The 121,896-nt window shown below is 42.4% G+C and overlaps 4 protein-coding genes across 4 annotated transcripts; 2 read left to right on the top strand and 2 right to left on the bottom strand.

The window, feature by feature from the left end:
* The first annotated feature begins 9,702 nt into the window (after nt 1–9,702).
* On the top strand, nt 9,703–50,069 carry rif1 (replication timing regulatory factor 1). The gene is made up of 34 exons (XM_038273202.1): nt 9,703–9,930; nt 10,575–10,713; nt 10,790–10,868; nt 15,482–15,578; nt 15,655–15,880; nt 15,957–16,146; nt 16,229–16,321; nt 16,458–16,596; nt 20,119–20,270; nt 20,350–20,464; nt 20,545–20,721; nt 20,981–21,091; nt 21,987–22,049; nt 25,993–26,096; nt 29,134–29,220; nt 29,302–29,375; nt 29,464–29,644; nt 33,630–33,737; nt 33,815–33,964; nt 34,040–34,139; nt 34,217–34,506; nt 34,591–34,793; nt 34,866–34,959; nt 35,031–35,159; nt 38,046–38,188; nt 38,271–38,360; nt 38,433–38,487; nt 40,626–43,400; nt 43,487–43,615; nt 43,693–43,779; nt 47,667–47,782; nt 47,875–48,025; nt 48,107–48,224; nt 49,374–50,069. The coding sequence occupies exons 2-34, from the start codon at nt 10,598–10,600 to the stop codon at nt 49,649–49,651; spliced, it is 7,020 nt and encodes a 2,339-aa protein (XP_038129130.1). The 5' UTR covers nt 9,703–9,930; nt 10,575–10,597; the 3' UTR covers nt 49,652–50,069.
* Nucleotides 50,070–55,015: 4,946 nt separating this feature from the next.
* On the top strand, nt 55,016–83,229 carry LOC119775284 (acetylcholinesterase collagenic tail peptide-like). Its single transcript, XM_038273211.1, has 15 exons — nt 55,016–55,214; nt 63,475–63,558; nt 65,535–65,647; nt 65,800–65,841; nt 65,937–65,963; nt 66,037–66,108; nt 68,802–68,867; nt 72,984–73,010; nt 73,087–73,131; nt 73,210–73,245; nt 73,322–73,402; nt 74,909–75,005; nt 79,655–79,764; nt 79,927–80,046; nt 82,987–83,229. Exons 2-15 carry the CDS (start codon nt 63,498–63,500, stop codon nt 83,014–83,016), a joined length of 927 nt encoding a protein of 308 aa, XP_038129139.1. The 5' UTR covers nt 55,016–55,214; nt 63,475–63,497; the 3' UTR covers nt 83,017–83,229.
* Nucleotides 83,230–89,061: 5,832 nt separating this feature from the next.
* On the bottom strand, nt 89,062–90,477 carry LOC119775285 (gamma-crystallin S-like). Its single transcript, XM_038273213.1, has 2 exons — nt 89,793–90,477; nt 89,062–89,462 (listed from the first exon to the last, which is right to left on the bottom strand). Exons 1-2 carry the CDS (start codon nt 90,063–90,065, stop codon nt 89,190–89,192), a joined length of 546 nt encoding a protein of 181 aa, XP_038129141.1. The 5' UTR covers nt 90,066–90,477; the 3' UTR covers nt 89,062–89,189.
* Nucleotides 90,478–95,346: 4,869 nt separating this feature from the next.
* On the bottom strand, nt 95,347–120,217 carry tbccd1 (TBCC domain containing 1). Its single transcript, XM_038273210.1, has 9 exons — nt 119,999–120,217; nt 103,381–103,445; nt 103,034–103,300; nt 100,801–100,959; nt 100,610–100,726; nt 98,035–98,284; nt 97,752–97,938; nt 97,160–97,678; nt 95,347–95,837 (listed from the first exon to the last, which is right to left on the bottom strand). Exons 2-9 carry the CDS (start codon nt 103,441–103,443, stop codon nt 95,645–95,647), a joined length of 1,755 nt encoding a protein of 584 aa, XP_038129138.1. The 5' UTR covers nt 103,444–103,445; nt 119,999–120,217; the 3' UTR covers nt 95,347–95,644.
* Between the last annotated feature and the right edge of the window lie 1,679 nt (nt 120,218–121,896).

Below are 121,896 nucleotides of genomic sequence, written 5' to 3'. Positions count from 1 at the left end.
TGGAGGAATGGGCCAAAATCCCTCCTTCAGTGTAAACCTGGTGAAAAACTACAGGAAGCATTTGACCTCTGGAATTACAAACAAAGGCGACTGTTCCAAATATTAACATTGATTTCCGCAGGTGTTCAATACTTATTTGCTGCTGTATCACAGTGGACATGCACCTATGATGACAATTTCAGACCCCTCCATGATTTATTAGTGCAAGAACTTGCAAAATAGCAGGGTGTTCAGATACTTATTTTCCTCACTGTACGTATATATGTAGTATATAGTAGTGTATGTATATAATATATAAATATAAAAAAAACTAAAACTCTTCCTCATCGTCTCCTCCTTTTTTCCTTCAAGCTCCTTTCCTCTACCAGAGGCCTGGGAGCTTGAGGGTTCTGCCAGTATCTTTGCTGTTCCGAGAACTGCACCTCTTCTGGACCTAGATGATGTATTTCCAGGGATCTGCTGTAACTCCTCCAGTTTGGGGGTCATTGCCTCGAGGGTCCCAATGACCACGGGTACTACTGGTGCCTTGACCTTCCAGGTTTTCTCCAGCTCTTCTCTGAGCCCCTGGTATTTCTCTAGTTTTTCATGTTAATTTTTCCTGATGTTGCAGTTTCTTGGTATTGCTATGTCAACCACAACGGCTTTCCTCTGCCTTTTGTTCACCACCACAATGTCCGGTTGGTTTGCCATTACCATCAGGATCTTGGCTTGATCATTCTCTACCACCTTTGGAGGTGTTTCCCACTTTGACCTTGGGGTTTCCAGCCCATACTCTGCACAGATGTTCCTGTATTCTATTCCAGCCATTTGGTTATGGCGCTCCATGTAAGCTTTCCCTGCCACCATCTTACACCCTGCAGTTATGTGCTGGATTGTCTCAGCGGCCTCTTTACACAGTCTGCACCTGTGGTATTGTCTGTTGTGGTAGATCTGGGCCTGTATGTCACGGTTTTGGTTATATTGTGCTTTACTTTGCTCTATGTTCCCTAGTTTTATTGGTTTAATTCCTTTTTTGTTGTAATTTCTAGATTTGTTAGTTCTCAGGTTTTTCTGTTGTCCTCTGTAAACCTCTTGTGTGCGTGTGTGTGTTCCTTTCCCCTTGGCTCCCTCGTTGTCTCCTCTCACACCTGCTCCTTGTCAGCTCGTTAGCCCTCCCTTTGTCTCTGTCAGCTATATATGCTCTCCCTCTTTGTTGGTTCCTCTGTTGTTGCTGGTCCTGTCTTCGCTGTAGTCGTCTCCCCTCGTCTCTCCCTGGCTCCGTGTACGTGTTTTCCCTTGATGTCTCCATGATGTCTGTTACATTTTTAGTTGGATTTTTGGACTGCCTTTGTTTACCATTTTGATTAAAACTACAAGTATTCACCTACATTCAGCGCGCCTTAGACCTTAGAGAAGGCGCGCTCGATTTGCTTACCCAATTGTCCAGGAATGATATTAATATTATTAATAAGTATTTCGTGCGCACGTTAAACTTTTTGCGTGGCCACGAAGTAGTATTTTGTGCGCACGAAATACTACTTCGTGGCCACAATTAAAAATTTTTTTTGACCATGTCATCAGAGGGGCTCCGTATATTGAGCAATATATGAAAAAAAAAATAAAAAAACTATGAACTAGTTCAATTTTTTGGAACTGTGAACTTAGTTCAAAATTTTGAATGATGAACTATGAACTGAACTAGTTCATTTTAAAATGTGTGAACTGAACTTTGAACTTGTTCACGTAGAAAGAGAACTTTCCCAGCACTGGCCTCTGTGCTGTCCTTCAGTCCGGCTTTGTCTGGCAATAAAGGGATTTTCTATTCTATTCTATTCTATTCTATTCTATTCTATTCTATTCTATCCTATTCTAGAAAATTACCCCATTTGACAACCGTAAAAGGATATGAATGACAAGAAAGGGCTATATATACTGCATGCATCATTTAGGTAGTTAACATTGTATTACTTCTTCAGCTACTTGAGTGATTTACTGTCTCAGGTAGGAGCTTCAGCACTAGAGTAAATGTTGGTACCGGTATGATTTAAGGAGGGCCGGCCCTCGCAGGTGGTAGGCTCATTTCCTAGTGTTATTTCCCAGCCAAGGCTGTCAGCTGGCCTGCCTATGTGTTAAACCAAATGATGTCTCCAGGTTTACATACAGCAAACTTTGCATATTGTAGTATTTGGCTACACACAAGCTCTCTTCATCCTCTGTCATGAGAGCTGGCTGGGAGCTCGTCTGCCTGGCTGTGTGTTTCCTGGACAGGGCCGCCTTTTACAGCTGCTTTTTGTATCTATAATTCTTTTTCTATGTCTGCTTCTGTCTCCTTGAACCCCAGTGGGCCTCAGCAGATGGCCGCTCACACTGAGCCTGGTTCTGCTGGAGGTTTTTCCTGTTCAAAGGGAGTTTTTCCTCTCCACTGTCACTTCAAGCAGGCTTAGTGTGAGGGATTGCTGAAGAGTCAATGAGTCGATGCAATCAACTGGTTTTCCTTTGATAGGAAACTTTGAATCAAACCGACTGGATGATCTGGTTGAACTTTAAAGTGCCTTGAGATGACATGATGTGAATTGGAGCTATAGAAATAAACTGAATTGAATTAAATAGATACAAATATGATTGTTTGACTGTAACAATCAGCAGTATATACATCTATATAAATACCCATGTAATTACCCTGTGCAATAACTCTGTATAATAATCCTGCTATAAAAAAGAAAGAAAAAAAAGACTTTAGCTGTCACATGCACTGTATATACTGTATATACGCCATGCACCTTTGTCTTCCTTTGGCACCTTGTTCTTCTGTTTTTGACTATTTGAGCTGATGTAACGAGTACATTTCACCACTGTGAGATCAATAAAATCAATATCAATCAGTCAACCAATCAATCAATTGATCAGGCTTCTGCGTATAATTATGCCAATTTTATGTTTCTACAAAAATGTGAAGTAAATATGTAAAAATTGAGGTTGTTTTGAAAGATTCCTCTATTAAAGGCCATTTTAATGCGTTCAAACAATCCCATTGGATTTCTATTCAGGGCTTGTAGACTTCTTATCGCACTGGGGCTCTTTGGGACAAAAACTGTAAATCCCACAGCAATGAATCACTGAATCTAGACAAAAAATCCTACTTTTCGATCTAGGATTTGTCTGGATAGAGTAAAAGTGCTAGAGTGGCACAAACAGGGGCGGATTTAGGAAATTTGGGGCCATTGGCAAAAACAGGCAAGGGGGCTTCTGAATTGAGAAAACAACACATAAAAGAGACCCAGACCCGTATAGAAATTTTAATAGAAAAGACATACATTTTTGTTCTTTGTTTTGTCCCTCTCTTCTTGTCCCTTTTCTTGTTTTTTCCTTTCTATGTTTTGTACTCAGCTGACTGTAATGCAACAGCAAAAGTAAATAACCCAGTCCTTCTTTTCACTGTAGACAAGCCATGATCTGCTTATCTGTTCTCCATTTTTCATTTGGAAGAAATAATAGCTGCATGAATCATGACAGCAGACAAGATAGAGGAGAGCAGGAGGCGGGGTTACCAATCTACTCGCTCTGGAGAGCAGAGTTCGCTGCTTTTAGATGTTGTCTCCAAAGTCTCCAGTAGCAGAAAAAAGAGACACACTTAATATTATCAGAGTTCTGATGGCATGTTAGCAAAAGGATCTTCATTAAAAACAGAATTAATGTGCACAAATAAGGAATAGTTGTACTAACCATACATGTAAGAACAGTTTTATGGGGCCCCCAGGAAAATAGGGCCCTAGGCAACTGCCTAATATTGCCTGATGGTAAATCCCCCCATGGGCACAAATGCCAAACAAATTCTTCTCACTTTCTCCACTTCTACTCTATCCAGCCAAATACATCAAAATGTCGGAAAATCTTTTAAGAGTTGAATGATGTTTTATATCTGAAAGTATGTGGATGTAGTTACAGTTTCCATTGTCATAGATGAATAATGATAGTTTAGTGGGTGAAATGGACGTACAGAGAAGTTCGAACCCCATCAGCACCTCCTTTCTCTGGATATCTCACTATTCTAAACTTCCACAAAAAAACAGGCAGATTCAAACCAAGCACAGAGTTGACATCAATTTGGGGATGTTTCATTATTTGGTTCTGGCCTGTATTTTTGTCACGCCCCGAAATAGACATCCAGACCAGCCCACTGGTTCACCTGTCCAAGGAGGGGGGGTATGAAGTATCGACTGCTGGGCCGCTGACTGGACCGGACCTCAGCAGAGAGCCATCAGGAGGAGGGGGGCTGGCACGCAGGGGGAAGCATGAGACCGCCGGTGTCCAGGCTACCATCACCAGGTTGGGTTTAGTCGCTCCATTCAGACCCGCCTGCTGGCTAAAATGGACCCAACCTGATTTTAAACATTTATATTTATTTTGTCTGACGGCAGTTTCTAATTTCACTTGCTTCTCCTGTTAATACGGTAAAGCCCTGGGGAGCGTCCGGCACCAGGCTGCACGTGATCCAAATGAGCCAATGAGCTGTCAGTCTGGGTTGCTGCTGCTGCTACTTTTAGACACAGCAGGCAAACCTGTGGCAAGCCGGGCGATGGGAAAGAAGGAGAAGACCATGAGAAAAAGAGAGCAGAGAAAGTGTGGACTGCTGGAAGAACTGCGGTGAACTGGTGAAAGAAAAGTGAAATGGCGTGCTCAAAGATGACCCTGCACATTTAGAGGATGTTTGGCTCAACCTGCTGCTGTGAAGCAGGATTCTCCACCATGAACAGAATCAACAATAAATCTGGATCCAGGCTCAAAATGAGCACCTTGATATGTGCTTGAGAATGGCTTAGTCTCCGGTTAAACCCAGGTTTAAAGCCTTGCAGGGCAGCCTAAAGCCCACTGCCAACATTAAGACAGAAAACAGAAAGAAAACAACAAACAGTTCAGGTGTTTGAGAAAATATGGGAATCAGGAAATTATCTATAAACCAAACTGAAAGATTGTTGTTCTCTACTTCAAAAAACACTTTAGATTTTAAAATGTAAAAAAATAAAATCAATGTCTTTTTTTATATATTCTTTTATTTAAATAGTCAATGTATACAGATCATTAAAAATGTCTCCGGACCTTTACTGGTTGATGATTTTCTTTATTCGGACCCCACTGATTTTTAATTGGTCACCCCTGCCCTATAATCATTCTATGACCCCTTTAAATAGCAAAAACACTGATTTTTAGGATTTTTTTTACCTTTACCATTAATTTCTTTGGGGACCAAAAAAACTAAAAATAGCTTTACAGCATTCACTATTAGGTTTATTCTGGTTTCGAAAACTCTAAGTTGAAATCAAGGTGCTTTGAAGGATCATGTGTCTTTCGGCACTAATATTTCTGTGTAATTTATGTCTTTTTAATTATATATTGAGCTGTATGGAAAAGGATTAGGGCCATTGAAAAAATAAAACATTTTTTTATATATATTTCATTTCAGTATAATATGACTTTAATGTCAGAATGTTGGATCTTAATGTAGATGGGCCCCATGAAGGAAGAGTTTTGGGAGCACTCAGCTTCACTGACAAAGATGTGAGTTGTTTAGGAGGGCCAGTAACATTGGTGGAAAATGACAGAATTAGACGACTTTTTACATGATGCTATTTAACACAAAGACGCTATTTACCGTAATTAATGGAAGGGCGGAAGGTGATTAAAACAAGAGAACTAGTTTAGTCTCTAAAACAGACATTGCTACGGCTTGATGCTAACATGTTTGTTAGCTGTCAGAATTTAGTCATAGTTCTGAGGTTAAAGTCAGAATTCTGAGGGGAAAAAAAATCTGATTTTGACTTTTTTTCCCCATATAAAACTAAAATAAAATGTAAAAACAAGTTAACTTTTTTATTATTTTTTTTTCAGTGGCCTTAATCCTCTTCTGTGTTCTGACAAAATTCTGACAAAAAAGTCACAATTCTGTGATTTAAGTCATAATTCTGAGGTTAAAGTCAGAATTCTGAGGAAAAAAAGGCAGATTTGGACTCCCCCCCCCCTATAAAACTAAAATAAAATGTAAAAATAAGTTAACTTTTTTTTTTTAAATCTTTTCACTGGTCTTAATCGTCTTCCATATTCTGACAAAATCCTGAGAAAAAAAGTCAGAATTCTGAGGTTAAAGTCAGAATTCTGAGAAAGAAAGTCAGATTTGGACTTTTTTCCCCCCATATAAAACTGAAATAAAATGTAACTAGAAAAAGCTGTTTCGGAGAAACAGCAAGTGGGAATGCTTTTGCTGAATGAATAAAGCTGAAATTAACTGCAGAACATATGAAAATGTGATAGGAAGTCATCAGAAACTTCAAACTGCAGAAAACAATTGAATCATCTGAAGATTTTTTTTAGGGTAGAATTATTTGGCACTAAAATGGCAGAAAGAAACTCATCTTAAAAGCTGCACAGCCAAACCATACATAATATCAAAAATGTCATTAATATGTGCACTAGAAGGGTCTTAATATAATGTCTATCAAGTTTCTAGAAAAATTTCTAAAGAAATTTTGAAGTGGGGCCACCTACTGCCCAGAAACATGTCAGGCATGTTATGAATTAGCAGCAAACAGAAAAGCTTAATTCCTGTCCAGAAAAAGAGCAAAATTAAGCCAAGGTTCACAGCATAGGCTGAAAAATATTAAATTAGCTGAATCAGAAAAGAAATTACAAAGAAAAAATTGAATCTTATCTGGTTGAAGAAAATATGAGTAGCTCAAGGATGGGAAGTAAAATGTTGAGGAAGATGGTATTGAATAAGTATCAAAATTTTGAAATTGTGGAAATGTCAAGACTTGGCACAACAATTTGAAATGATTTAAAATGTGTTGGTTGATCAGCATAAAGAAAACAGTGTCATCCTTAGAGGATTGAAAATATACAAACCTATGTGCAAGACTGACCATGAGAAGCAGAGGAAGGACAGAGAGAGAAGCTTATAGAAAGAGAGTTAATACCACTTAAGGAGCTGAATTTATAAAAAAAAAAAACTAACCTGCATGTTACGAGCCGCTGCAGTGATGAAAGCACCGTTGGCAGGCTTAGGCTGCATGTTATGAGGTTAGCAGATGCTGTATCTCAGTGTAAATCTTAGAACCTGGTTAAGAAATATGCTCTGAGGTCTGTGGTCAACAGGCCTTGGTAGTGTAATTTGAAGAAATTGGTTGAATTTGGGTCATAGCTACAAGCCACACGGCACAATGAATGAGTGTGTGTAAGGAAGAGGCTTTTATTTTGTAGAGTCCCTTTAGTCTTATTTTGAAAGTCTATCATGGATGTGTGTCAAGGGAAGGGTCATGCCCAGCAGTTATATAGAATCCATTTCTAAATATGAAATCACTGGTTTTCCATGTCATTGGGTGAATAGATGCTGTATTAGAGCGTAAATGGGAGACTTTTATTGTGAACTTCACTCTGGGGTATGTTTTGAAAAGGTCCCTAGAGTCTAATAGAAACAAACTGGTAGAGTTTGGGTCATAATGCTGATCCATTTGCATCAATTAATATGCGTGTATAATATAGAGGCTTTTATTTTGTAGGGTCACTGGAGTCTTATTTTGAAAGTCTAGCAGTAGTGTGTTGAGAAAAGGGTCAGACCCAGCAGTGATACTTGATGACTTTCCAATCATTAAATCATTCTTTCCCCTGTTATTAGGGCAGTAGATGAAGTGGCAATGGGAGGCTTTTATTTTGAAATTTGCTGTGGGGTGTGTTTTGAAAAACCCCTAGAGTCTCATTTTTAAAAAAAGTGGTTGAGTTTGGGTCATAATGTTGAGCCATATGCTGGGAAAAAAATATGAGTTTAATGTAGGGGCTTTTATTTTGAAGGGTCCCCGGAGTCTTATTTTGAAAGTCTATCAGGGTTGCGTGTGAAGGGAAGGGTCATGGCCAGTAGTCATATTGTATCCACTTCCTAAACTCATATTTTTTTCCCCAGCATATGGCTCAACATTATGACCCAAACTCAACTACTTTTTTAAAATTATACTCTAGGGGGGGTTTCATAACACACCCCACAGCAAATTTCAAAATAAAAGCCTCCCATTTCCACTTCATCTACTGCCCTAATAACAGGGGGAAAGAGTGATTTAAGGATTGAAAAGTCATCAAGTATCACTGCTGGGTCTGACCCTTTTCTCAACACACAACCCTGCTAGACTTTCAAAATAAGACTCCAGTGACCCTACAAAATAAAAGCCTCTATATTATACTTGTGTATTAATTGATGCAAATGGCTCAGAATTATGACCCAAACTCTACCAGCTTGATTCTATTAGACTCTAGGGACCTTTTCACAACATACCCCAGAGCGAATTTCACAATAAAAGTCTCCCATTTATGCTCTTTTATATTATCTATTCACCCAATAACATGGAAAACCAGTGATTTCATATTTAGAAATGGATTCTATATCACTGCTGGGCATGACCCTTCCCTTGACAAACATCCATGATAGACTTTCAAAATAAGACTAAAGGGACCCTACAAAATAAAAGCCTCTTCCTTATGCACACTCATTCATTGTGCAGTATGGCTTGTAGCTATGACCCAAACTCAACCAATTTCTTCAAATTACACTACCAAGGCCTGTTGACCCCACACCTCAGTTTACATTTCTTAATAAGGCTCTAAGATTTACACTGAGATACAGCATCTGCTAACCTCATAACATGCAGCCTAAGCCTGCCAACAGTGCTTTCATCACTGCAGCGGCTCGTAACATGCAGGTTAGTTTTTTTTTTTTATAAATTCAGCTCCTTAAGTGGTATTAGCTCTCTTTCTATAAGCTTCTCTCTCTGTCCTTCCTCTGCTTCTCATGGTTAGTCTTGCACATAGGTTTGTAAATTTTCAATCCTCAAATGATGACACTGTTTTCTTTATGCTGATCAACATTTTTTGATATCATGTATGGTTTGACTGTGCAGCTTTTAAGATGAGTTTGTTTCTGCCATTTTACTGCCGGATGTTTCTACCCTATAAAATCTTCAGATGATTCAATTGTTTTCTGCAGTTTGAAGTTTCTAATGACTTCCTATCACATTTTTATATGTTCTGCAGTTAATTTCAGCTTTTTTCATTCAGCAAAAGCATTCCCACTTTGATGTGGAACAGCTTTTTCTAGTTCTGAGATTAAAGTTGGAATTCTGAGGAAAAAAAGGCAGATCTAGATCCCCCCCCCCCCCCCCCCCCATATAAAACTAAAATAAAATGTAAAAATAAGTTAACTTTTTTTTCACTTGCCTTAATCGTCTTCCATATTCTGACAAAATTTTGATAAAAAAGTCACAATTCTGTGATCAAAGTCATAATTCTGAGGTGAAAGTCAGAATTCTGAGAAAGAAAGTCAGATTTTGACTTTTTTTTCCCATATAAAACTACAATAAAATGTAAAAAATAAGTTAACTTTTTTTTCAGTGGCCTTAATCCTCTTCTGTATTCTGACAAAATTCTAACAAAAAAGTCACAATTCTGTGATGAAAGTCAGAATTATGAGAAAAATCAGAATTCTCAGGATAAAAGTCAGAAATCTGAGATTAAAGTCAGAGTCAGTTCTGACTTTAATCTCAGATTATATTGAAATAAAATTTAAAAATCAGTTATTTTTATTATTTTCCAGTGGCCCTAATCCTTAGTGCTACCGTGTTTAATTGTGTATTTATTTTAGGGTAAAGTGGGCGGTCTTAATAGTGACGTAACGGGGTCAAAGGTAATTACGTACGTAACGCGTGGTGGTTTGGCGCCAGCAGGTTTCGCGGGGTGTCAGCATCAGCAATAGCACCATCACGAGCAGAAATCCTCCCGGTTAACGGCTGCATTTACGAGCCAAGCGGCCGAAAGTAGAGCGAGGCTCCCGGCGGAGCGAGCATTGGTTTATTCGCAGCGGGGTGAAGCCTCTCCCGGCTTGGATGCGGTCTTCTCAGCCCATCTGACACACGGGAGGTGAGCTGGTCGGTGTGGCGGCCGCAGCGGGAGCAAACAGAGCAGTAAGAACCAGTTGAGATGTTTCCCAGGGTTTTAGGCCCCTTATTGGGGGGTCGGTAGAAAGCCCCCCATGCTGCTAACGTCCAGCTGTGGCTGGAGGAGCTGCGCTAGCCGCTAGCAGGCTAACGGCTGGCAGCTAGCAGGCAGGCTAGCTGGTGAAAACATTCAGACATGTGCTGAAACAGAGGAAAACTTAAAGTCCTGCCAGTGGGCTTCAGCCCTGCTTCCTTCAGTTAGAAAAACTTTCATAGAAAAACTAAAGATAGATTCTGACTTTCAATTCATTTAGATTGAGCAATAAATGTAGAAATAAATAAATATAAAGCTATAATAAATATTTCTATCTTCCAAATGTTGTTTTTTTATTTTAAGTTTCTAAAAGTATCTTTCTAAATTAATTTAAAAAATAGTTGATTAATTCAGTTTTCTTCTTCTATAGTGCCAATTCACAACACATGTCATCTCGAGGCACTTTTTAAGTTCACCAGGTGATCCACCTTCTGAGTTCCAGTCCTGATTGGCTGCAGAGGAGCTGCTGACCCTCTCTGTCCCAACATCACCTGCTTTCTGAAATGTTTGTCTTCTTTCATCTTTCCTCTCAGAGGCCTGGAGGAGGTGAGGAATAATGATGGCGTCTGCAGGACCTCCCAGCACCTCCAGCTTCCTCCCTCTGTTGGAGACTCTGGAGGACGGTACGGCCGGGCAGTCGGAGCAGACGGACGCCTACCTGACCATCGCCAAGTGAGTTTCCCCCGCCGGTCGCAGAAGACGTCGGGGAGTGTGAGCGAGAAAAATAACTCATCTTTGTGTTTTCCAGTCGACTCAGTGGGGAGGAAGGCCAGCAGTTTCTCTCAGCTGTAGAGAAGAACTTTACTCGTTTGGGTAAAGTCATATTGGTGAGTGATCAGTCCTACCGGTCTGGAGAAATTCATTCAGTTTCTATTCAGTTTATTTCTATAGCACCAATTCACACCATGTCACCCATGTTCACCAGATCATCCAGTCAGATTGATTCAAAGTTTTCTATCCAAGGAAAACCAGTTGATTGCTTCGACTCACTGACTCTTCAGCAATCCCTCACACTAAGCATGCTTGTAGCGACAGTGGAGAGGAAATACAGGAAGAAACCTCCAGCAGAACCAGGCTCAGTGTGAGCGGCCATCTGCTGAGGCAGACTGGGGTTCAAGGAGACAGAAGCAGACATAGAAAAATAAGCATAGATACAAAAGGCAACTGTCAACCAGCTCCCATGTCAGAGGATGAAGAGAGCACATCCAGTTAGTTACAGTCAGAGAAACAGGGCTACACTGAAAAACAGGCCAAGGTAAAAGAATTATAAAGGAAGACATGGACCTAACTGTCTGATAAACACAAAGGAACACAAAACATATCTCTATAATCAGGTTTCTAACTATAAAGAGAAACAGTTTAAGGGTCTAAAAAAAAGAAGATAATCGGTTGCAAAATATCTTGAATCAATCTTCCAAAGGTCTTAAAAGTTAAAACGCCACAAATGGAATCATGGAGGTGTCTCATAATAAAATATTTGGTCACTTTTATCTTTTTGTGTAATAATTAGTCCATTTGCTCTTTCTGTAATGTCAGGAGGAACTAATGAATGACAGTTTGTTTCAGCTGGGACCCTGAGAGCAGGCGCACGTCGGTGGTGTAGAGCTGTCACTTTAGGTTTTTATTTTAGAGAACTTTAATGACTGTAACTGTTCTGGATGCTTGATAATTGTTCAATATTTCAGCCAAAATGAATCAGTTATTCGGTTTGTAAAAGGAACTTCGTCATGTTTCATAAGTAGAGATGTTCCGATACCATTTTTTGTCCCCATGCGATTCCGATGTTTGTGCTGCGAGTATCGGCCGATACAGATACCAGCATGGTGGGATCATTAGCTAACAGGTTAGCCTGTTTTAGCTTGGTCAGTTAGCCATATTAAACTACATGACTTTGAAACCATGAATCGGTTATTGAAATAATCGTCAAGTAATTTAGTAATGGATTAATTGTAAACTGGAGTATAGAGTCTGTAAAACAGGCTTTTAGAACAGCAATTATACCAAAATTATAAAACACTTTACATTTATGATAGAAATAGAAACATATTTTTTTCGTCCATCGATCTGCTCTATAACCCAGAGCTCCTCAATTGGAAAAGTTTTAGTTTCACCAGGTTTAATTTCGTAAAACAATTGTCTTTAAGGAACCTTTGGCGATCCGATTATTAATCGGTTAATCGAAAAGTAATCAACAAATTAACCGATTAGCAAAATAATTAGTTGCAGCCCTACACGGCTTTTAGATATTTTGAAACCCCAGCGGAGATTTGATTCTTATGAAAAGAACGCAGTGCAGTTTGGCCGTTTCTCAGTCTGTGAACTTGTGCGTTCTCGTGTCCTGGTGAAACACCATCACCCTCTTTACCCAGCATGCATCAGAGCAGACTAGTCTGTTCTTTAGACTGACAGCTGTCCCAGCATGCACTGCAGCAGCAGCAGCTTCCAGGTTAGCGCTCACAGAGCTCAGAGTATTACAGGTGCTGGTCATAAAATTAGAATATCATGAAAAAGTAGATTGATTTCAGTAATTCCATTTAAAAAGTGAAACTTGTATATTATATTCATACATTACATACAAACTCATATATTTCAGATGTTTATTTTGTTTAATTTTGATGATTACAAATGACAACAAATGAAAATCTCAAATTCATCATATCAGTAAATTAGAATATTACCGAAGACCAATAAAAACAAAGGATTTATAGAAATGTTGGCCAACTGAAAAGTATGAACATGAAAAGTATGAGCATGTACAGCCCTCAGTATTTAGTTGGGCCTCCTTTGGCCTGTATTACTGCAGCAATGCGGCGTGGCATGGAGTCGATCAGTCTGTGGCACTGCTCAGGTGTTATGATAGCCCAGGTTGCTCTAATAGTGGCTTTTAGCTCTTCTGAATTGTTGGGTCTGGTGTATTGCATCTTCTTCTTCACAATACCCCATAGATTTTCTATGGGGTTAAGGTCAGGAGAGTTTGCTGGCCAATTAAGAACAGGGATACCATGGTCCTTCAACCAAGTACTGGTAGCTTTGGCACTGTGTGCAGGTGCCAAGTCCTGTTGGAAAATGAAATCTGCATCTCCAAAAAGTTGGTCAGCTGCAGGAAGCATGAAGTGCTCTAAAACATCCTGGTATGTGGCTGCGTTGACCCTGGACCTCAGAAAACACAATGGACCAACACCAGCAGATGACATGGCACCCCAAACCATCACTGACTGTGGAAACTTTACACTGGACTTCAAGCAACGTGGATGAAGTGCCTCTCTTCTTTTCCTCCAGACTCTGGGACCTTGATTTCCAAAGGAAATGCAAAATTTACTTTCATCAGAGAACATGACTTTGGACCACTCACCAGCAGTCCAGTCCTGTTTCTCTTTAGCCCAGGCAAGACGCTTCTGACGCTGTCTGTGGTTCAAGAGTGGCTTGACACAAGGAATGCGACAGCAGAAACCCATGTCTTTCATACGTCTGTGTGTGGTGGTTCTTGAAGCACTCACTCCAGCTGCAGTCCACTCTTTGTGAATCTCCCCCACATTTTTGAATCGGTTTTGTTTCACAATCCTCTCCAGGGTGCGGTTATCTCTCTTGCTTGTACACTTTTTTCGACCACATCTTTTCCTTCCCTTCGCCTCTCTATTAATGTGCTTGGACACTGAGCTCTGTGAACAGCCAGCCTCTTTAGCGATGACCTTTTGTGTCTTGCCCTCCTTGTGCAAGGTGTCGATGGTCGTCTTTTGGACAACTGTCAAGTCAGCAGTCTTCCCCATGATTGTGTAGCCTATAGAACTAGACTGAAAGACCATTTAAAGGCTTTTGCAGGTGGTTTGAGTTAATTAGCTGATTAGAGTGTGGCACCAGGGGCCATCAATTTTGAACCTTTTCACAATATTCTAATTTTCTGATATGATGAATTTGAGATTTTCATTTGTTGTCATTTGTAATCATCAAAATTAAACAAAATAAACATCTGAAATATATGAGTTTGTATGTAATGTATGAATATAATATACAAGTTTCACTTTTTAAATGGAATTACTGAAATCAATCTACTTTTTCATGATATTCTAATTTTATGACCAGCACCTGTAAATTAAATGTTCTCTCTTCTGTTGCCATTGTTCCATAAAATTGCGTTTTTAGATAATTTTAGGCGTGAACATTGTTCTTTTAAGCGTCACTATGTGTAATTTAAAAAAAAGTTCAGATGTTTGGGGGGCCGCAGCCAGGGCCAACGTTGGCCCGTCTGCAGCAGCCCTCTCTCTGCGTAAAGGGTAGATTAGACTTCCTGCACACATCAAACGTGGCTTGGGTCTGGTTGTGAACCAGTTTTGCTGCTATGCTTCTGCAGCGTCTGTCTGGAATTTCTAGAGACACACAGCAGTTTCCCTCCAAAGCGAAGGGGGGGCGGGGGGCTATTTGAGAACTCGTAAGAACTTTGGTGGAAGGTCACGAGAACTTCCGCGGCAGGAGTGTTCATCTTCCAAAGCAACAATGGCGCGTCTGCTAGATATCACAGTCACAGAGATAGATCTAGAGTAGCTAGACATCGAAGAGGAACTAGTTCTGTTAATGGAGTTGGCAAAAAGAAAACATTTGGGCAGAAGCTGCACATATGTTAGATGCTGATGGGGATGTTTTTTTAATTTGTCATATAAATTTGTCGTTCATTTCTGCATGTTTTGCTCCTATGAATTTATTAATAATATCTCGCATGCTTTCCTCGAGCTCTGAGGAAGTCGGAACGGGGCAGTAGAGACTGACACGGGAGTGGATTTTCACTCCTGTCCCGTCCCGATCCCGGGCCAGAGTAGAAATCTATATTCTGTCCCGTCCCACTCCTGGTGAAATGACTCCCACTCCCATCCCGCTCCCATTCAGAATGACTCCCACTCCCATTCTTGTTGTCTTCAATAAGATTTCTGCCAATACATTGAATCTGAATTTCTATGAAGGGTCAGTTAAGTTTCTAACTGTAGTAACTGTTGGTCCCTCCATTGTTGTTTTTGAGCGCGGGTGAAAAACTCAGAGCGGAAGCACTTTTGGTTTTTGGGTCATGTCGTTTTTTTTGACTCGCATTATAGTATAGGCTTCAAGGAAAAAAACTACAAAATGGCGGCGCCAGTACTGGATTTTTTTTCTTTCCATTTTATTTTATTTTTTGGCATCGATCCTAGTTTTTTTTTTTTAGTCACTATCCCGTCTGCTCCCGTTAATGTTTAATCCTGTACCGTCTAATCACGTGATCGTTACTCATACTGACTCCCATCCCGAAAAAAAATGTCAGTCTCTACGGGGCAGCACGGGAGGAACAGCGGAGGCTGTAGGCTTCGCGCAGGCGGTCTGAAGCGAAGAGGCGGCGGAGGATGTGGGATTTCGGGTTAAGTCAGAGCGGAGAGAAATCTGATGATGATGATGATGATTGTCTTTATTTTGCACCCAGCTCCACACCAGCAGTCCGAACGCCGAGCTGAGCCAGGCTGCCTTGCAAGCTTTGGGGTTCTGCGTTTATCACTCTCAGGTGGTTTCTGGAATCTCTGGTACGTTTTTTTTATTTTATTTATTTTTTAACTTCCATTCGGTGATATCGCTCAGAGTGATACCTCTGTATTCCAGAGACCTTTGCTGCACAGATCCTGTCTGCGCTCTGCTCCCTGGTGACCAAGTCGATGGATAAGAACACCTGTACCAGAGCATTATGGGTAATTTCCAAACAGAGCTTTCCTGCTGATGTCGTCAGCAAAAACGTGCCGACTTTACTGGGTTCCTTGGAGAGAGTGTGGAGCAGAGAGGACCTCCAGTCTGCGGTGATGGACCACGAAGCCCTGAACGTCATCATCAGGTAGAAGCGTCCCCTGAGCCGCTCTCAGCGGTGCCTCGCCCACTCGCTCACGCCGCTCTGCTCGTCTCGCTTTCAGGATGATAGAGCAGGTGCCGACCCAGATGAGCGACGGGGCGGTGCGGTGGGCCAAGCTGGTCATCCCGCTGGTGGTGCACTCTGCCTCTAAGGTGCGCCTGCGCGCCGCCGCGGCCTTGGAGATGGGCATGCCCCTGCTGCTGGCCAAGCAGGCGGAGGTGGCGGCCTACCTGGAGCCCATCATGTCGGCGGTGAGTTTCTGTGTGGGAGCGTCGCGTTGAATCGGAGCGGCTGAGGTAAACTCTGATCTCCTGCTGTTGTTTGTTTTCACAGAAACTGATCCCAGATCTGCAGAAGCTCTTCATGTCCAAGAATGAGACCAACGTCCTGAAGCTCTGGCCTTTGTTTGTGAAGCTTCTCGGGAAGGTAAAGCTGTCAGAGGTGGCAGATGTAGTAAAGTTTATAACTCCAGTAGAAGTTAGAGGATCAACTTGAGCTTTTTACTCCAGTTAGAATGTAAAAGTAGCATTTTAGCACAGCGCTAACATGTCGTCCCTTCCAGCTGCTGCATAAAGGGGGTCCTTTCATCAACTCCCTGCTGCGTCTGGAGGAGCTTGGTTTCCGCAGCTCCTCTCCCACCATCAAGAAGATCGCCTTCATCGCCTGGAAGAGCCTCATCGATAACTTTGCTCTCAACCCAGGTGAGCTCCTCCCCAAAGAGCCGCCGTTCCCTCCCTCATAGATCCGTTTTCCTCCCAGATCCGTTTTCCTCCCTGTTCCGTTTTCCTCCCAGATCCGTTTTCCTCCCAGATCCGTTTTCCTCCCTGTTCCGTTTTCCTCCCAGATCCGTTTTCCTCCCTGTTCCGTTTTCCTCCCTGTTCCGTTTTCCTCCCTGTTCCGTTTTCCTCCCTGTTCCGTTTTCCTCCCTGTTCCGTTTTCCTCCCTGATCCGTTTTCCTCCCAGATCCGTTTTCCTCCCAGATCCGTTTTCCTCCCAGATCCGTTTTCCTCCCAGATCCGTTTTCCTCCCTGTTCCGTTTTCCTCCCTGTTCCGTTTTCCTCCCTGTTCCGTTTTCCTCCCTGTTCCGTTTTCCTCCCTGTTCCGTTTTCCTCCCTGTTCCGTTTTCCTCCCTGTTCCGTTTTCCTCATAGATCCTTTTTCCTCATAGATCCTTTTTCCTCATAGATCCGTTTTCCTCCCTGTTCCGTTTTCCTCCCTGTTCCGTTTTCCTCCCTGTTCCGTTTTCCTCCCAGATCCGTTTTCCTCCCTGTTCCGTTTTCCTCCCAGATCCGTTTTCCTCCCAGATCCGTTTTCCTCCCAGATCCGTTTTCCTCCCAGATCCGTTTTCCTCCCAGATCCGTTTTCCTCCCAGATCCGTTTTCCTCCCAGATCCGTTTTCCTCCCAGATCCGTTTTCCTCCCAGATCCGTTTTCCTCCCAGATCCGTTTTCCTCCCAGATCCGTTTTCCTCCCAGATCCGTTTTCCTCCCTGTTCCGTTTTCCTCCCTGTTCCGTTTTCCTCCCTGTTCCGTTTTCCTCCCTGTTCCGTTTTCCTCCCTGTTCCGTTTTCCTCATAGATCCTTTTTCCTCATAGATCCTTTTTCCTCCCTGTTCCGTTTTCCTCCCTGTTCCGTTTTCCTCCCTGTTCCGTTTTCCTCCCTGTTCCGTTTTCCTCCCTGTTCCGTTTTCCTCCCTGTTCCGTTTTCCTCCCTGATCCGTTTTCCTCCCAGATCCGTTTTCCTCCCAGATCCGTTTTCCTCCCAGATCCGTTTTCCTCCCAGATCCGTTTTCCTCCCAGATCCGTTTTCCTCCCTGTTCCGTTTTCCTCCCTGTTCCGTTTTCCTCCCTGTTCCGTTTTCCTCCCTGTTCCGTTTTCCTCCCTGTTCCGTTTTCCTCCCTGTTCCGTTTTCCTCATAGATCCTTTTTCCTCATAGACCCTTTTTCCTCATAGATCCTTTTTCCTCCCTGTTCCGTTTTCCTCCCAGATCCGTTTTCCTCCCAGATCCGTTTTCCTCCCTGTTCCGTTTTCCTCCCTGTTCCGTTTTCCTCCCTGTTCCGTTTTCCTCCCAGATCCGTTTTCCTCCCAGATCCGTTTTCCTCCCTGTTCCGTTTTCCTCCCTGTTCCGTTTTCCTCCCAGCTCCGTTTTCCTCCCTGTTCCGTTTTCCTCCCAGATCCGTTTTCCTCCCAGATCCGTTTTCCTCCCTGTTCCGTTTTCCTCCCTGTTCCGTTTTCCTCCCTGTTCCGTTTTCCTCCCTGTTCCGTTTTCCTCCCTGTTCCGTTTTCCTCCCTGTTCCGTTTTCCTCCCTGTTCCGTTTTCCTCCCTGTTCCGTTTTCCTCCCTGTTCCGTTTTCCTCATAGATCCTTTTTCCTCATAGATCCTTTTTCCTCATAGATCCTTTTTCCTCATAGATTCTTTTTCCTCATAGATCCTTTTTCCTCATAGATCCGTTTTCCTCCCTGTTCCGTTTTCCTCCCTGTTCCGTTTTCCTCCCTGTTCCGTTTTCCTCATAGATCCTTTTTCCTCATAGATCCTTTGTCCTCCCTGTTCCGTTTTCCTCCCTGTTCCGTTTTCCTCCCAGCTCCGTTTTCCTCCCTATTCCGTTTTCCTCCCTGTTCCGTTTTCCTCCCTGTTCCGTTTTCCTCCCTGTTCCGTTTTCCTCATAGATCCTTTTTCCTCATAGATCCTTTTTCCTCATAGATCCTTTTTCCTCATAGATCCTTTGTCCTCCCTGTTCCGTTTTCCTCCCAGCTCCGTTTTCCTCCCAGCTCCGTTTTCCTCCCTGATCCGTTTTCCTCCCTGTTCTGTTTTCCTCCCTGTTCCGTTTTCCTCCCTGATCCGTTTTCCTCCCTGATCCGTTTTCCTCCCTGATCCGTTTTCCTCCCTGTTCCTTTTTCCTCATAGATCCTTTTTCCTCCCTGTTCCTTTTTCCTCCCTGTTCCTTTTTCCTCATAGATCCTTTTTCCTCCCTGTTCCTTTTTCCTCATAGATCCTTTTTCCTCCCTGTTCCGTTTTCCTCCCTGTTCCGTTTTCCTCCCTGATCCGTTTTCCTCCCAGATCCGTTTTCCTCCCTGTTCCGTTTTCCTCCCTGTTCCGTTTTCCTCCCTGTTCCGTTTTCCTCCCTGTTCCGTTTTCCTCCCTGTTCCGTTTTCCTCATAGATCCGTTTTCCTCATAGATCCTTTTTCCTCATAGATCCTTTTTCCTCATAGATCCTTTTTCCTCATAGATCCTTTTTCCTCATAGATCCGTTTTCCTCCCTGTTCCGTTTTCCTCCCTGTTCCGTTTTCCTCCCTGTTCCGTTTTCCTCCCTGTTCCGTTTTCCTCCCTGTTCCGTTTTCCTCCCAGATCCGTTTTCCTCCCAGATCCGTTTTCCTCCCAGATCCGTTTTCCTCCCTGTTCCGTTTTCCTCCCTGTTCCGTTTTCCTCCCTGTTCCGTTTTCCTCCCTGTTCCGTTTTCCTCCCTGTTCCGTTTTCCTCCCTGTTCCGTTTTCCTCATAGATCCGTTTTCCTCATAGATCCGTTTTCCTCATAGATCCGTTTTCCTCCCTGTTCCTTTTTCCTCATTGATCCTTTTTCCTCCCTGTTCCTTTTTCCTCATAGATCCTTTTTCCTCCCTGTTCCTTTTTCCTCATAGATCCTTTTTCCTCCCTGTTCCTTTTTCCTCATAGATCCTTTTTCCTCCCTGTTCCGTTTTCCTCCCTGTTCCGTTTTCCTCCCTGATCCGTTTTCCTCCCAGATCCGTTTTCCTCCCAGATCCGTTTTCCTCCCTGTTCCGTTTTCCTCCCTGTTCCGTTTTCCTCCCTGTTCCGTTTTCCTCCCTGTTCCGTTTTCCTCCCTGTTCCGTTTTCCTCATAGATCCTTTTTCCTCATAGATCCTTTTTCCTCATAGATCCGTTTTCCTCCCTGTTCCGTTTTCCTCCCTGTTCCGTTTTCCTCCCAGATCCGTTTTCCTCCCAGATCCGTTTTCCTCCCAGATCCGTTTTCCTCCCTGTTCCGTTTTCCTCCCTGTTCCGTTTTCCTCCCTGTTCCGTTTTCCTCCCTGTTCCGTTTTCCTCCCTGTTCCGTTTTCCTCCCTGTTCCGTTTTCCTCCCTGTTCCGTTTTCCTCATAGATCCTTTTTCCTCATAGATCCTTTTTCCTCATAGATCCGTTTTCCTCCCTGTTCCGTTTTCCTCCCTCCCTCCCGTTGCTCTCCTGGTTTTGATCTCCCTGTGAATCTCCTCCAGATATCCTGAGCAACTCCAAACGAATGAAGCTGCTCATGCAGCCGCTCATCTCCATCCAGGTGAGAACGGAGGCCCTGCTGCTCACCAAGGTGGAGGTCTGGTGGTATCTGATAGTGCAGCTGGGACCCAACCTGTCCCCCAACTTTGAGCAGGTGAGGAGCGGCTCCGTCACGCCGCTGCTGCTGATCCTCAGCGCTCCTCCACGCAGGCTGAGACTCTGATCCTCTGCAGGTCGCGGCGCCTCTGCTCCAGTCCACCATCAGGTCCGATTCATCCGCCGTTCCAAACACTCCTTCTAGAGCCGTCGCTCAAAATGGAGCCGTGGCGCCCAGCACCCCGAAATCAGGTTTGCTCCTCCGTCCAGACGGACTCGCTGGCTGCTGCACAGATTAACGCTCAGATTAAGAGTTTTCCCGGTCTCCTCAGGCAACGTCTCCCTGAACGCTTCGGTCGGCACGCTATCGATGAGCCTGAACTCCAGCATGCAGGCTTCCTCCTGCTTCTCCTCCATTCAGCTGCTGGGCCTGGAGATGCTGCTCCACTACTTCCTGGGACCGGAGGTCGTTGCTGCTGCAGCAAAGAACAAGATTATGTTAAATCTAGGTGGGTGAGAGACGCACACCCGCCGTCTGCCATCAGTCGGGGGGTCTGACCAAGTCTGGAGTCATTACTGTCTGGATTATCATAGAAAATATCCAGTTTGTCATGTAGTTGTAGGAATAGATGTTTCCAGTTTAGTAATTTTTCTGCCCAAAAACCATAAAGTTAAGACAGTCTTTCCTAAATGTAGCTCTTCCTTAAACAGTCGGGTCGCCCGATTGGATCAGGGAGTTTATTAATGTGAACGTTTTGCTTTTTCCAGAACCTCTGAATCATCCGCTCCTCTCTGGTGCTCCATCCTTCATGAAACACGCCGCCGTGCTCCTCTCCAACATCAGAGACGGCTTCACCGCCATTGGCAAAGAGGCTCCAGGTAAATTCTACCTACTGGATCATCTGCTGGATCTGGATCTGCTCAGGGCGCCGACTTTTCCTTTATTTTAAACTCAGTTTCCTGATTCATCAATTTTATGGAAGTTTACCGATACCTTTTATTTATTTTTTTTTAATCTTTTTCTCATTTATCTCCAAGACAAAGCAGAAACTAGCTACTAGTCGTGTCGATGGATGTTCAGTTCTGTAGCTTTTATTTGTCCCCTTTCACACATAAAAACACATAAAATATTTTAACAAGATAAAAGTAAAATGGAAAACTGTATATCATATACCAGTCTAATGTTTACATTTTATCCCTGCTGCACCTTAAGAAATGGAAATGCATTGATAGTTGTACTGAATGAAATTTTGTTTTGTGTACAAAATGACAAAGTTTGTCTGAGTCAATTTGGATATAAAGCAAATCAAATGGATTTATAGCAGAAAATAAGATACTTTCATTAATAAATATTATGTAAAAGACTGAATTAGGGCTGAAACAATTAATCCGATTAATAATTTTCAACTGATTTAGTTAAGTGGAGTATAGAGACTGTAAAACATGCCTTTAGCTGACAGAGCGACCCACTTAGAGCAGGAATAATATGAAAATTATTTTAAAAAATTGTAAACATTTCCATTAGTTTGCATCAGCGCTGAAATCTGATCCGGATGTTGGAATCGGTGCGTCTCTTCTCAAGTTATCAGTATTTAAAACGGTGTCTGACGCTTCAGTTTCTTGTTTTCAGAGCAGCAGAGCTCCGCTTCCAGACCAGTCTGGTCGCTAAGCTAACTGGAAGCCACTTCCAGTCCTGATAAAGCCTGGAGGCAAACCTCATAAAGACTTCCTGCATGCTAACAGATACCCTTTCCTTTCTCTTGTTCTTCCACAGAGCCGCTGTTAGCCGTCATTTGGACCAGTCTCGTCCGGTTCGTCAACTTGACTATAGACTCAGGTAAGCACCTCTGCTGCCGGCGTTAAACACAGGAAGGCTGATAAAGACTGTTGACTGGTTCTGGGTCAGGATCTGCTTCTCTGATCAGGAACTAAGCCGATGAAATAGAGTAAAGGATATAATCACTGCTGCCTAATGCTGCGTTCACACCAATCAGAAACACTCAAACGCTGAAATCTGGACACTGGGTCAATCTGTGGTCAAGTTGCTTTGATGCGATCTGGCTCCTCGGAGCTCCGGTTGTTGATCTGCTCCATTACGGAGCTTCAAGCCAGAGAGCAGCTCGGCTTTATTTACTTTGAGTTGAAAAATAGTTTTAACACATTTTTAAGTGAGAAAGGAGGCCCCCTGCAAACATCCTCTGTTTAGTCAGTCAGGATTATGATCCCACTAGCATACGCGGTTATTCTATGGAGAACCAGAACACCAGCATACCGCTGAAAACTCTCTGCTACGGCCAGCCGCTGGGGGATTTCCTGCTGCTGTGGCTGGAAGTGAATAGAAAGAGTTTTTAAAGGAAAAGTCTGGTCAGCAAGGAATAATCAAGGGATCATTATTTATACCTAAAACTAGTGATTTAATGAATTTAGCATTAATCAGTAAAAAATAAAAAGATAATTTTCGTTGCGATCACGGAGTCTGGGAGCGGCCATTTTTGCCCAAATATAGTAGCCCCTCCCTCCTGCCATCTTCCAGCAGTGACGTCACGGTGCGGTAAGCCTAGCGCCATTCTCCCCGCTTTCCAAGCTAAATCAATGGGAACTACTAGACACATCTGCAATCAACAACAATTATTGAAGATTTCCAGAGGACTTCACCATTGAAATTCACCAGAGCTATAGTGAAACTGACAATGCCCACGTGCATGGCAGCTGGATGCTGGAATACATCGGGTAAAAGTGAAAAAAAAAGAGTTATTCCACCTTTCTGATTCCTGATCCTCCACGGACATCGACAGAGAAAAAACCCGTAATATGTAGCCAACATTTGGAAGAAGAATGTTTTCAAGATGACTTGGATAATAGCGCGTTGTGACAAACACCAGATACAGCACTGGGACTTGATCAACAGCCGATACCGCACCGTGACGTCACTAACCAGTAGGTGGCAGTAGTGTTCTTTGACAAACATGGATGCCTCCAGTAAAGCACATTCACATGAAAATTACTCTGAATTAAAAACACTGATCATTTATTGAACAGGATGGAATAATTTCATATTTAAAGAACTTTCAGAAGTTTGAATTCTGAATATCACCAGACTTCTTCTTTAAGGTTTGTGGTAAAAACCGCAAGTACCAGATTATACAATGGCATATTTTCCGTCAACAGGTTTTAACTAGAGATGGAGAATCCAGGTCCAGGAGCTGAAAACCCTTCCTGGTTTTTCTTCATCCTGTTCACTCAAACAGCTGATTAGCTCCCGGTCTGTGTTTCGCAGCTGGAAATGCAAATAGTTTTTGCCTTTTTGGACCTGGAATGTCCACCTCTAGTTTTAACATTTCTAGTTAATTAGGTTATTTCTAAACTGTTTCGAACTACTTCATAAAAAATGTTTAAGTGCATTAATAATGATGAGAGCTCTCCCTCTGTTCCTTTTACATAACAATCCATCCTCCGGCTTTTGTTTAACCTTTGGAGTTTGACTCCTTGATATCTATTTATCGCTCTTATGCAGAAGTGATGACAGCTTACAGGTAGTGTCTGTCTCGCCCAAAAAAACTCCTGGATCAGCTTTTCTGATTGGTTGATGCTCTGACGTCCAGCGGCAAAAGTCAAATTTACTGAACTCCAACGCTCCCGGCGCTCGGACTCCAGCATTCGTTGAAGCCCAGATGCTGGAATGTGCTGCTGGACCTCTCAATGCCGCCCCGCGCAGACTTAGCATCTAATCCAGACTCTTTCATGCCCACAACGCGCCCAGTGTGAATGCAGAATTAAATGCCTTATCTTTTTCTCCATGCTATAACCGATGTACCGACTCCAAGCAGGGGGCGGTGATGCAGCTTTGCCAGTTGTGAAGGTTTAAGCCAAGAATACACTGTGCCATATTTTCAATTGTTGCACGCAGCTACAGTTCACACTAGGGGTGTAAATCACAACCATCATGGCGATTCGATTCAGTATCGATTTCCTGACCCGACGATTCGATTATTTACGATACTCAAGAATACACCACGATATGATTAATTGTTTTTTTTTTTTTTTTTTTTTTTACACCTTACAGGCTAAACAATGTTTCAATTTTGAAATAAATCAATGAAAGCTGTAATATCATTATGCTTTTTATTTGAGAAACAACAGCAAATAACAGAAGTAGAAAAGTTGTACTCCACCTATTCCTATTAAACCTCATTCAATGAAAAATAATAATCCCCTGCGTTATAGATTCTGAAGGCCTCGCATCAAAAAATACTGCAGAAAATCAGTGCAATGAGTGCAATTCAATACCTCAGCTCCAGACGTCCCGCCCCCTCCACAGACGCTCCGCTGCTCCTCTCCCAGATTGTAGCTGACCGCAGACAGCGCCGCAGACAGGAGGCCGGCTTGTTTTGTTTTTATGACCAAAATTGCGGAAAACAACTCGTGAAATTTGACCCGCTAGAAGAGCGAGATGTGCGAGAACGCTGGGACCCTTTTTCCACCTGGATCTCCGCTCTTTTTGGCCCTCATGTCCCTCCGTCGTCGGACTAAACTCGCCCCCACTTCCTCGCCGCCTCGGCCGTATCTAGACCCACAGTGTGTAGCACAGACCACGCTTCAATATTGAGCATAAATCAAAAATGTCTGCATCAAGCTCACTGCGACACACTGCTGTAAGAGTATAACCAGGAAGCGCGGTAGGAGGGCAAAATAGGTTTAGCGCCACCGCAGCACGGGAGGAGAATTACGTCCAGGAGCAAATGGATTCAAAAAAACAAAACATGAATCGATTCTCTTGCGGACGTATCGATACATCGGATCGTCGGCTGTTGGATCGATGCATCGATACAAAACCATTATTATTTACACCCCTAGTTCACACCGTAGTCTAAAAACCAGGTGGGACTCCGCAGTGAGATGGCGCTACTCGGACTCGTCTATCCGGAAGCCAAACGAGTAGAAGAGGAATATGAAGCTCACTAGAGTGAAACGCGATTTGGGCAAATTTGTGCTGAAAGCCCTAAAAAGAGAAGGAGACGACGTATTTGGACAAAGACATGGCTGAGCAAACGTGGCTACTACGTTTTGTCAGTTTGACAGAACTCCATTTAACTCATTGCCCCCCCGCCATGCTGCTGGGTTTTCATCTGAAAGGGAAGAAGAAGAATCCTTATTTTTCCACTGAGCAATTTGCCCACGACCACCTTACGACGGCCGACTGAAGTCCACACATGTTTGATTTTCTCCTGACCTAATGATTCCTGATGGGGAGGTGGTCGTTAGAGGCTGATCGCCCCTCGTTACCCCCTGTACTCTACACCACGCACAATCAGGCTGAAAATTGGCCCAATCGAAACATTCTTGCATGACTGAAGAATCGTCCCAAAAAAAGGCAAATAAATCGTACAGTGTACGCCCGGCTTCACAGGATGCTGCAGGTATCTGCTGGTTGAAATGTTGCTATAGAGATGCGTAGCTTCTGTGGCTGCTGCTCTGCAGGAGGACTCTTTAGTCGTGGGTCCCGCCTCGCAGCTCCACATAGAGAATTCTGATTGGGTCGTAGAAATCCTCCCGAGACGAAGATCAGCGAGACCACATCCTCGTCTCCGCTGCGACCCAGTCTCAGCATCGTCATCAGTTTAAGTCTGAGCCTCCGGATCTCTGATCTAGGCTGCTGTGAGGACAGGAAAACGCTGAGGGCCCAGCGCCCGATGATGATGATGATGATGGTGTTTCCTCACATCCTGACCGATCCGTAGATGTTTGTGTAAGGTGGGACTGATGAACTTGTTTTCTCTCAGCAGGCAGTAAGAAGGATCGTCAGGGTTGCGAGGCGCTCACCCTGATGCTTCAGACACTACAGAGCATCGTAGCCTCCGAGGCGCTGCCTGCTGACCGAGTCCTGGTAAGAAAGCGAGCAGAATGCCAAATCTACAGACAGACACAGTTCCAATTCTAAAAATAAAAGTTAAACAATCCACTGGACCTTGCTCCCAAGTTTGAAGACATTTCTCTTCCCATCCAGGAAGCTTTTTCAATTCAAAATGTCAGAAATAGTATCGAGTTCCAGGATTTATAGAGTGGACCAAAGCAAAGCCTCGTTTTTGTTTAGAAAACATCAAAATTGAAACGGATAAACAAGTCCACCCCTTTGGAATGGGTTCGTTTGACTTCTTTTGTTAGCCTGCGATGCCCCATACCTGTCTGTTTTTGAAAGGGGGGGGTCGTTAAAGTCTTCAGGAAATTATGTTTAAATTTCAAATCATTCTGCTTAAACATGTATATAAATTAGGGATGCACGATATTGGGATTTTGGCCGATATCCGATATGCCGATATTTTAAAACTCATGTAGCCGATAACCGATATCGATACCGATGTTAAAGCTGGACAAAAATAAGCAGTCATTGAAAATAGCAGTTTTGTTATCCATTTCTGACACTTTGAAAAATAATATACTCAAATATATTTTCATATGCTGATATCAAATTGATTTTTAAAAACGCGGTATCGATCTATTTTACTTTCAAAATCTGGTGAAATTTAATCGTTCTGTTACAAACTCTCGTGATATTTTGCAAATTCTTGTGAGATTTTGTTAGTAAAATAGATCGATACCGCGCCAATATATCAACATATAAAAATATGGCAAAATTTGGTGAATTTTCGGGGGATTTCGTAGCATAACGATGACATATAGCAATATTTCATTAGTAAAAGAGATTGATATGGTGTTTTTAAATGGCAATATATCAGCATATGAAGATATTGGGATATTTTAATGGATCAATATTTTTTCCCTCGTCTTTAGAAGTTTTTAAGTCTGTAAAAAAGAAGTTTTTGAGGAAGAAGTGGTAGTATTTTTTTTTTTTTTAGACTTTAGAAACTCAGAAGCTGATCAAATATCGGGTTACATATCGGTGGGGTGGCCGATGTCCGATATTCAGTTTTAAGGCCGATACCGATAGGGGGCTGATTATATCGTGCATCCCTAATATAAATGTACTCCTTATCAGACCATATTGTCCTAAAAGTTAGAAAATGTCTATTTAAAAAAAAAATCCTCTGTTATCATCTGTGGGTTTTTTCTCGTTATCCTCTGCAGGCCAGTTAGTTCTACGTCAGCCTGAACACCTAATTTCGGCCAATCATATATCAACGGTCATCTGTCAATCAAATTTTTTCGGTCATAGCATCTTGATTCATGTGTCGCAGCTAATATACGCAACGGTTGAAATCAGAATCCTTTCCTTTCCCATTGAGTTGCGTCCCAGTGTTCACGGGGATGGACGTCTGTGTCTTCAGCAGGCGTAGAGCTAACAGAACTGGCAGCGTTGCGAGGCAAGGGCTCAAACATGTACGGCTGGAAGCCTTCTACACCAAACCAAGCTTCTGCCGCCCTGGCGTCCTCTTCCACAACATCTTCGTCCCCGCTTTCCTCCTCTAAATAAAAAATGGATGACGGAGGAGACTCATCCACGACCTCCGACACTAAACTCTCCTCCTCTTGTATGTTTCCTCTGTCCATAGCGTTCCTTGACAGCGTCGTTTCTAAGGCACCAATTTAGTGCTACTTGGTCCCAATGGAATTTCCCATTGGGAACCTACTAGCACTAAGTTGCTAACTGGTTAGCAACATGCTTCCGACAAACTTGCCACAACCAAATATGCAGACTTCCGCCACAACAATCCCGCCCCCTTGATAATCGACCAGTCGCATTCACTTTATTCACTCGTGTAAAGTTGTTCACCACTGGGAGAATTCAGAAATGCAACATTTTGAGCAGACGCTTCCCTACGACTTTAAAGGGAATTGTTGACGAGAACAGGCGATGTCTTCTGTTCTCCTGTAAGGTGGTTGGGGTTGCGATGATAGCGGGATGGAATCTACAAATTTCAGCTTTCAGAAACCTAAATGCAGCGATAGAGTTGATTCATTCCCGCTATCTCGCAACCCCAACCCTTTTACAGGAGAGCAGAAGACCTCGCCTGTTCAGCCAGGCCAACAATTCCCTTTAACGACCCCCCTTTCAGAGACAGAAACATTTATGGGGCATTGCAGGCTAACAAAGAAGCCACATGACCCCCAATCCAAAGGGGTGGACCCATAGCCTCGTGAGACCATCCTGATCTCGCGAGCTTTCAAGGTTTCACTCGCAGATCAGTCTGGAGACTCTCCATCGAAGAAAATTTGGAGCCGTTCACCAAACGAACGTCCAATCAGCGTTGGCTTTGAGGCGGGTTGAGGTGTGACGCAACGAGAAGCGCGACAGTTCAGTCTAAAGAACATGGCGGCTTCAGCCGATGAAACTAGCGTTAGCGTGGCTATCGAGCAAGTTTTATCGGAATTAGAGTATTTCTTCACTGAAAGAAGAGCAAAACACTGCTCTGGAGGCTTTTCTCAGAGGAAAAGATGCTTTTGCTCTTCTCCCGACTGGTTTCGGCAAGAGTTTGATCTATCAATTGGCTTGTGCCTGGCTTGTGGTTGTGTTTTCGTCGTCGCTCTGTTAGTACGTCATATGCTTGGATGATCTGATTGGTTTATTTGGCCCGTCTATCACCAACATAGGCCAATCAGCTAACCAGTATATTCCCCCCTTGCCAAAATTACTTCAATGGAAGGTTGCCAGATGGATATGCGGAGCAAATCCATCTGGCGGAGTCAGGTTAGTGGACCCGTTCATCCGTTTCTATTTACATGTTTTCTAAACACAAGGGTTTGTTGGGCTGCTGTATAAAGCCTGGAACTCAACGCTATTTCTGACATTTTGAATAGAAAAATCTTCCTGGATGGAAGAGAAACGTCTTCAAACTAGGAAACAATGTCCGGAGGATTGTTTTGTTTTTTTCCCCAAGTATTTTGGAGTGACAATGACCTGGATGACTGAGAATCTCCACCAGCACACAGTGTCGATGTAAATGAGTGGCTGTGCTCTCCTTCAGGTTCTGCTGAAGGCCACGCTGAAAGGTCTGCCTCAGAGGGTCCTGGGCTCGGCTTCCTACCAAGTGGGCAAGATGGACGTGCTGAACGTGAGAATATCGCGAGGCTTCGGTCCTTGTAGGTGTGCTGCATTCTGGGTAACATGCTGCCATCTCTGTCTGCTTCCTCAGGGGACCCCGGCGCTCTTCCTCATCCTCCTCCTCTTCAACAGCGGCAGGCTGCCGGCCTACGTAGAGGACGAGAGGTTAGTCTGGGCTCCTGTTTGAGCAGAAAACCAGGGGGACGTTAAACCGGATCCAGCCAGCCTGACGCGTCTACTTGTCCGTTTGCAGGTTTTTCCACTGCCTGCAGTCGCTGGTCACCTGCGGCCTGACCGGACCCGCTTCTCCGCTGGCGTTCGCCGAGGCCGTGCTGAGCGCCATGAGCAGCTGCGCACCGTCTCTGCAGAACAAGGAGCAGCTGTGCAGGATGTGGAGCTCAGTGGTCGGCCCTCTGACAGACACCATCACACAGGTGGGGGAGGGGGGTAAGACTGGTGAGGGTTTCCAATGGCAACCGGACCTTCCTGTGATGCTACGTTTACACCGTAGCAAAAAAAGCTTCTGCCGCTTCTTTATTGATGCTTATCGTTATTGAGGTCAGCCGTCCAGTAAAGTTTCTCCAGATGCTTCTGCTGCTCCTGTGTTCAACGCCAGAGAGCAGCTTTGCTATATTAGCTGTGATCAGCGGGTAAAAAGTAGTTAGAATCTTTGTTGAAGTGAGAAAGTCCTCCTGAAAACATGGTCTGTGCAGTCAGTTCATCCAGATTACCATCCTGCCTTCAAAGATTATTTCTCTGTGGGAGCCGCTCAGACCCCCACATACCGGGGGGGTCGCTGTCACTGGGAATCCCCAGCAGCAGCTGCCTCAGGCAGATCTTCTCGGGGCCCCGCCCTTTCTTATGACGTCATCATATGGCAACTCCACTCGGAAAAACTGTTTTGCACCCTTTTCTTAAGAATCTGATCTCTGCCGGAGTCTCAACATGTTATGACCTATATTTTCTATTTAGATTTAATCTGCGATCTAAAGTAGCCGAAAGTAGAAAATGATAGTCAGTCTTGAAGGAATATTTTTGATGTGTGTATGACGTCATTCGCGCGCGCCGGCCACCATTCATTCATCCTGTCCGCTGAACTGCTGCTAGTTTTCCTCCCATGCCTGGAAGATGTCTAGTGCTGCTACCACAGATGATCTCGCTCTCCAAATGGAATTGAACCATTCAGATTAGCTAGAATGAATAGAAGAGGTAGAGCGTAGGCCCGGTCTGCCTGTTACGACTCCAGTCCGGCGCGCTGATGACGTCATAGACGCGCCACTTTGTTTTAAAAAATATATAACCTCGGATGTCTGTCCGGGACAGTGATTGGCCTCCATGTTATGAATGCTGGCGTACCATAAAGAATAAATGATGAACAGTTTAGTTTGTGCCTTCAAGTCGTTGCCCATAGGAAGACGTTACTGGATATAACCTAACGGAATATCTTCAGAACGGCTCCAAATGACACTAAACTCATATGGGTGAGTAGAACATGAAAAAAAACGGTGGTCCCCTTTAAGATCTGAGGATAGATGGGACATCTTAATATAGATTTTAGACATAAAAACAGTTATTCTACTTGTAGAAATCAAACGGTTATGGAAGAAAAACAGTCTCATTGGAATCTGCAAACTTTTTTTCTTTATTTCTGCCAGCTGAGATCGGCTCAGTTGTTTCACCCAGTCTGATAAGAGGAAAAACTCTTAATAGCTGTCTGTTAGTAGCTAACTGACGTGTAATAATTCTGTTTAACGAAAAAAAAAATTCCTCATTTAGCCGGGAACAGCGCTGAGCGCAGCCGTTGTGTCACGTGACCAAATGAGCTAATTTCATTGGCTAAGATAAAAATTGAGTGTAAGGAATTCGATGTCTAAAAGAAAAAAATCCGTGTTTAAAATACGGTGTTAAAAAAAGGCAGATTCCTATGAGACCAATTTAAAAGTAGTGTAGCTTAATGTGGCTAACTAAAAGAGCTAAAAGAGGCTAACCTGTTAGCTACTGAGCACAGCTAGCCACAGCGCTACCCAGCTCTTTATATCATGGTCGAACACTTACTTTATTCACCCGAAATAGTAATAAAACTTCATCAGTCATTAGACAAGCTAACGCTACAGATGCTCCCAACTTAGCACACTGACGCTGCATTATATTATCGTTGTCTGGGCAACCACAATGTTTTACATCATGGAGCATCGTTCAGCCAATCATTTAGTTTAAGGTCACTGGTCACCGAGCAGATCTGGTAGCTACAGCGCTCGCCTCTTCTCGGTTTTCCTCTGCTGTTGGTGGCGGCTGGAAGTAGATGACGGGAAGTAGAGCATTCACGCTAATGCCTGCTTTGGAGAGCGCTGGTGTTCTGTCAGACCAGCATACCCCGTCAGACCAGCATACCCCGTCAGACCAGCATACCCATAGTCAATACGCATGCACAAGACTTCAGATTTTCGTTTCTCTTTAGTTTTGTCCAAAAAATAGGCTTTGAACGACCTCAATGGGCGTGTATCGATTTAGTCATGAAAAAAATAATAATTTATGGTCAAATCGCCATAAGCTTCACAGGGTTCCTACAGCATAAGGCAAGTTAAATTCAAGAATTTTTAAGACTTTTTAATGCCACTAGAAATAAAAATTTAAGACCAAATTCACAAGAAACACAAGAAAAACCAGCTTGTGACAACTTAACCCAAAGGTTTATTTTAACATAAACCACTGCACTAATGTTTCAAATTTTGAAAAGCTTCCCAAACATGAAGAAAGCTAAAAACACACAAATGACAGATATAATTTAACAATTATTTAACTGAATTCACAAACTTTGTTTTAGCAGGGAACAAAACAAATCAGTTTTAAAGCCCCAACATAACCAGTGCTAAGTCTTTTTTGCAGCTATTTTTCTTTGTATGGTTTTCTTAGTCCTATTTATGATGTTTTAAAAATTAAGACCTACGAAAGACTGATTTAAGGCCTTAGTTTTATTTTGAAGAATTCAATGCCTTTTAAGACTTTTTAAGGACCTGCAGGAACCCTGGCTTCAAAAAATACCAAATAGTAAATAATTAAATAGATTTTTTTGTACATGACTAAAGGGACACACGCCCATGTTGCGCATGCGTATTGACTATGGGTATGCTGGTCTGATCGGGTATGCTCACCTGATAGAACACCGGCCCGGTGATTTGGGCGTGGCGCTCAGAATCCTGAGGTTTTAAGTCAAAGCCCCACTTCCACAGACCGCCACTCTGGGTCCCTGAGCAAAAAAGACCTTTAACCTAGGGCTGGGCGATACAGAAAAAAAGCTTATCGATAAAAAAAAAATGCATATTGATCGATATCGATAATTATTGAAAAGATTTGAAACCATATTTTATGTGCAGCTCTGCCTGGACTTTTTATAATATTGCTAAATTAATTAATTTTAATAAAAAACACAAACAGACTTCGAATTAAATCTTTATTTAACCAACTTTTTTAACCATAACAGAATTGTTTTAAAGAAAAATAACTTAAGAGACCTGGGTTATGTTATTAAATACTGACAAAGAATAAACTACAGTGATCAGAAAAGTGACCAAAATAAATATAACAAATAAATAAATGCCCCCCCACCGCTGCCCCCGTTTCCTGCTTTAACCTGAGTTATTACTTTGAAGTTGCTGGCCCCTCAGCATTTTTATCTCAATTGATTGTGAGAAACTGCCCAGAACTGAAAATATATATATATATATTTTCCCGAAATTCCCGAAGATTCCTCGGAGGAGAGCCGCGCCGGGGCCTACACAGCTCGTACTCCTGCGGGTGTGAGCGGCTGAGATGATAAAAAAAAAAAAAAGTTGGTTTCGTTATCAGACTGGTTTTCACTGGTTCCCGACACATTTTCCAGATGACTGTGGTTTGTTTTTTGTCCGACTTGCCATGACCGAAATACTGCCAGACTGCCGAACTACAAAAACCCTTCTTTGAAACAATTTCCTCCGCCTCTCCTTGCTGCATCTTCATGTGCTCTGTGTTGTGGTTTGAGAGGGCGGCGCTTGGTGACGGCGTGCCTGGGTCCGCGATTGTGATTGGTTGGGAGGAAGCAGTGACTAGCATAAACCTACATGCTAGGCTACAATGAGAAGGAAGGAAAACTGCGTTTCTTTTTTATCGACCCTCTTTTTTTCATTTGCGCCACACGTCTATCGATCGATATATATCGTTATTGAATTATCGCCCAGCCCTAGTTTAACCCCACACTGCTCCCCAGGAAGCAGAGAGTTTATTTTGCTGCTCTGTACTTTGACATTTAAGAATAATTTTTTCCAGCATTTTATTAAATTTGAATAAATGGTTATTTTATAAAAATATAATAAATCTGGGTGTAGCGGAGCACCATGAAGCTGCAGGAACGCCCTGGATGAACGTCTGGAATTCTCTCCACAGTCGAATGAAGTGAACCAAGGAGACGCCCTGGAGCACAACTTCAGCGCCATGTACGCGGCCCTGATGTTCCCCGTCAGTCACCTCCTCCACGGCTCGCTGCTCCAGCAGGTCTGTCCACGCTCCCTTTCCTCAGGTCCTCCCCTCTGTCACGTCTCTGCTAACCCGCGTTACCGCTGTGACCTCAGGCGTCCCAGAAGGCCGTGCTGTCCTCCTGGTCCAAGCTGTACCGCGTGTTCGCCCGCTGCTCCGCTCTGGTGGCGACGGCCGAGGAGAACATCTGCTGCGAGGAGCTCTGTGTGAAGATGGCTGCGGCCGTAGACAGAGCGGCGCTGGCGGTGAGTGCCGAGGGGGGGGAGGAGTTAAAAAAAAGACCTTCTGTTGTATTTATGTCGTCTGCGTTGATCCTGCAGGTCCCGTCGATTCTGCAAGCCGTCTGCAGCATCCTGCAGGTCATGGTGGAGTGCATGGACTTCTCTCCGTACACGCCCACCTTCCAGCAGAAGCTGAAATGTAAGTTGTGGAGCTTTTTCTTTTCTTTTTGGGCGCCAGAGAGGATTCAGCTCGATTAAAACCCGTTTGCCTTCCAGCTCCTCACACTCTGCTGCACTGGGCGCGGAAACGGAGCAAAGCCCTGGGGAACCTGTCCACCTTCGTGTCCCTGCTGGCCCAGTGTCTGGAGGTTTACGCCGCGGCCCCGGAGGATTCCTCAGAGGCCGCCGGCTCGGCCCTGGCCTCCGTCGTCTCCACTCTGTTCGCCAACCTCATCCTCGCCAACTGCGTCACCGAGGCGCTGAGCGCCCTCGTTGGGCCGCTAACGCTCCTCTACGAGCACGCGGCAGGAGAGAGCTGCAGGTTCTCTAGCCACCTCCAGGGAAAGGTTGGTACCACAGCAAACATCTTAGCGCCGGGGGGAGGGGGGGGTCTGTAGGTGCATTAAAAGGTTCCTGTGGCTCCTCCTCAGCTGGAGAAGCTCCTCTCTGAAGTCCTGGGCTGCCTGCAGTCGCGCTCCCCCGTTGCCCATGACGACGAGCTGCTGGCGCTGCTGTCCCCTCTGCTCTGCGTCGTCTTCCCACACAAGAACAAGCACCTGCGCGCGGCGGCCACGCAGTTCTGGAACGCCACCTTTGCCAACACGGCCAGCCTGGCGTATCCTGAGGAGATCAGGTGAGTGTTGGTGAGGGGGGGGGGGCATCGTACCACTGCCAAGGCGCAGCTGTAACCTTTTTCCTCCCTCAGACCCGTGCTGAGCCAGGTGAAGCAGAAAACTCCCATCATCCTTCCCGGCTTCCAGGCCGTCAGCGTTCCAGACGAGCTCAGTGAGAACGGCTCGGTAAGTCGCTTCCCGTTAGTGTCTCTTTAAGTCCTTCAGGCGGCTTCCTGACTCCATCTTTGCAGGTTCAGAGTGAGAGCTCTCAGCTGGAGACCAAGCTCAGCGGGATGCCCATGTCTTCGGCCGGGAAGAGGGACTCCATGCTCGCCAAGCCGGACGCCAATGACAGGAGCTCCTCCAAGGTGTCCAGACCCGTCTCGGTAAGCTCTAAGCCAAAGGTCGCTCATCTGTCGGCTTGATTTCCATTCAGATCCTGTTCTGTCCGTTTGCTCTCAACGTTTCATTCCTATGCTTGATCTTTTTTTCTTTTCCAACCCAGGGAAACTAGCTCCATGTTTACAGGTGGTGTGATGTCATCATTCCAGTTAATTGCTCTTCCCTTGAAACATCCAGTCTGTGTCAAAGTGATGAATTTATCTTTATTTTAAGTCTTAAAATCCCCCAAAGATGAGAACATCGTCGTTGTTAAATGCTTTAGCGCACGGATTGTTTACATTGAGATCGGTCTAATTAGGAGTACCAATATGGCGGCCGGTGGCTTCACTTCAACCCAACACTACAAACAGACAATCAGCAACCAGTGAATAGAGATCAGTGGTTTAATCCTGACTTCTGACTGGATCAGTTTAAGTTCATTTAAAATTATCACTGGTTATCGTAGTGAATGGTTAAAAATCCGGTTTACCCCCCAGGCCTAATATCGATGCAACTACTTTGTTGTATTTAGATTTTATTTTTTTTTACAGTATAAAATACATAAATTAGTGCTGTCAATCGATTAAATTTTTTTAATCGCATCAATGCCTAAGTTAACTCCCGATTAATCGCATTTTAATCACACATTTTTTTATGATTGAAAATCATTTAAATACTCTCGATGACATACAAAAAATACATACAGGCTAGGTTTGTGCCAATGTTCTTTTTTTTAAATGAAAACAGGTCACAGACACTGATTTATGCCATAGAAACATATGGCAAGAAGATGGGGAGGCATGTAACAAAAAATAACAAATATGTAGCCAAAAAAAAGGCCCTGAAAACAGGCTGATGTAAAAGACAGTCTTTACAGTCAATACAGTCTTTTGAACAAAGACAAGCATTTTACCCTACTGCTATAAAATGTAGTACAGTTAACATTAGATGTTAATTAACCAAGATAATAATGAACAATTTTCAATCAATACATCAAAATCAATAGACCGACATCACTAGATGGAGGTAGTCTACGCTCTAGAAAGTTACTTTTCAGCCTCTTAACAAAAATGAGAACACACACAGACACACACGATACCGACCTGTGGCGTACACAGACAGCAAGAGTGCCGTAGCAGATTCCATTTCACCTCAGTAATCTGTTTTCTCAGCGTATTTCAGGTTGCTACTAGTTACCAGACACTCAACTTGTTTGTTGGTGGTGGGGCTTAAAGAAAAGGCACTAGCGCCACCCAGTGTATGAGCGTCTTTTTTCCTTGAGGAGCTCCGCTCTCGAAGCCTATGAGAAATGCATAGACTGGGGGAAAATAGCCCCGCCTTCCCGCAGGCTGCAGCGGGATGTACTTGGAAAATTGCACCATAAAACCACATAGCGTTAATCTCACGTTAAAAAAATTATCGACATTAAAATGGCCTCGCGTTAACGCGATAATAACGCGATAATTTTGACAGATCTAACATAAATGCATTTTACATTCCTAAGGAAGTATAAAAGCTCGATAAAAAAATCCTGACATGCATGAGGCTTATATAATTAATTAAAATATAATCATGTGCTTTTTTTTTCTCAACCTATTGTAACATTTATTCCTCTTGATGCAACAGAAAATGGCGTTTTAAGACGACGGCGGATTATCAAGTTAGTTTCTTGATGGATTAAATAAATCAACATTGAATTCATTTAATTGTTGCATCTCTTATCTAGAAAAGAAAATCTATGGGGATTTAAATCAGATATTTGAGTCTATGTTAGAAACTGCATCACGCTGAGGCAGGGGCGGATTTAGGAAATTTGGTGCCCTGGGCAAAGACAGGCAGGGGGCCCTCTGAATGGAGAAGACAACACATCAAACAGACCGATGGAGGACCAACTCTGCCATATTTACAAATAAATACAGAAATGAATAAATGCTCAATAAATGAATAAGCATACAATTAATTGCCCCTAAAAATACAATAAAAAAAAGATGTTGATAGAAATTAAATTATACAGTGAGACATAAATGTATATATCTCTTTTAATTAGTTTCTTTATTTATTCACATTTGTTATAATTACCTCATTTATTTCTTGTCCATTATAATCTTCAACTTTATATTTTTATTTTTTTTTTTTATATTTATGTGCATGCTATAATATTTTTGTCTGTATTATTCTTTGTATTTTTTTTTACCCAATTTATTTCTTCAACACTTTTTATTTCTGCCTGCCCTTTTTACATTTCTGTATGAAATTCTGCCTCATTATGCAAATGAAGGAGGGGGCGTGTCCTAGAGGGTCAGCTTCTGCTCAAGATAGAGGAGAGCAGGAGGCGGGCTTACCAATCTACTCGCTCTGGAGAGCAGAGTTCGCTGCTTTTAGATGAGACACACTGAATATTATCAGCTTCTGATGGAATTTTAGCCAAAGGATTTTTATCAAAAACATAATTAATATACATAAATAAGGAAAAGTTTTATTAACCATACATGTAAACAGAGTTTTATGGGGGCCCCCAGGAACTTGCCTAATGGTAAATCCCCTCCTGCACTAAAGGTAGAGCGGCACTGGAAGTCCGTTTGCTCTAAGCTGTGAAAGTCCGGCTTTTTCTAACCTTTAATTAATCATGCTTTATTTTCAGTTTCTTTAAACATGTTCACCACAGCTTTCATAATAAAGTGTTTATCATCGTCTTGTTGCTGAGACATTCTGGCCTTCATGCAGAGCTGCTCAGTTTCCACCCCTCAGAAGGAAGGAGCTTTTTCTGAGTAAAAACAGAACAAGGAATTCTCAGCTTATTTGTTGGGTTGTTCTAGCAGGAAGCGCTGGTTCTGAGAGAACTGCCCAATAAAAACGGTTTAAATCACCTTCATTCGTCTTCCTTCCTGCAGATGAAGCTGGACTTTGGTTCTCCCAAACCTCCACGTAGGGAGGTTCTGGAAGAAGAAGCTTCCATCGACTTCGTCTTCATCCCTCCTGAGACGAAGGAAAGGGTTCTAACCGAGCACCAGAAGGAGGTGAAAAGAACCAAAAGGTGCTTAGTTTGTTTGGTTTTTTTTGCCCTCTCCATCCTGATCGTCCTCCCTGTTGTTGACGTCCTCCTTCCTGTCGCACAGGGTGGACATTCCTGCCATGTACAACAACCTGGACGCCTCCCTGGACACCAGCGTTTTCAGTCAGTACACGCAGAGCCAAGACGACTCTTCGTAAGTTGGCCCATCAGCACATTTCTCCTCTGTATGGTTTAAAGCTCGTAACCAAATATTGTTCCCCTTTAGGGATAAAGTTCCAGCTGGACAAGCTGACGGCATTGTTACGGAGGCTCCCAGTGAGGTAATAGCTTAAACGTCTGCTCATTGCCTTCTTTTGTTTTTTTTTTCTTTAAATGAATACGCCCAAAGTTTGGTGTTCTCTTTTTACCCCGAAATTCCACATCCGCCGTATCCACACCCCATTAGACCGCCCGCCCAAAGCAAAGCCTACAGCCTCCGTGGTTCCTCCCGTCTTCATCCGCTCTGATTTCCTTGGAGCTCAAGGCGAGCGTGCGTGACATCATTTATTGTTCTTTCATAGGAGAAAAACATGCAGTAATGAACGCTTAGTTTAATGTGACATAATATAAACTCACCATCAGCATCTATCACGTGTTTCTGCACAAACATGTTCTTTTTGTTATGGATCTTTGTCCATCCATTATGCTTTTTTTTTTTTTTTTTGAGAAACGGCAGCAAATAACAGAAGTAGAAAAGTTGCACTCCACCTATTCCTATTAAGACCTCATTTACTGAAAAATAACACCCCTGCGTTATAGATTCTGCAAGGCTTTGCATTAGAAAATACTGCACAAAATCAGTGCAATGAGTGCAATGCAATACCTCGGCTCCAGACGCCCCGCCCCCTCCACAGATGTCCGCTGCTCCTCTCCCTAATTGTAGCTGACCGCAGACAGGAGGACGGCTTGTTTTGTTTTTTTGACCGAAATTGCGGAAAACAACTCGTGAAGTTTGACCCGCTAGAAGAGCGAGGTGCGCGAGAACGCTGGGACCCTTTTTCCACCTGGATCTCCGCTCTTTTTGGTCCTCATGTCCCTCCGTCGTCGGACTAAACTCGCCCCCACTTCCACGCCGCCTCGGCCGTATCTAGACCCACAGTGTGTAGCACAGACCACGCTTCAATATTAAGCATAAATCAAAGATGTCTGCATCAAGCTCACTGCGAGCGTTTCTCAATTCACGAGAAGTCAAGTCCGTTCTTGGCGAGAACGCAGGAAGATCGGACTTGACGAGAACGCGAGCACGCAAGCACGTATGTGTATTGGAACAGAAGCGTACTCGTGACGTCATCACATGCAACGTTCTTTAGCATTTCTTTAACAGTCAAAACAATTTATTCCCTACACAAAACATTTTGAAAACAATATTTTTATTTTCTAAAGCTTAAAAAACATTAAAAAAAAACCGAACCGCAAAAAAACGCCATCAGAAGGAGCGGTAGTTCACACATAACTAGACCGAGATAAGTGCACTACAGACGGGGTAAATTTAGCCCTGGCTGCGGTTACCCTCGGAGGTCTGCTGGTCACTCTGGTTCGCTCAACGTCGGACTTTTTTTTTTTAATTTCGCACTAACTCTGTAAACAGGCCAGACAGGGAGGCTTCAGTGTATAATGTTATCGCCTCAAACGATTTCAAAACGTACTTTAGAAGAACAACAGCAGCAGAAAAGGGAATGTTTAACTTACCACTGTGAGCGCTGTCTCCAATCAAGCTGCGGCCGCGGGGCATTCTGGGGAAGCGGTCAGTCTGAAGAACGCACAAGTCTGCTCTGATGCATGCTCGATAAAGAGGGCGGGGCGAGAACAACATCCGGGGATTTGATGCGTTCTCGATCTGGCGTTCTCGAGAATTGGAACGGTACTCGGGCTGAGGCTGATGACGTGTCACGAGTACACGAGCACACGAAAACGCTCAAGAACGCATATTGAGAAACGCCCTGCGACACACTGCTGTAAGAGTATAATCAGGAAGCAAGGTAGGAAGGCAGAATAGGTTTAGCGCCACCGCAGCACGGGAGGGAGAATTACGCCCAGGAGCAAATGGATAAAAATAGACCGGAGGAAAAAAACATGAATCGATTCTCTTGCGGACGTGTCGATGCATCGGATCGTCGGCTGTTGGATCGATGCATCGATACAAAACTATTATTATTTACACCCCTAGTTGAAACCAGGACCCTCGTGGTTTCAGTCACTTTGAAGCAGATCGGTTATCCGCCTCAGGACATTCTGAACGACCAGCTGAGGAGCCAGAAGCTCGGTTCCTATTTGATCTTTGGCAGAGAAAAATGCATCCACTGCTTTCTGTTGAGCCAGTAGGCCTCTCCTGGCAAAATGATCCACTCTGTGACTTATCAAAATGTTCGGTTTGTATTTCCGTCTCTCCTGACCGCCTGTTTCCGCTCATGTTTTTCAGGCGCAAAAGAAACCAACCGACTCTGCAGAGATTCATTTGAAAGAAACTCAAGTCGTCGTCGGCCCTGAAGGTACTGAGACGAAGAGAAGAAGCCCGCCGGCGGAGAAGAGCGTCCCAGACTCTGCAGATCTTCCTCTGCCGGGTTCTGATAAATGCAGCGAGGACAAAGACGTGGAGACAAAAGAAACCCCGAGTCCAAACACCTCCAGTTCATCTGATGTGGTCTCAGGGACTCCTCAGAAGCCCAGCAGCAGTCGGCGTCAGTCTTTCATCACTTTGGAGAAGTACAGTGAGGGAAAGCCTGCCAGTCCCAGTGGAGTCTCCTCCTTTACTGGTCCTCCTGTTAAGAGGTCTAACAGCCAAGATCAAGCTAGTGCTAATAAGAGGCAATCTCCTGAAGCCTCACAGAAATCTGCTGTTCCAGACTCTGCTTTAGGAGATTCTGGTCCCCGGTCTGAAAGCGAGTCTCCTCGGAGGCCCATAGAGTCCCGGATAAAAAGTGAGCCTGTAAGACTGATTGAGAGACTTCAGAGTGACTCTGACGAGGATGTCATCCCGGACACGCAGACCAAAACGGAGGTTCAGGGAAGCGCTGGCTCCTCGGAGGAGATGGATTCCTTCAGTCAGGATGAGGAGTCCCAATCAATGATGGATGATTCCCAAACGTCTCCAGGTGAGCCGAGACGATCCAGACGCCACAGAGTCAGACCTCTGCTCCCCGGAGAAGACCCCGAGGAACGCGAGGCGAAGTACACGCACGTCAAAAGGAAACGTTCAGGAGAAAGTCCCAAAAGTGACTCTTCCAAACCAATGCCAGGCAGACCCAACACCAGGAGCAAACAAGTCGTAGAGGAGAACAGCACCAGAGACCGGCTGCGGTCCAAGTCTCAGGGCAGCGCCGGCGAATCCACCCACAGGGACTCGCAGGGGAAACATCGGAAGAAGGTCAGACTTTACAGCCATTCGCAGGACCTCCTAGGGTCTGCTGAGCGCAAGCCGAGAAGCGTCGGTCAGCAGGATTCCAGCCTGACCCTCATCAAACCAGAAACCGGCTCCAGTCATGGAAGCACAAAGCACAGAAAGCACGACATCTTCAGCAAGGAGTCTGAGGCTGGAAGGACCAAAGAAGAGTCCAGCCAAGCTGCTGCTGAAGGTACGGTAGATCTGAAGGAGAAAGACGAGGCTCCTCCAGAGACCGGATCCCAAACGGTGGAAAGTTTACCTCAGATGGAAGAGTCCAAGACAGTAGAGCCGGAACAAAAGACTATACAAGAAGATAGACTTAAGAAAGAGCAGGAAGCTCCGACGTCTTCTCCACAAACTGAAGATAAACCACAAGAAAGGGTGGATTCTAAAGAAGAGTCCAAAGATGAAACCAAAACAGGGATGGAGAGCGAAACGACGCAAGACGCCGTTAATGCCCCCGAAGCAGAGATGGACATGTTCAGCCAGGAGGACTCTCAGGTCACCCCTCCATCCGCCGACGGTGCAATTAAACGGAGATCCAGACGGAGCAAAGCGTCCTCTGAGCCAGAAGACGAAGATGGTGGCGTGAACTCTTCCGGACGGTCCACCCGTTCTAAGACATCCACGCCTCTGGCGGTTCAGGCTGGAGCCGTAGGCAGGACCAGGAGGAGTAAAGTCCTGGAATCTAGTCCCAGCTCGACCGCAGAAGGCTCCCAGTCGTTAGAAGCGTCTGGGTCAGGGTCGTCTCGAGGCAGAGGCAGATATCCAAGAGGGAGATCCTCTCAGTTGCAGGCGGCCAGTGTGGAGTCGTCAGAGTCCGAGTGCTCCTTTAGTCCAGAGGTCTCCGTTCGCAAGAAAAGGGGGAGGAAGCCCAAAGCTTCTCTGCAGAGTCCTCTGACTCTGGATTCAAAGGAGCCCGGAGCGGACAGCCAGCAAGCAGATTCTCAACACTTTGGGACAAAGAATAGCTTACAAGAATCATCAGAGACGCAAGATCTAAAGGAATCAGAGCTGGTGGCAGAAACCAACGATGCTGAGGCAAAGAAGTTGGATTCTGAGTCCGAGGAGGCTCCGCCTCCACCAGCCGAAGAGAAGACTGGAACTGAAGACACTCACAAGGGTAGGCAGTCGCTGAGCTCCACTGAGCAGAGAGATTCAGACGCAGGAAAAGAGTCTTTCCAAGAAGTAGGAGCGGCTGAATCTGCTGAGCCAGGAAGCGCTCCCATACAGGGGGAGGAGCCACAGGTGATGGAGACCCCCGAGGAAAAAGCTGAAACATCTGAGGAGGGACTGAAGGCGAAGCGTGTGGAATCAGATTCAGACCAGCAGCAACCGTCCTCTCCTCCAGGGGAGGAGTCTCAGGAGGGGGAGGAGCTTCAGCAAGAGAAGCTTCAGGGGGACAAACTTCAGATGGAGGCGGGGCTTCAGCAGGAGGATCGTCAGGAGGAGGCGGGGCTTCAGCAGGACCAGGAGGAGTCTCTAAAGATCCCAGAAAAAGAACCGTCCGCTGATGGTGTCCCAGAAGAGGACGATAAAGACGTTCAAACGGAGACGACCACGGACAAACGCAGACAGGACCTGGAAGCTGAGCCGTCAGGCGGCGCTGCGGCGACCTCCCAGGCGCCTCATCAGGACTCTCCGCTCAAACAGAAGGACCTGGAGGCTGTATCAGAACCAGAAGCGGGACAGAGCCCCAGAAATGGCTGGATGAGGGGAACATGGTCGCCTTCAGCCTCCCCCTCCACCAGCATCCTGAAGACGGGCCAGAAGAGGCCCCTGGAGGTGGAGATGTCGTCTCCCGTCGTTAAGGTCTGCAGCCCAAACGGCCCCACATATAAAGTCAGACCCAGGCGTTTAAAATGTGTCTAACAGTTTGCTTCTTCTCACCCCCGCAGTTCCGCCGCGTGTCCTTCGCTAACCCCATCCAACAGCAGGAGACGGCTGATGATATCGATCGGCGCAGCCCGGCTCTTAGAACCAGCTCTCCCAGAAGGTCAAAGGTCGGCAGCATCCCTCAGCCGAAGGTATGGCGGCAGCTAGCGCGCCCTCCGGTCTGCCAGTGTGGAGAGGTTAATCCTAACCCTTCCTCTCCTCCCCTCAGCACATCACCACTCCAACTAAAGGCGGTCTGGTCGGGAGTCCCAGAAGTCTGCACAGTCCGAGTTACAGGAGCTCCAAGAAGTGCCTGGTGGGTCATGGTGTTCGCATCATGGATGATTGTGACCAAACATCGGTTCTGGTCCGACATCTGAATCATTAGACGGTTCAAAGGGGAACTATGATACAAAATTCACTTTAAGGATTTTATTTTTATGTTTTTGAAACAGTCCAGGCACCAAAATAACCTCCTGATGATGTAATTTCTATTCAGTTTATTTCTATACAGGTGCTGGTCATAAAATTAGAATATCATGAAAAAGTAGATTGATTTCAGTAATTCCATTTAAAAAGTGAAACTTGTATATTATATTCATACATTACATACAAACTCATATATTTCAGATGTTTATTTTGTTTAATTTTGATGATTACAAATGACAACAAATGAAAATCTCAAATTCATCATATCAGAAAATTAGAATATTACTGAAGACCAATAAAAACAAAGGATTTATAGAAATGTTGGCCAACTGAAAAGTATGAACATGAAAAGTATGAGCATGTACAGCACTCAGTATTTAGTTGGGCCTCCTTTGGCCTGTATTACTGCAGCAATGCGGCGTGGCATGGAGTCGATCAGTCTGTGGCACTGCTCAGGTGTTATGATAGCCCAGGTTGCTCTAATAGTGGCTTTTAGCTCTTCTGAATTGTTGGGTCTGGTGTATTGCATCTTCTTCTTCACAATACCCCATAGATTTTCTATGGGGTTAAGGTCAGGAGAGTTTGCTGGCCAATTAAGAACAGGGATACCATGGTCCTTCAACCAGGTACTGGTAGCTTTGGCACTGTGTGCAGGTGCCAAGTCCTGTTGGAAAATGAAATCTGCATCTCCAAAAAGTTGGTCAGCTGCAGGAAGCATGAAGTGCTCTAAAACTTCCTGGTATGTGGCTGCGTTGACCCTGGACCTCAGAAAACACAATGGACCAACACCAGCAGATGACATGGCACCCCAAACCATCACTGACTGTGGAAACTTTACACTGGACTTCAAGCAACGTGGATGAAGTGCCTCTCTTCTTTTCCTCCAGACTCTGGGACCTTGATTTCCAAAGGAAATGCAAAATTTACTTTCATCAGAGAACATGACTTTGGACCACTCACCAGCAGTCCAGTCCTGTTTCTCTTTAGCCCAGGCAAGACGCTTCTGACGCTGTCTGTGGTTCAAGAGTGGCTTGACACAAGGAATGCGACAGCAGAAACCCATGTCTTTCATACGTCTGTGTGTGGTGGTTCTTGAAGCACTCACTCCAGCTGCAGTCCACTCTTTGTGAATCTCCCCCACATTTTTGAAGGGGTTTTGTTTCACAATCCTCTCCAGGGTGCGGTTATCTCTCTTGCTTGTACACTTTTTTCGACCACATCTTTTCCTTCCCTTCGCCTCTCTATTAATGTGCTTGGACACTGAGCTCTGTGAACAGCCAGCCTCTTTAGCGATGACCTTTTGTGTCTTGCCCTCCTTGTGCAAGGTGTCGATGGTCGTCTTTTGGACAACTGTCAAGTCAGCAGTCTTCCCCATGATTGTGTAGCCTATAGAACTAGACTGAAAGACCATTTAAAGGCTTTTGCAGGTGGTTTGAGTTAATTAGCTGATTAGAGTGTGGCACCAGGGGCCATCAATTTTGAACCTTTTCACAATATTCTAATTTTCTGATATGATGAATTTGAGATTTTCATTTGTTGTCATTTGTAATCATCAAAATTAAACAAAATAAACATCTGAAATATGAGTTTGTATGTAATGTATGAATATAATATACAAGTTTCACTTTTTAAATGGAATTACTGAAATCAATCTACTTTTTCATGATATTCTAATTTTATGACCAGCACCTGTAGCGCCAATTCACATCATGTCATCTCAAGGCACTTTACAGTTTACCAGATCATCCAGTCAGATTGATTCAAAGTTTTCTATCTAAGGAAAACCAGCTGATTGCATCGACTCATTGACTCTTCAGCAATCCCTCACACCAAGCATGCTTGTAGCGACAGTGGAGAGGAAAAACTCCCTTTTAACAGCAACCCAAATTGAGCCTATCCCCTAATCTAGAGGAAACAATTTGCTTATAAATCACTTTGAAGTGGAACTGAAAAAAGACACAACTAATGGTTCGCATTATGGATGACCAAACATCGGTTCTGGTCTGACATCTGAATCATTAGACGGTTCAAAGGGGAACTATGATACAAAATTCACTTTAAGGATTTTATTTTTATGTTTTAGAAACAGTCCAGGCACCAAAATAACCTCCTGATGATGTCATTCCTATTCAGTTTATTTCTATAGCACCAATTCACAACACGTCATCTCAAGTCACTTTCCAGTTCACCAGATCATCCAGTCAGATTGATTCAAAGTTTTCTATCTAAGGAAAACCAGTAGATCATGTTGACTCTTCAGCAATCCCTCACACTAAGCATGCTTGTAGCGACAGTGGAGAGGAAAAACTCCCTTTTAACAGCATCCAAAACTGAGCCTATTTGCTCATAAATCACTTTGAAGTGGAACTGAAAAGACACAACTAATAGTTAGCATAATGCTAACCAATGCTGAGTTGGAAATCCCATAGAGGTGCTAATGCTATTTAGCACCATTTTTTTACTGGTTTGATTCTTCTGACCTAAAACAACCAAATTGTCCCCCGGAGCATTTTAAGCAAACCAGAACTTTATGAAAACATTTTTCTCTGCAGCTGAGAAGTAACAGAACAAATTCCTACGGTGGCCTTGTTGGACCAGGGTTCCCGCGGGTCCTTAAAAAGTCTTAAAAGGCATGGAATTCTTCCAAATAAAACTAAGGCCTTAATTGGTATTAAGGCCGGGACATTTGGGAGATGCACCATTAACTTTTTGTCTGGTAAATATGAGCAAGTGTAAATGGAACCAAAATTGTCTCCAGCCAAGAGTTTTCTCCATGGCTAAAACCAGGGAACATACATGAGGCTCAGTGGATTTAGTGCAAGAAGTCATTGAAGCTCAGAACGATGGGAATTAAGGCAGTGGAGTCGCACATGCGAAGCACGAAACACAAAGCGTCAAAATGGAGTTACGGAGAAACAGCCAGTATTTCTCAGTTTAGTTCCACCCTTGTCTCTGCAACGCCTCCACTTATCACCAAATCAAACATACTAAGAAAACCATACAAAGAAAAATAGCTGCAAAAAAGACTTAGCGCTGGTTATGTTGGGGCTTTAAAACTGATTTGTTTTGTTCCCTGCTAAAACAAAGTTTGTGAATTCAGTTAAATAATTGTTAAATTATATCTGACATTTGTGTGTTTTTAGCTTTCTTCCTGTATGGGAAGCTTTTCAACATTTGAAACATTAGTGCAGTGGTTTATGTTAAAATAAACCTTTGGGTTAAGTTGTCGCAAGCTGGTTTTTCTTTTGTTTCTTGTGAATTTGGTCTTAAATCTTTATTTCTAGTGGCATTAAAAAGTCTTAAAAAGTCTTGAATTTAATTTTATGCTGTAGGAACCCTTTGGACAAACTTGTCATATAGAAACTGCTCTCTGCTTCCTTGCTGGTTGTGCAGGAGGTTCAATTTCTTCAGCCTCTGGGTCCGTACTCAGTGAGAAAGAGAGGGATCTAAAAATTAGGAAAAAAAGCTAAATACAAAAAGAAAATATGAGAAAAAAGGAAAGTTTGTTTCAGTTTTTAAAGTGTAATTTCAGGATTGACTTTTTTCAAATTTCCATTAATTAAACATGATCTCTGCGTCAATAATGGTCCAAATTCCCTCCATAGGAATGTGGCAGATGTTCTGGTGGCTCTGAAAGCCATTTTCCCTCCCAGTTAGCTGCCCCTTAACATGCCTGCAAACTTAAACTCATTTTTTCCCTCCTCGTTGTTTTCATGATTGAATCAAAGCTGATTGGTGGAACTCTCTGAGCAGACTTCTTTGTGTTTCCCTCAGATATCAGAAATGAGTCAGGAGCCTCGAGCCGTGCCCAGAGACTGCATCTACCCCTCCCTGGTGGGCTGCTCGGCCCCCGTGGAGGCTGTGCTCACCCAGATTTCGTCCACCATGTGGTGAGAGCGGCCGGCACCACACTGTTTGGTTTGTTCGCCGTGAACCGGTTAGACGCTGCGCTAAAACGGTCGTCTGTCTGCTAACCCCACAGGTCCAGAGGGTTCGGGCAACTCATTCGCGCCAGAAACGTCAAATCGGTGGGCGACCTCTGCGCCCTGACGCCCTCCGAGATCAAGACTCTCCCCATCCGGTCTCCAAAGATCTCCAACGTCAAGAAGGCCCTGAAGATCTACGAGCAGCAGGTGAGACTCCGGTCAGATCGGGGCGGCAGCGATGGTTTACGTCATCGGCGAGTCGTTAACATCTCAGCTTTGATCGTACAGCGTAAAGGCAGAGGGGGAGACGAGCTGAAGAGTTTTGATGAAACGGAGAGGATGACATCTGAGCCGGAGGAGACGGGCGGCGCTCCCACCCCGGACGAGGAGGAGAAGACCTCAGCAGGTGAAGAACGAGCAGGAAATCGACAGACGGATTGTTGTGGCGTCTGCTGTGAAGCTGGTGTGTTAGCGGTTCGTTGTGGTGAAGAAAGAGCCGAGCCAAAAATCAAAGCTCTGGATTTACCGGTCGATCTACGTTCCTACCCTCATCTATGGTCGTGAGCTTTGGGTCATGACCGAAAGAACGAGATCCCGAATCCAAGCGGCTGAAATGAGTTTTCTCCGTAGTGTGTCTGGCCTCTCCCTTAGAGATAGGGGGAGGACTCAGAGTAGAGCCACATGTTGAGGTGGCTTTGGCATCTGGTTAGGACGCCCCCTGGTGAGGTGTTCCAGGCATGTCCCACCTGGAGGAGACCCAGGACACGCTGGGAGCGCCTTGCGATTCCCCCCGGAGGAGCTGGCCTAAGTGGATGGAGCGAGGGACGTCTGGGCCTCCCTACTGAAGCTGCTACCCCCGCGAGGAGAGGGGAGAATGGAGCAAAGTTAGCCACAGCGCTACCAGCTCTACCCCTTCATGTCATGATGTCGTCGCTACTTCTTTCACCATAAACACTTTTTTTTTTAGCCAAAACTACATTTCCGCCTAACATCCTGCCCACTAAAACCTTTATGGAATAAACATTTACCGTATTCAGTCCAATCTGCTTGAGTTATAGTCTAGATGTGGATCTATAAAGTCTGAGGGTTCATCTAGAGTTTCAAATGGGCTTTCATGGTGTTTTGCAGAGTTGAATTTGGAAAACAAATTTGGCGAGGTTGTTTAATCACCTATAAATCAGATATGGGGACATTTAAAATACTGGTTCCACGTGAAAATATTCCTCATTGCCTTTCTGTCATACAGATACGAACAATTGTATTTCCGATTTATAGTTTGGGAGCCGTGCTTTATTTCACATATGTAATTTCAGGCGGAGTTTGCTCCTGGGACCCTCTGGGCTTAAGGGTTTGCCCGAAAAGCATAAATTGAGCTTCAGCAGGTGGATAAAAATGGTTCCTGATTCAGACGAGCTTCGTTTAGTTAATGTTGGTCTCATTTTAAGGCTGTGAGGCGTTCATGACCACATATAGGAGTCAAATTTGAATGAATCAGACTCTGAGAAAAAGACGTTCAGCTCCTGCTTTATGCTAACGTGGTTTTATGTCTTCGCAGCGTCGGAGCTGATTGACGAGCCGGTTTCTGCCGATGTGAACAGCTCTGTGTCAGAGGAGCGGCGTGATGGAGAGGAGCGACCCGGGGAGGGAGAGCAGCGACCCGAGGACGCGCCGCCAGCGGCGGTGGAGGCTCTGGCCCGCAGGATGACGGCGCTGGAACTGAGCCTTTGCTCCCCGCAGCAGCTGGTGGAGATGCACGAGCAGCTGGGAGGCATGATGAGGGCGGTGGTGGTGGAGCTGCAGACGCGTCTGTGTGGCGCCGGCGACAAACACTGAGCAGCACCGCGGGACGCCGCACCAACACACAGACTGAGGAAATTGCAATAGACAAATGAAGTTTTTCCTTCTGGATCTTAATGGGATTTTAAGATTTCCTGGATTGTTTTTAATCAGTTCGTTTCCTGGTAGACGGTAGAATTTCCAAAGACTTCAAACTTACTGCCTACATCTGTCTCTGCATGAGCTTTAGCTTCCTGCTTAAGAATTCTGTCATGAAGCGATGGAGGACGTTTACAGCCTGATTTCTGTAAATACCGGCGGGCTGATTTCAGACCCGCCTGGGGCGACGCTTCCTGTTCCACGCATCTTCGCTCATTTGTCTCAATGCCTTTTTATTGTTTTAACAGACTGATCCACAGTGTTTGCTTCATGTTTGGGTTTTAATCTTCTAAATAAAAGAATTTCCAGACTTTTAGATTGTTTCCTTCATGGAAAAGGTCAGCGTGCAGAATTCCAGGCCGAATGCTCCGGATCTCAGCGCTACAGGTGATGCATGCGTCGGTGTTGAGGAGCGGCTGAATGTCGGACTTCCTGTCCGTCAGGAAGAAAGATGTTGCGACGACTCAGAAAAGTCGGGAACTGAGCGAAATCAGATGTCTATTTTTCTAATGAACCCATTAGGTTTTTCAGAAGTAGTCCAAATTAATATGGAGTGAAATTTGTTCTATTATTGCTGCAAAGATCAAGTTTTCAAAATGGAAAAAACAAATAGAGCACAGAAATGAAATTGGCAAAACTTGAAGCTTTTAAAACTTACTTACAGGGTTAATGATAATAACCAACACAGGACGAAAAGTTCCCTTTCTGCAGAAGAGGAGAGGTAGCCTCGTGAGACCATCCTGATCTCGCGAGCTTTCAAGGTTTCACTCGCTAATCAGTCTGGAGACTCTCCGTTAAAGAAAATTTGGAGCCGTTCACCAAACGAACGTCCAATCAGCGTTGGCTTTGAGGCAGGTTGAGGTGTGACGCAACGAGAAGCGCGACAGTTCAGTCTAAAGAACATGGCGGCTTCAGCCGATGAAACTAGCGTTAGCGTGGCTATCGAGCAAGTTTTATCGGAATTTCTTCACTGAAAGAAGAGCAAAACACTGCTCTGGAGGCTTTTCTCAGAGGAAAAGATGTTTTTGCTCTTCTCCCGACTGGTTTGGGCAAAAGTAGCCTGGCTTGTGGTTGTGTTTTCGTCGTCGCTCTGTTAGTACGTCATATGCTTCGTTGATCTGATCGGTTTATTTGGCCCGTCTATCACCAACATAGGCCAATCAGCTAACCAGTATTTTCGCCCCTTCCCAAAATTACTTCAACGGAAGGTTTCCAGATGGAAATGCGGAGCAAATCCATCTGGCGGAGTCAGGTTAGAGGAGAGGATCCAGGTGGAGAATTTTAATTCCCTGAATGTCTGGTAAACTCTGTATGGACATCTGTCTTCAGGAGTGGTCAGAAGTTTACACATGATGGAGCATAACGCTTCCTAATGCAGTTTTATTGTGGGTGGTGGTTGGTCAGCTGGGTCTGAATAAAGAAAATCAACCAGGAAACGTCCGGAGACTTTTTCAATTATTATCCTTTAAACTGAATTTAACACTGAAATTAGTGTTTATGCATCCATGTTATACGTCTAATTTTTAAATATTTTTTTTTTCCATTTTAAAATCTAAAGTGTTTTGTTTAAGTAGAGAACAACAATCGTTCAGTTTGGTTTATAGATAATTTGCTGATTCCCATATTTTCTCAAACCCCTGAACTGATGGTTTGTTATTTTCTTTCTTTTTTCTGTCTTAATGTTGGCAGTGGGCTTTAGGCTGCCCTGCAAGGCTTTAAACCTGGGTTTAACCAGAGACTAAGCCATTCTCAAGCACATATCAAGGTGCTCATTTTGAGCCTGGATCCAGATTTATTGTTGATTCTGTTCATGGTGGAGAATCCTGCTTCACAGCAGCAGGTTGAGCCAAACATCCTCTAAATGTGCAGGGTCATCTTTGAGCACGCCATTTCACTTTTCTTTCACCAGTTCACCGCAGTTCTTCCAGCAGTCCACACTTTCTCTGCTCTCTTTTTCTCATGGTCTTCTCCTTCTTTCCCATCGCCCGGCTTGCCACAGGTTTGCCTGCTGTGTCTAAAAGTAGCAGCAGCAGCAACCCAGACTGACAGCTCATTGGCTCATTTGGATCACGTGCAGCCTGGAGCCGGACGCTCCCCAGGGCTTTACCGTATTAACAGGAGAAGAGGCGCAAGTGAATTTAGACACCGTTTTCGGACAACATGCGGTAATTTATAAATGTTTTAATCAGGTTGGGTCCGCTAATCCGTGACTAAGCTAATATAAATAAAATGATGACCTTTACATTTTTCTAACAGTAACTTTGCTGTTTGCAAAGTTTTTCTAATATTTTTTCATATAGGTTTTATTTTTCGATGTTCTCTTTCTCAGATTGAGATTTACAAATGTTTCTTTTTTTTTTAAAGTGTTCTCTCTTCAGCTCGGCGTTCCTCTGGGGGGGGGGCGACGAAGGAAAACCCTGTTGGTCATGAGCGACTGTTTGCATTTCGCTTGAAGTGGAGAAAAGAAATCCGTAAAACTCCGTCTGAAACAAGTCATTTTGAAAACATTTTATTTAAAAGTTTAGAAAACGGGGAAAACAAAAACTTCTTCCCCTTTTTAGATATATTTTGTAGAAATTTAACATCTGAATTGTATTTAAGTCAATTTTACAAAATGTGTTTTTGACAATAATGGAACAAATTTCACTCCATAAATTAAAGATAAAATATTTAAGCCTGAAGCAACCAGGATGACATCATGACCCCTCAGGAGCCGTGGGTTTTAAGACCCTGTAGAACCTGATGGTTTGAACAAAATATCACTGCAGTATTTTAAAATTAACACTAAAAATCATTTAATAGCTGTGTTACTCTTTTTATCTGTTTATTTCTGATTCATGGCTTCTGAAAGAAAAACAAGTTCCAATTCACCAAAGCTCAGCTCTACCGTCCTGCAGTCCATAGGATTTAATGAATGAAGGCGTTTAGCCTCCCGGCCTCTTGCTTTTATTCAATCATCTCTGGGTCGGCCTGAAGAATAAGCAAACTCAGTAGCTGCTTGTATGGAAACTAGAGGCCCACATAGAACAATTTGTTTTTTTAATATATAATTATTTCTGCAGTTTTAGTAAAAAAAAAAAAATTCCCTGGTTAAAAAAAACATTTAGAAATAATTTCTTATGAAATATATTGTTTTTGAGTGTAGACTGACAGACAGATTAAGAAGGGCTGGACTTAACTTCTCTGAAACCAGCCTGTCTTTGTAGAACAGTGTGATGATGATGATGATCATGCTCTGGATTCTGGGACTGGAAAACCTTCCAGACTTCCTGAAGTTCAGACGACCTCATTCAGTCACTTCCCTTTAAAAAAAAAAAAATCTGCTCCAATCTTTGGTTTCACCCCGAGGATGAAGAATGATCAGTGGGCTGGCAGCGTATAGTCTGAAAAACCAAGATGGCGATCAGATTTCAAGCAGATAAAGGAAGAACGGCTTTTAAGGAGTTATTGAAGACCAGAGGAACATAAACACTATCAGTGTATATGTTCCTGATCATCTCTATAGTTCTGCTGCTATAGGCTTAGACTGCTGGAGGACATAGGGACCCCTTTTTCTTCATTCTATCTCTATTCTCCCACTCTGCAGAATCTGTTAGTTCAATCTCTAACGTTCTGCTCTCTCTGCTTTTTCTCATAGTAGCTTCATCTGGTCTGTTCCTGTTTGGCTGTGACTCCATCCTGGAGAGAAATATCAGCTGTGCTGCTGCCATCAACACCTTTGTTTCTAGATGTTGGAGCTTGGCCTGTTTTCCAGTGTAGTCCTGTTTCTCTGACTGTGACTAACTGGATGTGCTCTCTTCATCCTCTGACATGGGAGCTGGCTCGGAGCTCGTCTGCCTGGCTGTGTGTTTCCTGGACGGGGCCGCCTGTGGAGCTGGTTGACAGTTGCCTTTTGTATCTATGCTTCTTTTTCTATGTCTGCTTCTGTCTCCTTGAACCCCAGTGGGCCTCAGCAGATGGCCGCTCACACTGAAACCTGGTTCTGCTGGAGGTTCTTTCCTGTTCAAAGGGAGTTTTTCCTCTCCACTGTCGCTACAAGCATGCTTAGTGTGAGGGATTGCTGAAGAGTCAATGAGTCGATGCAATCAGCTGGTTTCCCTTACATAGAAAACTTTGAACCAGTCTGACTGGATGATCTGGTGAACTGGAAAGTGCCTTCAGATTAAATTGGCGCTATAGAAATAAACTGAATTTAATTGAACAGTTTGCACACAAAAAAAAAAAAAACATTTCCTGCTGGGTTTCAACTCACTTTTTAAATTTTTTTTTAGAATATCAGATGTTTAATTGATTTAATTGTGTTTCTGAACGATGTAACGTGTAATTTTTATTTAACCGTTTATTGTTCTATAAGCACCAGAGATGTCAAAAGTATTCATGTTTATTACTCCAGTAGAAGTAGAAATCCTGCTGTTTAAAAACACTTTAGTAGAAGTTAGAGAATCAACTTCAGCTTTTTACTCCAGTAAAAGTGTAAAAATAGCATTTTTAAAACTACTTAAAGTATAAAAGTAAAAGTAATGCAGGAAAAAAATGTGAAGGCCAGAAGCTTTACTGCTCTACTCTATTAAAGGAACAGTTTTCTATAATTCTGGATGAAAACTTCCTTAGACTACATTCTCTTAGTTTATAACTAATGGTAACAGAGTCACATTAAACTTTGCATCATCTGGAAAAACTATTTATTTTGGTGTGTGGTAAGCAACATGTTGGGGCAGCACCGAGTCGAACCACAAAGAAATGAATCGTCAGGATTAAACTGATTATTTTGACAGTTTTTATTTTTCTAAATACCAACAGGCCATAATGAAAATGAGCTCAAATGAAACAAACTAATCAGTCTATTTAAAAAAAAAATATGTAAGGAGTAGAAAGTAAAAAGTATTACTCCAGTAAAGTATAACTAGCTAATATTTCCACTGAAGTAAGGTAATGAAGTATTTATACTTTGTGATGACACCTTTGCTTTAAATAAACTGCAAACTAGTTTATAAGTTTTAGTGCAAAGCATTAGGAGCATTAGCAGAACTGCAGCGACTAGAAGGTGTGTGAAGGATCTGATCTGTTGGTGCTGCAGAAAGGAAGAGGTTTACTCAGGGCCGGGCTGGGGTTGACCCTCTTTAACATACAAAGTCCAGATTATAGGTTTAGACCCTTAGAAGTCGAATGATTGTGTGCCTGGTTCCCTCTGCATCTCTGTTATCTGCCGCAGCAGCTGTCCAACCTGACGTATAAGCAACCATCAGAAGATGGCAGTGACTTCCTCCCGCTCTGAGTCTGATGAGCCAGCTCCTCTTTGGCTCAGTGTTTAAGTAATTATCTGATTCTTTTTGCTGAGCTCTGCCAGTGGCTGCGCTGCGTTTCCATGCTTTATAGAGATGAGCCCCATTCAGCCGTGCAAGCTTTGCAGATTGTTCTCCAGCTCTGCAGGACGAGGACCTACAGAGGATTCAGCAACAAGGTAAGACACATGATGCATGGAGCAGTTTCACTTCATCCTGATCCTGAATTAATCAGGCTAAATGTCCTCATGTTAACCTCCACCTAATCATGTCATCAATGAAATTCTTATTTTTTAAATGATGGAAAGAAAGTCGAACTGTTGAGGCTTTTTCTACTGTTTCAGCACAGGAAGGTTTACTTTATCAGAGCAACGTTTTGCTGGAAGAGAAAAGCGGCTTTATGGTGCAGGAGCTGAATTATTACAAATAGAGTGGTGCAACTTTTCCATCCCGCTGAACGGAGCCAAATATGGAAAAACCCTTCATGCAAATCATGCCTAATGCCCATATTGTCCAAAATAGCTGTAAATATCTCCACACTCATCCAGCGTTGCCAAATCCCACTGCAGCAAACTTTGCAGCAGAGGGAAGTAAAATTACTGTAAACGTTTAACACCCAGAATGGAGCTACCAATAGTTTATTCTATGCAGTTTATTTCTATAGCGCCAACATTCACAACTTGTCATCTTAAGGCACTTTACAGATCATCCAGTCAGATTGATTCAAAGTTTTCTATGTAAGGGAAACCAGCTGATTGCATCGACTCATTGACTCTTCAGCAATCCCTCACACTAAGCATGCTTGTAGCGACAGTGGAGAGGAAAAACTCCCTTTGAACAGGAAGAAACCTCCAGCAGAACCAGGTTTCAGTGTGAGCGGCCATCTGCTGAGGCCCACTGGGGTTCAAGGAGACAGAAGCAGACATAGAAAAAGAAGCATAGATACAAAAGGCAACTGTCAACCAGCTCCACAGGCGGCCCCATCCAGGAAACACACAGCCAGGCAGACGAGCTCCGAGCCAGCTCCCATGTCAGAGGATGAAGAGAGCACATCCAGTTAGTCACAGTCAGAGAAACAGGACTACACTGGAAAACAGGCCAAGCTCCAACATCTAGAAACAAAGGTGTTGATGGCAGCAGCACAGCTGATATTTCTCTCCAGGATGGAGTCACAGCCAAACAGGAACAGACCAGATGAAGCTACTATGAGAAAAAGCAGAGAGAGCAGAACGTTAGAGATTGAACTAACAGATTCTGCAGAGTGGGAGAATAGAGATAAAATGATGAAAAGGGGTCCCTATGTCTTCCAGCAGTCTATGCCTATAGCAGCACAAATGCAGAAAATAGTTTAGGATAACCTACGTATTGTTGGATGATGTATAAGAAAGGTATAGCCACAGTGAGGCTATGTTGACTAACTTAATCGTGACAGGGTGAATTCTTAAAGTCTCCTCATGAAGCTATCTGCTTTCTAAATATTCAACCGACACAAAGTGCTCAGCCACATAACCCTCACATATCCTGGGCTTCATATTCGCTAAAGAACAAGGAACAGCACGCCTGGTTAACAGGTCCCACAGCCCAGACCCTGAATCCTAGCCTCATGTCATAGAGAGCAACTAAAGGCTCTGGGTGCAGGCGTGTTGAGAACTTCCTGCTCTATCTGGTTTTCTAACGGGAACACCAGGCTTCTCTGACTGGATACTCCAAGTGTAAAGCTTGATGCAGGGTGGCTAACAGTGTTGGACTTATTAACGGGAGATTATTTACACTTAGACAGACTTTATTATCATTTTGTATACATAGAGTGTATACAAAAAGAAATTTCGTTCAGTACAGCTCTGAAGAGATTTTTAATTTTCTAAAGTGCAGCAGTGATAAAGGTAAGAGATAATGTAAACATACGACTGTATATTAGTTACATTGATGATGTCATGGGCTCGGGACACGCAGGGCTGGGATGAAATGAAATTTCATGACATTTATCGACAAACCCTTAATTCTGCTGCATCCCAGTTCATGCTGCCAGGTTTATATTAGCAGGTTTGAAGTTGCTCTCCTGTTCCCACAAAGTGCTTTAGGCATAACGACATAGAGGGGAGGATCAGTAAGAAATAACATGACCGGCATCATTGGGATGAATTACATGAAGAACTGAGGTCCTGCCCCCAAGGGTGGATTTAGGAAATTTGGGGCCCTAGGCAAAGACAGGCAGGAGGCCCTCTGAATTGAAATGAAAACACATAAAACAGACCCATTCTACAGATATAGAAATGTTAATAGAATAGACATCCATTATTTGTTCTAGGTTTTGTCCTTCTCATCTTGTCCCTTTTTTAATGTTTTGTACTCAGCTGACTTTTAATGCGACGATAAAAGTAAATAACCCAGTCCTTCTTTTCACTGTAGACAAGCCATGATCTGCTTATCTGTTCTCCATTTTTCATTTGGATGAAATAATAGCTGCATGAATCATGACAGCAGACAAGATAGAGGAGAGCAGGAGGCGGGGTTACCAATCTACTCGCTCTGGAGAGCAGAGTTCGCTGCTTTTAGATGTCTCCAAAGTCTCCAGTAGCAGAAAAAAAGTCAATTTTTTTTAAATCAAAGTGCTAGAGGGGTCTGAAAAGTGGCTAAATATAGCGATTAAAGCGCTAAGTTGGCAACACTGCTCTTTGCATCGTTTGTTTTGAAATGGTTTGCTGCACATTTAATGTTATAAGCATTCTAAAACATAATTAATGTGCACAAATAAGGAATAGTTGAAATAATCATACATGTAAACAGAGTTTTATGGGGCCCCCAGGAACTTGGGGCCCTAGGGAACTGCCTAGTATTGCCTAATGGTAAATCCCAACCAGCCCAACCCTCCCATCCAGCATTAGTATCTGACCTGAAACATTTTGCTTCTGGTGTTAAACCTGGTTGTGAAGCTTCTGTTGCAGAAAGTTTCCTGCAGCAGAAGCTTCATTTCTGCATTTGATCCATTTAAAGCGAAGGAATGTGAATAAATACTTTATGGAAGTCCAGATAATTAGTCTGGAGCAGTGAAGTAAAATGGTGATTAGTTCTGAAGACATGGCTTCTCTGAACCAAACCACACTGCAAAAGTTTTTAGTGTGAATTTACAGAAAATAATTGGATGAGTTTAGCATGAATTTCAAAGCAAAGGTAACATCAATATACTGTGAATCATGCAGCAAATTACTTACATTTTTATGGCTGTGATGTTACAATAAAGCATTGTGAAAGCACAGCTGTTTACTGTAACTTTATAACTTCAATGACAAAGCAATTACCTTGGTATGACATTACTGGGAAACTACAGCTTTTTGCTGCTCATTAGTACAATAATGCTACGTTCAGACTGCAAGCAGCAGAAGCAGCAGAAAACAAGCGTGCTGCTTTAATAGTGATGCTTGTAGAAGTTTAGTTCTGATGCACAGCTGCAGCATATTTGCAGCTCCAGCTGCGCCGTGGAAAGTGGGTCTGATGTGCTTTGGGCGGAGCTACCGTATCCTTTCTCTGCCTGGAACAATGGCAGCTATATTAGCTGTGATCAGCGGGTAGAAAGTAGTTAGAATCTATGTTGAAGTGAGAAAGTCCTCCTGAAAACATGGTCTGTGCAGTCAGTTCATCCAGATTACCATCCTGCCTTCAAAGATTATTTCTCTGTGGGAGCCGCTCAGACCCCCACATACCGGCGCTGCGCTGTCACTGGGAATCCCCAGCAGCAGCTGCCTCAGGCCCGCTCGCCTCTTGGGGGTTTTCCCCTCCTGTTGGTGGCGGCTGGAAGCAGTGTTGCCAACTCAGCGACTTTGTCGCTATATTTAGCAACTTTTCAGACCCCTCCAGCGACTATTTTTCAAAAAAGCGACTGGCGACAAATCTGGCGACTTTTTACGGCGTCACTGGGGGCTTTTGGAGACTCTTACGTGAAAGCATGTATCGTTCCTACTCTTGTCCTCCAGCGGCAGCTGCTGCCGTTGGGCGCCTCCCCCATCCCAACCCCGTTCTCCCGCAGGAGTCCCTCTCAGCGCTGCAGTCAGAGCCTCAGCGTCCAGACTGCAAATGAAGCTTGCATGCGCCGGGATTGATGGTGCAAATTGATCACGCGGTGCCGCTCCGCCCTGACTTACATTCAAGGCCGGAGTGAGCGGGATGTAAATAAAATAAAAAATAAATAAATAAGCATTAATGGACAGAAAAAAGTAGCTCTATATATTGTTTAGTAAAGTGAGTAAAAACACTATTATATAGTGTTTTTACTCACTTTTTGTCTTTCTGTAATGACATTATTTCTCCCACAGCATCAATAACATGCACATCACTTCCTGTGGCAGATAATGCAAATTAGGCGATGACGTCATTCAGCGACTTTTAGCACAGCCAATAGCTACTTTCCTTACTGAGGAGATGGCAACACTGGCTGGAAGTAGATGTTGGGGTTTTTACGTACGTAATCCAAACTGAAGGCACCAGAATAATAAAAGCCAACATATTCTGCCGGCAGGTTTCTACATTTGAAGTTAATTTAGGCTTTAATAAACTGTTTCAGAGGAGTGATCATAGCGCTCTGCATCAGCAGTGCTGTGTCTGACTCCCTGCCAGCTCCCAGATCAGCTTCTCTCATTGGTTGATGTGGTGCAATGAGCAGCAAAACCTCAGTTTTTTCCAGCGCCAGCAGCTGCTACTTCTGAAGAGCAGATGTTCAGCTTCAGCTGCTCAAAACGTGCCGCAGGATCTTTTGCTGCACCTTCATGCTCGTCAGCCATTGACTTTGCATGTAAACCAGCTGCTTCTGCTGCCTCTGCTGGTTGCAGTCTGAATGTAGCATTAGGCCCTGTACTTTTAACCCTTTATAGGGCAAGTTACCATTTTTGATCACTTGCATACCCCTTACAAATGGAGTCCCCTACCCCCCCATCCCTCAGTGAGCTCTAGAAGCACAAGATCTATATCCAGCCATTCAGCAAAGATCCTGCTACATGGCTGGACATCTGATTTTGGCATTTGACCAATTGGATGAGGCCTTGAATGATATACAGGTGCTGGTCATAAAATTAGAATATCATGAAAAAGTAGATTGATTTCAGTAATTCCATTTAAAAAGTGAAACTTGTATATTATATTCATACATTACATACAAACTCATATATTTCAGATGTTTATTTTGTTTAATTTTGATGATTACAAATGACAACAAATGAAAATCTCAAATTCATCATATCAGAAAATTAGAATATTACTGAAGACCAATAAAAACAAAGGATTTATAGAAATGTTGGCCAACTGAAAAGTATGAACATGAAAAGTATGAGCATGTACAGCACTCAGTATTTAGTTGGGCCTCCTTTGGCCTGTATTACTGCAGCAATGCGGCGTGGCATGGAGTCGATCAGTCTGTGGCACTGCTCAGGTGTTATGATAGCCCAGGTTGCTCTAATAGTGGCTTTTAGCTCTTCTGAATTGTTGGGTCTGGTGTATTGCATCTTCTTCTTCACAATACCCCATAGATTTTCTATGGGGTTAAGGTCAGGAGACTTTGCTGGCCAATTAAGAACAGGGATACCATGGTCCTTCAACCAGGTACTGGTAGCTTTGGCACTATACAGATATATAAAAACAAGAAGGTCTCACTAAAAAATAACCAGAATATATGTTTAGAGTAAAGATTGACTAGTGTTTACACAAGCACACAATTTCAAATCTGCTGAGCTTGCTGTGCAAGAAAATGTAAAATATACATATAAAGAAATATAACAGGAAGTACTGCTAAAACAAACTAAATGTTAAATAATGTAGATATTGGTTTAAAAAATTCTTCAGATTTGGAAATTTGGAAGGAATACATAATTCTGAAATTAATCAACAAATCTGGTTAAAAAAAAAAAATAAATAAAAAATAAAAGTTGCACTTTTTTACTTGAGGAATTTTTTGAATAACTTCATAATTATGAGTTTAACTAGTTGGAGGTAATGCTACACTTCTCTGCTTCCTGTCCTGCTCATAAAAGGTAAACATTATAAACCCACCATTAATTTTCTACACTATTTGGAAAACACAACACAAATGTAATATAACAAAAGTATGTTTAACAACAAACATGTTAGCATCAAGCCATAGCCATGTCTGTTTTAGAGCCTAGCTCTCTTGTTTAATGACCTTCTGCTCCTCCATTAATGAGGGGACCCCACGGGCACGTAAAAAGTTGCCTAATTCTGTCATTTTCCACCAATGTGTCACTGGCCACCTCAAACAACTCACATCTGTGTCAGTGAAGCTTAGTGCTCCACATCTCTGCCTTCATGGTGCCCATCTACATTAAGATCCAAAATTCTGAGAAAAAAAGTCAGAATTCTGAGAAAAAAAAAGTCTTAATTCTGAAAATAAAAGTCAGGATTCTGACTTTTTTCCCGTATTAAACTGAAACAAAATGTAAAAATCACTTAACTTTTTTTTTTTTCCAGTGGCCCTATCCTCTTCCGTAGTCTTGGGCTGATCACTCATCCAATATTTAACTGCTAACTTTCTCTAGACGTTTGCCACGCTAGCCAAAATGTTTTTTTTTATATATATTTTTTTATATCTCATTTCAGTACAATGCCACCACCAACTAAAAGGCTGAAACAGCAGCAGGACTTACTCAGATTTTTTTAAAAGAGAAACGTCAGTGTGAGTAACAGTCACCTAACACAACTTGTGTTGAAATTAGCCCGGTCTGGGCGTGCGTTTTACGAGGATTTTTTATTTTTTGCATGGTTTTGATTCGCCGAAATTGACAGATGTTATACCTGTCGCGCTCCTGATCGTTAGTTAACCACAGGGAGAATTAATTTTAATTCTTAGCAGCGGCGGCCGCATTGGTCGTGCAGCGGACTGCTGCACAACCACTAATTAACCAACTAATTAACTTCTGCATCTTTATTTCCTCAAATAAACTGCTGGCTCCTCTTTTTACACTATAAACAGATTAACACAACATTGAAAACTCTTTAGTTTTCTCTGTTCTGTACTGCAAATTGGAATTAAAGGCGCCATTTCTACCAAAGGTCTGGACAGACTGGCCACCTGTCTAGGGTGGACCCCGCACCAGCACCTCCCGACCCCACTAAGGGACAGGGTGTACAGAAAATGGAAGGATGGATGGATTTCTACCAAAGGTTGATAATGCGTTTTTGAACCAGATGCTTCAAAGCGCCCTGTCCATAATTCTTCAACACACTGTCAGCTCCCTCTGTCAGTCAACCTATATAAATTCATTTTTGGCCATTATTGCAAGTTTGACAAAATAAAACATATCAAACTTTGCACTTATGTGGCCTACTGAATTGTTTTGATTTTCTAGTGTGATGCAGACACTAAATATGCCAAGGGCTGAAGCCCTAGAAAGACATCTCCCTTTGCTTAATAAAAGACTCCAGTTATTTTGTTTGGTGATATGCTCACATCTTATGAACAAATGCATTATGTTAATTTTAAATGCATTATTTTTACAAACACATTTATAAAGGAATAAAGTAAAAGATTAAATAGCCTTTTTTTTTAAGTAGCGTACTTAAGATATGTTTCTGTTGAATATTTACGAATCTCAGATTTCCGACATGTGTCCCCCCCAATTGTAAACATATTCCTACGCCCTTGCCTCTAAGGTTATGTTGGACCAAAGAAAACGTGTTTCTTTCACTCTCAGAGTGTTTTTCATGAATTTCTTATAGAAGCACTTTGGTTATTTTTCTTAATATATTCAGGCAAGTTGCCGTTTCTTGTGGTTACATTGACATACATTTTTGCCATCAAAATATCAAAAATTTTTTTTTTTTAACAAAGGTAATAAAGTCTTGTCCCGGATTCCAATAACACTATAAGTATTTCAATAAGTTCCCTATAAAGGCTTAAACGCAATGTACAAGTTGACCGTAATTTACTGTGAATTCATTTTAAAATAAAACACAGAGTACAATAACTGCAGAGCATAGCTGAACAGTAAGACTGTAAAAACAAACATCATTTAAAATAACGACCAAAGACGTCTCTGATTCTTCAGTATAAAGAATGTAAGAATTCTTATACTTGTTTATACTAAACTACTTGTTGTAAAATACGATATAATACCAGATGAATTCACTTCAACTTTACCTGGAAAGGTTTCTCAGTCATTCTGGTGATAGAAAGAGAGCTAAAAGTTTCTTCAGCTATTGTCACCCATTCCAGGTAGGCAATAAAAAGTTCTACTGGATTCACTTTGTTTTAGTCTTTTTCCTGCTTCGCAAAGGTAGGCAGCAGCTTGACATGAAGCCATGATGGTGATTATTTTACATCCAAGTAGTCTGCAGTTCGGGTATCGGTATCGGGGCCAAAACTAGTATCGGCACAACACTAATAAAAAACCCAGAGCATCTCAGAAAAGTCTTTATTTTGAAATCATTTTCTTCTAGTTGCTGTTCCAGGAAGAAAAGCAATGCTGACTGTTCTGGTTCTGGGATGGACTACATTACTTGGGTTCCCATCTGCAGCATCCAGTAAGTGCTCAGCGCAGACTGTCCCTGTCTGACATCAGGGATTAACCAGAGTAGAAAGATCCCCAAACGCCTCGTCAGCGTAAAACAAAAACATCCTGAGATTTCTGCAGTCTAAATTGGTCAGATAAGATTAAACGCCTCCATATTTAAAGTAAAAGTCTGGTTATATTCAGAATCCAAACTTCTGAAAGTTCTTTAAATCTGAAATGATTCCATCCTGTTCAATAAATGATCAGTGTTTTTAATTCAGAGTAATTTTCATGTGAATGTGCTTTACTGGAGGCATCCATGTTTGTCAAAGAACACTACTGCCACCTACTGGTTAGTGAAGTCACGGTGCGGTATCGGCTGTTGATCAAGTCCCAGTGCTGTATCTGGTGTTTGTCACAATGCGCTATTATCCAAGTCATCTTGAAAACATTCTTCTTCCAAGTGTTGGCTACATATTACGGGTTTTTTCTCTGGCCAGAAGTTCGATGGCAAATCCTCCCTCTTCAAGCTGGCGATCCAACGACTCAACTCAAACTTTATTTATAAAGCACATTTAAAACAACCGGGGTTGACCGAAGTGCTGTACAGGAATCACAGTTAAGGAACATAAGATAACAGCTGAAGGCTAAAATACATAAACACATAGAAATAGAATAAGATAAATGTTTCAATTAAAATACATTTTAAAATAAAATAAAATTTTGCCAAATGTCCACTTAGACATGATTAAAAGCCAGGGAGAAGAGATGTGATTTTAAAGAGGATTTAAAAACCTCTAAGGAGCCTGCTGATCTAATATGCCAAGGCAAGTTATTCCAGAGCCTCGCTGCCATCGATCACCTTTAGTTTTTAGTCTGGTTTTAGGCATCGCCAGTAGCAGCGGATTAGAGGATCTCAGTGTTCTGGCCGGGGCATGAATGTGGAGAAGCTCAGTCAACTACTGGGGGGCTAGACCATTAAGAACTTTAAAACCAAACAATAAAATTTTAAAAACTATCCTAAAAACAACCGGGAGCCAGTGCAGTGAGGCTAGAACAGGTGATATGCGGTCACGTTTACCTGTGCCAGTAAGGAGATGGGCAGCTGCATTTTCTACCAACTGCAGACGGTGTAAAAGTGAGCGGTCCAAGCCAGCATAGAAAGAGTTAAAGTAATCCAATCTTGTATTGATAAAAGCATGGATTATGGTCTCTAGATCTTTTTGTGGCAGGTACCCTTTCACTTTTGATAAAATTCTTAAAAAAGCTATTTTTTACGACCGAACTAACCTGTTGATCAAATTTCAACCTGTCATCAAATATTAAAACCAAGATGTTTTACTGATGATCGAATGTTAGGTGTAAGAGGGCCCAGGAAGTCAGGGGGGAAAAACTGCTGGACTACAACCAAACATTATAATTTCTGTCTTACTTTCATTCAGATTCAGAAAGTTTGAGGCCATCCATGATTTAACATCGTTTAAGCAGTTAGAAAATGACTGGATGGAGTTGTTGGATTTTGAAGTTAAAGAACGACCAACCCGTCCGTGGAGGATCAGGAATCAGAAAGGTGGAATAAGTCTTTTTTTCCACTTTTACCCGATGTATTCCAGCATCCAGCTGCCATGCACGTGGGCATTGTCAGTTTCACTATAGCTCTGGTGAATTTCAATGGTGAAGTCCTCTGGAAATCTTCAATAATTGTTGTTGATTGCAGATGTGTCTAGTAGTTCCCATTGATTTAGCTTGTAAAGCGGGGAGAATGGCGCTAGGCTTAGCGCACCGTGACGTCACTGCTGGAAGATGGCAGGAGGGAGGGGTTACTATATTTGGGCAAAAATGGCCGCTCCCAGACTCAGTGATCGCAACGAAAATTATTATTCTACTTTTTTTTTTACCAATTTAATCTAAATTCATTAAATCACCATGAATTATGTATAAATAATGATCCATTGATGATTCTTTGCTGACCGGACATTTCCTTTAACTTGTTTACAATATTTGCAGGAGTTCCTTTGAACAGAGGCAGCAAGTGGTTGGCTCGGAAATGTGAAGTCTTCATCCCTCCTCCTCTACCTCCTCCTATGTTTCCTCCAATCAAACATAAAGCAGAGCTGATGGTAAGGAGGCCCTTTGGCCCCACTAATGCAAACCGCTCCGTGTTTCCATGGAGTCCTGCTGATAAAACGGCTCAGCTTCTAGTGTTGTTTGGCTGCAAACTCTAAAAAGCATCCAGTCAGTGAAGATGAGCTGATTATCATTACATCTGCAGGTTGATATCACCAAACGCATCACAGGACCCACAGGGGAGAAGGTGAGAAAACATTTGACCTTCTATTTATTACAGAAACGAACCAAAATATTTTTTTCCAACATCACAAACACTTTTATGATGCTTTCTGTTTACAGGGCTGCAGGGGGCCAAGAGGAGCGAGGGTGAAAAGCTGAATGCTTTCTTTTAAAGCTATAAATTAGAGACTATAGCTCCTAAACTCTGCCTGTATTTTAGGGTAAGCCTGGTGTGACGGGTCTGCCAGGAGAACCAGGACCACAAGGTCCACTAGGAAAGCCAGGCCAAAAGGTAAAACCCAGTTTGTAACCTGAAGGTCAAATCTTTATAAGAATAATCAGCTACGAACTCGTTGCTCACATTCTGCCGGTCGAGCCTCCATTTTTATAGTACAGCCAGATCATCCAGTCAGATTGGTTCCACGTTTTCTATCTAAGAAAAACCAGCTGATTGCATCGACTCATTGACTCTTCAGCAATCCCTCACACTAAGCATGCTTGTAGCGACAGTGGAGAGGAAAAACTCCCCTTGAACAGGAAGAAACCTCCAGCAGAACCAGGCTCAGTGTGAGCGGCCATCTGCTGAGGCCGACTGGGGTTCAAGGAGACAGAAGCAGACATAGAAAAAGAGGCATAGATAAAAAAGGCAACTGTCAACCAGCTCCACAGGCGGCCCCGTCCAGGAAACACACAGCCAGGCAGACGAGCTCCGAGCCAGCTCCCATGTCAGAGGATGAAGAGAGCACATCCAGTTAGTCACAGTCAGAGAAACAGGACTACACTGAAAAACAGGCCAAGCTCCAACATCTAGAAACAAAGGTGTTGATGGCAGCAGCACAGCTGATATTTCTCTCCAGGATGGAGTCACAGCCAAACAGGAACAGACCAGATGAAGCTACTATGAGAAAAAGCAGAGGGAGCAAAACGTTAGAGATTGACCTAACAGATTCTGCAGAGTGGGAGAATGGAGATAGAATGAAGCAGAATGATGAAAAAGGGGTCCCTATGTCCTCCAGCAGTCTAAGCCTATAGCAGCAGAACTATAGAGATAGATCAGGATAACCTGAGCTATGGCGCCTTATTTTCTGCTCCGCCCACCTATAAAAATGTATAAAATGACGGACGGGCGGTAGCTCCTACTGCTGAGTCTATATAGATATAAAAATGTAGAAACATCTTATATTTATTAATATCACAGCGATTGATAGGTTAGTTAAAAGTCAAATTAGTCTCTGGATGATATGAAGACGCTTCGAAAGATCACAGGTCATAACGGCTGAGTTCTCTGCTTCTACATTCAGTCTGGTGTTGTAGGCCAGAATATTAGGTACAGGTCAGAAAAAAACACAGAGTACAATAACTGCAGAGCATAAAAGAGCAGTAAGACTGTAAAAATAAACACCAAAATATGACATAAATAGAAATAAAGACCAAAGACCTCTCTGATAGCTCAGTTAAAGGAATGTAAGAACTGCATGCATCTTTAGAGACTTTTCATAGTCGTCAACTTCAAATGGAGGCTTTCTGCTGACTTGGATGTAAAGATGGTGGCAGAGACATTTGTTTGGGTGAGTTGTGTCCCCCCCCACCCCCCCCCCCCCCCCGCCCCAGAATGGAGCGATGATGATGATGATGAAGCATGTATCTTTGGAACCTGGAAAATAAACTCCAACGGCTGCTCTTCAACCCTTTAGTGTGAGACAGCATTAAGACGGTTTTAAGACAAATATTGCACGACTACACATATTACCATGTAAATATAAAAATAGTAAAAGTAAGCATCCAGTTTATATAGTTCATCTGAAGAAAAAAAAACAAGGGTACATTTTTGGGGTGAGTTGCACTTTAAGTGGAAAATAAAATCACAGTTCAAAGCTTTAAATAGATCTATACCGGTTCCTGTATGGAAGCAAATTCTTACCATATTTCACATGAAAAAGCATTTCCAGAAATGCTTTTTCATTTTAAGAATGTGGCTGCATAACTAGACTCATAAATTAAATTAGTAATCAATCATCCTATTTGCATTTTCATTTTCTTCTTTAAGGCTGCACATTTTAAGCCATAATCAAAGAGAAAACACAGCGGACATTGCTTTTCCGTTTTCGTGGTCTGCCAGCAAAGTACTGCCCATAACTCGAAAACGAAAAAGCATTCTGAGCGGCGGGTGCAGCAGAGTGACGTCAGCAGCCGCTCTTCCTCAGGTCCTTGCTGACCGGGCTACCCATCTTGTTCGGTAGGGGGCGCTGTGCATGTCTGCATTGCATTACATTGTAAGCGTGCCGGCGGGAAACTGAGGAGCAGTCTGCATTGCAACAGGTCCGTTAGAAGCAGGCACCTGGCATGCTTACAATGTAATGCAATGCAGACGTGCACAGCGCCCCCTACCGAACAAGATGGGTAGCCCGGTCAGCAACCCGCCGCTCAGAATGCTTTTTCGTTTTCGAGTTATGGGCAGTACTTTGCAGGCAGACCATGAAAACGAAAAAGCAATGTCCGCTGTGTTTTCTCTTTGATTATGGCACAACATGTGCAGCCTTAAAGAAGAAAATGAAAATAGGATGATTGATTACTAATTTCATTTATGAGTCAAACAATGCAGCCACATTCTTAGAATGAAAAAGCATTTCTGAAAATGCTTTTTCATTTTCAAATGTTACATTTCAAATTGAATTTTGGTATGCATTTGCTGGGGTACATTCTGAAAAATAAATCTCAAATGCCTTTTTCTTTTTCATTTTAATTAAGTAAAAGGATGAGCGATGTTAAAGAAGAAAATTTAAATGCAAACAGGATTATTGATTACTAATTTCATTAATGAGTCAAACAATGCAGCCACATTTCTGAAAATGCTTTTTCATTTCAAATATGGTAACGATTCGCTTCCATATTCCTGTCCCTGCTGTCATGTTTATTAATGGAAATATTATTAATTTATTAAGGATAATAATTTTTTTAACTGATATAATTCAATGTGTCCCACAGGGAGAAAAGGGCGAGAGAGGCTGGAGAGGTTTGTATGGAGACATCGGGACTCCAGGCATGATGAAGGTACAGCATGCTACATCTTTTTCAGAGAATCTCATGAATAAAAGCACACAAAAAAATTCCAAATATGTTTACAGATTTTTTGAAAGTTCTCTGTCGGTCATAACTCACTTAAATCTGAAAAAAGATTAACAAAAAGGAGTCCAGGCAGCAAGGAATAATCAATGGATCGTTATATATACCTTAAACTAATGTTTGCAGTGATTCAATGAATTTAGTGTTAATCAGTAAAAAAATAAAAATAACGATTTTCGTAGCAATCACTGAGTCTGGGAGCGGCCATCTTTGTCCAAATATAGTAGCCCCTCCCTCCTGCCATCTTCCAGCAGTGACGTCACGGTGCGGTAAGCCTAGCGCCATTCTCCCCGCTTTCCAAGCTAAATCAATGGGAACTACTAGACACATCTGCAATCAACAACAATTATTGAAGATTTCCAGAGGACTTCACCATTGAATTTCACCAGAGCTATAGTGAAACTGACAATGCCCACGTGCATGGCAGCTGGATGCTGGAATACATCGGGTAAAAGTGAAAAAAAAAGAATTATTCCACCTTTCTGGTACCTGATCCTCCACGGACGGGTGGGTCGTTGGATCGCCAACTTGAAGAGGGAGGATTTGCCATCGAACTTCTGGCCAGAGAAAAAACCCGTAATATGTAGCCAACATTTGAAGAAGAATGTTTTCAAGATGACTTGGATAATAGCGCGTTGTGACAAACACCAGATACAGCACTGGGACATGATCAACAGCCGATACCGCACCGTGACGTCACTAACCAGTAGGTGGCAGTAGTGTTCTTTGACAAACATGGATGCCTCCAGTAAAGCACATTCACATGAAAATTACCCTGAATTAAAAACACTGATCATTTATTGAACAGTATGGAATAATTTCATATTTAAAGTACTTTCAGAAGTTTGAATTCTGAATATGAGCGGTCTTTTTTTCCATCAGCTGATGGAGGCCAGTCTGTAGAAAAAATCTGATTCCTCTTTATTAACCATAAAAACTGATAACTGAAACCAGTAATTGTCCTAAGTATATTTAATAATGCTTTGCATCATTTGCAATCTGCAGTTCAGAAACTGATGGTCAGTCATTTTCCTCCTGGATTTCCTGCTGAGGAGCAGATTTCAGGGTTAAATTCTAAAGGAATCCTCCAGGCCCCAAAGCAGAACCAGATCATTACACCTCCACCTCTTTACTAACGCTCTGTTTGCTGAAATGTTGTCCAACAGGATGAACCGATTCGAATTGGTTCCAGTTTTTGTTTCCTCAGTGTTCATGTTTTCAAAAGAAGTGTTTTGCATCATGATGCGTTTTTGGACGAATGTGTCACAAACCTTAGTGTTATTTTTGATCAGCAGGGTTTTTTGTGCCTCTAATGGATGCTATTATTTTCTCAGTCTCAGTTTTATTTCTGAATCATAAACACTGAGCTCAGGATGACAATCTTTCCCACCAGTCAATCAGATTATACAGTTTCTATGGAATTAGAATACAACGGCTGTGTAAACGTGCAGTTCTGCTCTCCTCATTTATAATAACTTGATCCTGTGAAGTAATTGTCGGCTGCGATAAGCTACCCCTCCAGGTCCCATTTAATGTAGATCCTGATGACTCAGATCAGATTAGTTTGATTAAACATGGCACATTTATAGTCCCATCAGCCGTTTATTCTAAACAGAACTCTTAAAGGAAAAGTCTGGTCAAATTCAGAATTCAAACTTCTGAAAGTTCTTCAAATATGAAATTATTCCATCCTGACAATAAATGATCAGTGTTTTTAATTCAGAGTAATTTTCATGTGAATGCGCTTTACTGGAGGCATCCATGTTTGTCAAAGAACACTACTGCCACCTACTGGTTTGTGACGTCACGGTGCGGTATCGGCTGTTGATCAAGTCCCAGTGCTCTATCTGGTGTTTGTCACAACGCGCTATTATCCAAGTCATCTTGAAAACATTCTTCTTCCAAATGTTGGCTACATATTACGTGTTTTTTCTCTGACCAGAAGTTCGATGGCAAATCCTCCCTCTTCAAGTTGGCGATCCAACGACCCACCCGTCCGTGGAGGATCAGGTACCAGAAAGGTGGAATAATTCTTTTTTTTTCACTTTTACCCGATGTATTCCAGCATCCAGCTGCCATGCACGTGGGCATTGTCAGTTTCACTATAGCTCTGGTGAATTTCAATGGTGAAGTCCTCTGGAAATCTTCAATAATTGTTGTTGATTGCAGATGTGTCTAGTAGTTCCCATTGATTTTGCTTGTAAAGCGGAGAGAATGGCGCTAGGCTTACCGCACCGTGACGTCACTGCTGGAAGATGGCAGGAGGGAGGGGCTACTATATTTGGGCAAAAATGGCAGAAGTACGACAAAAACCTGACTAAATCGGGAAATAAAAAAGCGTGACTGACTGTAAGTAGACAGAGGCAAATAGCCTTGTGAGACCATCCTGATCTCGCAAGCTTTCAAGGTTTCACTCGCAGATCAGTCTGGAGACTCTCCGTTGAAGAAAATTTGGAGCCGTTCACCAAACGAACGTCCAATCAGCGTTGGCTTTGAGGCGGGTTGAGGTGTGACGCAACGAGAAGCGCGACAGTTCAGTCTAAAGAACATGGCGGCTTCAGCCGATGAAACTAGCGTTAGCGTGGCTATCGAGCAAGTTTTATCGGAATTACAGAGTATTTCTTCACTGAAAGAAGAGCAAAACACTGCTCTGGAGGCTTTTCTCAGAGGAAAAGATGTTTTTGCTCTTCTCCCGACTGGTTTCGGCAGGAGTAGCCTGGCTGTTAGTACGTCATATGCTTCGTTGATCTGATTGGTTTATTTGGCCCGTCTATCACCAACATAGGCCAATCAGCTAACCAGTATTTTCGCCCCTTCCCAAAATTACTTCTACAGATGAATATGCGGAGCAAATCCATCTGGCGGAGTCAGGTTAGGAGGCAAAGGCAAGGCAAATTTATTTGTATAGCACAATTCAGTACAAAGACAATGCAAAGGGCTTTACATGATTCAAATACAGGAAGATAAAACAGAATCAAAGCAAATAATAAAATAAAAATGCAGAAACAAAAAAAGAATATTAAAAACAGTTGGACTAAAGAAAATATGTTTTAGTTGAACTGTTTAACTAGAACAGTGGAAGGCAATCCTAAACAAATGTGTTTTTAGTCTTGATTTAAAGGAACTCAGGCTTTCCGCACTTTTACAGTTTTCTGGAAGTTTGTTCCAGATAAGTGGAGCATAGGAACTAAATGCTGCTTCTCCATGTTTAGTTCTGGTTCTAGGTATGCAGAGCAGGCTGGAGCCAGAAGACCTGAGTGGTCTGGAGGGTTGATACACTGATAGCAAGTCTGTGATGTATTTAGGTGCTAAACCATTCAGAGATTTATAGACTAACAGAAGTATTTTAAAGTCTATTCTCTGAGATACAGGGAGCCAGTGTAAGGACTTTAGAACCAGGGTGATGTTCTCTACTTTCTTAGTCTTAGTGAGGACACGGGCAGAGGAAACTCTTTGTAATGTGTATTACTATGGGTATGCTGGACTGATGGGGTATGCTCATCCGACAGAGCACCACTCCCAGACTCAGTGGTCATGATGAAAATTATTTTTATTTTTTTACTGATTAACACTAAATTCATTCAATCACCTCGAGCATAATAGTTTTAGGTAAAGACAATGATCCATTGATCATTCCTTGCTGACCGGACGTCTCTAATTTAGGACGGCCTGAAACTCCTGGGAACTTTCCATGTTTTTCCTCCAGCATTTATTTGAAGACAATCTGAGCAACTTCAAACATTTTCACAGGATTAGGAATTTCCTTGTGTAAATAATGTCGCAGCACCAGAATCCGAACTTCTCTGGCGCTTCAGAGAAGGGGCGCCGTCTTTCTTTAAACTCCAGGTTTATTTTATGGTGGAGGCGGCAAACCTTGGATTCATGTCACCTTTAACCCTTTATAGAGCACTCAGTGAAATACTTAGAAAATCTAAATTTCAAAGGGGGGTGATCAACCTGTTAACTTGTCCTATAAAGGGTTAAAAGTCTTCAGCCATTCCATCCAGGGGCCCACAGCAGTGAATCTGTCTTATGTTGTTCCAGGGTATTAAAGGGACTCCAGGATTCAGGGTGAGTAGCACATTTCCCTCCTTTTATCCCGTAGCTGCGTCTCTTTCATCAGCTGGATTTATTCTCTGCCCTTTAGGGAGAAAATGGCCTGAAAGGACACCGAGGCCTCAGAGGAGAGAAGGTCAGGAACTCTCCTCTCCTTCCTTTGTCGGTTGCTGATAATAACCGGCAGCACTGATCCGTATCGGTGTCTCCACAGGGCGAGCGAGGAATCCCTGGGATGGCAGGAGACGGGGTAAAACACAGAGTGTCAGGTAAATATCCCAGCGGTGGATGGTAGAGACGCTGCGGCAGATTTTTTGCTCTCTCAGGGAGACCAGGGACAGAAGGGGGAGCGAGGTCTGATGGGGGAGCCGGGAGCCAGAGGAGAGCCGGGAGCCAGAGGAAAGATGGTAGGTCTATGCAGATGGAACGCATCCCTGCACTCACTGTTAGATGATAGATGAAATAACATTTAAGGGAAACACTATTTTATATACTAGTTTGGAGTATAAGCAACTGGACGTGAAGTTTTCTAGAAGACGTTCCATCCAAGAGGCTTCATCAGTTCTAACTAGTGGTGGGGGGCAAGGAGATTAATGTACTGGAGGTGGAACAAAGAATTAGGAGGGAACCAAAGGTGGCTCTGATCCCTCCTGCTGTATTGGCCATGGAGGTCACCTGGGGGTGTTAATGGTCGTTAGGGGTTTCCGATAGATCGTTAACTCCCTCCTCAGAGTGGGTTTGGTTACATCCCTCATTGAAGTGAGTCAGGTGGGGGCAGGACAGAGGTGAATCTTCTGGGTATTGCTTGTAAAAGTGCTTTTGTAAGTAGTTGAAAGGTTATGTCTAAGACCCCCTCCTCTGTTAATAGATGTTTTTTTCCAGGTTACCAGAGATGGCTTCCTTAACCCCTCTCTCAAATCATCCGTCTTCCTGGGCCAGAATATTTTAAAGTTGCCTTTTCTATGTCTGCTTCTGTCTCCTTGAACCCCAGTGGGCCTCAGCAGATGGCCGCTCACACTGAGCCTGGTTCTGCTGGAGGTTTCTTCCTGTTCAAAGAGAGTTTTTCCTCTCCACTGTCGCTACAAGCATGCTTAGTGTGAGGGATTGCGGAAGAGTCAATGAGTCGATGCAATCAACTGGTTTTCCTTAGATAGAAAACTTTGAATCAATCTGACTGGATGATCTGATGAACTGGAAAGTGACCTGAGATGATATGATGTGAATTGGAGCTATAGAAATAAACTGAATTGAATTGAATCTGGATGTTGTTGTCCTGAAACGAGTGTCCTTTAGCTTTCAGCTGTAGGTGAGCGGTTGAGTCCTGTCCTGAGGAGTCCCCCCTCCTGTACTGAGCCTTGCGCCTGTTAGCGGTTGCTTGATCACTCCAATGTGCAGCTCTGCGCACTCTTCACTACGCTGAATGGCATAAGCCACATTGTCGGCCTTGTTTCCAGGGGTCTTATCTTTGGGGTGAATCGGTTTTTGTCTTTGGGTGCTGCTGGGGTTGAAGTGCACTGGGTTCCAGTGCTGAGTTGGATGAGAGGAGAAACATCGTCTAGAAAACGTCATGTCCGGTTCCCTAGACTGATCTTTTTTAAGCTTGACCATGACCTGGATGACTGAGAATCTTCATAGATATTCATTTAGAAAACTAGTCATAGGAAACATGCAACTCAAATAAATTACTATTACTAAATCTGGATCAGTTTTCATCCCCTAAAATAATACTGCAAAAAACTGAGAATCCCTAAAAAATATGCATATACTGAATTAACTATAAATTATTCTTCTTTAATCATATTAATACATTTTCTGATTTTGAATTTGATTGTTTAATTTATCCTTCTAAATGCGTTGTTTATTATTTAATGTTGCATATAATATTTGACTGTAATTATTTCCTTTTTCTTTAGGGGTTAAAAGGTTCTAATGGAGCCGTAGGGGAACCTGGACATCCTGGATTGGCAGGACTGCCAGGCGTCCCTGGAGAGCCGGGTCTACCTGGACAAGGTTTGTTTAGAAGGGGAGATTTAATGAACCAGCTACGATTCCTTTACTGGAAATATTCAGCCTCCATACAAAAACTGATTTAAAAACCAGTGAACAAAAATCTTTATTTTGAGGAGGTAAATAAGGTTCTCTGCAAAAGGAAATAGTTTTTTTCTCCTAAAAAGAGAGAATTGGATATTATGCACTTAAATTATTTCTTTTTTTATTCTTTTTCTTTAAAAAAAATCTTATTTCTGTTAGGTTTCTGTTTCTGTTATGTTTTTCTTTTGATATTCAGTTCTGCTTTGCTCTTTGTTTTATAGGTTTTTATGGTTTAATTCTTATTTTGTTGTGTTTCTTGGGTTTTTTCTCAGTTTTGGTTCTGTTATATTTTCTTTTTAGTGTTCAGTCTTGCTTTACTAATTGTTTTCTAGTTTTAGTGGTTTTATTTTTATTTTGCTGTGTTCTCTGGTTTATTCTTAGTTACTGTTTCAGTCTTGGCTCTGTTTTGTTTTTCTTTTGAGGTTTCAGTTTTACTTTGCTCCATGTTTTATTTTCTTAGTGGTCTGATTCTTACTTTTGTTGTTTCAGCTTTCTAGGTTTTGTATTTGTTCCCCTCTGCTGCCCTCTTGTGGTCTCCTTTTTCCTGTGCTCTTTTCCTCTCCTGCCCTGTGCTCACCTGTTCCCAATCTGCTCATTAGTCTTCTCTTTGTCTCAGTCTCCTTTAAATGCTCTCCCTCTTCAGTTCTTGTTTGCTGGGTCCTTGTCTAACTTCCTCCAACTCCGTCTCTGAGCCTTCCTCTTCTATATTGAATCCCCCCTGATGTCTCCATGGTTTCTGGTTTGTTTTTCACTTTGTTTTCATGTTTTGGGATTTTGGATATTTGGACTCCTGGTTTTCAGTTTGTTTGGACTTAGTTTTTTGTGTTTGGATTTTTGTGTTTCCTGCCTCTGTTTTCTGTTAACCTTTAATTAAACCCACAAGAAAATCACCTCTGCCTCCCTGCTTCTGCATTTTGGGTCATCTATCCACTACCAAATCATGACAATTTCCATGGATATTTGTCCAAATTATCTGCTTGAATTTAAAGAAATACACTAATTTTAAGTGATCATTGCCAACAGTTCCAACAGTTCTGTATGAGAACGTTTCAGGTTCCCAAACTCCAGACCTCACTGAAAATCGGAAAATTCTTTTCGTTTTTTTGCGACTTTAAAGTTTCCTAATGGACTGCAGCAGCGATCTTATCCCAGAAATCAGCATTGACATCTGAACGGTTCAGGTTTGAAGCAATGCTGAGAAATCTCTGCACTATAGCAGAGAAAAGTTTTTGTGTGTATGAGTGTCCCTATATATAAATATATAGATGATATAGCAGTAGATAAAGTCCTATAACTACTTATAGTGGGAAAAAAGTATTCAACTATTCACTCTAGTTAAATAAACGATGGATTTCACTCAGTAGGAACTCTATTTAATTTAATTTTAACTTTGCAAAGAGAGAACAGTTCATCATACGGCATGGTATTATTGCAGTGTAATCAGCCCTGTTCTGATCTGGACCGCGTTTGTTCCCCCTTACTCACAATAATGGAAAGTCAAAACAATAAACTGACAATTAATTGTTTAAATTACAGTTAAACAGTAACATCTTATGGAAAAACCTTGAGAAAGAATCTTTCTAGTTATGGGAAGAAGTCTGTCTTGTCTATAAACACCCTCACTCAGGTATTGTGTGGCTTTGCAGGTGAAACTGACTGAGTGAAAAACTTTTATAGTGAGTAAATAGCATAAATCAATATATGAAATAAGAGAAATCTAAATTTCCCGACCACACTACTACATTCATAAACCCCTTAAGATTGTTAACATCAACATTTACCATAAACATCTGTTGAATGTCAGTCGCTCATTTAAATCCACCTATTCTGAATAATATTAATGCAGTCTTCAGTTTGACCAAATCTTTTCTCTTCTAGATTGTAAAAATATCGTATTTGTTTTCTCCAAGCAGACGGTGAGGATTCTCTATTCTCTACCTCTGTTCTCTAATCATACAGGCATCATCTTTGCTTCCACCCTCAGCTCTAATCACTGGTCTGGAGAGAGCAGAGGCAGCTGTAGCAGAGTAGGGATGTTCAAGTAGGGATACAGGCCTGCATCTAAAATCTGTATCCCATCAGTTGATAATAGATGGTTCAGTTGTTCTCATTCCTGTTCTTGTTGTTGACTTTCATCCTTCACTCCGTTAAGTCTTTTCTAATGTCCCGCATTACAACATGAGGAGGAAAAGTCTCTAAGATTAATGCTGATACGCTAGCAGGTCGATACCAGAATCCGTAAAAATTCCACGCTGGACGCTCAGTATTAATACGAAAGAATAAAGTTTTATCTCATAGAAGAAATGTCTGTATTTGGAGCAGGGCCAGCCGGAGGCATAAGCAAACTTAGCAACTGCTTGCAAGCAGGGGGGCAGGGGCCCAAAAAAGATTGACCAGGGCTATTGATCAAACTATGAAAACTGCTTTTGAGCTTCTCACATACCTCTCACAAAATGAGATGTTTGAGCTTTACCCAAATCTTTGGGTCGCTCTAGGGATTGCCTGCACTCTGCCTGTGACTGTTGCCTCCGCTCAGCTTTTCATAGCTCAAATTGATAAAAACACACTTGAGATCATCAATGGCCCTGGAAAGACTAAGTGGAGTCGCAGTCATTAGTATTAATGACAAAGTTGGCCAAGCAATACCATACAATGATTCAATTCAGTTTATTTCTATAGCGCCAATTTACAACACTTGTAATCTCAATGCATTTTACAGTTCAACCAGATCATCCAGTCAGATTGATTCAAAGTTTTCTATCTAAGGAAAACCAGCTGATTGCATCGACTCATTGGCTGTTTCTCATTATGTGTACTTGTGCGTTCTCACGTACTCGTGCCGTCGTGAAACGTCATCATCCTCAGCCCTAGCACTGTTCCAATTCAAAAGAACAGCAGACCGAGAACGAACAAAGTCCCCGGATGTTGTTCTCACACTTTACCCAGCATGCATCAGAGCAGACTTGTCTGTTCTTGAGATTGACAGCTGTCCCAGCATGCACTGCGGCAGCAGCAGCTTCCAGGTTAGCGCTCACAGAGCTCAGAGGATTAAGTTAAAAGTTCTCTTTTCGGTTGCTGTTGTTCAATAAAAGTACATTTTAAGATCATTTGAGGCGAGAAAATTATACTTTAAAGCGTCACGATACGGCCCATTCACTGATGAAAACATTTCCGAAGTTGAGGGGACCGTGGCAACCAGCGGAGCTCTGGGGCTAACAGCAGCCAGGGCTAACGAGTTAACGAGTGGCAAGTTTTTTGGTTTATTTAACAAGATGTTAATTTGATTTGTGTTTATCTGACTGTGTTCATTATTATTCCCCGACTAAATGAAAAAAGTCATTATCTAGCAACTATTAATAACAGGAGGTGAAATGCAGCTCCAGACGAGCAGAGCGTGTGGTGATGTCATCAGTACGCCTCTGATCCAATTGACCCAGATTTATGCGTGCTCCCGTTCTCCCAGAGTCCGAGTGCGTACTCGCGTCCTTGTGAATTGAGAAACTTCTATTGACTCTTCAGCAATCCCTCACACTAAGCAGGCTTGTAGCGACAGTGGAGAGGAAATACTCCCTTTGAACAGGATGTCATCGGTGACTTTGCCTCCAGAAAAGCAAGGAAAGAACGATTTTCAGGTCATTGTTGTACATTTGTCAGGGATGAACCTTTGCTCTTCTTATGTTTGCTTTCATTATTTAAGTATCTTTTTTTGTAACATCCTACTTTTTGATTATATTCATGTTTTTCTAATTTGATTTTATTTAAAAGATTGCACATTTGCAAATAATTTGATATGTTTTGTGACGCTTTGTATTCTGAAGTTTTAATAAAAGAGTAATTTAATTATTTATAGTTAATTCATTTTGTATTAATACATAACCTAACAATAATGTTCTAGCTTAGGTGATTCTGCTTGGTGGGAGGGGGCCCACAAATAAAAATCTGCTTAGGGCCCCAAGAGGCTAAGGCCGGCACTGATTTGGAGACATGAGTTTTCTCCAAGCCTTTGTTGGAAACATGTTTGGGTTGTTTTTTTGTTTTTGTTTTTTTAAGATATTTCGTATTAGTTGGATTAAATTCAATTCTATTCAGTTTATTTCTATAGCGCCAATTCACATCATGTCATCTCAGGTCACTTTCCAGTTCACCAGATCATCCAGTAAGATTGATTAAAACTTATCTAAGGAAAACCAGCTGATTGCATCGACTCATTGACTCTTCAGCAATCCCTCACACTAAGCATGCTTGTAGCGACAGTGGAGAGGAAAAACTCCTGTTTAACAGGAAGAAACCTCCAGCAGAACCATTCCAGTTACTTCTGTATAACTTCAAAATGCAGCTTCTAAGACCATGTGATATTTAAAGCTTTCAGGGAGCCTCTGATTATCTGCTCAGAGATAGACCACCTGCTGTGGACCCTGCAGGCTGATCCACTGAGGGCTATTCATCAGCAGGGGGGAACCTGGAGACTGACACCTCTGGGAACCAGACAGGATATATTTGTTGTTTTTAGGCTGTTCAACTTTGAGTCCATCTGTGGAGAGTAATGGTGTGACTGTGTGTTTTTCCAGTGTACGTCCTGCCAGGCCTGCAGGGAGACTCGGGCAGCAGAGGACCCTCAGCCCCCTGCTCCTGCCCCCAGGTTCAGCCTTCCCAGAGACAGATGGATAACGTCCTGACGGTCAGTCGCTCACAGTGCCAATCTGTGCTGTAATGTTCTACAAAGCTAGGTCAACCATTCGGCATGTAATATAGAGCCACAGTCCTCTGTTTTCACCTCACAAGCTGCCTGTCTGTTTTAACCGTTTGAGGATGAAAGACTCGCTCTTCCATCTCTCTTCAGGTGTTTGTCGCAGACAGGGAGAAAGAGATGAGATGGCTGAGGGCGGAGAATGTGATGGTGCTGCGGACGGACAGAAGAGCGCTCTACATCTACACTGATTCTCAGTGGATGAACGTTCTGGTAACCACTGCCAGAGAGGCTGTCCAGCGACTCAGAGTTTTATTAGAATAGGATCTGCATATTGTTATTTAAAATTCATGCTGTCAGCTGGATTCCAAACCCAAAACACGTTGCGCCTTCTTTGAAGCTCTGCTCTGCTTGTGCAAAGAGGTTCACACCTTTTTAAAGGCCCACATTAGAATAAATAAAAATCTAGATAAGTAATTTTTTCTCAAAAAAAGTGCAATTGTTCTTGAATTATGATTGTAAAAGAGACATTTTGCCAATAGAGCAAGACAATATACATTTAAAATCAGAAAAGACAATTACATTGTCTTATTTCAAATGCATTTTATCTAAATATCTTGTTTTAAGAGTAAAAATACCCATTACATTGGCCAACCATCTCGTTTACCTACTCAAATTAAATCAAATCATTTTTACTTATTTCTAGATTTTCTTTCCAGTTCAGAAACCTTCTGCAAATCAGAACATTTCCTTAAATACACCACAAAAAATTTAAATCTCAATAAGTATTTTTTTTTTCTTAAAATAATGGCATTTGTTCTTGAATTCAGGAGGTAAGTGAGACACTTTGCCAATGGAACAAGACAATTTACATTTAAAATAAGAAAAAACTGTTGCATTGTTTTATTTCAAGTGCATATTATCTAATTGTCTTATTTTAAGAGTAAAAATACTGATTCCATTGGCAAATCATCTTATTTACCTCCTCAAATTAAGGGTAAATATACTTAATTTAAGAAATGTTTACTCTTGTTTAGATTGTTTTTGCAGTGTAAGTCTGTTAGGGTTGATGCACAGCACCAACTTCTTCTCTTCAGCTGCAGCTGATGCCTTTTGGGTTAACAGGATCATTTCCTGTGGAGGTGGTCATACAGATGGAGATCAGTGCTGCGAGTCTCACTTTAAAATCCTTTGGGGACCAAATGGGATCAAACTCCTTTTTATCATCCTTTCTCCACAAATACCATCAGTTTAGGGCATGGATGTAATTTTGGGGGGGCATGGGGGGGACATGTCCCCTGAACTTTTTCAAACATGCATTTTGGTCCCCGGGACGTTTTACTGTCCAAAAACAATGACAGACATTAGTCGAGCACTATGACCAAAAGGAAAACTGTAACTCAACCTGAACCACTGATCTCTATTTATCCACAGGATTGCTGATTGCCCGTTGGTAGTACGGCGTTGAAGTGAAGCCACTGGCCGCCATATTGGTACTCCCTTGATAGACCGGTCGGAATGTAAACAATCTGTACATTACAGCATTGGACAATGAAGATGTTCTCATTTTTAGGGGGACTTAAGACTTTTATAAATAAAGATAAATTCATCGCTGTAGTTATAAAGGCTGACCATAAGCAGCCTTTATAACTACTTTTATTTATTTTTATATATCAGTGGGGCTGAAACCTCACAGTCGACAGCGGCCACCTTCACCTTTCTTCCAGGTTATGTGTTAGGGAGGATGATGATGATGATGATGATGCAAGAGGGAATAAAATTAGGTCTATTTCTCTGAAGAAGCTCTGCTGGCAAACCAACCTTTTTGTGTTTTTTTATTTACATTTTATGAACCATAAGCTGTAATATTTTCTTTAATCAAAGGCATTTAACCTCTTACACCCTCAGGGGGTATAAATAAATTTCTGCCTGACAAAAACACACAAAAGTAAATCACTTATAGCCTCACAGCTATTAGATTTAAGAAGAAACTTTTGGTACCTCTGTAAAGGTAAGATGTCATAGAATGGTTTTCTGGTGTCAGCACCATTGTAGCTTTGACCCTGCCTGAAATATTAGGGACAAAATACAAAATATTTTGTATTTTTTGAACCTCGCCAAAATTTTCTTTGAAATAAACATTGCAAAACACTACCAAAATATTATTTATAGCACAAAAAAGTAGTACAGACTTTTAAATCTAAATGTTGTGTAAAGATATACCAAATTTGGACTCAATCAGATGAATCATATTTATTTTAGAATGGTATTAGTGAGAAATCTCTTAGGCGGAGAGGCCATTTTGGCACATTTATCCAAAAATGTCACCAAACTGTGCCAAATGTGTTTTTTACATCAATACTGGGGGTTTGTTAAAATTACGAGATCATGTAGCAGCTGGACCCACCGGTGGGTCCGTAGGGTTCTAGGGGTTAATAAAAATTAAAATCTTCATTCATTACAAAATTATTCTGAGCATTTCTGTAAAAAACAATGCCGTGAGCGTTTCTACTGTCAGTAGTTTAAACAAAGACATTGACTTTGCTGGAATGAAGCAGACGACGGCGCACAGAGCGATCATTCCTGCCATCTGTTTGCAGTGCTGTGGGCTTTTTTCACCGCCTTTGGGATGTGCAAAATATCAACTCTACCATCCTAAGTTCTCACTGGAAAAAGGATCTAGAAATAAGTAAATATTTCTTAAATTAAGTGTATTTACCCTTGATTTGATTAGGTACATGAGATAGTTTTCCAGTAGAATCAGTATTTTTACTCTTAAAGTAAGATAATTTGATAATATGCACTTGAAATAAGACAATGTAATTGTGTTTTTCTTATTTTAAATCTAAATGTTCTTGTTCCGTTGGCAAAATGTGTCTTTTATCTCCTCAATTTAAGAACAAATGCACTTATTTTAAGAAAAAATGACTTATCTAGTTTTTTTCCAGCACAAACAGAATCCTCTTTTGAATCAGGCACCTCTTTGCACACCTAATCTTTGTCGATCACCTGCATTATACCACCTTGCTTTTTGTTTAGATGAGCAGTTTTGTGCTCTGCTTTTGGTATTTCAGTGGATCACAGCCCACATGTTCAGTAGTTTGTTCACCATAACGATCCTGGAGTCTGTTCAATACACCAGGCTGCTTGTTTTCCTCTTATTGATCCATTTTCTCTCTGTGTGCTTTTGCTTCATCTCTCTGTTTACACCAGGAGGGCCGCAGACCAAGCACCAACATTTAACTCTGGGTGATCCTTCCTTCTGCTCCTCTAATGCAAGATTTTACTAATTAAAGATTTACCTGAATCCAGACTGAGAATTTCTGCATGCCTGGCATTTTTAATAGCTTTTTTGTTTGTTTTAACTTTTTGGAATGTTAAAACTGCTGCACCGTGTATGTAAAACATGACTGTAAACACTGAGCTCATGCAATAAAAATCCCATCACTGTTAAAATATAAACTTTTGCTTCATTTGAAGATGTGCTAGGTTTACCTGATAGACAGAATAATGAGCAACAAGATTTAAAAGTTTAAAATTCTATGGAGATTATTTATTTATCCACCTGTTGTTCCAATAGTTTTCCTTCATAAATAACATAAACTGGGCTCAGCTCTGTAGACTTCCTCACTTTCACACTCTTTTTAGCTCTGCTCACAATATTTCCATGAAACTGGCACCAGATGGGTGTTTCATAAAACCGCCTGAGAAAAAACTGCCAGACTTCCACACATCTAGTTTCCTGTCCATAGATCTCACAGTTTTAGTCCCAAAAAAACTGCTTTTAATTCAGATTTAGTCACAAAGACCCTTTCTTTGACTAAAAAAAGACAGCTAAAAAAGAAAATTAACGCCCCCCACAATTATCTTGCAGTAGTAACACTAGTGGTGTGATATACACGTAACAACAAGGAAACAAAAAGATTCAGGTGTTTGAAAGGTTTTTACATTCAAATAAATTCACAGTAATAAACTGCAATTGCAAAAATTGATAAATAAATAAATAACAACCACCCAAAAAGTTCCTTCTAACCATCTAAAGGTAGTTAAGCCCTCGGAAATAATTGATTTTCCCTTCAGAAACTCTAAGAGCTGCCATCAAAACTGCAGCTTCCTCCTCCTCCACCAAACAGACGCCTCCATCATCCATTTTTTATTTAGAGGAGGAAAGCGGGGACGAAGATGTTGTGGAAGAGGACGCCAGGGCGGCAGAAGCTTGGTTTGGTGTAGAAGGCTTCCAGCCGTACATGTTTGAGCCCTTGCCTCGCAACGCTGCCAGTTCCGTTAGCTCTACGCCTGCTGAAGACACAGACGTCCATCCCTGTGAACACTGGGACGCAACTCAATGGGAAAGGAAAGGATTCTGATTCCAACCGTTGCGTATATTAGCTGCGACACATGAATCAAGATGCTATGACTGAAAAAATTTGATTGACAGATGACCGTTGACATCTGATTGGCCGAATTTAGGTGTTCAGGCTGACGTAGAACTAACTGGCCTGCAGAAGATAATGAAAAAACCACAGATTCTAAGACAGGTTTAAAAAAAAATGTAATTTTTCTAACTTTTGGGACAATATGGTCTGATAAAGAGAACATTTATATTGAAGTTCAATGCAATTCTAAGCCAGCTGGGAATTTATGTTTCTGATACTTTAAGATGTTCATTGCCCTCCCCGGTAGGGGTTGAACATATCTTATTTAATCAGATATTATTTCGGCCGTTATATATTGTTCATGAACACACAGCCCTACTAACTGTGTTAGAACAATAAATGAAAGACTGATTCGAGCACTAATCATGGTCAAACAGTTAATTCTGCACATGCATGGAATAAATTCACCACAACTTCTGTTCAAAATATAAGATTTTATTAACAGAAATCATTCAGCTCCAAGTCAAACGTATTTCAGTTTAACACTCTCAACTAAACTAACTACTATGTACAAAGAGGAAGGGAAACATGGTTGAAAAACATATTACAGTTTAAGATGGATTCTGTGTTTGAAACCAAAGTTTATCTGTAAGAATTTGGGATATGATCAAATTAGCTTTTCACTAATTTTAAGAAATTGGAATGTTTTCAAACCAATTCACAATGCAAATCCATGAGGTGAATAAAACATTATTTGGCCAAATAATGTTTTATTGAATGATTTGCTTAATCAAGAACCAAAAACCTTTAGTTAATTGTTCTTTACCCTCTTTGAAATAACTAGCAGTGAATAGCATCAGGATTCCACTAAATGACTCTTGGTCATACTTGCTAATGGAAATGTAATGAGCATCTGAGGAATATATGAACACTAATGTTATATCAGTGTTTTAACCCTTAGTGAATAAAGCTTGTCCACGCTTCAGCAACAGTCCAACAAATATTCCTGTAGCATGCAGTCCATTCTGTTAGCTTGTCTCTACTCATCATCAAAATACATGTTTGTTCTGTCCCTAATCCTGCCAGACCTGCGAACCTTTTTGTCCATGTCCAGTTGGAAGGCTTGAGTTTCATCCAGCTGCGGCTCAGCAGTCAGGCCACAGCAACCAGGGTTTTCTTTGTCTCAATCTCACAGCAGGGGTCCTCTTTGTCTCAGTGGTTCATCAGGCAGTCCTTCTCTCCAGTCTGGCTCTATAAGTTCTGAAACTCAAGAGAAATGTGTTGCAAAAGGTTTGTTTTTGCAGCAGTTTGGTTCTGACTTATCCTCGAGGAATCTGGAGACCTGGGTCACCCTGGGCCTTCTCCATCTTGCTGGAGAGGAACCCCAGTTTCATGGGCAAAGAGAAAGAATCTGGTTTTCTCTGTGGTTTTGTCCTGTTCTCACAGAGAGGGGGCTGGCAAGTCACACCTCTGTGGGAGACCTACAGGTGCTGGTCATAAAATTAGAATATCATGAAAAAGTAGATTGATTTCAGTAATTCCATTTAAAAAGTGAAACTTGTATATTATATTCATACATTACATACAAACTCATATATTTCAGATGTTTATTTTGTTTAATTTTGATGATTACAAATGACAACAAATGAAAATCTCAAATTCATCATATCAGAAAATTAGAATATTGTGAAAAGGTTCCAAATTGATGGCCCCTGGTGCCACACTCTAATCAGCTAATTAACTCAAACCACCTGCAAAAGCCTTTAAATGGTCTTTCAGTCTAGTTCTATAGGCTACACAATCATGGGGAAGACTGCTGACTTGACAGTTGTCCAAAAGACGACCATCGACACCTTGCACAAGGAGGGCAAGACACAAAAGGTCATCGCTAAAGAGGCTGGCTGTTCACAGAGCTCAGTGTCCAAGCACATTAATAGAGAGGCGAAGGGAAGGAAAAGATGTGGTCGAAAAAAGTGTACAAGCAAGAGAGATAACCGCACCCTGGAGAGGATTGTGAAACAAAACCCATTCAAAAATGTGGGGGAGATTCACAAAGAGTGGACTGCAGCTGGAGTGAGTGCTTCAAGAACCACCACACACAGACGTATGAAAGACATGGGTTTCTGCTGTCGCATTCCTTGTGTCAAGCCACTCTTGAACCACAGACAGCGTCAGAAGCGTCTTGCCTGGGCTAAAGAGAAACAGGACTGGACTGCTGGTGAGTGGTCCAAAGTCATGTTCTCTGATGAAAGTAAATTTTGCATTTCCTTTGGAAATCAAGGTCCCAGAGTCTGGAGGAAAAGAAGAGAGGCACTTCATCCACGTTGCTTGAAGTCCAGTGTAAAGTTTCCACAGTCAGTGATGGTTTGGGGTGCCATGTCATCTGCTGGTGTTGGTCCATTGTGTTTTCTGAGGTCCAGGGTCAACGCAGCCACATACCAGGAAGTTTTAGAGCACTTCATGCTTCCTGCAGCTGACCAACTTTTTGGAGATGCAGATTTCATTTTCCAACAGGACTTGGCACCTGCACACAGTGCCAAAGCTACCAGTACCTGGTTGAAGGACCATGGTATCCCTGTTCTTAATTAGCCAGCAAACTCTCCTGACCTTAACCCCATAGAAAATCTATGGGGTATTGTGAAGAAGAAGATGCAATACACCAGACCCAACAATTCAGAAGAGCTAAAAGCCACTATTAGAGCAACCTGGGCTATCATAACACCTGAGCAGTGCCACAGACTGATCGACTCCATGCCACGCCGCATTGCTGCAGTAATACAGGCCAAAGGAGGCCCAACTAAATACTGAGTGCTGTACATGCTCATACTTTTCATGTTCATACTTTTCAGTTGGCCAACATTTCTATAAATCCTTTGTTTTTATTGGTCTTCAGTAATATTCTAATTTTCTGATATGATGAATTTGAGATTTTCATTTGTTGTCATTTGTAATCATCAAAATTAAACAAAATAAACATCTGAAATATATGAGTTTGTATGTAATGTATGAATATAATATACAAGTTTCACTCTTTAAATGGAATTACTGAAATCAATCTACTTTTTCATGATATTCTAATTTTATGACCAGCACCTGTAGGCTAAAAAGGGGTGGGGTTGGAGAGATCTTAGAGCTGTTCATTCATGAAAGCTGTTTTTCCCTCTCTGGTCATCATGTCAAGATGAAATATAGATACTGATTCCCAATGTCCAAAAACCATGATCATGGCACAACAATATACGTACATGTTTAAGCCAATGATTTGACATTTAAATATGACTTCCCTACGACTTTAAAGAGCTGAAGGTTGAACCTTCAAGCTTCTGGACCCCGTAGCTAATTCTGAACAAGGTTCATGCTAATTTATGAAGCAGACGATCCGCCTTCCTAAAAACTTTTGCCTGCAAATGATGAACTGGAACCACTTGAAATTTTTTTGGGGCGAAGATTATCAACAAATGACATGAAAAATTAGCTTGTGCTAGCATTAGCCTAGCATTTGTGCTAGCCGCTCCACATGAAAAATATCATCAGCAGGAGCAAAATTGGTTGATTTTAAAGCCTCAGGTATTTAAAACTTCAAAGTAGATTTGAAGCAGAGTTAATTTTGTCAGTTTTTTTTTTTATTTAGTCTTAGTCACAATGACAAAAATCTATTTTAGTCTTAGTCATATTTAGTCATTGCCTTCCCGATTTAGTTTTAGTCTTAGTCTAAATGACCAAAATCAATTTTAGTCTTAGTCAAATTTTAGTCATTTTAGTCAACACTAAATATTCAAACTTCTGCACACACTGCTTTTTTTAACATATATATCACACTGTACAGAATAAAACTTCTCCACACACTGCTTCTCTCTATTTATCTCTATTTTATTAATATAACACTGTGCAGAATAGAACTTCATACACTGATTCTCTTTTTAACATATATCCAGACATGGGCAATGTGGTGTCAACAAGTCCTCTCCATGTCATGTATTTAATCTACCCAGCCACTGAAGCAGGTGAGTCCAATCTTCACCGTGAATTAACCTGTGCAGATTGGACTCACCTGGTTAATTGGCTGGGTAGATTAAATACATGACATGGAGAGGACTTGTTGACACCACATTGCCCATGTCTGCATATATCACACTGCTCACATTTAACCTTTTGTCGGCTTGTTTCATCATATCCACAAAGTCTTCATCCTCAATGGTCCTTGCAGGCAGGCCAGAACGCCCAATCCACTTTGCCATTGAGTTCTCCAGGGCTTTCTGCTCTTTGGCGTCAGGTTTGTACGGTGGGGGGGCTCCCAACATATCTGCAACAGACTTCCCTTCCTTCCCCAACCTCTGATTTGGCTGTGGTGTCACTGTGTCAGGAATCTAGTTGGTTCCTTACCTTCTTCCATTCTTCCATGTCGCTTGAGATTCGTTGTCTTCTTCTCTGCAGACTCTTTAGTGGCGTCCTTCTTCCGGTGTTTTCCTTTGCGTTTTAAACGAAATGGCACCATACATCCAGGCGTAACCGCACACCGGTATCCGCAATGACTGCGAAGTTGAGCTATGAGTATAAACCCTGTGCTGCTACTGACTGAGCGGCGCGAGGGACTGTGGGACAGGTTCTGTGTAAGGACAAACAGGGCAACAGCGCGTAATCTTCTATGAAGCTCAAGAAACACTTATATTAACAATTATAAATTAATAATAAAAAATTACAATTCTTAATGTCCATTCGTCAATGGATCGTAAATTTCGTCTGTCTTAGTCTTGTGACGAAAATAAGTTTTTATTTTCGTCATATTTTTATTTTCTGGAAACAATTTTTGTGCGTCACCGTCACGGGAAAAAGGGGCGTTGATGAAATATTTTCGTCATCGTCATGGTTGACGAAATTAACACTGATTTGAAGGCAATGAAAACTCAACGACTTTTTCTACTGACGCTTTTATTTTTGAGACCTCAATACAAGATCATAGTTTGTTGGAAGAAGACAATTCCCCACTTCCAGCTTTTAATGCTTCTTTAGATCATTTAAGTTAGTTGGGTCCAGTTTCAATCATTCCTTGAAGCGCCTGAAGGATTGCACTGTAGGACTGACGGCGCCCCAGTCACCAGGCTTGCGATACTCGCCCTTCTCCAAGAGGTATTGGCGTCCGGTGTAGTTGGGCCGCTCGTAGAAAACCCACCAGCCGTCATAGACCTTGCAGGAGTTCACCTCTCTCAGGCGAAACTTCTCCAGGAGTGAGGGACAGTCGTCTGTGGCTTCCACGGCCTGGCCGCCAAAGTCGGACTTCTCATAGAGCTGCATCTTGTATGGGGTCCCGCTGGTCTGCAAGCAGACAGGGGAGGGGATAGAGAGACATGCAACCAGCATTAGAAGGGAAAAGGTGACTGTAATGAATCAGTAGAAGTGGTGCTAAAAAAAGAGAAAAGTTACAACATTTTCACACCACTGTGCACAAGCAGCTTGAGCTCAGAGCTTTGGTTTTTAGACGAACTCTGCAGGCTGAGGGTCACACAGACCATATCCTCTACTGATTATTGACTGAGCCCTACAGGCACTGGTTGCATAAATAACCAGCCATGATCTCCAATAATTTACTGAAGCTGCAGTCCAAAAAAACCCCAGTTAGAACGGGCTGTGGAAGGATTGACTCACGAAGTGGATTATCTTGCAGGAGCAGAGGCGGTCGTTGAGTCCCATCCAGCGCTGGTACTCTGGGTACTCCCCTCTGGTCAGGACGTACTGGTAGCCCATGAAGTTGGGCCTCTCGTACACCACCCACGCCCCGCTCTCCACTCGGATGGAGTTACAGCGGCTCAGATAAGAGTGGAAATCAGTGCAGTCACTGTCACACTCATAACGACGACCCTGAAAGTTCTTGTCCTCGTAAAAGATTATCTGAGGAAAAGATGTTAGTGATTGAGGCATCTCCAAGGTATGGCTAATCTTAGAGAGCTTGGAAAGTTATTAATGCACCTAAAAGCTAAATACTGTGTTTGTGTCACAGACGTTACTGTTACTGGAATAACCCCCACCCCTTCCAGTACAGCAGTTCCCTGCAGAGAGGGATCCTCGTGCAAACTCACCCTGCCCATCTTGGCTACAGCGTTTGGGACCGCCTTGGTGATGCTGATCGATGATGCTGATGGATTCCCTGAGGTCTCGGTGTTGACCAGCCGTTCAGTTGCTGCCTTTTATATCCCATGCTCCCCCAGATTTAGAAACAGCAACTGCGCTAGTAAAAGGGGAACAATCGCTTTGTCATGAAAATGAGATCCAAAAATTGAGTCAGTGATTCTAGTGCTATTCAGTTTTTCCAGAAAAGCATGGAAGGATTACGGCATAATGCCTGGGCACTGGTACGCGTCCACTCACCCCCATTTTTCAACTAGCTGGGTCCTGTGCCCACTGTAACACATGGTGAGAGCCTGCCAACTCACAACTAAGCCTCCCTTTGGATTCATCCACATAGAGTACTGGAAATCTATTACCATCAATTCTATTATTTCTTTAGAAATGTGTATTTGGCTCAAAAAATACACCAAAGAAATGCAACCCAGAGGCAAAAGAAAAAAAAAAGTAACATATTTTTTTGGATTTTATGCGATAAAAGACAGTGTAGAATAGAAAGAGCAAAAATGTTGCTTATACAGTAGATATAAAAATCTAGAAGGTGTAGAAGGTTTATATTGAGTCTCTGAGACTACACTTTCCTGAACCTCTTCTTTCCTTCAATTCCAGCTGCAGTGACACTTAGAGGCAGAAAGGTTTATGTCCATCCTTCTCTGCAAAATACCCCAAATTAAGCCACACTTGTAAAACAGCTGTTACACACGGAGAAAAACTGTTACACTCATAGAACAGCTATAACACACGGAGAACAGCTGCTACACACCGGAAATGACTGTTACACTCATAGAACAGCTGTTACACAATGAAAACAGCTGCTACACTTGTAGAACGGCTGTTACACACGGAGAACGACTTTTACACTCAGAACAGCTATAACACACAGAGAACGGCTGTTACACACGGAGAACAGCTGCTACACTTGTAGAACAACTGTTAACACATGGAGAACAGCTGTTACACACGGAGAACGACTGTTACACACGGAGAACAGCTGCTACACTTGTAGAACAACTGTTAACACATGGAGAACAGCTGTTACACACGGAGAACGACTGTTACACACGGAGAACGACTGTTACACTCATAGAACAGCTATAACACACGGAGAACAGAGAACTCCTGCAAGGTCTGGGCAGCGTCCTCCGCATCTCGTTGGCAGCCGACCGGCTGGAACCCAACTTGTTCTCTGGGCACTGACTGAACTTTAAGACTAAAGGTTCCTGCCTTAGACGCCCTGGCTGTTTACTGCAGATCTGCCATTTTCAAATAAACACTTTTTGAAGTGTCTGACTGTCTGCTTTGAATACCATTCCTGATCAAAAACAACACCAAGATTTTTTTTTTACTTTATCTGAAATCAGTTTAATCCCATCCAAATGAAGTGACTGACTAATCAGCTTCTTTTTAAAGACTCTGGTCCAAAGACTATAACTTCTGTTTTGTCTGCATTTAGAAGGAGAAAGTTAAGAGTCATCCAGGTTTTTATGTCTTCAGACATGCCTGTAATCTATGTAATGGGTTAGCTTCATCTGGATTATAGACAGATATAGCTGGGTATCATCAGCATAACAGTGAAATTAATCCCATGCTGTCTAATAACTCTACCAATTGGGAGCATGTATAAAGTAAAGAGAATTGGTCCTAGCACTGATCCCTGTGGTACTCCACAGGTAACCTTTGAGCATGAGGAAGATTAATCATTAATGTGAACAAACTGAAATCGATCAGATAGATAAGATTTAAACCAGTCTAGAGCTGTTCTTTTAATTCCTATAAAATATTCAAGTCTTTCTAAAAGAATATTATGGTCAACTGTATCAAATGCAGCACTGAGATCCAACAGGACAAGCACAGATACAAGTCCATTATCTGAGGCCATGAGAATATCATTAGTGACTTTAACCAGAGCTGTTTCAGTGCTATGGTGAGCTCTAAAGCCAGACTGAAACTCTTCAAAAAGTTCACTCATCAAAAACAGCTGTGTACTTTATAGAGCAGCTGCAGCAACAGGAACATGTTAGCAGCAAACATCGACAGTAAGGCCTGTTTTCAGTGGATATGAAGTAAGAAAAAAATTATTCAGTTTTTATGTATTCTCATTTAATTTCACAAACCAACACAAACCTGCAGCAAGAAAGGCAAGCTGTTGAAATCAGTGGGTGAAGGACAGAGTTTATGAAAAATTATTTTATTCAGAAAAAAAAGAAAAAGAAAGATGAGCGTTAAAGTCTGGTACATGTGAACGACTCTTCACATCGTGCAGAATAAACCTTTAAAACCCAAACAGGACAAACTGGTCAGACCCTAATACCAGATTAGATTCTCTCCTCTTTTCCTCCATACGCCTGCTGATCAGCTCCTCCTCTGCTGCTTCTTTAGGGGAGCTGTTACGCATGGAAATCAGCTGTTACACATGGAAATTAGCTGTTACAGAGAGAACAGCCTGTTAACGCGCGGAAAACAGCTGTTACACATGGAAATCAGCTGTTACAGAGAGAACAGCTGTTACACATGGAAATCAGCTGTTACGCATGGAAATCAGCTGTTACACATGGAAATTAGCTGTTACAGAGAGAACAGCCTGTTAACGCGCGGAAAACAGCTATTACACATGGAAATCAGCTGTTACAGTGAGAACAGCTGTTACACATGGAAATCAGCTGTTACGCAGAGAGAACAGCTGTTAACACGCTGAGAACAGCTGTTACACATGGAAATCAGCTGTTACACATGGAAATCAGCTGTTACGCAGTGAGAACAGCTGTTACACATGGAAATCAGCTGTTACAGATAGAACAGCTGTTAACACGCTGAGAACAGCTGTTACACATGGAAATCAGCTGTTACAGATGGAACAGCTGTTACACATGGAAATTAGCTGTTATGCAGAGAGAACAGCTGTTACGCAGAGAGAACAGCTGTTACACATGGAAATCAGCTGTTACAGAGAGAACAGCTGTTACACATGGAAATCAGCTGTTATGCATGTAAATCAGCTGTTACAAATGGAAATTAGCTGTTACAGAGAGAACAGCCTGTTAACACGCTGAGAACAGCTGTTACACATGGAAATCAGCTGTTACACATGGAAATCAGCTGTTACGCAGCGAGAACAGCTGTTACACATGGAAATCAGCTGTTACAGATAGAACAGCTGTTACACATGGAAATTAGCTGTTATGGAGAGAGAACAGCTGTTACGCAGAGAGAACAGCTGTTACACATGGAAATCAGCTGTTACAGAGAGAACAGCTGTTACACATGAAAATTAGCTGTTACACATGGAAAGCAGCTGTTACACATGGAAGTTAGCTGTTACTCAGAACAGCTGTTACACATGGAAATTAGCTGTTATGCAGAGAGAACAGCTGTTACGCAGAGAGAACAGCTGTTACACATGGAAATCAGCTGTTACGCAGAGAGAACAGCTGTTAACATGCTGAGAACAGCTGTTACACATGGAAATCAGCTGTTACGCAGCAAGAACAGCTGTTACACATGGAAATCAGCTGTTACAGAGAGAACAGCTGTTACACATGGAAATCAGCTGTTACACATGGAAATCAGCTGTTACATATGGAAATCAGCTGTTACGCAGAGAGAACAGCTGTTACACATGGAAATCAGCTGTTACACATGGAAATCAGCTGTTACGCAGCGAGAACAGCTGTTACACATGGTAATCAGCTGTTACAGAGAGAACAGCTGTTACACATGAAAATTAGCTGTTACACATGGAAATCAGCTGTTACACATGGAAATTAGCTGTTACTCAGAGAACAGCTGTTACACATGGAAATCAGCTGTTACGCAGAGAGAACAGCTGTTACACATGGAAATCAGCTGTTACACATGGAAATCAGCTGTTACGCAGAGAGAACAGCTGTTACACATGGAAATCAGCTGTTACGCAGAGAGAACAGCTGTTACACATGGAAATCAGCTGTTACACATGAAAATCAGCTATTACGCAGAGAGAACAGCTGTTACACATGGAAATCAGCTGTTACGCAGAGAGAACAGCTGTTACACATGGAAATCAGCTGTTACACATGGAAATCAGCTGTTACGCAGAGAGAAAAACTGTTACACATGGAAATCAGCTGTTACACGTGGAAATCAGCTGTTACGCAGCGAGAACAGCTGTTACACATGGAAATCAGCTGTTACAGAGAGAACAGCTGTTACACATGAAAATTAGCTGTTACACATGGAAATCAGCTGTTACACATGGAAATTAGCTGTTACTCAGAGAACAGCTGTTACACATGGAAATTAGCTGTTATGCAGAGAGAACAGCTGTTACACATGGAAATCAGCTGTTACGCAGAGAGAACAGCTGTTACACATGGAAATCAGCTGTTACGCAGAGAGAACAGCTGTTAACACGCTGAGAACAGCTGTTACACATGGAAATCAGCTGTTACACATGGAAATCAGCTGTTACACATGGAAATCAGCTGTTACGCAGATAGAACAGCTGTTACACATGGAAAACAGCTGTTACGCAGAGAGAACAGCTGTTACACATGGAAATCAGCTGTTACACATGGAAATCAGCTATTACGCAGAGAGAACAGCTATTAACACGCTGAGAACAGCTGTTACACATGGAAATCAGCTGTTTCACATGGAAATCAGCTGTTACACATGGAAATTAGCTGTTACACAGAGAGAACAGCTGTTACGCAGAAAAAACAGCTGTTACGCATGGAAATCAGCTGTTACATAGAGAGAACAGCTGTTGCACAAGGAGATCAGCTGTTGCACAGAGAGATCAGCTGTTAATTGGGCCAACCGGTAGCGAGTCAGAACAGCACTGACATTATCACTGGTTCTGCATTATCTGATTCATTAAAGGCTGCGACAATACACAGACACGCCCAGAGTTTAAGACATGGTATTTTTCTTTAACTAAACATTAAATACCAACATGGCTGCCACCTCAAACAGGACGGTTAAAACTGCAGGTCTGACTAGTTTTATTCTGTAATGAGAAAAACAGGAAAATCAAATAAGGTTCTCTCCAAACACCTGAAGACAAATTACACTTAACAAAAATAAATGGAACTGAAAATATCATGTCTGTCAATGTTTAATATTATTTTAGCAGCATAAGCAGGTACAGCTTTTCATCATTAAAACATCAGCAGAACTTCATGGTTTTATTTCTGGATATCCTGTCTTGAACGTCTCTCCAGGTTCTGTGGGAAGCAGAAACTCTTCTGAATGTTTTGAACCCATGAAGCAGATCTTCAGTAGTTTTGTTTTCTAAATGCCCGTTTAACCTTTGCTCCACAGACAGGAAGCCTCGTCATGTTGCTCTGCGACATGCCGTTGCAGCCGCTCCCTAGCTGCCTGTCCTTTCATGTTCATTAAGCAGTAGCTGCAGTTCCGTCTCCTCCTGCTACGTTGACAGCTTTGGCTTCTTTCATCCGGCTGCCGTCTTTCGTGGCGGAGGTCATGGTGGGCGGGATCAGGCTGTCCAGTTCCTGTCGGTGGCCGGTTTCTAGAAGCCACTCATGGAACTTTAACTCCACCAACTCCTGGAACTGTTGTGTCTGCTCCCTGCAAACACAGAAGCACAGAGACAAACCCATTTAAGCAAAAGTATTCACACCCCTTAAAGTTTCCTCACATCCTAACATGACGGAGCAAATGATGGTGAAGAGGAAAGACTGTGGAGCCAAAGATCGATGTTTGGGGAACACATCAACCACATGGTGGTGAAAGCATCATGCTGTGGGGATGTGATCAGGAAGGACCTAAACCTGATAGATCCATCTTTCTGCTGGTTGGTCCATTTCCAGGACTCATTTGAACAGTTATAGGGGTGTGAATACTTTTCTTTCCTGAACAAATTCTATCCACTATCAGAGATCTGATTGTTCCTTATGTTCCTAACAGAGCACTTCGCTCTCAATCTGCATGTTTACTAGTGGTTCCTAGAATTTCTAAAAGTAGAATGGGAGGCAGATCTTTTAGTTATCAGGCTCCTCTCCTGTGGAACCAACTACCAGTTTTAGTCCGTGAGGCAGACACCCTGTCTACTTTTAAGGCTAGGCTTAAAACTTTCCTTTTTGATAAAGCTTCTAGTTAGAGTGGCTCAGGTTATCCTGATCTATCTCTATAGTTCTGCTGCTATAGGCTTAGACTGCTGGAGGACATAGGGACCCCTTTTTCATCATTCTGATTCATTCTATCTCTATTCTCCCACTCTGCAGAATCTGTTAGTTCAATCTCTAACGTTCTGCTCTCTCTGCTTTTTCTCATAGTAGCTTCATCTGGTCTGTTCCTGTTTGGCTGTGACTCCATCCTGGAGAGAAACATCAGCTGTGCTGCTGCCATCAACACCTTTGTTTCAAGATGTTGGAGCTTGGCCTGTTTTCCAGTGTAGTCCTGTTTCTCTGACTGTGACTAACTGGATGTGCTCTCTTTCATCCTCTGACATGGGAGCTGGTTTGGAGCTCGTCTGCCTGGCTGTGTGTTTCCTGGACGGGGCCGCCTGTGGAGCTGGTTGACAGTTGCCTTTTGTGTCTATGCTTCTTTTTCTATGTCTGCTTCTGTCTCCTTGAACCCCAGTGGGCCTCAGCAGATGGCCGCTCACACTGAGCCTGCTTCTGCTGGAGGTTTCTTCCTGTTCAAAGGGAGCTTTTCCTCTCCACTGTCGCTACAAGCATGCTTAGTGTGAGGGATTGCTGAAGAGTCAATGAGTCGATGCAATCAGCTGGTTTTCCTTAGATAGAAAACTTTGAATCCATCTGACTGGATGATCTGGAAAGTGCCTTTAGAAGACATGTTGTGAATTGTCATCTAAAGGCACGAGTTTATAAAAATAAACTGAATAGAATTGAAACATCAGTCCAGCTGTGGACAGCTTGACCACTCACTTGTTTAGCCGGGCCTCCATCACCGTTCTCTGCCAGCTCTGAATCCTTTTCTTCTTTTCACTCAGCGCCGCCTGGTAAGCCGGCGGCAGACCGCCAGGGATCTCGCATGTGTCGCCGTCCATCTGTAAGGGCACGGCCAGCGTGTGGAACTCTGACGGGGGCAGCAGGCGATAGCAGGAGGTGTCTGACTTGGACAGGGGGCCGGCGAGGCCCTCGGTTCCCAGAATCAAAGGCTGATCCCAGACGTTGGGGACCACAGCCAGCCCCACGCTGGCCATGTGGTCCTCCAGCGACGGGTAGAAGGTGTGGAAGGGACCCAGGGTTATGTTCGAGTTACCGGGCAGAAGCAGCGGGCAGGTGGGGGTCAGGGCGTGGACGGTGCACCTGGACGAGGCGCCGACCACCACCCTGCCGGCCACGCACACCACGCGAACATTCTGACAGCCGTGGATGTGGACGCTGGTCTGTACGGGACCCAGGACCACCGTGCAGTCGCGGCATTTGTCGACGCTGACGGACCTAAAGAGAAACCACAGCTGAGTCCGAGTCCCAGAGCGCCAAACGCTCCCAGCGTCAGAGAAAGCGGCCCCACCTGAGAGGAGACAGCAGGTATATGAAGGCCTCGGAGCAGCGGTGGATCTTGAGGTTGGCTCCGGTCAGCTTGTCAGAAGTTTTGGCCAGAGTCTGTTTGATGACCTGGGACATCAGCACAATCTTACTGCCGGCAGCGGCCGTGTGGGTGTTCCGGGCAATCTTGGCTCTCTTCATGGCTCCTTCCACTGGGAGGAACAGAAAGCAAGCCGAGAGTCAAAGGGCAGAGAAAAGGAAGCAGGTCTGAGGGTGAAGGAGGCGGAAGGCAGCAGACTGAGGCACACCTTGTTGAGCCCAGGCCAGTTTCTTCCCTGACTGGAGGCAGGCGGTCATCCCGAACGGGTTGAGCGTGAGGTTTTGTTGGAGACACGACAGGAGTTTGTCCAGAGGGAAGGAGCGGCTCAGCGACGAGAAGCCTGACTGGGCTTGGAGCGGACCTTTGGTCAGCAGCTTGTGGACGGGCTGAATACCTTTACCGTGGCCCACCGAGCCCTCCAGGAGGAGACCCAGGCTTTCAACGGCCTCCAGGGAAATCTGCGGAAACACGACTGGAGTGAGCCACGTTTCAGCACCGCCTGAGGAGAAGACTTTAGAAAGCATCACTAAACACACCGTTTTATAGACAGAAAACAAACGTTAGATCAGAACATCAGGAAACGATGATGAAACAAGAAAGCAAGAGATTAATACGACGCTCCTAAATCAAACATTCAGTCGTAGAAAGAGGGGTTAGGGAGCCTCAGCCCCTCCAGGACACAAACGACCTCCAACCTCTTTCATCAACCGCAGTTTGAGGGAAAAACAACATTTTCATGTTCAGTCTTTTCAGAAGTCTTGATAACTGATCTTTTTCCCAAGCGCTCCGTTTAAATCTGCTGAAAATGAACCGTTTTTATGTCATTTCCTGTCTAGTCTTTATTATTTAAAGACTTATTTATAATATAATAAAAATGGACAAAAACTTATAGTTAGAATAATAGTGACTAATAAAAACTAGAAAACTCACTCTAAAAACAAACTAAAACTGCTGTTAAAAGTATATAGAAAAAGTAGTGGTGGGCATAGATACATTTTATCTAGATTAATCTCACTGTAATCTTGGAATTAATCTAGATTAAAATGGTTCATTTGATTTACTTTATTAATCCCTTGTGGGAGTTTTTTTTTCTGGCAGTGCAACCGTTTACAGAGGAGAGAAAAATATGACTGAAAGTACAAATAAGATATAAGAATAAGATAAGGATGATATGTGTGTGTGCTACCTAAATGATAAGTAAGTAGTAGTGGTTTCTTATGCCATGTGATGAATTAGAGAAGGGATCATCTTCTGTTTCCAAACTGCTTGACAAAGCTTTGATAATTGGGGATGAAAATAAATGATAATCAATAAGATGCATTTGTGTTTAATACGTGTTTATTAAGATAAACATGAATTCTGAACTGTAGGCCTTTATAATAGGTCATGATGAACTGATTACAGTCAGTAGTTTTGTGTCAGTCTGTCTATTTCTCCCTTTTCCTACGATAGAGTATTTGGGCCAGGCTAAAGATTTTTATTTCTTCCATTTCGAGAAATAAGTCATAACGTTGAGAATAAAGTTGTAAAATTACGTGTCTTGTAATGGTATGACTTTATTCTCGTAACGTTACGACTTTATTCTCATAACGTTATGACTTAATTCTCGCAACATTACGAGAATAAAGTCGCAACATTACGAGAATAAAGTCATAACGTTACGAGAATAAAGTCATAACGTTACGAAAATAAAGTCGTAAGATTACCAGTCTTGTAATGGTACGACTTTATTCTCGTAGCGTTATGACTTTATTCTCGTAGCGTTACGACTTTATTCTCCCAACGTTACAAGAATAAAGTCGTAACGTTACGAGAATAAAGTTGTAAAATTACCAGTCTTTTAATGGTACGACTTTATTCTTGTAACGTTGCGACTTTATTCTCGTAGCCACAAGACTTTATTCTCGTAGCGTTACGACTTTATTCTCGTAGCGTTACGACTTTATTCTCGCAACGTTACGAGAATAAAGTTGTAAAATTACCAGTCTTGTAATGGTACGACTTTATTCTCGAAACGTTCCGACTTTATTCTCGAAACGTTCCGACTTTATTCTCGAAACGTTCCGACTTTATTCTCGAAACGTTCCGACTTCATTCTCGAAACGTTCCGACTTCATTCTCGAAATGTTCCGACTTTATTCTCGAAACGTTCCGACTTTTTATTCTCGAAATGTTACGACTTTATTCTCGAAACGTTACGACTTTATTCTCGAAACGTTACGACTTTATTCTCGAAACGTTACGACTTATTCTCGGAACGTTATGACTTTAGTCATAGTTGTATATAACAGAACAAGCGTACTTTGAATTTTGTGTTGCATAAACAAATAGCGTCGCCACTGGAACTCTGTTACATCGGGAGCAAGTTGCTGGCGAACACGCAGTGGCCCCAGTCGGCCTCAGCAGATGGCCGCTCACACTGAGCCTGGTTCTGCTGGAGGTTTCTTCTTGTTCAAAGGGAGTTTTTCCTCTCCACTGTCGCTACAAGCATGCTTAGTGTGAGAGATTGCTGAAGAGTCAATGAGTCGATGCAATCAGCTGGTTTTCCTTAGATAGAAAACTTTGAATCAATCTGACTGGATGATCTGGTGAACTGTCTCTATAAAGTGAACTGAGATGACATATGCTGTGAATTGGAGCTAAAGAAAAACTGAATTGAATAAATAAAATCACAATTTTGGTTAAAAATAATCATAATTCAGGTTTTTGGTAAAATCGTTCAGCCCTGCGATGAATTCCAGCCTAACGCCTCTGATCCAGGGTGCGACTGAAGGACGTCTCACCTGACTGTGTCTCTGGGCCTGTCCAGACTGAGACAGCTGCCCCGGCTCCACCAGCAGCTCTAGGATGTCCGCCAGGTGGGTCAGCATGAACGACAGGTGGGCCTGATCATCCCAGTTCTGACAACCAAAGAAGGACAATGAGTGACGGAGAAGACGGGAAGATGTCCGGTTTCCTTCTCACCGCGGCGCACCTTGTTCTGAGAGCTGGCCTTGGTCTCCCGTTCGGACGGAGAAGCGGGACGAGCGCGCTGGCTGGGCCACTCTTCACCGATCAGAGACGTCCGGAGGGACACTCTGTTCAGCTGCTGGATGTAGAGGAAGAGGAGGAACTGCAGAGAATCCACCGACAGCTGGGGACGAAGAAACGGCTCAGGGTCAGCGTGCAGCCCATCTCACAATACCGCAAACATTGAAGGAAAAGTCGCTCATATTCAGAATTCAAACTTCTGAAAGTTCTTCAAATATGAAATGATTCCATCCTGTTCAATAAATGTTCAGTGTTTTTAATTCAGAGTCATTTTCATGTGAATGTGCTTTACTGGAGGCATCCATGTTTGTCAAAGAACACTACTGCCACCTACTGGTTTGTGACGTCACGGTGCGGTATCGGCTGCTGATCATGTCCCAGTGCTGTATCTGGTGTTTGTCACAACCAGAGGTGTCAAGTAACTTAGTACAGATACTTTTTTACTGTACTTAAGTACACTTTTTAGGCATCTATACTTTACTTATTTTTCTTCCTACTTCTGATTTCTACTCATTACATTTTCACACCAGTATCTGTATTTTCTATTCCTTACATTTCTAAATCAAACGTTACTCGTTACTCTTGGCTTCGGTTTAATGTTTCTAAATATTTATTTCCCGTCATGTTCTCCACCCAATGCAGATCATTGGCTCCACCCACATCTAGTGAAAACTAGTGTGATTGGATGAGTCATAGAACGCAAACACTCATTGGTTAGCTAAAGGAGATCATCAGAAGCAAGCAGGTGTTCTTCAAACTGCTAACGTGAATTGTCTATGCCATGCTACAATGTGGGATTCAGAAAAAGATGTTGAAACGTCTGAAAGGTCGGACACAGGCGAGAGCGTTGTAACAATAACCACTATGTTATTTTTCTCTTTTTGTATAAAGTACATTAAAGTGTACCGATGACAAACTGTCTGGTAGAACAGTTATGTCATTGGTAATATTATTTCAAATTTCCACTGGTTAAAAAACTAATGTTGGGAATTAATATGCTGGGTTATTTTGGCGTGGAGAAATTAATTAATAAAAAAGGGTGTGTGCGTCGGCGCACACCTTTTCCGTTAAAAACATTTCAAAAAATAATGAAAAAAGATAAATCTGGACCTTATTTTTCTTTTTGGGGATTTTTGGTGGTCCCACTCTTTTTCTTATCTTTTTTTTTTTGGGGGGGGAATGTTTGCCGTTCGGATTTTTCGTTTTGGAAAGGACTTTGGACTTAAACGCTTCCAGGATTTTACTTTGGGTTCGGAGCGTATGGAACTCCTGTTTGGACATTATTATTAAAAATAAAAAGAGACGGACAGTTTTGGACTTTCAGTTATTAGGGATGTTTTTGTTTGTTTTTTGCAGATATAAATCGAGACTTTGAGTTTACTTATGATTTTTCTATTATTATCATTAGTTTTTAAAATAAATCTTTGTTTGCTAACAATTGTAAGTAATACTTTGCCTGATTTCCTTTGAAAAATCCCCTTTGAGTATTTGTGAGTTCCACTTTTAATCTAGCTGAATTTTACAGCGTATCGGGAGACGGAGACCAACAAGACCTCCCTCATCCTTGGTCCTATCTCCAAAACTTTTTTGAAATAGTCGAAAAATTGAGCTTTCGTTTCATATATTGGCATCTTGCTGTTTTTTTCTCTGGTCAGAAGTTCGATGGCAAATCCTCCCTCTTCAAGTTGGCAATCCAACGACCAACCCGTCCAGGAACCCTGATCAGGAATCAGAAAGGTGGAATAACTTTTTTTTCACTTTTACCCGATGTATTCCAGCATCCAGCTGCCATGCACGTGGGCATTGTCAGTTTCACTATAGCTCTGGTGAATTTCAATGGTGAAGTCCTCTGGAAATCTTCAATAATTGTTGTTGATTGCAGATGTGTCTAGTAGTTCCCATTGATTTAGCTTGGAAAGCGGGGAGAATGGCGCTAGGCTTACCGCACCGTGATGTCACTGCTGGAAGATGGCAGGAGGGAGGGGCTACTATATTTGGCAAAAATGGCCGCTCCCAGACTCTGATCATGACGAAATTATTGTTTATTTTTTTACCGATTAACACTAAATTCATTAAATCACTGCAAACGTATTAGTTTAATGTCTAGATAATGATCCACTGATTATTCCCTGCTGACCGGACTTTTCCTTTAACTGGTATTACTGGGAGCCTCCCACCTTACTCCTCTGCTCGTCCAGCTCGCTTTTGGAGGAGCACTGGGAGAAGCACTCAGCCCGCTCCAGCCTCTCCTCTGGAGGGCGATCCACGAGGAGGTGGAACGTCTCAAAGTAGAGCCACGCCAGCTCCTCTGGAAGCTGCAGCTTTCCACAGGCGATGTGTCTCCACATGGACCAGCCCAGAACAGGAAAGCAGCCGTCCCGGGTCTGCACGTAGATCGCCATCTTCCGCAGGTAGTGCAGGCTGAGCTTGGAGGTGGGGGAAACCTAAAGGCACGCACGGTTGAAGACATTTAGGTGCGTCTGGATGAGATCGGACATTCAAACAGATGAAGAAGAGCATTCACCTGCAGAGCTCCCAGCAGGAAGGGCTCTATGCGAGGCCAGATGCTCACGCTGTCCGCCTCCATGTCTGAGGAGAGAGGAAGGGAAAAAATAAGGTGGTTATGATACGTTTTTTTAAGATTAAGACGAATAACTGAAACTTTTTCCATTTTTTATCAAATTAGCTGGAATTAAACCAAGTTTCAGAGAGACACTTTAAATCCAAGAGTTTTATGAGTTTATTAGGGATGGATCCAGCAACAGTGATGCGTGGAGCCCATAGAGCAAATACTATATCTGTGTGCATGTCGTTTCAGGAAAGTCATGTGACAGATAAAGGAGTCCTTACTAACTGACTGACTTACTAAAATATGATTAAAAAGTAATGATGCATCTGCTAAAAATTTATTTATTTATCATTAGAATGATCCAGAACTTTGGAGCAGCCTAATAGGAATAGAAACGTTTCAGCTGTTGCGTTTTTATTTTAATTTCCTCGTTGTGTCCTTTTCCTCTCAGTTATCACTCAACTTATCTGAATTAAAGTTCATTTCAAATTCACTCTTAGTTTATTTTCTGTTTTTACTGCACTTATTATTTTAAAAATATGATTTAAAATCCTAGTTCACAATAGGGATGCACGATATTGGGATTTTGGCCGATATCCGATATTTTAAAACTCATGTAGCCGATAACCGATATCGATACCGATGTTAAAGCTGGACAAAAATAAGTAGTCATTGAAAATAGAAGCTTTGTTATCCATTTCTGACACTTTGAAAAATAATATACTCAAATATATTTTCATATGCTGATATCAAACTGATTTTTTAAAATGCGGTATCGATCTATTTTACTTTCAAAATCTGGTGAAATTTCATCATTCTGTTACAAACTCTCGTGATATTTTGCAAATTCTTGTGAGATTTTGTTAGTAAAATAGATCGATACCGCGTCAATATATCAACATATAAAAATATGGCAGAATTTCCTGAATTTTCGGGGGATTTCGTAGCATAACGATGACATATAGCAATATTTCATTAGTAAAAGAGATTGATATGGTGTTTTTAAATGGCAATATATCAGCATATGAAGATATTGGGATATTTTAATGGATCAATATTTTTTCCCTCGTCTTTAGAAGTTTTTAAGTCTGTAAAAAAAATTTTTGAGGAAGAAGAAGAAGTAGTATTCTTTTTTTTTTTTTAGATTTTAGAAACTCAGAAGCTGATCAAATATCAGGTTAAATATCGGTGGGGTGGCCGATGTCCGATATTCAGTTTTAAGGCCGATACCGATAGGGGGCCGATTATATCGTGCATCGCTAGTTCACATTTTCCCCTTAAATTTCAAGTTATGTTTACATTATTTATTGGCTGCATCTAAAATTATCAAAGATATGTTTTAATTTAAACATAGAAAATAATACAATATAACCTCCAATAACTTAAATTATATAATTTTACTAGGTCATCAAATCGATTTAGTTTAGTCTGTCAAATAATCTGATTAAGATGGTTACTGAAACTTTTTCCATTTTTGATCAAATTATGCTGCAATTAGCTTAGAGAGAAACTTTAAGAGTTTTACTTTGTTTTCTGCTTTTCACAGAAAGCCTCATGTTTGTTTAATATGTAAATTGGAAAAAATTCATATTAGTCTTGAATGTGTGGTTTTATCTGCTTAAAGTTAGACTGAAATAATTGTAGAGCTTAATTATATAAGTTAAGGGAATCTCAATAAAAAGTTTTATTATGCTTCACAACAGGAAAAACTTTTTAATGCAATATGACATCAAGCCACTGTTATTTGTTAAAATGAATCATTATTTTATTTTATTGTTTTTTTTTTTTTTATTAAGCTTTTATCCCAACAGATCCCAAACCCAGGGGGGGGTTTACCAATAGGCAAAACTAGACAGTCCATGTATGGTTAATACAACTATTCCTTATTTGTGCACATTAATTATGTTTATGATCAAAATCCTTTGGCTAAAATGCCATCAGAACGCTTATAATATTACGTGTCTCTCAGACCCCCCTTCAGTGTCCACCATATTGGATCAGTCCATTTGCTGCACATGTTCAGAAAGGTCCAAACAGACAGCAGCAAACCATTTGAAAACAAACGATGTGAAGAGCAGCGCTTTTGTCGATAAGGTTTAGCGACTTTTCAGACGCCGCTAGCACTTTTCAAAAAGTCGCCAACATCTAAAAGCAGCGAACTCTGCTCTCCAGAGCGAGTAGATTGGTAACCCCGACTCCTGCTCTCCTCTATCTTGTCTGCTGCCTCAGGGTTTATACAGGAATAAGTAAATCTAATTTAATGCTGTTTAATGCTTGTGAAAAATGACCAGGGATGGTAATTACATAGTAACTACATTTTTCACAGAAACGCCACTACCTACACTCGCCTACACTCACAGAACTCGCCGACACTCTCATTCACACACACACACACGCGCATGCGGACGTAGCACCTGTAGCCTGCCAAACATTCGTTTATTACAAGTTTCCTCTTTACCGCGGCTAGCGCGAGATGACACACACGCAAAATAGTATGTACATTCGGTCCGAACATTCAGTTACTCACCATCTTAGCGAGCAGCGCGGTACCCGTTGTCTCGACACCGTAATCCATATGCATTGCAATAACCCCCACGTTACATTCAAACATTCCGCTCTACTCACATTCTGGTGCGTCAACAATCAGGTCCGGGAGGAAACCAGAGCCTCTCGGAACCAAAGTTCTTATACACTGATCTGGCAGTGGAGAGAGCTTTTGGCACCCGGAAGTTGAATGTTTTGGGGAAAATATTATTGTATTGCTGGATTGCAAACATGTATGAGTGTAAATATTGTCTGTGTCATTTCTAGTATTTATATTGTTGGTTTGGGAATATTATATTTTGTATGGGGATTTAAAAGTGTGTTTTTAATACTTTTTGTAACATTATTTTCCTATTGGTTGATTTCTGAGCCAATTAGATGTAAGTTGGAGATTGTAAGCCTTTTAAAAGGGCAGGGCTTTTTCATTCTAGAGAGAGAGGGTGAGCTGAACACACGCTTGCTGCGAGGCTGTGTTTAAGGGAAAAGTAAGTGCAAGGAAGTTTGTATTTAAAGTCTTTGTTATAGTTTATATTTTGTGTTGCCTGATTGAGGCTGGTTTTCTTTTGCGTTTATTCAGTTTTTTGTTTCTCATATTTTTGTATGCTCACTTCCGCACTGTAAATAAATACGCACCCGTCTTCACGATATTTTCAGTTGCCTAGTTTCCGTCTTCTTTAACCTTTATTGGTGAGGGCCAGTCCTGACATGAGCTGGGGGTGGAGAAGCCCCTTTCTCACAAGTGGTGTTCAGAAGTGGTGACAGTGGCGCCTAAGAAGTCTGGGAAGAACACGACGACAACAGGCAGACGGGTTCAGCCTAAACGAAGTATGGCGTATTGGCGTCTACCCCAAGACCCTGTGGAGGAGTTGACAGCCGAAGAGGTGGAGGAGCATGATGCTGGTAAGAAGACCGGAGGAGCCATGGGCGGAGCAGATGGTGCGCCGCAGACCCTGGACATGACAGCGCTGTACAGCCTGCTACAGAAGTCGATGCTGGCCCAGCGAAGTGAGGCGCAAAAGCAAGAATTGAGATGGCGCAGCGTCCAGATTCAGCTCAACAATGTGCACGACGAGCTGGAGAGAGAGCGACAAAAGGCAAGTGAGGGGCAGCATCAGCAGCCAGATGATGACGGCGATGGGGCTCTGCTACAGCTGAGACTTCAACACAACCCAGTGGGGCCACCGCCAGGTTTCCAGGTACCTGCAGCAACACCAGCAGCAGGGGCACCAGCAACAGTGGCGCCAGCAGTAGAAGCTCCCGCACCAGCCGCCGCGCCAGCACCAGCAGCAGCACCACCACCACTACCACCACCAGCAGCAGCAGCATCAGCAGCTCCAGCGCCAGCAGCTCATGCACCAACGCAGCCTCCAGCACAGCAAGCAGCACAGCAAGCAGCACCACCCTCTGCAATGGGTCCAGCCACACTGACTCCTGTGTCCTGGACGAGGGCAGCAGTGCCAAAACTGGAAGAAGGAGACGATATTGAACAATATCTGACAACATTTGAAAGACTGGCCATGGCCTACAGGTGGCCGAGGGCAGACTGGGCCATCTACTTGGTCCCGTACCTGACGGGACGGGCCCGTGCAGCCTATGTTGCGATGGACATGAATGACACCGTGGACTATGACAAAGTGAGGGCAGCAATCCTCACTAAGTATGAAATCAACGGCGAGACGTACCGGCAGCGTTTCCGGGAGCCGGATGTGCGAGCAGAGGAGACCCCTCGGGAGCTGTACAACCGACTGATGGACCTGTACAAGAAGTGGGTGAGACCGGCAGGAAAGACTGTGGAGCAGATTGGAGAAATCCTCGTCCTGGAGCAGTACCTGCGCACCCTAGCTCCTGAAATCCGGGTCTGGGTTAAGGAGCACAACCCAGCCACTGCCCAGCAGGCAGCCGAACTTGTGGAAGCGTTCCTGGCAGCTCGACCGGGTCCGAAGGTGTTCCGGGGCCAGAACTACAGCCGACCAGCCAGCAATGGTAAGTCTGGGGTTCCTGGTGGGGGAGTTGGTCCTAGGGGGTTAGGTCAGGTTAGGCCACAGCACCACACCTACACTTCCCCTTACACCCCATCACCTAGGCCTCCTACACGCCCCTACACACCACCGCCTAGACAACCGACACCCGCAACTACCACACATAGGCCGCCTTTTACATGCCATAACTGTGGTAAACCTAACCACATTGCCAGAGACTGCCCGAACAGGAAGCCTCAGGGGTCCAGTTTTTGTAATGTCTCGAGAGCAGATGATGCTGTATCCAAAGTGCAGACAATTCCTGTAACAGTGAATGACAAGCCCACATTTGCGCTACTTGACACTGGCAGTACACACACCCTAGTCCAGCCACACCTGATTGATAAGTCAGCTGTATTGGTGGCAGAGCAGCTTAGGGTGTGTTGTGTGAATGGAGACGAGCATGTGTACCCTGTGGTAGATGTTTGTCTGGACGTTCAGGGGCAAGCCTTTTTGCTGAGGGCAGGCATTGTACAAGGATTACGGTATCCTGTAGTGCTAGGTCAGGACGTCCTTATTTTGCCTGATCTGGTGTTGTCATCAGTGCCTGTTAGCATGGTCGTAACAAGGGCCATGGCTAAGCAGTTTGCTGAGGAGGATGCTCAGGAAGCACAGAGAGAAGTGTGTGAGATGTTGCCCTATAGCCAGTGTGACATTGACCCCCCTGTTGCCACGAAAACACCCAAGACACGTAGGCAACGAAGACGTGCTAAGCTGCAAGGCACAGCAGATAAGGTTGTCAGCCAGTTGACGAAACCTGTTGAAAAAGATGTGTGGAAGCCTCCCCATAATCTTAGTGATCTGCAGAAGAATGATGACTCTTTGAAGGATGCATTTGCTAAGGTGACAGAAATTGATGGTGTGCAAACTGGTGTGGCTAAGAGGCTAACTGGTGAATATCATTTTGTGAGAGATGGCCTACTCTACCACCAACCTGAAGATGGCAGTGTAGAGCAGGTAGTTGTGCCGGAATGCCTGAGAGAGAAAGTGCTTGGTCTCGGTCATGATATACCCTGGGCGGGGCATTTGGGTACTGTTAAGACCCTAGAGAGAATTGCACAACGCTTTCACTGGCCAGGGCTCTACACTGACGTTCAGAAATACTGTCGCACATGTTCAACCTGCCAACTCACTAGCAAACACAAGGCTAGACCCTCTCCTCTGCAACCACTTCCCATCATAGGCGTTCCATTTCAGAGGATAGGGATGGACATTGTAGGACCCTTGGAAAGAACCAGGTCAGGACACATGTTCATTCTAGTCATGTGTGATTATGCCACACGTTACCCGGAAGCATTCCCCCTTCGAAAGATAACGGCAGGGTCAGTTGCAAGAGCACTGTTACAACTGATATCACGTGTAGGCATACCACATGAAATACTGACAGACCAAGGCACCGCATTCCTATCCAAGACACTTAGACAAGTGTATAGTTTGCTGGGGATTAAGGGGATACGGACCACTCCCTACCACCCCCAGACTGATGGGCTGGTGGAACGATACAACCAAACTCTGAAGTCAATGCTACGAAGTTTGTAGCAGAGAACGGCAAAGACTGGGACCAGTGGTTGCCATACCTCCTTTTCGCCTATAGGGAGGTACCACAGGCTTCCACTGGTTTCTCCCCATTTGAGTTGCTGTATGGGCGCCAGGTCCGGGGCCCGCTGGATCTACTCCGTGATGCCTGGGTGACCCCAAAACTCCAGGAGCCAGACAGCGTGCTCTCCTACGTCCTGAGGATCCAGGAGAAGATGGGGAGGATGGCCAGCTTGGTGGAGGAGAACATGACCAAGGCCCAGCAGACCCAGGCACGCTGGTACGACCAGAGGGCGAGGCAGAGGAGCTTCGCACCAGGGCAGCAGGTTCTCTTGCTGTTGCCAACGACGGAGAACAAGTTGCTGGCCCGCTGGCAAGGTCCCTACGCCGTGGCACGTCAGCTGGGGCCGGTGACCTACGAGGTGGAGATGCCGGGACGACGAAAGGGCAAGCAGGCCTTCCACATTAACCTGCTAAAGGAGTGGCATGAGCGGGGGACGCCCAGCCTGCAGCTCCTGGTGCAGGACGTGGAGGGTGATGTGGAGCCGCAGGAGCAGTTCTTCCCTGCAGCTGCTGCACCAACTGACCCGGATGTCTCCCACCTGACAGTGCAGCAAGCAGAGGAGTTGCAGGCCATCATCCTGCCTGGCCTGTTTTCCGAGCAGCCTGGGCGCACGTCCTTGGTGGAGCATGACTTCCAGCTTAAAGACACTAATCCAGTGCGGCAGAGGATGTACCGCATCCCAGAGCGGTTGCTACCCGCTCTGCAGGAGGAGCTGGATGTCATGAAGCAGCTGGGGGTCATTGAGCGGTCCACCAGCAGTTGGAGCAGTCCAGTGGTGCTGGTCCCAAAGAAGGATGGCAGCATCCGCTTTTGTATTGATTTTAGACAATTGAACTCTCAGTCTACATTCGACGCCTACCCAATGCCCAGACTGGACGACTTGATCGAGGGGCTTGGGAGGGCGTCGTACATCACGACCCTTGACCTCTGCAGGGGTTATTGGCAGGTGCCGATGGCCGAGGGGGCAAAGCAATACACTGCCTTTCGCACCCCTCAAAGCCTGTACCAGTTCACAACCATGCCCTTTGGCCTGCAGGGGGCACCGGCGACCTTCCAAAGACTCATGGACCATGTCCTGGAGGGCATGGGGGGCTTCGCCGCAGCTTACCTTGACGACGTCGTGGTATGGAGCGCCACCTGGGGGGAGCACCTCCAACACCTGGCCCAGGTGTTCCGGCGCATCAGCGAGGCTGGCTTGACCGTCCACCCTAAGAAATGTTCCCTGGCCCAGCAGGAGGTTCGTTACCTGGGCCATATCATTGGCAATGGGGTGATCAAGCCGCAGAAGGACAAGGTCGAGGCGGTCCGAGACTGCCTGCGACCACGGACCAAGAAGGACATCCGCTCTTTCCTGGGCCTTGCCGGGTGGTATCGGAGGTTCATTCCGAACTTTGCCGCCCGGGCTGCACCCCTCACTGACCTGACTCGCAAGTCGGGGTCGGCGAAAGTGGAGTGGGGGGAGGTGCAGGAGCAGGCCTTCCAGGATTTGAAAGGGGCTCTGATTTGTGAGCCTGTGCTGCAGAGTCCAGACTTTGAGCAGACTTTTACTGTGCAGATGGATGCCTCTGGGGTTGGGCTGGGGGCAGTCCTTCTCCAGGGGGAGGCAGAGCAACAGAGGCCGGTGGCTTACATTAGCCGGAAGCTTTTCCCCCGGGAAACAAGGTACTCGGTGGTGGAGCTTGAGTGCCTTGCCGTGAAATGGGCACTAGAGACATTCAAGTATTACCTGTTGGGCAGAGACTTTTTGTTAGAGACTGACCACAGAGCGTTGCAATGGCTGGGGAGAATGAAAAACTCTAATGCACGTATTACACGTTGGTTTCTCTCTTTGCAACCCTTCAGGTTCACAGTGAAATACAGGGCGGGGTCAGAAAACCCGGTAGCAGACTTCCTGTCTCGCCAGGATGGCGAGCCAACCGAAGGGGGAGGAAATGTGAAAACAGGGATGGTAATTACATAGTAACTACATTTTTCACAGAAACGCCACTACCTACACTCGCCTACACTCACAGAACTCGCCGACACTCACAGACACTCTCATTCACACACACACACACACGCGCATGCGCATGTAGCACCTGTAGCCTGCCAAACATTCGTTTATTACAAGTTTCCTCTTTACCGCGGCTAGCGCGAGATGACACACACGCAAAATAGTATGTACATTCGGTCCGAACATTCAGTTACTCACCATCTTAGCGAGCAGCGCGGTACCCGTTGTCTCGACACCGTAATCCATACGCATTGCAATAACCCCCACGTTACATTCAAACATTCCGCTCTACTCACATTCTGGTGCGTCAACAATCAGGTCCGGGAGGAAACCAGAGCCTCTCGGAACCAAAGTTCTTATACACTGATCTGGCAGTGGAGAGAGCTTTTGGCACCCGGAAGTTGAATGTTTTGGGGAAAATATTATTGTATTGCTGGATTGCAAACATGTATGAGTGTAAATATTGTCTGTGTCATTTCTAGTATTTATATTGTTGGTTTGGGAATATTATGATATTTTGTATGGGGATTTAAAAGTGTGTTTTTAATACTTTTTGTAACATTATTTTCCTATTGGTTGATTTCTGAGCCAATTAGATGTAAGTTGGAGATTGTAAGCCTTTTAAAAGGGCAGGGCTTTTTCATTCTAGAGAGAGAGGGTAAGCTGAACACACGCTTGCTGCGAGGCTGTGTTTAAGGGAAAAGTAAGTGCAAGGAAGTTTGTATTTAAAGTCTTTGTTATAGTTTATATTTTGTGTTGCCTGCTTGAGGCCGGTTTTCTTTTGCGTTTATTCAGTTTTTTTGTTTCTCATATTTTTGTATGCTCACTTCCGCACTGTAAATAAATACGCACCCGTCTTCACGATATTTTCAGTTGCCTAGTTTCCATCTTCTTTAACCTTTATTGGTGAGGGCCAGTCCTGACATGAGCTGGGGGTGGAGAAGCCCCTTTCTCACAATGCTCTTAGATAATTAATCATTTTAATGCCGTCAACAAGTACATATACGTATATATACATACGTATATATATATATATATACACATACGTATATATATATATATATACACATACGTATATATATATATATATACACATACGTATATATATATATATATACACATACGTATATATATATATATATACACATACGTATATATATATATATATACACATACGTATATATATATATATATATATACGTATGTATATATATATACGTATGTATATATATATATATACGTATGTATATATATATACGTATGTATATATATATATATACGTATGTATATATATATACGTATATATATATACATACGTATATATATATACATACGTATATATATATACATACGTATATATATATATATATATATACATACGTATATATATATATATATATATATACATACGTATATATATATATATACATACGTATATATATATACATACGTATATATATATATATACATACGTATATATATATACATACGTATATATATATATATACATACGTATATATATATACATACGTATATATATATATATACATACGTATATATATATATATATATATATATATATACGTATATATATATATATATATATATATATATATATATATATACATATATATATATATATACATATATATATATATATACATATATATATACATATATACATATATATATACATATATACATATATATATACATATATACATATATATATACATATATATATATATATATATATATATATATATATATATATACGTATATACACTCCCCTGCCACTTTATTAGGTACCCCATGCTAGTAATGGGTTGGACCCCCTTTTGCCTTCAGAACTGCCTCAATTCTTGGTGGCATAGATTCAACAAGGTGCTGGAAGCATTCCTCAGGGAGTTTGGTCCATATTTACATGATGGCATCACACAGTTGCCGCAGATTTGTCGGCTGCACATCCATGATGCGAATCTCCCGTTCCACCACATCCCAAAGATGCTCTATTGGATTGAGATCTGGTGACTGTGGAGGCCATTTGAGTACAGTGAACTCATTGTCATGTTCAAGAAACCAGTCTGAGATGATTCCAGCTTTATGACATGGCTCATTATCCTGCTGAAAGCAGCCATCAGAAGTTGGGTACATTGTGGTCATAAAGGGATGGACATGGTCAGCAACAATACTCAGGTAGGCTGTGGGGTTGCAACGATGCTCAATTGGTACCAAGGGGCCCAAAGAGTGCCAAGAAAATATTCCGCACACCATGACACCACCACCACCAGCCTGAACCGTTGATACAAGGCAGGATGGATCAATGCTTTCATGTTGTAGATGCCAAATTATGACCCTACCATCCGAATGTCGCAGCAGAAATTGAGACTCATCAGACCAGGCAACTTTTTTCCAATCTTCTATTGTCCAATTTCGATGAGCTTGTGCAAATTGTAGCCTCAGTTTCCTGTTCTTAGCTGAAAGGAGTGGCACCCGGTGTGGTCTTCTGCTGCTGTAGCCCATCTGCCTCAAAGTTCGACGTACTGTGCGTTCAGAAATGCTCTTCTGCCCACCTTGGTTGTAACGGGTGGTTATTTGAGTCACTGTTGTCCTTCGATCAGCTCGAACCAGTCTGGCCATTCTCCTCTGACCTCTGGCATCAACAAGGCATTTCCGCCCACAGAACTGCCGCTCACTGGATGTTTTTTCTTTTTCGGACCATTCTCTGTAAACCCTAGAGATGGTTGTGCGTGAAAATCCCAGTAGATCAGCAGTTTCTGAAATACTCAGACCAGCCCTTCTGGCACCAACAATCATGCCACGTTCAAAGTCACTCAAATCACCTTTCTTCCCCATACTGATGCTTGGTTTGAACTGCAGGAGATTGTCTTGACCATGTCTACATGCCTAAATGCACTGAGTTGCCGCCATGTGATTGGCTGCTTAGAAATTAAGTGTTAACGAGCAGTTGGACAGGTGTACCTAATAAAGTGGCCGGTGAGTGTATATATATATATATATATATACACGTACAGGTGCTGGTCATAAAATTAGAATATCATGAAAAAGTAGATTGATTTCAGTAATTCCATTTAAAAAGTGAAACTTGTATATTATATTCATACATTACATACAAACTCATATATTTCAGATGTTTATTTTGTTTAATTTTGATGATTACAAATGACAACAAATGAAAATCTCAAATTCATCATATCAGAAAATTAGAATATTACTGAAGACCAATAAAAACAAAGGATTTATAGAAATGTTGGCCAACTGAAAAGTATGAACATGAAAAGTATGAGCATGTACAGCACTCAGTATTTAGTTGGGCCTCCTTTGGCCTGTATTACTGCAGCAATGCGGCGTGGCATGGAGTCGATCAGTCTGTGGCACTGCTCAGGTGTTATGATAGCCCAGGTTGCTCTAATAGTGGCTTTTTAGCTCTTCTGAATTGTTGGGTCTGGTGTATTGCATCTTCTTCTTCACAATACCCCATAGATTTTCTATGGGGTTAAGGTCAGGAGAGTTTGCTGGCCAATTAAGAACAGGGATACCATGGTCCTTCAACCAGGTACTGGTAGCTTTGGCACTGTGTGCAGGTGCCAAGTCCTGTTGGAAAATGAAATCTGCATCTCCAAAAAGTTGGTCAGCTGCAGGAAGCATGAAGTGCTCTAAAACTTCCTGGTATGTGGCTGCGTTGACCCTGGACCTCAGAAAACACAATGGACCAACACCGCAGATGACATGGCCCCCAAAACCTCACTGACTGGGGAAAACTTTAATGGATTCAGAAACGTGGATAAAGTCCCTCTTTTTTTTCCCCTCCAACTCGGGGGCCCTTGATTTCCAAAGGAATGCAAAATTTATTTTCATCAGAGAACTGATTTTGGCCCCACTCACCGCAGTCCAGCCCTTTTTCTCTTTAGCCCAGGAAGACGTTCTTGACGCTGCTGTGGTTCAAGAGTGGCTTGACAAAGGAATGCGACAGCAGAAACCTGTTTTTTACGTCTGTTTGGTGGTTCTTGAGCACTCCCCCCCCAGCTGCACCCCATTTTTGTGAATCTCCCCCCATTTTTTTGAATGGGTTTTGTTTCACAACCCCTCCCGGGGTGCGGTTATCTTTTTGCTTGTACACTTTTTTCGACCACTTTTTTTCCTTCCCTTCGCCTCTCTTTTTAATGTGCTTGGACACTGAGCCCTGTAACCCCCTCTTTAGCGAGATTTTTGTGTCTTGCCCTCCTGTGCAAGGTGTCGGGGGTGTTTTTTTTGGCAACTGTCAAGTCAGAGTCTTTCCCCCAGATTGTGTAGCCTTAGAACGAGAAAGACCCTTTTAAAAGGGTTTTGCAGGTGGTTTGGTTAATTACTGATTAAGTGTGGCACCGGGGGCCCTCAAATTTTTTAACCTTTTTACAAAAATTCAATTTTCTGATATGATGAAATTTTAGATTTTCATTTGTTGTCATTTTTAATCATCAAAATTAAACAAAAAAAACATTGAAAATTTAGTTTGTATGTAAAGTATGAAATTTTATAAAAGTTTAAATTTTTAAAAAGGAAAATTTTGAAAACAATCTACTTTTTTATGATTTCTAATTTTAGACCACACCTTATATAGTTATAATATACACGTATATATATATATATAATATAATATATATATAACGTATAATTTAAAAATAAAATTAAAAATACACGTATAATTTTTATTATAATTATTTATATATAATATATATATATATATACGTATTATATATATATATCGTATATTATTATAGTAATATATATTACGAAAAATATATATATCGTAAAAATATATATATATACGTATAAATATATATAAATTATATAATATTAAAAATATATGAATATAATACAACTATATATATATACAATAATTATAATTAACGTATATTATATACCTAAATATATAAACTATATATATAACACGTATATATATTATATATATATATATATAATATATAAAAATATATAAGTATATATATATTATATATATAATAACACGTATATATATATATATATATATATAAGTATATTATATATATATAAATTACACTATAATAATATATTTATAATTTTCGTAATATATAAAAATGTTATATATATAATACGTATATATTATATCGTATTATATATATTCGTTTATATATATTTAATTATTATTTTATCGTATATATTAAAAAATCTAATATATTACTATATATATATAACTATATATATATTACCTATATAAATATAAATTCGTTTTTATATATATATAGTAATTATTATATATAAATTATTAAAATAAACATAAAATAATATACGTATATATATTAATAGTATTATATATAAATTTTACGTAATTAAAATTACGTATATTATAATTATAAAACGTAAATTTATTTAAATATTAAAACTATATATAATATTTTAAAATATTTAAATTATATATTTAAAACTATATAATATATATTAACGATATATATATAATATTAGAATATTTTTTTTATATTTTATATAAAAACTATATATATTATAAATACTTTTATATATATATATATATATTATATTATATATATATTTATATATATATATATATATAACGTATATATTTTATATAAATCGTTTTTATATTATATAATATACGTATAATTTATTTATATATATATACGTATATATTATATATATTATAAAGTTATATATATATATATTTATAATATTATATAATTATATATATATATATATATATATATATATATATATATATATATATATATATATATATATATATATATATATATATATATATTTATTAGGGATGGAACGATTTATGAAAACCGTCCGAACCGTTCGGTTCGACTGTCTCGGTTCGGTTCGCGTGTGTTTCGTTCGGTTCATGCGCTGCTCCTTTTTCTCATAGGCGAAGCGTTTACACTCCAGAGCAGAAGGTGGCGGTACTGCGACCAAAGCCAACCACCAGTAGTAAACAAGAAGAAGAAGAAGCGAAGCAGCGTAGCCGGGTGTAGCAGAAAAAAATCAGTTGTTGTGGAGAATTGTGTGGGTATGGCGAGTGGGAAAGAACAGGAGTTGGAAGACGCGCCAGCAGCACTTTATAGGTCTGCTGTATGGGACCACTTTGCATTTAGAGTGACCTACGATGACGGAGGAAAGAAAGCTCTGGATAAAAGTGTGACAGTGTGCAAGCATTGTGCAACACGTTTTGTTTATGCTAACAGCAACATGACCAACATGTCATGCTAAACCAGAAATCCCACATACTCCATCAGCGCTCCGCCCCGCTGAGCTCCAGACCGGCTGCTCAAAGCAAAGCCTACAGCCTCCGCTGTGGCTCTCGTCCGCTCTGCTCTGAGTCCCTTGGAGATCGTAGAGGGCATGCGCCAGATGATTAAATTTAAAGCAGCAAAAAATGCGGAAATGATCCAGGGTTTCCGCGGATCATTAAATATAATTACAATTTATTAATTTTTTGGGATTTTTTCATTAATTTCATGGATTTTTATGGGATTTTGGTGTAACAATCAACATATACTGAACCGAACAAAAAACCGTGAACACGAAACCGTGAACCGAACCGAACCGTGGATTTTGTGAACCGTTTCACCCCTAGTGTATATATATATATATATATATATATATATATACATATACTAGGGGTGGAATGCTTCACAAAATCCACGTTTCGGTTCGGTTCACGGTTTCATGGTCACGGTTTTTGGTTCGGTATATGTTGATTTTTAGCCTGACATGTTGTTCATGTTGCTGTTAGCATAAACAAAATGTGTTGCACAATGCTTGCACACTGTTGCACTTTTATCCACAGCTTTCTTTCCGCCGTCATCGTAGGTCACTCTAAATGCAAAGTGGTCCCATACAGCAGATCTATAAAGTGCTGCTGGCGCGTCTTCCAACTCCTGTTCTTTCCCACTCGCCATACCCACACAATTCTCCACAACAACTGATTTTTTTCTGCTATGTCGCTACCCGATCCGTACCGGAAGCACGATCCGTACCATCAGCTCATTTGCGCGTGCGCAAACAGAATAACTTCCAGTGGCCTTTTTCTTACTTTTTTATTCTTTTGTATTTTTTAGAGGCATGGGTTTCTTTTTGTATATCTTTGTATGTTCGTCAAAAATGCAATTTCCAAAAAAAAAAAAAACAGAAATACATAAAAAAGTTCAATCGCCTTGTGATAGTTACTTTGACTGCTCTGAGCATGCGCAAATATACGTCACACAGCGTATATATTTAAATTTGTTTAAATATTTGATTTACTCTGTACTTAACTATGCACTCCAGCAGTACTGATCCCACAATGGATTCATTTGCTACCTTTCGTGACCTGCAGTTTTTCATTGATAAGGGAACATTTCCCGAAAATTTGGATTTTTATTCCAGAAAAATGACGTCAAGCAATACAATGGATTGAATTTAAAAAGCATCCATTTCTTCCAGAAAAGTCTTCAATATTGTCTTTACGATGTAGTTTAGTATTCTTTAATTATTTAAGGATATAAATAAAGTTTTTTCAGTACCGTAATTACATTATTTTTTGGCGACCCGGAAGTTATTCTGTTCGCGCAGGCGCAAATGAGCTGATGGTACGGATCGTGCTACCGGTACGGATCGGGTAATGACATGCTTCGCTTCTTCTTCTTCTTGTTTACTACTAATGGTTGGCTTTGGTCGCAGTACCGCCACCTTCTGCTCTGGAGTGTAAACGATTCGCCTATGAGGAAAAAGGAGCAGCGAATTAAACAAATGCAACACACACGAACGGTTTTCAAAAACCGTTCCATCCCTAATATATATCTATTAAAACGGCAAAATCCTTTGTCATTTTTACCGTCGACAGGCTGCAGCCATGTCCCGGATTCCTCGTTTTCCAGCCACTTTTGTTGAAATTTGCATTTTCTTACGGCTTTACGATCAACCGGTTGTCTTTTCAGTTCAGAGGGCCCCCTGCCTGTCTTTGCCTAGGGCCCTACATTTCCTAAATCCGCCCCTGCCCAAAGCTTTCATCTTAAAGTTTGCATATTTCTATCTCCATGAGTCATAGATGCTTTATAAAGCTGCACAACAAAACTTTATGGATTAAATTTCCAATAAAAATGGGAGGATTATTCCAGATTAAGTGGTTTGATGAAGGCAGATTTTTGAGGATATTTCTGCCCCCCCCTCAGCTCTGCTCCCATGACAACTGCTGCTCCCATCCATCCACCTGACAGCGAAGCGGCCCAACCAGCTCTCTGCAGCCGCGCCTCTGATCCAAACAAACACGGGCGGTCAGTAACTAAGCTTAGACAACTTTCCGTAAAGTAAAACTTGGCTAAAGTTCGGCTGTTCGGTGACGTTAGCAGCGGCGGGCTAACGCCGCTAGGAGCCTCTTACCACCAACTTTGTCCCGAGCGGGAAGCGACGTGTTCGGTCCGTCTGGAGGAGAAACTGCCGCCGGGTCACCGCCTCATCGGGCGGACGGTGATGTTCTGACAGCTTGAAAAGCTGCTTTCATTCACAAGCTTTAATATTCTTCCTATTTGGCGCCTCCTTCGCTGAGATCTGTCGCGAGCAGCTCGCGGGAGCGCGCGCGGCAGTGTCCTCAGCAGGGGCGGTCCGAACCCGGAGGAGGCCGCGGCCATTAAACGGGGGGGGGGGGGGGGGGGGGGGGCTTATCTTCTTCTTGTGAGTGTAAAGTACATTACCGCCACCAACTGATAAGGAGTAAAACACGGAAACAGGAAACAACACTCACCTCCAGAAAAAAAAGTAAATAAAAAATAATAATTATTATTATGTTATGATTATAACAAAACAAAATAATTTTCTGAACTGTTTATCTTAACCCAAAATAATAAATACTTAATCACATTAGCCCTCATAATTTCTCATTTATCTTTAAGTCATTGTCACTCTGCCATTTTCTGATGGTCCTACTGGTTTTCCCATCATGTTTTTAACCATTTCCCAGTTTAATTCTTTAACTTCCAGATAGCTTTTCTGCAGCTTTCACTATTATTTTGATTATTTCGGTTTTCATTGTCATCTGAGCACTACAATAGATCAGTTCTACCATGAAAAGAACAAAGTCTTTCTTTTTTACAATCAATGAATCCTTAATTTTTGTTCGCTGCTCCAGGGGTTTTGACTTTGCCATGTGCTGAACTGTTGGTTTGGGTTTTTCTGACTGGGATGGGATCATTTTTGCAGCTTCAACGTAAGTTATTTTGAGCTCAGAGTTCACTTTTCTAATCTCTTCAGATCTTTTGCTCACTTCACAGCCACGATATGCAGCAGTCTGTTCCCCACCACAGTTACAGCATTTGATTTTAGCTTCTTTCCCACATTTTCTATATTCATGCTCTCCTGCACACCTTCCACATCGCTGTTTTCCTTTACTTACTGCTGCTATGTGTCTGATTTTTTGTTTTTGGCATTTAAAACATCTCAGAGGTGGAGGATTGTAAAATTCTACATTGTAGCTCATGTAACCAATTAAAACTTTGCTGGGTAATTGCTCTTTTTCAAATTTAATTGGCACAGATAAGCTGTCACACCTTTCTCCATTTCTTGTTGTTTTTAACTGTTTCACTTCTTTTACTTTTGCACCACTTATATTTTCTAGAATCTGATGACTCCCCTGCTGATCCATTTGTTCTCCACCAAGCTGCAATGAACTCTTTTTCCCTCAATCAATGTTGGAGATAAGATTTAATTTTCTGTAACCATACTGACACATTAAAGCCTGACAGCAAATATGACTTGGCTCTTAACCCTTTGAATTGCATATATAAACTGTTTTTCCTCTACAATGGCAATGATGCATTTTTATGAGCGAAACCTTTTTTTTGGTTCATTTAATTTACAGCAGATGATAGAAAAAAAAAAAACATTCAGTCCAGAAGTTTATGTGGAATCTGTCATCCTAAAACATCAGTGGAATTTATTTGGATCTTATGTTATGGAAAAAGAAAAGGGAGAGCATGATCAGTTACATTTCCATTAAAATATGACAAAGTTGTGTTATTGTTTTTATTATAGATTCAATTCAATTTATTTCTATAGCGCTAATTCAAACTCATGTCATCTCAGGTCACTTTCCAGTTCACCAGATCATCCAGTCAGATTGATTCAAAGTTTTCTATCTAAGGAAAACCAGCTGATTGCATCGACTCATTGACTCTTCAGCAATCTCTCACACTAAGCATGCTTGTAGCGACAGTGGAGAGGAAAAACTCCCTTTGAACAGGAAGAAACCTCCAGCAGAACCAGGCTCAGTGTGAGCGGCCATC

This window comes from Cyprinodon tularosa, unplaced genomic scaffold, assembly GCF_016077235.1.
Source record: "Cyprinodon tularosa strain WSP-4 unplaced genomic scaffold, ASM1607723v1 ctg860, whole genome shotgun sequence".
NCBI lineage: Eukaryota > Metazoa > Chordata > Actinopteri > Cyprinodontiformes > Cyprinodontidae > Cyprinodon > Cyprinodon tularosa.
The sequence above is the reverse complement of the archived record's forward strand: the minus strand, read 5'-3'. Positions and strand labels throughout refer to the sequence as shown.

Excerpts from the sequence above, each read along its gene's own strand:
- rif1 (XM_038273202.1), top strand. The coding sequence starts at position 10,598 with ATGATGGCGTCTGCAGGACCTCCCAGCACCTCCAGCTTCCTCCCTCTG. Across the intron at positions 16,147-16,228 it reads TGGAGCCCATCATGTCGGCG|AAACTGATCCCAGATCTGCA; the intron begins GTGAGTTTCTGT and ends TTGTTTTCACAG. Across the intron at positions 47,783-47,874 it reads CAGATTTCGTCCACCATGTG|GTCCAGAGGGTTCGGGCAAC; the intron begins GTGAGAGCGGCC and ends CTAACCCCACAG.
- LOC119775284 (XM_038273211.1), top strand. The coding sequence starts at position 63,498 with ATGCTGACTGTTCTGGTTCTGGGATGGACTACATTACTTGGGTTCCCA. Across the intron at positions 73,132-73,209 it reads GAGGCCTCAGAGGAGAGAAG|GGCGAGCGAGGAATCCCTGG; the intron begins GTCAGGAACTCT and ends GTGTCTCCACAG. Across the intron at positions 73,403-74,908 it reads CGGGAGCCAGAGGAAAGATG|GGGTTAAAAGGTTCTAATGG; the intron begins GTAGGTCTATGC and ends CTTTTTCTTTAG.
- LOC119775285 (XM_038273213.1), bottom strand. The coding sequence starts at position 90,065 with ATGCCTCAATCACTAACATCTTTTCCTCAGATAATCTTTTACGAGGAC. Across the intron at positions 89,463-89,792 it reads CCTGCAAGATAATCCACTTC|ACCAGCGGGACCCCATACAA; the intron begins GTGAGTCAATCC and ends GTCTGCTTGCAG.
- tbccd1 (XM_038273210.1), bottom strand. The coding sequence starts at position 103,443 with ATGGAGGCGGACAGCGTGAGCATCTGGCCTCGCATAGAGCCCTTCCTG. Across the intron at positions 103,301-103,380 it reads TCCTGCTGGGAGCTCTGCAG|GTTTCCCCCACCTCCAAGCT; the intron begins GTGAATGCTCTT and ends GCGTGCCTTTAG. Across the intron at positions 95,838-97,159 it reads ATGGAGGCCCGGCTAAACAA|GGAGCAGACACAACAGTTCC; the intron begins GTGAGTGGTCAA and ends CTGTGTTTGCAG.